Source organism: Anguilla rostrata, chromosome 4, assembly GCF_018555375.3.
Source record: "Anguilla rostrata isolate EN2019 chromosome 4, ASM1855537v3, whole genome shotgun sequence".
NCBI lineage: Eukaryota > Metazoa > Chordata > Actinopteri > Anguilliformes > Anguillidae > Anguilla > Anguilla rostrata.
The window spans coordinates 43,960,709-44,104,887 of NC_057936.1; the positions used below are offsets into that span (position 1 = coordinate 43,960,709).

A 144,179-nucleotide genomic window follows, 5' to 3' on the forward strand; every position below is an offset into this window, starting at 1 on the left:
AGGCAGCCAGTTAACTAACTGTTAGCTATATAACTTTTATAACTTTTTTGCACATTTCAGTCAACTTTTTGGCTCTTATTTGCATCAACTTGCATAACATGCAAGTTTCCCCTCCCTAGGTTGGGACAAAAGCAACATGACACATCCTACAAACCTTTTTACTTGAAATAGCCCCACAACAAATGGTAGAATAGAGCCTAGTCCCTTACGAAATCAATGGGGGACCACATCTTACCTCGGACATTTGATTAGATTGCAAATTAACATAAGTTAAATGCGAATGACCAAGCTAGCTAACTTAACTTAGTGTGTTGATTTGATTGCTTAGAAATTCAATCCCGTGGCTATGAAAATCTAATAAATTTACACGTTACTGGTAACGTTGTCATATTCTTCTCGTTTCCCATGTTTCTTGTATTCGCCTCATGTGTCTTGTTTTTTCTCCTCACAATCTTTGTTCTCTTTCCGCAGAGTAGGCATGCCCGCTGTGACAGCCCCTGCAATCTCCAGTTCCCAGCCGATTCCCCTCACCTGATCACTCAGCATTCCTCACACTTTTTCTCTAATTCCCCCCAGTATATATTCTCGGTTCACCCGCTGATCTTCGCCAGATCGTACTCCGTGTAGTCGCGCACTTTCTCGGCTCCTGTTCGCGTAAAACATTACTTTGCTTAAACTCTCTTTCAGAATTTACTCCCAGCCTGTAGCCAGCTTGGCCGTCTGCTTTTCTGCTCCTGTTCTGTGTTTGTGCTTCCCCTTGTTAATCGTTGTCCGTCTTTTGTTTCCCCAGCTCTGTCAGTCTTCATGCATGTCTCTTGTCCCGTCTCCTTGTCCGTCGCTATTTCCCCCCCTCTCCAGCCTGCCGGATCCAGCCCGCCTTTCGCTGGCCTCCCAGTCCAGTTCCTTCCTGCCATTCCCAGAAATATCTGTGTCTGAGTCCTGCATTTGGGTCCACCTGAACAGCACCTCACAACAAACGTGGTTCAACAGAAAGATATAAAATTTTGTCCACTCAGCAGCAAAGGGGAGTATGCTAGCTAACGTTAACCGAAAACATTTGCATGCATGCTTGCAACAGGCGATTAACACCAAGTAACGTCAAGAAGTAATTTTGACCTTGTTAGGCTTATGTCATTTCAGCAAAAAAAACAAAAAAAACAGTCAATACAATGTAAATTCAGCACAAAATGACATAACAGGGTAACGCTGACTTGCTGATAAGATTGCAATTCATTAAACCACAGGAGCAGAATGTATTACGATGTGTGGTGTGCAGTGTTTATAGGCGAGGAGGAAAGCAGCAGGTGGTAATATTAGAATGCTCCGTACACTTCGGTGCTGGCAGGGTCAGAGTCGAGGTGAAAATCGTCTTCTTCAATTCTTCCTCTTCTATTCCCATCATGATGGTAATTAAGTATAGGGCCTATCCATAATACTAATACAATTTGTGGGAAAAAAAAGTTTTTAAAATGTATATGTAGTGGAGCTAACTGAGGATATGGCTTTTCTGACTGCATACCCTGTAGAAATTAGTTCGTTTGTGTGTGAGTCAATGACTTGGAACAAACCGCCAGTTTATTAAAAATATAAAACCCGTATGAGCAAAGCCAATGTTGAGTGAGTCTACTTGCATGACCAAACTGGAGAGAATTAGAGCACGTTGATTGGCCTAGCCATAAACACACATACAGGTACGGTGGCTCATAATGAACAAACATAGCCAAATTATCTACATCCCCTTCCTTTAGCTCATACCTCCTATATAAAACAAAATAGCACTGGGTAAATATCAACATTACAGAACGTTTCTTTCTTACCATGTTGTTTTTTTACAATTTTCGGTAAACAACCCAATAATGATATTCTTGGTTAAACTAAAGATTATCCAACAGCAAATCAAGGTGGATGAACATATCACTTTAACAGGTACGCCTATTCATAAGGCAGACCCGGTATAGAATTAATCACGATCAATTTTCACAGACGCACTTTTGCCTTTCATCTACGATCATTTTTTTACTCTAGAGAGAAGTCTGCGGGAATCAGTGGATATGCTGCTACAGTTGCCTGTGTATAGGCGCTTTCATCGGACGCACGTGCGTTGCCAAGGTTATGCGCTTGGCCCTAAGTTAACTTCCGCTCTGTGTTTGTTTATTGTTGGGTTCGTGTTTACTGGCTAATATGGCACCGATTACAAACGGAGTGAAAGTTAAACTGATGAGCAGACTGACGTTGGGCTCAGGTTGTTGTGCTGTGGGGTGCAACCTGGAACAAATGCCATTTCGAAAATTTGTAAAAATACATAATTTAACTTTGTAACCCCACTAGGGAATTGTGAAACGAATTGCTTGAATCCCTGCGATTATTATAGCTGGTGCTTGCCCATTGTTACTTCGTATTTTTGAGAAATAACCATGGACATCGTTACCTATTAAAATGTAAGTCCTGTAAAAATACACATAATAAACTATATTTTAAAAAAAATAAACTTCATACATACACATTTAGTAATACTACAGCCTTATTTACTATATCAACTTTAAGACAAGCAACACGCTTGTAATTATCTCATCGCGACCAATTAAAGCCAATGGCACAGACGTTGCGTCCTGCGTCTTGGGTTACAACTGAATATGTACGGATTCCTGGACGTGCTGATAGCGACCACCCTTTCTTATATTAACCTCAAATACACACTTATACAGTATGCTAGCAAATTTATTTATGAAGTTCTATTCATTTATATGGGGTGGTCATAGCTCAGGAGGTAAGACCGATTGTCTGGCAGTCGGAGGGTTGCCGGTTCAAACCCCGCCCTGGGCATGTCGAAGTGTCCTTGAGCAAGACACCTAACCCTTAACCCCTAACTGCTCTGGCGAATGAGAGGCATCAATTGTAAAGCGCTTTGGATAAAAGCGCTATATAAATGCAGTCCATTTACCATTTACCATTGGTCGATACACGTCCCCTTAGCAACCAAAAGCTAGCACTGGACCACCTCTGACTTATTTGCTGGCACAGAAAAAAAATTGAGAAAGTACTGAAAAAATAACCACGGGAGGATAACAAGGACATTTTTCCTACATAACTAGGTACAGGTTGTTACTGATATTTCGCCTATTTCATAAATAGTTGCAAATCAGTTTACATTTTCCTGTTTGTCAAATGAAGGTGGTCGAATAGGTTCTCTCACTGTAGCACTGACTTTTGTTTCAGCGACGTACAACAAGTGCATTAGTTCAAGTGCATGAACAATTAGCTAACTAAATTGATTGTAGCTAGCTAGCTAGCTAGCTAAACATAGCTAACATAGCTGTAAACATTATACACAGTAACTTTAGATCAATGCTAGTAGATACGCTTTAGCTACGTTTTGAACGTCATGATACTTGTTTCCAGTGACTTGACAGCGTTACATTGCCTGATCATTTTTGTTGTGGTAACCTGGCAAGATGACCCAATGTTTTTCCATCAATGCATGCTATACAAATAAATAACCTACAGTAATTGCATTGGCTGCACATGCTGCCCACTAGCCCCAGTTTGTGTCTCATATAATCATAGTTTTTAAGCAACGTCATATAAAGAGTGCACTTTTTACACAGGAATGTGCATGTAACCAGAATACTTATGAATTATGCAAGGAATGTATGATGCTCAGCAAGGTGCAATACTGTTAACACTATCTGTTTCTGTCATGTTTTTCTGGTAGTGTAACGTAATCGCATTTGAGTTTGGCCAAGTAACGGTTCTTTTCTTCAACTGGTAAGCCCAAATAATACTGGATAGACATAGTTTTAACTAGCTAGCTAACGTAATTTACTTGTTATTTATTTTGCTTTTATCAGAAATAGTCTAGAGGGACTCTGTTGTTATTGATTGTTTGCGGAAGTGTGCCGGAAGTTAAGTTAGGGCCAGAACAATGCACATGTGCAGTAACGTTTGTTTATGTTGTTACCCTTGAAAGCGTCTATTGTGTGACAAAAAAAAAAATTTACATTAGACCTTTGTTTCAATAAGAACAAAATAATTCACCCATATGTAGCCTATATCCTTTTTCCTGGGCTTCCAAGAAGTCTAAGTCTATGGCTCCAGACTATGGCTTATATGTCCCGATTGGTGCTCTTTATTTTATCTTTTGTAGCATATATGTACGCATTTATTGAAACTATCACAAGGTCTCGTCTTGACTTTTAAAGAGATTAGCAGATCTTTAGTAGGCATAGCTTCCATTTCTGCAATATTAGGTTGATATAAAATGATTATGACAACACTTGTTATATTAAAACGTCATTCGTAAGCCTTTACAGGTGAGACAATCGATTCACTTGGCATCGATTTATAAACTTTTCAGCACGACAGTGAAGGCCAGCTCCAACTTACAACGTACCTTTGGAAGTGTCCCTTAAGGCAACTGTTAAGGTATAGTCTGGAAAACACTCTTAAAAAAGCAGTTTCCCTTTGAAAGGTATACCTTAGAAACCTTCGTAAAACGTTAGGGTACGTTAGGGATCAAAACTCAAATCGAAACGCATCCCAGATCAATTTTCGACAGATTGAAAGCGTTTCGAAAGATGGCTGCAACACCGCCTGTTTGGTCTTGGTGAATGTAAGAAGCTAAAGTCAATAGGGCAGGCTTCAATCAAGCTTTGTGAGTTGGCAGGGGAAAGCCATGTTTCTGTTAATAAAATTATATCAAGCTCATTTTATATTATTAGATCATGGACAAAGAAGCTCTTATTGAAAATAGATCGAATATTGAAAAGGGCGAGCTTGAGATGTGAATCTAGATCTTGGTTTGTGGGGACAGCATTTTTTGGGTGGCATAGATTTACATTTGTGAGAGTAGGTGGAATTTAATTTCTAATAGAAGGCAAATTTAGGAATCTATCTGTTATTCAAACAGGAATCTGCATAAAATTAGTGATTACAGGCACACCAAAGCAAAGGTCCTTTGCAGGCGGAACAGTATTGGAGAAAGCAACATCAGTGGGAGGGCCAGGATGAACATGTACATTTCCAGAAATCACAAGCAACATTACAATCAAAATATGGCAAAAAACAGAAGGTGGGCTATAGCATTTCTGCTTCTTAGCATCAGTTGAATGCAAATCGAAAGGTAATAAGATCATCTTGCATAACAATCTCATGATGTAACATGACAGCAATGGCAGTGATAGAGGGTTTGTAGTTAAAATTAGTCCAAGAGTCCTTGTGATAATAAGAGAAACAGAGTCTCTATTTTGGAAATGAACATTGTCAGTTTCGGGGCCAGCCAGACGAGCGAATTCATGAGAATTGGAGTCACACATAGCAGATGATGATAACATCAGGAACAACACAAAAATAACACATAGAGGTTTAGAAGTAGCCATACTATCCTGTACAAGTGTAACAATAAGTTACTACAGGTAGTGGTAGAAATAGCACCAGCAGCAATCCAGGCCTACAGGGCCCGAGGCCAGATGGTTGGCAGTTATGGGAGGCAGTGGTTGTAGCATTAGCAGCAGCAGGCCAGATGGTTAGCAGTTATAGGAGGCAATGGTAGTAGCAGTAACTGTAGTAGCATTAGCAGCAGCAGCAGCAGATCAGGCAAAACCAGGCCCGAGGCTAGGAGAATCCAAAAAACAACTAAACTTCTTCAGTAATCTGTACTTCAGACAGCACTGCTGCCAGATGCTATTAAGAACAATTCAGCAAGGCTGGACCCATGAATAAATGGAAGCAGAGAACAATCCAGTTCAACAGGTTTAGTTATACATTGGTTTAGAAACTAAAACATCAATTGAGAGCTTGAAGCCTCCAGGGCTGAAGGTCTGTTGTATCCGATCATGGGGAAAAAAAGAAAACAGTCCACAAATGACTTGGTCAGCCATGCACAGCATGGCTTCCTACCCCAGTTTTGAAAAGAGATGTCAAGATTTGAATGCAGATTGTTGAGATTTTCAGTGGATAATGTCCAACACTGCTCTCACACAAAACCAATGGCAGCCATCTTGAGTGTGAAAAAATGTCTACAGCATGAGGTACACGGTGGTGGGATGGTATAACCACAGAGTATATTTACAAACGAGTGAGATTTCATTATGTGATTAGAAATGTACATTTTTAAACTTCATTTTCCTCAATATGCAACAACTAAGAACTCATTCATCCACCATTCAGCTGTTCTGGGATGGATTTATATGCAATATGAGATATACAATATGGAGAGACAGATAACCATATTCAGTTTTGTACTGATTGGCCAAACCCCTTCTGACTTATAAACCTTTATGTCATAAGCCACAGCCACCATTCATATTTTGACTAATATATGTCTCCAGATTATACATACTTGGTTTAGTTTCATTGTCATTTGTTTTCCTCCTGTAGAGAATTGTAAACTAATAGAAAACTTACTGTGCCGTTATTGTATTTTAAAATATTATGTGTTGGGTACACCATATGGCCATGGCTAATATACACCAAATTACATATGGTGCAATTCTAAAGGCACCGGTCTAGTATATAGTTTTTAGTCATAAAAAACAGACATACAGACACACACACATGCATATTTTTATGTTCACTATTATAGGAATCTACGTTAACTACTGAAATGTATATTGTGGAGTTAACACTGATACTATACAATCCCACTGCAATGTAGTTGAATAAATCTTTTAAGCTAGAATTCAAATGAGTCATCACTGAATGGTACCATTGGGGATGAGGAACCTTGGTGTCAGTGATGTTTGAGTAGAAACAGCCACAAGAGATTCAGATCCATTTTCTGAACTTACTCACACTAATAATAATTTATTTCAGAAGACAATGCCTTGTGGATATACAGCAGGCATGTTCCATGATTTCCATGACATCTATTCACATATCTACACACATATGCATAAACAAGATGCATTCATTGTGTAAAAATAAGTATACTTAGAACAGTGGTTCTCAAACTCGGTCCTGGGGGACCACTGTGTGTGCTGGTTTTCGTTCCAACCATAATTGCAATCCCAGAACAAACTGTTAATTTTTCTTGATGAGGTACTTTCATGTTTCAACTAAGCAGTATCATACCTGATTCTACCAATCAAGGTGCTTATCAAAGACTCAAGTGGCTAATTAGTAGAATCAGGTTTAACAGCTTGTTAAAATTCTGGGATTGCAATTGTGGTTGGAACGAAAACCAGCATACACAGTGGTCCCCCAGGACCGAGTTTAAGAACCACTGGCCTAGATGAAAGACTAACGTACACTATTATCAGTGTGCATAACGGTTGACATCAAAGTAACTGTAATATCTGGTTGCACGGAATGATCATTTGACTGAATCGCCTATTGTGCCAAGTTTCCTGACCAGCCAACTGCCAGCTGGGTCATTCCTGATCTTTAACCCCTCATTCATTTACAATTTTTGACCTCTCACATTTCTCCCAAATAGGGGTCATTCTCTTTTAAAGTGAAATAAATGCTGCATGTGAGTCACTTCACAAAACAGCCCCTTCTCTCTGCTGCACTGGAGAAAACAGAGAATTCATGTCAAGAAGATAAGCTACCAAGGAAGTCCTCAAAGGGCCCTGCACAACTGAAACTGAACAGGCAGTATAACTCTGAAAGCAGAGTCGGGATGAGCAGTTCTCTATGACTGTAATATGTATACAGTGCCTTTGGAAAGTATTCAGACCCCTTCACTTTTTCCACATTTTCTTATGTTACAGCTTTATTATAAAATGGATTAAATTAATTTTTATTATTGTCAATCTACACACAATATCCCACAATAACAAAGCGAAAACAAGTTTTTAGAAATTTTTGCAAATTTAATAAAAATAAAAAACTGAGATCTCTTCCGGGATTGTGGCCGGAAGGGATTGCGAGGTTTTATTATCCCAGAGCTATGTCGCCAGGGGTTTTACATGTCTCCCGGTAGGGTCTCCCAAGGCGAACAGGTCTGGGGTGAGGACCCAGACGAACATGATCCAATCGACCCCTATCTATGGTAAACAAATACAAAAATAAGCTTACCCTGCTCGGAATAGGGTTACCAGGACCCATCCCTGGAGTCAGGCCTGGGGGTGGTGTCTAGGGATGTGTCCGAATCCGAATACTGTATTCAGGAAAGCATGAATAATGCAATGAAAACATGTCATGTCAAGTTCTCATAGCCTCTATCTAACGTTACACAGGCAGAGAAGGGGGGGGGGGGGGGGCGGTACCAGTTACGCATGGCTGCTAGCTGTCAGGTGCGGGAGTTAGCGAGACAAAAGCCTGGTGTGTCAGCTGGATTTCTTTCAAACCCCCGCAACCTATACATCAAAATGAAGCTTAGAACCTGTAGTTTTTAGTTGTATGTGTTAATTTCCTTCATGTAAAAAAAGCCCAGTCAAAATATTAAAAAGAAACGACGTTTTACCTTGTATTTCAGTCAATATTCATTTAAGATGTAACATTCTGTATGTATCAGTCATAGGTCTTGGCTATCAAATGAACACGAAATCCAGTCCAGATTTTCATGGTAACAGTTGCCACCAAGGGAAAATATGAGGACATCAGATGGTTTGCAGTCTATCCAAACTTAGTTCAGTAGGGGAAAAATTAAATTAAAACAGGCAAAAAAAGTTCATGTATTACTGCTATGTAATTACTGTTGTAAAGTAGTAATTCACGTTTCCCTAGCGAACTGCAGTAACGTTAACACATCAAGAAACGCGAACGCAGCATCATTGGAATTTAAGATTATTCCCTTCAACCGAAGGATATTTTTCTATATATCTTTACTGTAAATAGTTTCTATTTCCAATGCAAAACAGAATCTTTCAATTTCTAAAACATTTTTTTCAGTTTCTGATTGTTCAATGTCCCCCATTTAAAGGGGTGGTGGTGGTGGGGTTCAGACAGTTCATAAAACGTCTTAGTTAAAACGTTTTAGTTAAAAATAAAAATAAAAAAAGAGCGAGAGAGATGAAAAGTACAGTATGATAATGTGGAAATATATTTCATAATTAATTATATGCCAATATTAAATCAATTTGATGCTTTGAAGGCAGAACAATTGCATTGCCAATGAATATTAGGTTAGAAAATACAACATTTGCCCTATTTCATGTGACTTAAACCACGCCCACTTCCGGTCTTCTATCTGAATACAGATACAGAGACAGATAATTTTGTTGGTTGAACAGATACAGATACAGATAATGACATCTCTGCACACCCCTAGTGGTGTTTGCAGACAAGCGCCTTGTGGCTGGGCAGCCCACGTATCTCAGCCGGGCCCAGCCCGAAAAGACTATGTGGGAAAACCGTGTGGGCCCACCACCCACAAGGTCCAGGGTAGGGATCGGGTGCAATGCCCGTCGGGCAGGGGGCAAAACTGGGTAGATCTGTGCATCATCTGCCAAGATCTGATTCTTGACCCGTGGAACGTTACCTCTCTGGTGGGGAAGGAGAGGCCTCACGTACTGACTCCATTGTCCTGCTGGGAGACTTCAATGCTCATGGCAATGACTGGGAAACTTGGAGGGGCGTGATTGGGAGGAATGGCCTCTCTGATCTGAACCTGGGCGGTGTTATGTTATTGGACTTGTCATGGTTTGTCCATAACAAACACCATGTTCAAACACAAGGATGTTCATAAGTGTATATGGTACCAGAACACCTTGGGCCAAAGGTTGATGATTGACTTTGTAGTTGTTTCATCAGACCTGCGGCCATTTGTTTTGGACACTCGGGTGAAGAGAGGAGCACAGCTGTCAACTGATAACCATCTGGTGGTGAGTTGTATCGGATGGCGGGGAAGCTGCCAGACAGGCCAGGTAGGCCTAAATGTGTAGTTAGGGTCTGCTGGGAACACCTGGCAGAAGACTCTGTCCGGAATGATTTCAACTCTCACCTCTGAGAGAGCTTTTCCCATATCCCAGAGGTGGTTGGGGACATGGAGTCTGAATGGACCCTATTCAAAACCTCTATTGTGGAAGCTGTTGCTAAAAGATGGGGGCAAAAGCTGGACGGTGCATGTCCTAGCGGCAACGCAAGGACTCGTTAATGGACTGGGTACAGGTACCGGCAGGCGAAAAAGGCAGTGGCAGAAGCAAATGCCAGGGCATGGGAGGAGTTTGAAGAGTCCTCGGAGAAGTACTTTTGGTTGGCTCCAAAGTTGGCCTTGAGTTCGTAAAATTCAAAGTAAAGATACAGTCAGGTCCATAAATACTTGGACATTGACAAAGTCATTGTTATTTTAGCTGTCTACCACAGCATCTTGGAGTTGAAATGAAACTATGTATAACAATGGTTGTAATTCCTACATTGCTCATACAATATTTTTAACAAAACCCTTAAATTCAAGCTGAAAGTCTACACTTAAATCACATCTTGATTGTTTCATTTCAAATCCATTGTGGCGGCGTACAGAGCCAAAATGATGAAAATTGTGTCACTGTCCAAATACTTATGATACACATACAGTCAGGTCCATATCTCTACATTTTGGCAAGTGTGTGTGTGCAAAAGAGGCCTGCAGCAGAGAAGTGCTACAGGATGTGCCGACCACAAACATCTGTCTTCTCTTTTGCAAAGTAAGACAGAAAAACAATTCTAAAAAAAGGAAGGTCAAGAGACAGACGAGTCACCTCCACACATATATCAAAATGTATCCAGTTTATCAGTTTTTAATGACAGCCTGTCGCTGGTTATGCTATAAAAAAGCAAGTCTCTGGGCTGCGTCTCAGAGGACTAGGTAAGAGTGTTCTCAAGATAAGCTTATGTTTGCAAACATTAAAGCTTGAATTGAATCTTGTGCGTAAGTCTCTTGACTCTTCTCACCGCCAGTGGATGTAGATAGAATTTTCACCACAGTCTCATCATACTGTGACCTTTGCGCACTAGACCGGTTTGCAGCTGATTGTGATGCAATCGGGATGAGGATCAGCACCTCCAAGTCTGTGGATATGGTCCTCTCCCGGAAAAATATGGTTTACCCTCTTCAAGTAAGGAAGGAGCAACTGCCCCAGATGGAGGAGTTCAAGTATCTTGGGGTCTCATTCACGAGTGAGGGAAGAAGGGATTTGGAGATCGATGGCCGTCTAGGTGCAGCGGCCGCAATAATGCGGGTATTGTATCGGACGGTGGTGGTGAAGAAGGAACTGAGCCGAAAGGCAAAGCTCTCGATTTAGCAGTCAATCCCTACTTTCACCTACACTGGGGGGGGGGGGGGGGGGGGACTGCCCCCCCTGGTGCCCCATGGTTGATAAAGCGTTGCTAAAGTGCCCTCTAGAGTGGGGAAAAGGAGAGGAAGTGCCCTTTTGGCTGCCCTTCACATGGTAAAAAATGATTGAGTGCCCTCTAGGGTGCCCCTTCATGCAATAAATTATGATGATGTGCCCTCTAGAGCTAGAAAATTTGATAACGTGTCTTAATGAGTGCCCTTCTAGGGGAGAAAACGTGATGCAGTGCCCTATAAGGTGCCCTTACAATGGTCTAAACTTGACGGTCTCTATGGGTGCCTTTCCAATGGAAATGCATGCCATTATGAAGTGCCCTCTATGCGGCCCCTACATGACAGTGTAGAGAAAATGGGATGCAGTGCTGTATAGGATACTCCTACAGGTGAAAAAACATCTTGAAGTGCCCAATTAGGTGCTCCTCTAATGGAGAAGTGACCCTCCAGTGGATAAAATGTGATGCAGTGCTGTAAAGGGTGTCCCTATATGCGTGAGAATGTGGGGATGTTTCCTAATGGATGCCCCTCCAATGGAGAAAATGTGATGTGCTGCCATATAGGTGCCCTTACAATGGGATAAACTTGAGGTTCCCTACAGGTGCCTTTCTGATGAAAATAACTCATGAAGTGCCCTCTTAGATGCCCTTCCAAGTGAGAAAACATGATGCATCATAGCTTTTTGCACGCTGGTGGGGCCTCCATGTCGTGCAGTAGGTGCCCTTTTTATTTTCTTGCCTCTGCTCTTCAAACAGCCTGAGTCCCCCACTGCTCACCTATAGTAACAAGCTATGGGTAGTGACTGAAAGAGTGAGATTGTGAATACAAGCGGCCGAAATGGGGTTTCTTCGTAGGGTGGCAGGGCTTACTCTCCTTGATAGGGTGAGGAGCTCAGCTATCCTGGGGGACCTCAAAGTGGTGTCCAACCGATTCCAGCCCTTGCAGGAATTGGACCTGGCCCTTGACCCTGAGAGTGGGGGGACTGATGAGCATCAGGGCACCCAGATGGCCACATCCTCCAGGAAAAGGGAGTTATTAATAGTGGGGGACTCAACTATTAGAGGGGTAGACAGCATAGTCTGTTCGCATGACAAGGAGTCTTGCACGGTGTGTTGCCTGCCTGGTACCCAGGTAGGAGACTTCCTTGAGCGCGTGGACAAGCTCCTGGCCAGAGAGGAAAGAGATCCAGTTGTCATGGTCCATGTAGGGACCAATCACATAGGTAAGGGCAGGTTTGAGGTTCTGCAGGACAAATTTGTGGAATTACCTCCAGGGTAGTCTTCTCTGGAATTCTACCTGTACCACATGCAAGCAGAGGGAAGCAGAACTTTATCTGGAGGTTAACATGTGGCTACAATCCTTTTGTATGAAAGAGGGGTACAGGTTTATGGGGCACTGGGATTCCTTTTGGGACAGGACTGAGCTGTACAAACATGATGGGCTGCACCTGAACCGGAGGGGTACCTTTGCACTGTGCCAGCGTATGCTCAGGGTAGCACTGGATTATTTAAACTAGGGAATTAGGGAGCAGGGAGGATAGAGGATGTAAAGGGTAGGGAGGCATAGACAGCCCAGATGGAAGCTGTCAATGCTACCTATAATAGTGAAAACATTAAAGAAGTCTTTTTAAAGCAAAATTTTAGTAAGGGTGGCTTGGGACGGTGGGGAGTGAGAGAACAGGAGAGGATGTGTAGAATCTATAGTCTGAAATGTCTTTGTTTAAATGCTAGAAGTATAAAAAAACAAATTTTTGGAAATTGAGGCTGATATTAATGGTAAGGGCTATGACACAGTAGGGATTACAGAGACATGGCTGGGGGAAGAGGTTGGGGATGAATATAATATAGAGGGGTATTAACTTATTAGGAAGGATAGATCCATTAAGAGAGGTGGGGGTGTGGCTCTATATGTAAAAGCTAATCTGAATGTGCAACAAATTCCAGAAATTGACCAGCTCATGCCTAGTGAGGATATTTGGATTAAGCTCATAGGGGAAGATGAGAAGGGGCTTAACATAGGAGTGTTACCGACCGCACGCTTCAGACAGTAGTGTGAATACAATGCTCTTTGAAAATATAAAACAAGCATGCAGAGGAGGTGAGACTATTATCATGGGCGACTTCAAGTACCCCAGTATTAATTGGGAATTGGTGACAAGACAAGGAAAAAGGGAGGAGGAATTTTTAGATGTTAAAAATGACCTGTTTATAGCACAGTATGTCAGACAGCCTACAAGAGGGAAATCAATTCTAGATCTGGTGTTATGTAATAACTCTGACAGAATTTGTAGTATAGAGGTAATAGAACCACTTGGGACAAGTGATCATTCCACAATTAGGTTTGATGTATTTTGGCAAACTAAGAGGACCCCATCTAACTCCAGGATTTTAAATTTTAGGCAGGCCAACTTTAAAAAGATGTGATCTGAATTAAGTAAGGTAAACTGGGTGCAACTTCTTGATTGCACAACTGTGAATGAAAAGTGGGGCAGGTTCAAAAGGGTTATACTTGATGCTCAGTGTAAATTAATTCCAAAGGTGCAGAAAAGTAAGTTGAAAAAGCAGTCTCCACAGTGGATGAATGAAGCTATACGGAAGAGTTTGAAGGAAAAGAATAAACTGTTTAAGATATATAAAAATGACAGTACTGAGAGTAATAAGGCTGAATATTGTAACATGCGTTCTAAGGTTAAAAAAGAACCAAGGTTTCCAAAAGGCTCTATGAAATGCAAATTGCAGATGATGCTAAAAGTAATCCTAAACGTTTCTTTCAATACTGCAATAGGAAAAGTAAAGTTAAAGAGGAGGTTAAGGGCATTAAAAATAATGACGGAGCACTTCTTTATAAAAATAAGGATATTGCTGATGCCCTAAATGGCTACTTTGTTGAGAGTTTTACCAGAGAAGAGGTTACTAATAGGCCAGAAGGCGTATTCAAGACAATAGAATGTCTTGGCAGATATTGAGATAGGGGATATAGAAGTATTAGATAAATTACATAAACTAAAGACAAATAAAGCAGCAGACCCTGATGGCATATACCCAAGGGTACTAAAGGAGTGAAGTATTTTCAGACAGTCTTTCGAAACTGGAGAAATACCGAATGACTGGAAAAAGGGTATTGTAATACCAATATATAAGAAATGGGACCATACTGATCCAGGAAACTACAGGCCTGTCAGTTTAACCTGCATCACATGTAAAATACTTGAATCTATCATTAGAGACAAACTAGAATTATTTCTTGAAAATAATAACATCCTAAGGGATAGTCAACATGGTTTCTGCAAGGAAGGTCATGCCTAACAAACCTTCTGACATTCTTTGAGGAAGCTAGGAAGTGTCTGGATGGGAGCAAGGCTTATGATATTATATACTTAGATTTCCAAAAGGCATTTTATAAGGTGCCACATGACAAACTCATTATCAAAATGAGGACAGTAGGAATTTCAGAGTGGGTTCAGAACTGGTTACGGGATAGAACACGAAGGGTAGTAGTAGGAGGGATATTATCTGAGCAGGGTATTGTGGGAAGTGGAGTTCCACAGGATCGGTGCTGGGTCCACTGCTCTTCCTTATTTACATAAATGATCTTGACATGGACATTGTTTTGCGCCTCACCAGTTTAAGAAAGATGGATAAAGGAGGAAGAAAGTGACAACAAGAGGAGGATGACCGCTTATTTTTCGTGGGTAAAAAAAATTCTCAGCATTAATGACACTCAATAAACTTGAAATATATTATGTAAAAGCTTGCATCAATAGTATACATTCTTTTTAAAACATTGATTTCCTTAATTACAATTATGTGCACAATACATTAAAGATACAACTATTTTGAGCTGAGACATTCATTGGTTTGTACCTTTTTTCACCCACCTCCCACCGGATCTCAGGGTCCACCCACCTCCCAAATCCCAATTTAACCCCTGATGGTAAGGTTTTATATTTATTCTATATTTAGTCTCAGATATTGACAGTAGAATGAAATGGTATAATTTTAGAAATATTTATCTTATTTATTTTCGTTATTCAGTGAGCAGTGTTTTCACCTCTGTATCGGCATATCTTAGGGCTATTGTTGGATTTATCTTGTCGCTATGACAGAATACAAATTTTTAGTGGTCAAAGAATATTTTAATGAATGCCCAGATGGACACTATTGTCCGGTGTGTCACGCGTGGGGGGGTGTAGTTGCAGATGAGACTGCAGGGAGGGGGTGCTTGGTAAATGGACGACCGGCACGACAATGGTGGTGCTTAGAAACTCCGTCTTCAGCATAGTTGTCCTGAATAATCTACTAATAAAGCTAAACTGCTGAGTGTGTGTTTTCAACTCATAGTTTAGTTGCAGGAGCACTGAAAGTCAGAGTTGAACAATCTCAGCACACAGGCGTCATAGCCACTAAGGGTTTAAAGACCCCATGACACTCTTTACAAAGAGTAGGTCTCCTGGCCAAATTCTCAACTTGGCTCTCTCAACTCTCCACCTAATCATCCCCTAATTCAATTACCTAAAAATGATTCTGTACCTCAGCTGATGTGTGGTGAGTGTGAAAAATGGCTGCTTTGCATAATGGAGGTGGGTGTTTAAGGAGAGTTTCCCCCATCACTGAAAAGTGCTATATAAATGCCATTATTATTATATTATTATTATTATTATTATTATTAATATTATGTTTTATTATTATAGACTTTAAATGGTCAAATTTACAGTATTTAACAATATTAACTGTAATTTTCGGGTAAATGAATGGCTACTGAGTTGCATTACTTATATTGTTCATTTGTGACAGGTGATACCTGTAATTTTGAAACAGCTGATTACTGTAATTCCACAGTAGCATACTAGCATACAGCTACACTATACTAAGCTTTAGAACACTCCAATTTATTCCGTTTTATTGAAATTTAAGCAGTTCAAGTCCAGTGAATGACCTGAAATGGTACAAAGGTAAGTGGTAAACTGCCAGAGGTTTCTTTTTTTTTAAAAAAGTTTAGGTTACCAAAAATGGAAAAATAATGTAAATTTCAGAATTATAAAAAATACCCTTTTCAGGGAACAAGTAATGGGTTAACAACTTACAGCTTTTCTGCAACAATGGAAGTAAATTAAGTCTTTAAAGTTGATGCAAACAATTCCTACAGGTGTTCTAACTTTTGTTGATTACTTACAAACCCACTGGCTGTATAAAATCAGTGTTGGAACAAACTGTATTACTTCACCCTCCGAAGACAATACTGCACTGCAGGAAGTAGTATATTGCTATCATAATGACAAGAAAAAGGCAATTAACAAAGGAAGACAAACAGACCATTATAACTCTTAAAAGTGTAGGTCTTACCTTTTGAGATATTGCAAAGCAATCCAAGGTGTAGTAGAGGCAGAACTGTGAGTACAGTTTCCTACACCATGAAAAGGCACTTGGAAACTGGAAGGAACTCTGACAGGAAGAGGTCCGGCACACCCAAAGCCACAACAGAATCAGAAGACAAGTTTCTAAGAGTCAACAGCTTGCGTAATAGGCGGCTCACAGGACAATAGCTTCAAGCACAGCTTAACAGTGGTCAAAGAAAAGAAGTCTCAGTTTCAACTGTGAAGAGAAGACTTCCAGCTGCAGGTTTGACAGGTCGAGTAGCAGTACGAAAGCCATTGCTAAAATGGCAAAATAAGAAAAAGAGGCTTGCCTGGACCATGAAGCACTGGCAGTGGACTACTGAACACTGGAAGAAGGCCTTATGGACCGATTAATTAAAATTTTAATAAATCTTTGGTTCACCACGCAGGGTTTTTGTACACCGTCGAGTAGGTGAAAGGATGGATCCTCAGTGTGTGACATACACTGTCAAACATGGAGGAGGAAGCTCTTATGTCTGGGGCTCTTTTGCTGGATCCAGAGTTGGATCCAGAGTTGGCGACTTGCACAGAGTGACTGGTACCCTACACCAAAAGGGCTACGACAGCATTTTGCAGCGTCATGCAATACCCTCTAGTCAACGCCTAATTGGTCTGCGGTTCATCCTACAGCAAAATAACGACCCAGAACATAAATCCATGCGATGTCAGACCTACCTTAGAAAAAAAGAACAAGATGGTAGGCTTCAAATAATGGAATAGTTAGCACAGTCTCTGGACTTAAACCCCATCGATGTCACGGTGTGGTGGAGGGTTAGGACCCAAATGCGGAGGGGGAAAAACTCAAACTCCAAAAAAAGGTAAGAACAAAAGACTTTACTTTGGAAAAACGGAACAAAAGGGGAACAAAGGGAACAAAAGGCCTCGCAGGGCAACTCTTCAAAATAAAGGAAAAATTCAAATACATCGAACAAAGAAAATCCAAAAATCCATAACGTACATGGAAACAGGGCAGGGCAGGGCAGGAACACACAGGGCAGGAACAGGATCAGAAACACAACTGAACAAACTAACTAACAACGAGCAACAAACCAACAAGGATCCAGCACCTGAGTCCAGGAGACGGGAACTTAAATAGACAAGACACTGACGAGACACAGGAGGGCACCATGAACAATCAGGCCACGGAAGGGGAAGGGAAAACGAGACAGCCAGAAAACAATGATTGGACAATTGGAAACAATCATACAATTAAAAAGGGCGAGCAGGACACAGAACAGAAGTGCCGCCATCTGGCGGCCCAACAAGGAAAACACAGACAGGAACACAGAACTATGACAATCGAGCTGGTTTGGTTGAACTGGACAGAGGGGTGAAAGCAAAGCAACCTACAAGTGCAACACATTTGTGGGAACTTCTGCATCAGTGTTGGGAAGATCTTTCTGAACAATATTTGATTTCCATTGCAGAACAAATGCCACAAGTGTGTTCAGTTGTTATATCTGCAAAAGGTGGCTACTTTGATAAGTCAAAAATTTTGAATAAATTGTTTTAAACAGAATGATTCCATGATTTCTTTTTTTTATCTCCAATTGTTTATTATGGTCTCATTTACTGTGAAATCATAGTACATAGCTGCCATTTAATTGTAATATTTTATTTACATTGAATATGTTACAGTAAATTACTGTGAAGCTTACTGTAAAAGCACTGCAACTAGAAGCCAGTAGTATGAAGCTGGTGTGACTTTGATATGACTTTCGTACATACTGTAGACTGTGACAACTCTGATGTTCACTGATTAGTAGCTGTGCACCCCAGTTAAGAAGAACCCCACCTTTCCCTTTGCCAGACCTCCTCCATTCCTTTGATATGTGCCTGTGTTTGGAGCCGTGGGCTATATTTTTGCTGTTTGGTTTTTTCTTTTTGTGTTACACCTACAAGATCTCACATGTATACTATCATTTACATCCAAGCATCTGGATGCACTGCTGACAATACTCAGCAGTGCATCCAGTGCAACACTGTATATTTATTTTCATTAATAAATACATTTGTTATTATTTTAACAACATTCAATGTGTGGTATCCCTCCTTTGCCATGGTTCACGAGCCGGCCATGACAAGACGTTGTAATACAGACAGTGTAGTAATAGGGAAATTATTTGAAGTGAAGCATGGACTGTGACTAATTAGATGAGTTCCCTTATTAAAACCTCTCTCCTTTACATCACCTAGTACTGAAAAGGAGGTACTGCTTAGCTAGTGAGTGATTGAATGAGCAAGTGAGTGAATGAGTGAGTTATTGATTGGGTGAATGAAACCAGCCCTACTGGAGCTGTCCCCACATCTTGCACTGGCTGTGCACCACTGCAATAAGGTGAGTAAATTACTAGGTTCATTCCATCCCATGACCATGGTGCTGCTGGGCCATGCAGAACCACAAATTCACCAGAAACTGGATTCAACTGGGAAGGACCAAGTTTGGGTCTGCATGGAGATTCAGTCTTCAGAAATCCCTAAAATGAACCTATTGTTTCTTATTTTTAAAAAACAATGGTGAGAGTGCATATAGGCAAATCTTCAAAAATGAATTCTCTCTCACTCCCCAAACCCATCTCCCCTGTTCTCAGAATAGCTTTTTGTTTTGTATGGGTTTTTAAATCTCTCTTACTTTCCGTGGATCAGTGGAGTGGGGAGTTATCCCCCCCCACCTCTCTCTCTCTTGCTTTTTCTCTGTGTGTTGTGCATGTTCAGTTCCATTGGCCAGGCTTCCTCTGACACCCACTGCTGCTCTGGCAGCTTTCTCTCTCAGCTCCACTCACCTATTCCTCTCCCTCTTTCTTTTCTTATGCACTCAGTGGGGCAGGTGGCTGCTGGAACAGAAGCAGGATCCAGATCCAGGACTCTGAGAAAAAGCAGTGCAGTGTGTCCCATCCAGGGACCCACAGGGCATTCCCAGAATCTCACCCTGCCAGCACCCTGAAACCACAATCTTTCTTTTTCTCTCCCTTTCTTTCGCTCTTTCTGAGGGCTGAGCACTGAGCCGGCTGCTCTGAGAGAATTTTCCACCCTGAAGCCTCAGCTCTGCACCAGGAGAGGTTGCTTGAGGAGAGCAGTGCAGGGGACGGAGATAGTAAAAGGCAGAAGGAGGGTAGGGGGTGGAGCCATAGAGAGGTGGTTTATTTTTTTGAGCGAGGGTTGCCCCAGGCTGGACTTATCCCTGCGCATCTCCAGTTGGGCTGAAGTACGTGGAAGTGTCAGGAGCACAGAAGGCAGCATGGAGGCAGAGAACGGTGGGAAAGGTCTGGAAAGCAGTGTCGGAAGAGCTGCGACGGAGGCCCGGAGGGCGTCCCGGCTGCTGAAGGCCGGACTGGGGGTCTCCTTGTGCCTTAGTCTGGGGCTGCTCCTGGCCCTAATCCTTGGTGAGTACCCCTGGTTTGGGCTGCATGGCCACAGTGGGTCCCTGTCAGGGTACGCATTATCCCAGTGCACTGGCAACATCTGTGTCACAATTATTTTTGGGAGCATATTAAATTACATACATGTTTTTTAACCAGGAGGAGCAGAGCAGGACACTATAATTATATCAGAACAGCTGAGTGGAAGACTGCTCTCAAGGTGGTGCACACATGCTGTGGGAGAAAGAGAGAGAAAAAAACAACTGTTGGAGAATTCTTGTCCTTGGGGTTAAGGGGCAAAGAGGATTGCAAGCACAATGTGTTATTGTGTTTCACTCTGCATGCTTGTTTGTGTATGAGAGATTTTAGCATTGTTTATGCTGTCCTGGTTTGGAAAGTTCATGCTTTTATAATGTATGTTCATGTACTAAAGTATTATGGTAACACTGGAAGACTCCTGTCATAGTAAAAGCTGGCCTGTCGGTCTCAAAACTCAGAGAATGTGTGTGTGTATGTGTGTAAGTGAGAGAGAGAGGGAGAGAGAGAGAGAGAGGTTGAGTGCTCACTGTGAGAGGGAGACAAGTAGAGACAGATGCACTTTCTCCTATAATGAGGGAAAACTATTCAAAATTAGATAGGACTGAAATATCAGACCACAGTTCCATGAAAAATGAACAAAAATACTTTGTCTTACAAATGGTGGGAAATACACCTCAGAAGAACAGAAGAACACATCACGTCAAACTGTCACACCACCTGAGTGAATATAACTTAAAATAATGTTCAAATAAGGAATATCATGTGCAAGCCTTCGTTGATGTTATGACTGACATTGTAATAATTGTTAGTGTTTAGGTTGGTGTGCTTATTAAATCATCACTTCACTTTGATAATTCAGGGTACATTTCCCCAAGTCCCCTAATGGCCGTGATATGACAGGTTAGGAAAAGGTTTTTTTGATGAGTCCACAAAAAGAAATTGCTCATTTTCATAATCCAACCAAGTGGTCGGTGGGTGGGTGACTACTGTTTCTGTTTTAATTCTGAAGTAAGACAGCATTCCTGTGGGAATATATGGTTCAGAGATGTATGTATGCATTCATAAATAAATTCAGGGACACTCCAGCCCCATGCACTGAGTGCTCTTCCCAAACCCTGTTTTAATTAAAAACTAAAAAAAACATTAAAACATCATAAATAATTCCTTATTAAAATACATTATAATTATTGGTTTGCTTACTGAAGTTATCCAGAGTGCTTTAGGTAGCCTTCCTTTTATTGCATTTGTATTATTATTGCATACTTATATAGCTGGCTGTTTACTGAAAGTAACTTGAGTTCAATATTTTTATGTGCTAAACTCACTCCTGCTGTGCTGTCCTGTCCTGTTCACAACCACCGGAGTGTATGCACACCTGACTGTCTGAGGCATCCAGAAAGGTTTGGCCACTTGAGTTTCATTGGGGTCAGTGTAGAGAGTATGTTTTTGAATTGCCTGCATTGTTGCAGCAGGCTTAGCTTAGCAAGGCTCTTTTTGGGGGTGGGGTGGGGGACAGTCGGGGAGTAAAAGCTTCCATTCACTCTCACCCAGCTGGAATGGGTATAACCAGAGTGTGGGAAGACATTCAGGGTGATTTCTGCACACGTCTTCTGTGCTTCTTGTGTAACTGATAAATGAAATCTGGTGAAAGATCACTGGCAGTGTGTAGAGTATGTGTGTGTGTGTGTGTGCATGTCCACGTACTTGTACGTAACTGTGTTGACTCGTGGAGAGACTGGGTGAGCACAGTCAGTGACATTGAAACCCCTGGCAGCTGGGAGTTTGGTGCTGAGTGTGTGGCGGGGAGGGGAATTGGGGTCATAGTAGGACAGAGATCATAATGTACAGGGATATGAGCATGTGTGCACATTCACATTTGCGTGTTTTTATGTGTCTGTTTGCATGTATATGTGTGTGTGCACGTGAGTAATGTGAGTTTGTATCTGTTAGTAATATGAGTGTGTGTGAATATGTGTGTTATGTCAGTGTGTGTGTGAGCATGTATGTATGTGTGGGACAGTGTTTCTACCTTCATCAATCCTCTACCTCTTTTGCATCTAGTGTCCCAAAGGTCAAGGGAAGAGGAGTACTGCCTGACTGAAGAATGCATTGAAGCAGGTAAACTTTCTTCTCTTCTTTGTCACTGGCTCAAAACCGTATCTGCTACTTTCATTACCAGGTTCCAAAACAGAAATTGCATGTTAATGCTAATTAGCCAATCAGAAGTACTACATAGCATCATATAACGATGAGAACAGGCCATTCAGGCCAACAACACTTGCCATTTTCCTAACTAAATTAGTGCTCTGATTACCTACAGACTAGTAGGTGTGTTAGGCCTAGTCTTGAAAGTCCCCAGGGTTTCTGCCTCTACTACGTGACCTGGCATGCTACTGTAACAGTGTGTTAGAGCTCCTGCCTTTTCTGTCATCACATATTTCTCACTGCTCTGTATGTAGTACCCACACAATTCATGCAATAGTTTCTTTGGCTTCAGTATTTAGGGAGAAAATGTTGGGGTGAACTGGGGTAGATCAGAATACTTCCCATTCACAGAAACACATGCAGACCAGTATAATGATGTATCTGGGCATTTGTATACCTGTACACCTGCATGTCTGTGGTAGCCTAAGCTGGAATGCAGAGAATTCTACAGGTGCTCTTCTCATTTCTCTCTCCATTCACTGAGAGGCCAAAAAAGAGTGAGGAGCACAGTTTGCTTCCATCACAGGTTTCCATTCTAATCTTTGCTCATCTGAGAGAAAAAAGATTAAATATAAATCAACCCCATCCCTTCCCAACCTGCAAACACCCACACCCTCTCCCCCACCAAGCAAAACCCTGAACCCCTCCACTGTAAGAGAGAGAGACGTCCTTTTTCCTTGACTCATACAGTTTTTGGTTTTACAATCTCTTCAACACTACAGCAGCATTCAGAACATATCATTGGCACTACATCTGGTCCACATCCTCTCTTGAATCCTGACCTCTTCATCCCTGTTACAGAACCAGAATCATTCTCACACTCAGCCTCCCCTCTCAGTATATTAAGATTTTTTTCCACAAATAATTAAGCAGTACGTAGCAAGGTCACATTAAAACCAGGCTGATGTGACTACTGCCACTGCAGTAACTGTGTATGTGTCCTGTCGACCTGTCTACCTGTCTGAATGCCATACAGCCGGCTCGATCCTGAGTAAGATGGACCGCTCAGTAGATCCTTGTGAAGATTTTTACCACTACGCTTGTGGAGGGTGGCTCAGGGAAAACCCTATTCCAGAAGATTCCTCCAGCTATGGCATCTACCCCTGGTTGCGGCAGAACGTAGACCTCAAACTCAAAGGTGTGTGACCTGCCCCCATTCCAATTTTGAGATGCATGCTGACTGTTTTTCCTGGAGCGACTTGGTATCCTGTTATTTCTGCAAATGAAATGCTAGAGAATAGGCCTCTGTTTAAGCCACTACTTTACTTGAAAGAAAAACATATACAGTGAAGTCCTTGTTAACAGCACTTAAACATTCCAGCAGTTGAAAATTGGTACGAGCTCAGTGGTCTGTTCCCCTCAGTAGGGTGGTTAGTCTGGCACTGCACTGTATGCGGTGTGGGACGTAGGTACCACCCCCCCCCCCCCCCCCCACCTCCGGGACCTCAATTTTGGACTAGATCTTGAATAAGTACCACCTGAGAATTGGTCCTGAAAATGATCCCCCCAATACACACCGTACTTAGTGTGGGCTATACTTAAATACAGAGGGCCGGATTATTACAGAGACAAACAGTGAGTGGGAGGAATCATCTGCAGGGAAAAAACGCACAGGCTACACACTGTCCAGTTCCACTTTTCATTCTGCAACGTTTCTGTTACATTTCCATAACATCCACGTAAAGTAACCTCAATCTCATAGGAATGTTGCGCCATGGGTATTATGTAATTATCCCCATTCTCCACCCACAGAAAGTGATAATAACCATAATCATGTTTCAAGAGAAAGAAAAGAAAATGAAAATCTGAGGAAGATGAACAAAAGCGCACAGCCCTATACTGGATGCAGGCATACACATAGGCACATATACACAGGCATGCACCTGTACAGGGCTATATGTGGGTTCACTTCACACAGATTGTATGTTCACCACTGGTCAAGTCAGTCGGTTATATGAAGACTTGATTGTTAACATCATGCTCTGGCCAATTTCCTTGAAAGGTTTTTTATGTACCCTTATTTTAAGAGAAATTATATTGCTCGTACTGATGCACATACAGTCAGACAGGTGTTGAAAGCGTTCTATCAGAATGCAGCCGAAGAAAAGAGCTGTGCTGCTTTCTATTCGGACTTGATTGCTTTTGACTTTATTTTCAAACATTTATTTTAGCATTTTACAATTCTCTCCTTTTCTCCTGGAGCACAGTTATGCATGCACTAAACCAGGCCTATTCAACTAGCGACACGCGGGCCAGATACGGCCCTTTGGAATTTTTCTATGGCCTGCAAGAGGCTGCCTGCAAATCAGGCGGGCATGTGTGTGATATGATAAATAAAACTAAGATACACATCTCTGAGCTACTTTGAGACATCTGAACCATAGACTGTATGATCTGAACCAATTGGTTACGTCTTTTTAAAGCACCTATGTGCTGTGATTGGCTGCAACAGGATTAAACCCACTCCGCACCTGCCATTCGCTCAGTCAAGCCTCACGTTGCATTCTGGGCTGGCAGGCCACAGAGAAACTCACATTAGCTAAGCTATTAGGGCTGTCAAAAAATATTTGAAGTTCGAAAACTATTCGAAAATCTTTTCTTTTTTTTCGAACCTAAATTTGAGCATTCGAATATTAGTTTGGATCCCGCGTTTTGTAATTAACATAAATATACAGGCTTTAATTTCATGCGGCGAATCATGTTCATGCACACAAAGTTAATTTCCTGTGCTAATGTTATTGGTCAGCTAACAATTTAGGCTAAATAATGTTCCCATGGCAGGCTACGTTTCCTTTCTGTTCTGAAGATAAAGATATCTAATGATAAAACTGGATGATTCAAACTCAATTTCATGGCACTTTTGACAGCCTTACTAAGCTAACAACAAGCTTCAAAATGTCTCTCTCGAAGCCAAAGAGACGTAAAGTTGATTGTGAAAATCGCCACTTCCAGAGCAAATGGACCGATAAGTATTTATTTACTTCAGACTGGCGGCTGTCTGGAATTGATTACAATGATATCATTAAAGTGAAAGAAAAGGGATGCACGTGACTAGTTTATTCCATGTAGTAATATATCTATTAACATTATACTGTTAGAGTTATTTGTAGCCAATAATTGACAAAGTATTCTGTGTGGCCCACGAACCCCCCGTGATTTTCCTATTTGGCCCACTTGCTTTTGAAGTTGAATAGCCCTGCACTAAACAGTGAATATGGTGTCTCACACATCCACCAGCTCAGTAAACTGCATTTCTGTTTTATCTCCTTCAGCGTTCATGTCAGCTAAGTGAACACCATGTTATAGCATGTTTACATACCTTAATACAGTGGTCACTGGTTTCATTTGACGCTTCTGCCGCGAGAGATCTTCCGGGCAGCAGCAGATTTGCATAGGGTGGATTCAGCAAATGTGGGACATCAGCAGAAGTGGGAAACTTAAGCTTTACATAAAAAAAAAACAGCCAATCAAAAAAAAAAAACATTCTTGAATTGTTGCTACAATAGTTACTGTCATTCAACAATTGTTTTTATTGGACTGACATCTTTACGGTGGGTGTGGTCAATTGTCAAACTAAGACTGATCATTGCGGGTGAACGGTAAGTGGACTGGCATGTGAAATGACACTTACGAATGATAAGGTTACTAAATTAATAAAAACGAGTAAAAAACGTCTTCTTTTGATCTCCAATATAGTGGCTAAGACACTGGTCAAAATACAACTGTTTTTTTTTTTTGTTGTATTGTCTTTAGTTTTTATGATTAAGGGGGGCTTTGCACTGTCCCATTTCTGCTGAACCTGTTAGATAAAGTGGAACAGTGTTTTTCAGGTAATGTGGAACATCGTTTTAATCAGTCCTGGTGTAATAAACCTACAATTTACCACAGTTTTATACACTTACATGCTAGTTCAAACCATACTGATTATTATTTGGTGTTCGTCAGTACTTCACATATTACTGTTTGTCGACAGACTCTATATAATCAGAATGAATGAATATCATCATGATGCAGATAGCATAATGAGTAGAGGTGCCAAGTGTGTAATGACTAGCTCATGGGTTCAAGCCCTGCTCAGAGCATACTTTTATTCAAAATAAGATAAGATAAACCTTTATTGATCCCCGGAGGGAAATCATAGCAGCAATAGCAGTGAGAATGAAACGCAGGAGAGGTACAGTCAAGAACCAAACCAAGATAAAATAAAAATAAAAATAAAATAAAATACTGAGCTGCTGGCCCTAGATATCTGCACTGGATCTCTGAATGAGTGAACAAAACTCTAAAAACTTGTATTACCTAGAGACATACTGTATAAATGTGACAGCCACTAAATGTAAGGTCACATTAATGTGATATAGTGAATTTACTTTTATTTCCTTGAATATTGTTGTGTTTGATTTTAATCTGCTAATACTTTCAAATAAATGCTATTCTAGTTTCACCACAGGGGGAGCTGTAGGTCTGAATGACTGTCCCACCTTACCATATGTGCTGTCCCACATTAACTGAATACTCCGACTGAGTGAAAGAGGGTGCCATGCTATGTTTAATGGTGTTTATGTTTTATACAAAAACACATTTCAATTAAAGCCGCAAGCGGCGTTGGGAGGGGTCCAAGCATTGGCACAATTGCGCCCCCTATGGAGCGTTTTTTAAAAGGTTTTGTCCTCATGATCATATATCTACTGCATCGCCATGGATGTCTCCTAGCCGCTAGGCATAAAGGCCTTCTGCATAATACACGTAAAAATGGGTCTGTGTAGGGGTTGTGCGCAATGTGTGGCATGTGCAACGGTTGCAGACCATGGGTTGAAGACGCAGACATCCTCAAGAAATTAAAAGAGGGTAGTTAGTGACCAGTGCCCGCATACGCCGTAAAGAAGATGATTTGTTGACTGGTGACACGAGGTCACTGGCATAAGGCTTTGACTAACAGGTTATAACAGTTGATTCACAAAACCGATAGGCAACGTTGAATATGTGACTAAAAGCGCTTTTGTCAGGTTAATGTCTTCGTTGCAACAAGTTACATCTAGCTGAGCATTTTTGTGGTTATTGGTGCAGTATTTAATAGGTTTGGAAATATGAATGAAGCTGTTGTTTTTTGAACTATAACGTGGCCTGCGCCACAAGTTGTGCAATATGCCGCACCAATGATTTGGCCCTTCGCGAGTGCCGAACACAACAGAAACTATGCAGACTACGCAAAATTATGAAACAGCATTTGGATGGTCCGACGTGTATGTAGAGCTGCAGTGCTCCTGCGCTGCAACTAAAATAGGCGTCAGACACATATTTCAATCTGTTGCTCAGCTTAGCAGAGAATGCACATTTCAGAGCGCCTCAGAGACTATAGAATAACACATAAATACACATTTCAAATAATAAATACGACATTGAGAAAAAATGAAACAAAAGACAAAATAAAAATATCAACTCGCGACCTGCGTGCTGCGCGCAGAGTAGCCCACCGTATTATTTATTTAGACATTGGCAGATAAGAAAATATTCAGTGACGCTGACCTATAAAACGCTGTTCCAAAAGCAAAATCAGACATGTTATACATTGTTAGAAAGCTTATACTCTCACCTACTGAATAGATGAATTGCCAATCAAGCCAAATTGCACTAAAAAGGGCGACAACGCCGTAAGCAACAGGTGTGGTATTACGCACAGCTATCTTTGAAGTTAGCCTACTCAGGTATAACAAATGTGCGTCTATTTCACAAACGGATTGTCCAAGACAATATATGACCACTCAGTCTCAAAAGGGACATCTCTACGCGTAAAACCAGTGGTAAGATTGTATATTTATTCAATGTTTAGTCCCAGATATTGACTGTAGAATGACATAATATACGTATAATTTCTAAAAACTTTGTCTCGTTTATTTCGTTATTCAGTGAGCAGCGTTTTCACTGCTGTATTGGCATATTTTAGGGCTAATGTCGGGTTTATCTTGTTGCTATGGAATATTACATTACATTACACCACAGGCATTTGGCAGACGCTCTTATCCAGAGCGACGTACAGCAAAGTGTATAACCACAACCAGGAGCAAGTGTGTCGAAAACCCTAGAGAGTAGTACCGTTCCAAGTGCAGGGAACAACCGCATAGTTCAACTTGGACCCTGTAGGTTAAACTGATTAACACTAACACAAACAAGAACAGCAACAACGCAGTCTATGCAAAAATACAAGCAATAGTTAAGACGAGTGCATCAACTAAGTCACCTACGAAACAGCTACCTAGTTACAACCCTAAGCTTACAGTCAATTTAGAGATTAAATTGAGAATATGATTTCTCTCAGCATAATGACGGATTTAAAGACTAAACGAACTCACCCGATATTGTCTTCAGATGGATCCATGCCAAAGAAAAGTAATCATTCATCCTCTCAAAGCCTTTACTAACAAACTTTTAGTAGCAAAAAATGAAATATCAACTCGCCATCCATGCTACCTGCTTCCTACGCTCAGAGTACCGTATTATTTATTTAGACATTGGCAGAGTACAGCATAAATTGCGTCTTTTGTTTATATTCAATATCAGTAATTGCAGCGAGAAACTGCAGCTGTAGACACAAGATAGTTTGTTATGTTATGGTAGCAACGGAACGAAGCGGACTATATATGTATTGCCATCATTGTTTTATTATACCAGCGTGTTTTCGGGGGTTTGCACAGAAACTCAAAACCTACCAATAAAATGGTTTAGCTATTTCTCAGCATAATGACAGATTTAAAGACCAAATGAACTCACCCGATGCTGTCTTCAAATGGATCCATGCCAAAGAAAAGTAATTATTCATCCTCTCAAAAAGCTGCCAATTTCTCAATTTACGTAGTATTAACGTAAAAACGTAAGACCAGCGCCCCGTCACTGCGATGTCACAAAACAACGTTGTGGATACGTAACATTTACGTTCTTACAACTTTACGTTTGACAATGTAATAGAATAACCTTACACCGACGTTGTGATTACGTCGCCAGGCAGTCATCCGTCGTAACGTTATAGATTTACGTCGCTGACACGTTGTTTAAACTTCTTTATTACATTATTTACCTTTCCACAACGTTGCGGATTGGTCACTTACTTACTAAACCTTGACCATACATTTTGATTTTGTGTATTAAAAAAAGGTATATCATGGTGTTGTAATTTTGATCTCCATTCTATCCTACCAATGAAATACCATTGCTTCTGTAATTCATATCTTCAAAATGTATTTTCAAAGATACTTTAAGTGCAGCAATAAAAAATGTACACATATCAAGCCCAAATAGAATAGAAAGCCTTTATTGTCATTGTATAGAATACCACTGAGATCAGGTTCAAGTTACATTTCTAGGTAGGCAATATGTGCAAGCATAATTATGGTACAGAAAAGACAAACATACAAAACTAGATACAAAAACATAAAAAGGGTGAAGGGTAGTTTCAGGACATAATAACCATAGACCAATGATTTCAACATTAATAGTGTTGAGTATTTTTGTCTTTTTCAAGCGGTGAAATACATTTAAGTTAGGATCACCCACATATTAAAGTAGGATGTCTGCAGGCATTAGCAAGTTAAATGTAAGGCTTTTTAGACAATTTAAATGCTTCTTAGAATAACATTTAAGACAGTTTGCCACACAAGTAAGCACAGGTAAGTTGTACTCTTAGCTACTTGACATTTTTACAATTATCTAAAACAACAACATTGTTTTGGACATTTGTCCAAATGTTCATTTTGGTCCAAGAAAAGGACACTTTGCAGGCTTTTAACATTCAAATACAAACGCATTGTAACCACAGATAAATACACCATGATATATTCAACTGTCATGATGTATTAGACAATTTTATGAACAAAAATACATTTAAGACAATTTAAGACTTTTTAAGGGCTTGCAATCACCATTAAAGACATGTCACATTCATTTTTTCATGTTACTTAATTTTCACAAATGCTTTCTATGTTAGCTATTTAATAAGGTTATAAGAGCTCAATAGAGTCTTATTATGTACTATACAGTTCCAAATCACACTGCCCGAATTCACAGGCCTCCCGTGCATTGTTCAACTTGGAATACAGTCACTCTTGTCTCAGGCATGTCTTGAGTGGGGAAGGCTGGACCTCGGGTTCTTCACTGGGGCAACAGTCATGAGGCCATGTGTGGGAGCTGAAAGACTATGAAATTGGACCAAGTAAGAAAAATACATTGAGTAACACAGGCAGCAGGCTAAAATCATAATTGTGTTTTGACAATGACAAACAGTCAATGAGCAAAGAGCTGTTTCCATATAATATCCATAACTACCTTCATTCTGATCTTGTGCTCTAGTTTCCATTTGAGCTGTTGCACCAAATGTAGAGAACCCTGCAAAAGAAAATCAATTTAAGTCAGTATTTGGTGAAAATACAGAGAAATATTGATTACACAATGCACTGGCGCGAAGCCTAAGCCTATTTATTTATTTATTTATTTAATTTTTTAATTTAAGGCCACGATTACACCAGGTATAGAGTAATAATGCTAGAGGATTTTGGGGAGAAAAGGTTGAGTTTTTGTATGTCTAATGGAAATAATGTTTAGATAAATGCTTTCAAAAGAGGCGTCAACAATGCTAGCTTGAAAAGGCTTGCTAGCTCCAGTTTGTCAAACACCAAAAGCCAAATGAAGACCACACAACTATTTTATATCATATTTATGATGCATATTTTAACCAGCATGTTGATATCTCATTAGGACGTGGACAAGGTGAATTACAGCTTTCAAAAGAGCGCCACATATGTTAGCTTTCAAAAGAGGCGCTGACAACAATGCTGGCTAAAAGGACATGAACAAAGGTGCTTTACGGACCACCGTTTATACATGTCGAATTAGCTCAATTGTTAGCTAACTAAACAGGCCATCGCCGAGATCAGCTAGGTAATGTTAGCTGGTCTTACATTACATTTGCACTGGGCTATTAGCGTTAAATACTCAAACTAGCAAATACATTATCTAACAAAACACTAACTCAAATTAGTCCCAAATAGACGCCAGGTCTGAACAGACGCCATTTCACCGGCTAACTTAAAGCATTAACAACATACAGCTAGAACTGCAAACATGCATGTTGAAAGTAGGACTCCAACATTACATTTCAAATACTACTAACTGAAAAGGTCTCCAATGCATTCAGTTCTTCTTGTTAGCTTTTACGGTGGTTGGCATCCAGTATTGTTGCATTAATACATTCAGTTAAAAATATAAAGGCATAATGAAATGCTTACCTACTCTTGAACGCTGTCAAACCCAGATTTTCCCACAGAGAATTTGAAATCACAGCGACCTTCTTCCAAGAGCACGTCACAGCAATATGCGCATGTGATTGGATATACCATCTTCTTCTTCTTGTTTTACAGCAGGTGGTCTACAGCTTATTGGTGAATTACCGCCACCTTCTCCTCCGGAGTGTGTATCAGACAATAGATTTACACTCAAAAATCCCTTCACCCTAAACTATATTTTATCCTCCATGCTTCACACCTAGTCCTACTATAAAATCCCTATCCATGTCAGCCACCCTAGAATCCTATACCTGCTTATCCATCATATCCTATATTTAAAAATAAAATAATACTAATAATAATAATAATAATAATAATAATAATAATAGTAATAAATCCTGCATTGGATATAACGTGTTAATGGTCCAAGCATAAACGCGCAGACAGATAGACAGATATTTTACTGTAAGCGAATACGTCATTTACAAACGTTCTGACAACCTACCAGTAACGTTTCAAATGAAGTAAGGATGAGGACTGTGATATAACGTAATTGTTACGTTATTAAATTACATCGTATTTACGTAATTCTATAACATTACTGCAGCGTTGCAGAACAGTCTCCATGAGGACTGGTTATTTTGCGTCCATAGAGCAGTGTTGTCACAACGTCACCTGTTGGTAATGTTGCGACTTACCAAATTACGACCAAAGTGCAACGTTCTCATTACGTAGTGTGTTTGTCGGGAAAGTTTTTTAAAATAATACCATGTCATTCTACAGTCAGTATCTTGGACTAAACATTGAATAAATATACAATCTTACCATTGGTTTTACGCGTAGAGATGTGCCTTTTGCGACTGAGTGGTCAAATATTGTCTTGGACAATCCATTAGTGAAATATACGCGCTTTTGTGATGCCTAGGTAGGCTACCTTCAAAAATAGCTGTGCGTAATACCACACCTGTTGCTTACGGTGTTGTCGCCCTTTTTAGTGCAATTTGGCTTGATTGACAATTCATTTATTCAGTAGGTGAGAGTATAAGCTTTCTAACGATGTATAACATGTCTGATTTTGCTTTTGGAATAGCGTTTTATAGGTCAGCGTAACCGCAAATGTTCTTATCTGCCAATGTCTAAATAAAATATAGCTGCAAGCAGCAATGCGGGGCCCTACGAACATGTCCAATCCGGGTAAATACAAGGCGAAGTAGAAAAGAGTCCAAGCGGCATAGATTTCAGGATTTTGGACAATCTACATACCCGTGCGTGAGACGATCCAACTTCCGATTCATGAGAAACATTACTTCAAAATATGAATGTGCATTAGCATTAAGTGCTAACGTCACGCCACAAATCACGCCGTTTTTAAAGAACGACTTTTCCTTATCACCCTTGATGGAGAGAATACCCAAGAGTACACATGTGTGATGGTGACAGAATCAGGTAAATCGTTCATGAGTTTTAACACTAGAACCACCACAGGGTAAAATTTATCCGTTTCTGTTTTTCAAATGTATGTAACTCTGTTTCAATAAAAAAACTCATGTCTCCCAGTCCTTGACTTTTCCTAAAATTGAGTTATTAAGTACCTCCTAATGTAAGAAAGTTATAGATAAAAACAGAAATAAGAGGCATTTATACCTAAAAGCGCAAGCGGGTAAAATTTACCCACTATAGAAAGCATTTATTTCCAGCGTATAACCATAAGCATTTATTTTAGTAGTGTGAAGCTAGCGACAGTAAGGACTTTCGCGCGGGTCTGATTTCAAAATAAAAGTCCCACAATAAAACCACTGTTACGATCAGCAAAATGAAATTAATTGAGGAAAAATCTAACTGCAGTTGTCCTAAAATATGAACTATTTGTTTTCTATTTGTACAATATTAAAACAACTTTGATTTTAAACACAGACATTGTAAAACTATTCACAACACTAATACTAATTAAAGCCGCAAGCGGCGTTGGGAGGGGTCCAAGCATTGGCGCCGTCGCGCCCCCTATGGAACAATTTTAAAAAGGCTTTTTCCTCGTGATCATATGCCTTCACCCAACATATCTACTGAATATCATGATGATTGTATAAAAGATTGATGACGTATGGCCAATTGTGTGCTAAGAGACGCTGTCGGATGACTTAGTTGCGTCGCCATAGATGTGTCCTGGCCGCTTCCCGTAAAGGCCTTTACTATGTCGTAACGCTTAGATGGGATGTCGTAACACTTAGATGGGATGCCGTAACACATATATGGCCCGGCGTGTATGTACAGCTGCAGCGCTTCCATGCTGTAACTAAAAAAGGCGTCACACCAGTGTTGTCACGATTCCAAAATTTTGACTTTCATACCGATACCAGGTTTAGTATCACAATACTCGATACTGAAACAATATTGATTGAATATTCTGTACCTAACAATATTGAAAATACCTTCATAGATCAGAAACCTAATGTCCAAAAGGGTTAACCTCATTTTAGAATTCACAGTTATTTTAAAACCTGGTTCATTAACAATCTTTAAGTTGAAGCCTGTTCAACATATCAATAAGCATAGGCCTATAGTGTTACAACACTAAAAAATAGACAAATATATTAAATATATTTCAAAAATTAAACAATTGTAAACTAAATAATCTATAAACAGGTCTTTCACTTTTAAATAGATCTAAAAACAGCATATTTTAATAACAATACAGCGTCTTCCTATAATAAAATATTTACAAATTAGAACGCCTATTGCTACTGAAGTGAACTGAGTCGAAGCTTGCGCTGTATCAACGAGTGAGTGCACAAGCACAAGTCACCTCACTTGACAACCTTAGTTGCTACTGCCATCTAGCGAAGATTATGACAAATTACCCCCTTCATCCTCTCAATCAGTAATGCGGGAGACACATTTCCCTGGCTTTTACATTTGACACAAAACTACCGAATGTCGGAAAATTCTAATACCGAACAGTTTATTTTTTTAAGTACCGAAAAAGTGCTGAAGTTTCGGTATACGGTGCAACACTATGTCAGACACATATTCCAATCCATTGCTCAGCTTAGCAGAGAATGCACATTTCAGAGCGCCTCAGAGACAGATAGAATAATAATACATTTCAAATAATAGATAGGACATTGAGAAAAAACGAAACAAAAGACAAAATATCAACTCGCGACCTGCGTGCTGCTCGCAGAATAGCCTACCGTATTATTCATTTAGACACTAGCATATAAGAAAATTTTCGGTTACGCTGACCCATAAAACGCTATTCCAAAGCAAAATCAGACATGTTATACATCGTTAGAAAGCTTATACTCTCACCTACTGAATAAATGCATTGTCAATCAAGCCAAATTGTACTAAAAAGGGCAACAACACCGTAAGCACAGCTATTTTTGAAGATAGCCGACCCAGGCGTCACATATGCGCGTATATTTCACAAACGGATTGTCCAAGACAATATATGACCACTCAGTCGCAAAAGGGAGATCTACGCGTAAAACCAAAGGTAAAATTGTATATTTATTCAAATTTAGTCCCAGATATTGACTGTAGAATGACATGGTATAATTTAACAAGAAAATTTGTCTCGTTTTTTTCATTATTCAGTGAGCAGCGAATTCACTGCTGTATTGGCATATCTTAGGGCTAATGTCGAGTTTATCTTGTCACGGAATATTACATTACATTACATTACAGGCATTTGGCAGACGCTCTTATCCAGAGCAATGTGCAACAAAGTGTATAATCATAATCAGGAACAAGTGTGTCGAAAACCCTGGAGAGAAGTACCATTCCAAGTGCAGGGAACAACCGCAAGTTCAACTTGGACCCTGTAGGTTAAACTGATTAACACTAACACAAACAAGAACAGCAACAACGCAGTCTATGCAAAAATACAAGCAATTATAGTGATGAGTGCATTAAGTCACCTACGAAACAGCTACCTAGTTACAACCCTAAGCTTACAGTCAATTTAGAGATTAAATTGAGAATACGATTTCTCTCAGCATAATGACGGATTTAAAGACTAAACGAACTCACCCAATATTGTCTTCAAATGGATGGCCAAAGAAAAGTAATGATTCATCCTCTCAAAGCTTTTACTAACAAACTTTTAGTAGCAAAAAACGAAATATCAACTTGCCATCCATGCTACCTGCTTCCTACGCTCAGAGCACCGTATTAATTATTTAGACATTGGCAGAGTACAGCATAAATTGCGTCTTTTGTTTATATTCAATATTAGTAATTGCAGCGAGAAACTGCAGCTGTAGACACAAGATAGTTTGTTATGTTATGGCAGCAAGGAACGAAGCGGACTATACATGTATTGCCATCATTGTTTTATTATACCAGCGTGTTTTCGCGCGTGTGCACAGGAACTGAAAACCTACCAATAAAATGGTTTAGCTATTTCTCAGCATAATGACAGACTTAAAGACTAAACAAACTCACCCGATACTGTCTTCAAATGGATCCATGCCAAAGAAAAGTCTTCATCCTCTCAAAAAGCTTTTACTAACAAACTCTTAGTAGCCTAGCATGCATTCTGGCTGGCACTGTCTTCCATTGCTTCCCCGACGTTCAGACCCTCCCCTCACTGATTTACGCATAACCCTTTGTTATAGCGCCACCATCTGGCCGACATAGGTGATTTTTAGTGCCTGAGTAGTGGGGGTCACTTTGGTCTTATGGTTGCTGAGCCTCAGACACTTTTAGCAAAGAAAAATAAGAATAATAATAATAATCCTAACAGATACAATAGGGTTTCACCAGCTTCGCTGCTTGGACCCCTAATAATCCTAATAAATACAATAGGGGTTCCACCAGCTTCACTGCTTGGACCCCTAATAATCCTAACAAATACAATAGGGTTCCACCATCTTCGCTGCTTGGACCCCTAATAATAATCCTAACAGATACAATAGGGTTCCACCAGCTTCGCTGCTTGGACCCCTAATAATAATAATAATCCTAACAGATAGAATAGGGTTCCACCAGCTTCGCTGCTTGGACCCCTAATAATCCTAACAAATACAATAGGGTTCCACCAGCTTCGCTGCTTGGACCCCTAATAATCCTAACAAATACAATAGGGTTCCACCAGCTTCGCTGCTCAGACCCCTAATAATCCTAACAGATACAATAGGGTTTCACCAGCTTCGCTGCTTGGACCTCTAATATTAATAATAATCCTAACAAATACAATAGGGTTCCACCAGCTTCGCTGCTTGGATCCCTAATAATCCTAACAAATACAATAGGGTTCCACCAGCTTCGCTGCTTGGACCCCTAATAATCCTAACAGATACAATACGGTTCCACCAGCTTCGCTGCTTGGACCCCTAATTACCAGGTTGAAACCGAGCGGCCAAAACCAGACTTCGTTTCTGAAGCTCATTTCCTGGTCTTGTTGTTCCTGGTTGCTCACTAGTGCCACTACGGTTGGCTCCAGTATAGGTGTTTTCATATCCGGTTTCCATGTAAGTCTACGGTACAAATGCGGTCAAAATACAAAGTCGATAATTTTTTCTCATGAGAAAAAATTGTCACAATATGTGTATTTTATTCGTCTTATGACTGTCCATGGGTCGATTTCATGATTTATTGTGTCATTTGGGCACTGTTATAATATTTGTTGTGGACCAATGAGCTACAGTTTGCATCACTTCCTGATTACTGTGGAGGACTAAGCTACAGTAGGGGCCACAGTCTATAGTCACTGGGGTGGGAGGTGGCGCCTCTTGGCCTTGACATTGCGGCTCCGACCACGGTCCACCTGTGCGAAGCCAGAAAATGCAGGCATCCCATTTCGTAGTGATTTCATTATGGCGTGTGCGATTTACAGCTGCACTAGACGACCATAAAATAATCCTCCTCTGAAGTTTTTTGGTAGCCGAGTCATTTTTACTATTTCCTTTAGCCTACTTAACCAAATAACTAGTTGGCAGAAAGCGTAATCAGCTTGCTATATTTGGTAGTCCAGTAGCCTATGCTAAAACAGTTCACAACTTCGGCTACCAAGCCATTTCACTAGCTAGCTAACCCTAACTGGCAAATATTCAATCTGTCAAACGTGTTTGACGGCTTGTCAGTGGTGTACATTCCGTAAATATCTACCTGGGCCATGCTTCACGCATGAGACAAAGCTACTATAATCCCGATTTTGACACTGCAAAAATTTCAGATTCACGAAGCGAATTAAGAGTCTTAAGGTTTATTTGCTGGATAACAACACACGATGAAATCACACACACAGAATTTAACTAAATTAATCATCTTTGTAAGATGGTATTTAAAAAGGAACATGTTTTTAGCATTTAAAGAGACCGACAAGAGCATTTAAGACAGTGGTTCTCAGAATCGGTCCTGGGGGATCCTTGTGTATATTGGCTTTTCTCCATTGGTTTTGATGATCTACAAGAAGAAAAAAAAAAGCCTAATAATAATTAGAAATTCAATGTACATTATTTTTGTCTTCATGCACCAGGTGGAAAACTTGCTGTACAAAGTGCGTTGTCATATTTACACACCTGCAGATCAGTTATTAAAATACTTGGTATATTTGTTAATCACTGCTGACAGTGTTCATTTTTATTCGGTAGAAAGTGACTTGCGAACGATCGGTCAGCTAGCGTCACCCAGCAAGTGAACACCACAAACGGCAATGGAGCAGGCTAGTAGCAGTTACTGGCTCATTAACTGACTGTGGCGAAAACCTACTACGATAACTTACTCGGTTAACAGCAGGTCTACCAGACAGTTTTATGAAAATTAGCCTAGTCAAATCACCAGTAGCCTACACATCTCTGATTGATTGACCATCAGTGTAGTCGATGTTCTTCCCCTGTGGTTCATATTGCTAATGCGTGAGCTAACCACGGATAGCCTACCTAGCTCACTGGCAAGTGGATATGCTAGCTAAGCATATTTGTTTTGCTGAGAAACATAAATTGAAGCTAACTGAACATAATTGTATTATTAATGTCATACATATAACGTGATTACATGACACAGTACAGTCATGGGTGGAAATTAAACTCCGTAAACCTTTGATAATATATTTTAAAACATAACGGCGGACAGTCAGCTAGCCTCAAGTTCGTTCTGCAATCGTTTGTTCAGGCTGATGGGCTTTTCCGCACCGGACTGTCAATCACATTGTAAAATTACAGAACCGCTTAACTCCATGGTTTTGGCTCCAAATCGACAACATGGCCGCGCCCGCCATTGAGCTTCAAAATGTGTTTTAGAGACCCACGGAGAGTCAATGGGTGACGTCACAGTAGGTTTGTCCATATTTCTTACAGTCTCTGGTTGAAACTAGAGACCATGAGTAACTATGCCAGAAAGAATGACCATGATTCATCCATAGGTGGCACTATAGTAACCGATTCAAAAAGCAAATTTCAAAATGGTGGCATTTCCACCCCGTGTGATGAAAATTCATGAAACCAGGTGTACTTGTGCCATTCCTCATGAGGAACAAATATGCCTCAAGAACCCATTAAGTCCGCTATGATGGATTTTTCTGCAGATTGAAAATTTGGCAAAACCTATAAAAAGTTTCTTCTAAAAAACCGTAAGTCCAATTGGTCCGAAATTGCCCATGCACGTGTAGGGTGCACGTCTCCCTATAGAGTGTTAACAGCTAAGAGATCCATTCCAAGATGGCGGAGAAACTGGTATTAAAATTTGGCCACAAATTTCAAATGCTTATAACTTTTTTACAAAAATAATCTAGGGACTTGAAACGGACTGGGCATGAAGAGGGCACGACCATGTTGTACAATGTCGGTGCAGTTGCAGATATTTCAAAAAAACAAGGAAATTACAGGCATTTGAAATTTTGGCACGAAGCTAATGCTAATGCTAATATAATGCAATTTTCAAGTGCTTATAACTTTTTAAAACAATAATCTAGGGACTTGAAATGGACTGGGCATGAAGAGGACACTACCATGTTGTACAATGTCAACGCAGTTGCAGATATCTCACAAAACATGGAAATTACAGGCATTTGAAATTTTGGCAGGAAGCTAATGCTAACATAACGCTTTAAAACTCATCTTCTCATGAACGCTTTACCTGATTACGTCACCATCGCACATGTGTACTCTTGGGTGTTCTTTCCATCAAGGGTGATAAGTAAAAGTTGTTTTGTTAAAAATTGCTTGATTTGTGGCATTAGTTAGCACTTTATGCTAATGCACATTCATATTTCAAAGTAATGTTTCTTATGAACCGGAAGTTGGATCATCTCACGCACGGGTATGTAGATTGTCCAAAATTCTGAAATCGATGTCGCTTGGACTCTTTTCTCATTCGCCTAGTATTTACCCGGACATGTTCGTAGGGCCCCGCATTGCTGCTTGCAGCTATATTTATTATTATTCTTTTCCTGGAAATGGTCAAATAACTCAAAAAGTCCTTTAACAAAAATGATATAAATGACCAGGTCGAAACTAGAGACCATGAGTAACTATGCCAGAAAGAATGACCATGATTCGTCCGTAGGTGGCGCTATAATAACCGATTCAAAACGCAAATTTCAAAATGCTGGCATTTCCACCCCGTTAGAACAAATATGCCTCAAGAAGCCATAAAGTCCGCCATGATGGATTTTCCTGAAGATTGAAAATTTGACAAAATCTATAAAAAGTTTCTTCTAAAAAAACGTATTTTTACAGGCATTTGAAATTTTGGAGGGAAGCTACTCCCACACCGTAGGTCAGATCAACACAAAACTTCATCGACCAATGCATCTGAATGTGCTCTACACCTTTGCTATTGGGACCACCTATGTCCGCCATATTGTTTGCCTGCCATTTGGACTTATTTATTAGTTGGAGCGTGGAAGCTTTCTCTGCTAAAATGTCTGAGGCTCAGCAACCATAAGTTGTAAACCAACCAAATTTCCTATGGCCTCCGACTACTCAGGCACTACAAATCACCTATGTCGGCCAGATGGCGGCGCTATAACAAAGGGTCATGTTTAAAAGGTCATAACTCCCACACCGTAAGTCAGATCAACACAAAACTTCATCGACCGATGCATCTGAATGTGCTCTACACCTTTGCTATTGGAACCACCTATGTCCGCCATATTGTTTGCCTGCCATTTGGACTTATTTATTAGTTGGAGCGTGGAAGCTTTCTCTGCTAAAATGTCTGAGGCTCAGCAACCATAAGTTGTAAACCAACCAAATTTCCTATGGCTTCCGACTACTCAGGCACTACAAATCACCTATGTCGGCCAGATGGCGGCGCTATAAAAAGGGTCATGTTTAAAAGGTCATAACTCCCACACCGTAAGTCAGATCAACACAAAACTTCATCGACCGATGCATCTGAATGTGCTCTACACCTTTGCTATTGGAACCTATGTCCGTCATATTGTTTGCCCGCCCTCCAAATCTAAAGTGTTACGACATCTAGTAAACTTCTTTACGGAAAGCGGCTAGAAGACATCCATGGCGACGCAAGTAATCCGACACCGTAGGGTCTAGGTTTTATCAGTGAGGGGAGGGTCTGAACGTCGGGGAAGCAATGGAAGACAGTGCTAGCCAGAGTGCATGCTAGGCTACTAAAAGTTTGTTAGTGAAAGCTTTTTGAGAGGATGAATAATTACTTTTCTTTGGCATGGATCCATTTGAAGACAGTATCGGGTGAGTTTGTTTCATCTTTGAATCAGTCATTAGGCTGAGAAACAGCTAAACCATTTTATTGATAGGTTTTGAGTTTCTTTGCAAATGCGCTAAAACACGCTGGTATAATAAAACAATGACGGTAATACATATATAGTCCGCTTCGTTCCGTTGCTACCATAACATAACAAACTATCTTGTTTCTCGCTGCAATTACTAATATTGAATATAAACAAAAGACGCAGTTTATGCTGTAGTAAATAATACTACTTAAATAAATAATACGGTACTCTGAGCGCAGTACGCAGGTAGCAGGGATGGCGAGTTGATATTTCGTTTTTTGCTACTAAAAGTTTGTTAGTAAAAGATTTTTGAGAGGATGAATCATTAATTTTCTTTGGCATGGATCCATTTGTAGACAATATCGGGTGAGTTCGTTTAGTCTTTGAATCCGTCATTATGCTGAGAGAAATCGTATTCGTATTTAATCTCTAAATTGATTGTAAGCTTAGGGTTGTAACTAGGTAGCTGTTTCGTAGGTGATTTAGTTAATGCACTGGTCTTAACTATTGCTTGTATTTTTGCATAGACTGCGTTGTTGCTGTTCTTATTTGTGTTAGTGTTAATCAGTTTAACCTACAGGGTCCAAGTTGAACTACGTAGTTGTTCCCTGCACTTGGAACGGTAGCCTACTTCTCTCTAGGGTTTTCGACACACTTGTTCCTGGTTGTGGTTATACACTTTGTTGTACATCGCTCTGGATAAGAGTGTCTGCCTAATGCCTGTAATGTAATGTAATGTAATATTCCGTAGCAACAAGATAAACCCGACATTAGCCCTAAACTATGCCTATACAGCAGTGAAAACGCTGCTCACTGAATAACGAAATAAACGAGACAAATTATTTTAAAATTATACCATGTCATTCTACAGTCAATATCTGGGACTAAACATTGACTAAATATACAACCTTACCGTTGGTTTTACGCATAGAGGTGTCCCTTTTCAGACTGAGACTGAGTGGTCATATATTGTCTTGGACAATCCGTTTGTGAAATATACGCGCATCCGTGATGCCTGGGTACCTTCCAAAATAGCTGTGCGTAATACCACACCTGTTGTTCACGGCGTTGTCGTCCTTTTTAGTACAGCCTGGCTTAATTGACAATTCATTTATTCAGTAGGTGAGAGTATAAGCTTTTTAACGATGTATACCATGTCTGATTTTGCTTTTGGAATAGGGTTTTATCGGTCAGCGTAACAGAAAATTTTCTTATCATCACATTCACTTGCGCATTCACTGTGGGGTAGCATTAAACGCCGATGCACCTAACGAAACGTTGTCAACGATTTTCATAATTTCTTGGAGAGTACTATTATTATTGAGGACTTCGGGGCATAGCTCAGCCATATCATAGCTGATAGACCTATCTGATATCGTTTTCTGACGCAAAACAGAAGAAGATAGGGCTTTGTCATTGATTTACTGTCTATGTCTCTATACTACTGAACACATATAAAATGTCATATTGCTATGTAAGTATTACTGCTCAACATATTTCGGTTGTATACGTTATTTTTGAAATTGAGTGTCTTTAAATAGTGGTATTATATAATGTTGATATTTCACACTGTAATGTATGCAACAGTGATGACGAGAGTTTTGGAACGTTGCTGAAACGTGGTGAACGGTTGAAAATTATTTTCATATAGTCCCATCCCCATCCGTCATTATGCCGAGAAATAGCTAAACCATTTTTACTGGTAGTATTTCTCTGCAAACGCGCGAAAACACACTGGTATAATAAAACAATGACGGTAAATACATAGCCTATATGTATAGTCCACTTCGTTCCGTTGCTATCATAATATAACAAACTTTCTTGTGTCTACAGCAGTTTCTCGTTGCAATTACTAATATTGAATATAAACAAAAGACGCAATTTATGCTGTAGTCTGCCAATGTCAAAATAAATAATAAGGTAGGCTCCTCTGCGCGCAGCTCGCAGGTAGCAGGGATGGCGAGTTGATATCTCGTTTTTTGTTTCGTTTTTTTTTTCAATGTCGTATTTATATTTGAAATGTATTATTATTCTATCTGTCTCTGAGGCACACTGAAGTGTGCATTCTCTGCTACACTAAGCAATGGATTGGAATATGTGTCTGACGTAGTGTTGCATGGTATTCCGAAACTTCAGCACTTTTTCGGTACTTAAAAAAAAAAGAAACGGTTCGGGATTCAAATTTTCTGACGTTCGGTAGTTTTGTGTCAAATGTAAAAGCCAGGGAAATGTGTCTCCCACATTACTGATTGAGAGGATGAAAAGGGTAATTTGTCAGAATCTTCGCTAGATGGCAGTAGCAACTAAGATTTCCAAGTGAGGTGACGTTGCGCTTGTGAACTCATTCGTTGATACAGCGTAAGCTTCGACTCAGTTCACTTCAGTAGCAATAGGTGTTATAATTTGGAAATATTTTATTATAGGAAGATGCTGTATTGTTATTAAAATATGCTGTTTTTAGATCTATTTAAAAGTGAAAGACCTGTTTAAAGATTATTTAGTTTGCAACTGTTTAATTTTTGAAATATATTTAATATATTTTTCTATTGTTTAGTGTTGTAACACTGTAGGCCTATGCTTATTAATATGTTGAACAGGCTTCAACTTAAAGGTTGTTAATGAACCAGGTTTTTAATAAACCGTGAATTCAAAAATGAGGTCAACCTTTGTGGACATTAGGTCTCTGATCTATTAAGGTAATTTCAGTATCGTTAGTTACCGAGTATTGAATCAGTATTGTTTCAGTATCGAGTATCATGGTATAAGTCAAAATTTTGGTATCGCGACAACAGTAGTGTGACACCTTTTTTTGTTGCGGCATGGAAGCGCTGCAGCTCTACATACACGCCGGGCCATCTAAGTCACGACGTAGTAAAGGCCTTTACGGGAAGCGGCCAGAACACATCCATGGCGACGCAACTAAGTCATCCGACAGCGTCTCTTAGCACAAAATTGGCATCAATGTTTTATACAATCATCATGATATTCAGTAGATATGTTGGGTGAAGGTATATGATCATAAGGACAAAGCCATTTTAAAATCGCTCCATAGGGGGCCAATTCTTGGACCCCTCCCAACGCCGCTTGCGGCTTTAATTGTGTTTATTGTTGTTATTTCCTACTTTGTTGTGCTGTAGCCTACAGACAAAGTTAATACAGTTAAGTCCAGTTTTGAACAACATGGATCAAAAATTTGTGGCTGTGTTTTAGTTGTCAAAAAATACATTCATCCTCATAATTATTTTGTATCTATATTTTATTCTATATATATTTCTTCTCCTACTTGAAGCATCCCAGAAGCGGCTTTTGTCAAAAATAGACTAGGCGCGTATTTTTAGCGGAGCAGAGCGGAGAGCCACTTCTGGGACGCTTCTGAAACGCGCTGTGGCGCGTCTGGTGGAACCACAAGCAGTGGTCAGCGTGATCAGTGGCCGCAACGTGACGCAGCCGCACCCGATGAAAACTGGGGGTAAGAAGTAACGCGGAAACTGCCTCTACTACGCATACTTCAGGGCAAAAGTGCTTGCTGCCCACTGAAGTTAATGTAGAAATCCATTTAACAACTAAGGAAAACTTCATCGGTCCATTTTTGGCTGGACCGCAACAGTGGGGTCAGCCCTACAAACACAAATGTCTGTGACTGATTGACTGAGTGAGTGACTGAGTGATGAAGTTACACCATCGGTTGGCCGGATTACGTGTGTCATGACAACCAAATAAACAACAGCGCAAGTAGAGCATTTTCTCCTCAGGCAGAGTGAGAAACAGGGCAGAGGATAGGATTACGTTACTAGAGAACAAGAAAAAAGGTAGATTTAACTAGCTAGCGTTAAAGTAATAATCTCGAAGATTTTCATTAAAATAAATGTCTGTTAAGTCACTATCTATCGCCAAATTAGGTAACACAATGGTGATTGAGCCTATTATTATATTAATTTATATAATTATTATTATAATAATTTATGATTAAAGAACTGGGTGTCTGTGGCGACATTCCCAGGAAACAATCACAAGCGGCGCATAGTGTGACGCATAGTGACACGTTTTCCATCACCCATCAGTGGTTGGTCTGCCAGAGAAGGTAGGCGGAGCTAACGCAACAGGCTCGCTCTTCAACTCACTTGTGTGTGAGCGGCGTAATGGGGGGGGGGAGGGCTGGGGGCGGGGGGTTGGGGGTGGTGGTTATGGAACCCTAATAATTTTTTGTGTAACATGAGAGGCTATATTAGTTGTTGATGTAGATTTCGTATTACATTTGATGACAATGTAACATTACTAAATTACATAGCTATTTGCACAGCTAACGCCAGCTACCGGACCATGTCAAGTAAGACAACATTAGTTTAGACAACGTTGCGCAGTATCCATCTCTCATATCAGGTAACGTTGCGTTAGCTAGCTAGCTAATGTAATTAAACAATCTAATGTCAGCTAACAATTAGAAAAAACGCTAGCTGACGCTACCTGACTGACACCAACCTAGCAAACCGTCTCTCGAATGCAATGCTACCTTGCTGCAATGTTGCAGTGTAGCTAACTAAAGGCCAGTTCAGATCAATGATTCGCAACGAGACTGGATGCAACTCGCAAAATTCCAAGACGTCTGATTGTAAAGGTTCTAAAACTGCACTTGGCGATTTGACAAGGTGTTTTTTTGAGACCACAGGGCAGGCAACGGCTCTGCTACTAACCAGTTCACACCGCTGCAATTTTCTCTGTAGCATTCTAAAACCGTTTCGTCTCGTTGAGAAACATTGATCTGAACTGGCCTTAACGTTACCGTTATTTACCTTGCCGAGTTCATCAATATATTATAATGATCGGAATAAAGCCGGGGTATATGTGGAGCAGAGCCCGGTCTGATTTCTGTGTAAAGATGACAAGCCGGAGAAAACTAAAATAAAATAATATGGCAGTATGGATTAGCGTTGTTATTATTTCGCTTCCTCATATGTTTCTTCAGCCTTGATGCCCTTTTTTGATGAAATCTCCTTTGTTTTTGTTTTATTCTTCTTGTTCTGATTGCTAATTTAACACCCAGCTCAGCTTTATTCTCGAACAGTTTAGCTAGCAAAACAAGAAACACCAGGGGTAACATTTTGCAAGGCAGTTGTTTCAAAAATATCACACAACAATCATTCACGAAAAAGACTGTTTATTGTGCACGAGATACATAATTGCACGAGCCACAGCGAATCCCACAAATTCTTCTCTGCAGTGTAAAGATGTTCATACCGGGCAAAAGGATAAAGAACATTTATGGAAATTGATCAGCACTAATTCTACCCCAGGTCTGCTACAGCATTTTATCCCGGCTTGGCAGTGTAAAGACAGTTTAAGTTAGCTTAATGTTAGACAACGAATGACTATGTACATAACGTTACTTTTATAACAACCATGTTTTATTCAGTAAACAGTGTTATAGTTGGCATGGCCCAGGTGCCAACTGACTGACGTGACACAGGTGACACTGGTTGGATCCAGTTGGATCTATGGAAAGTGAGGTCCAAAAACACACCTGCAATTACCGCTTCTCACCATTGGTACCTCCAAAGAGAATGAAACGGAAGTCTTCGAGATTGTAACTTTAAGTAAGATAGATTTTACAGTTTAAATACACATTTGCAATGTATTCTCTATTGATGTTCATGGCCAGCTCATTCTTTCTAATATTACTAATATATCGTGAAATAATGTTCTAGCTAACATTAGCTAGGTAACGTAAACAGATTGGCAACTATATATGAAATAGGCGAAATATCGCTAACAACCTGTACCTAGTTATGTAGGAAAAAATGTCCTTGTTATCCTCCAGTGGTTATTTTTTCAGTACTTTCGCGATTTTTTTCAGTGCCGGCAAATAAGTCAGAGGTGTCCCAGCGCTAGCTTTTGGTTGCTAAGGGGACCTGTAGCGACCACCCTATATAAATGAATGGAACTTGACATCAATTTGCTAGCATACCGTTTAAGTGTCCTGTCTTGCGTATTTGAGGTTAATATGAGAAACGGTGGTCGCTATTGGCGCATCCAGGAATCCGTACATATTCACAGTTGTAACCTAAGTCGCAGCATGCAAAATAGCCGTTAGGAAAAGTAGCTTGAAATTATGAAGCAACTTCTGCGCCATTGGGTTTACTGGGTCGCAATGAGATAATTCTGAGCGTGTTGCTGGTCTTAAAGTTGATATAGTAAATAAGGCTGTATTAATATAACTAACTGTATATGTATGAAGTAGGTTTTTCACATTTAGACAGTTTATTATGTGCATTTTCACAGGACTTACATTTTAATAGGTAACGATGTCCAGTTCTCTCTAATAAATTACAAAGTATATACACTAGCGGTTCAGGTGGTCGATACACGTCCTGCCCCTTGGGTGGTCGATAATGTGCTCTCGCTCTAACGTTACTTTCGCTAGAGAGGGACTCAAGGTTCTTAGCTATGCCCCAAAATTTTGAAGGGAAATAAATGTCTTCTAGTTCTAAAATATGTAACGTTTGTGGTGGCTACAACAATATTTTAATGTTCTTACTGGTTGTGTGATCAACTATTTGTGATGTGAGAGAGTTATCTAACATTACTCATTCTCAAGTGTAACCTATTAGACAAGTACACAGGCAGGCGTAGTGAAGGCGAGTGGAGCAGGAGAGCAGAGTGAAGCAGGAGAGAGAGCAGAAAGAGATGAGTGGAGAGGAAAGTGGAGGAAGACAGGAGAGAGGAGAGAAACAAAGACTAAGCACAGGCTATCAGGCTGGGACCCTAAATGGGGAGACGAGACAAGGTTCCACCCATGGCTTTCAGCCAGGCTGCAAACTTTGGCACTGAGGCTAATATACAGGGCCCTCTGTAAGTAGTGGGTCAAAGAGGCATTATGTATGAATAAATAGATGCCAATACATATGTTCTAATGTTGTTTTGCAGTCAAGTGTCATTTTATTTCATATTTTTAAATTACCTATTGATATTCACTCCGACGCCAACTGCACGTGCGCACCAATCAGGTACAACAAAACCCTTTCCCCCGCTGCTGAAAAAATCCTAGAGGAAACACTTAGGTCCAGCCAAATACTAGGTTTTAACCTGGTCTTGTTTGTGATCATAAATGTGATTATGTGCAGCAGTTTCTGAAACAATGGTTGCTGTGGTCCAGAAGTCTTGGGGAAATGTATCGTCAATTTATCCTCGGTAGCACTGTATCCTACAGTAGCCTACAGTGTGAATATAGTTTATTCCGCTGATAATGTTTGATCGTTCAGTTGCTAAATAACCTACCAGAGGAAAGACACATTCACACTTTCCGTATCAACACCTGGCTAGTCAGGCAGTGGGGGAGTGAAGATGAGCCAAACTCCAGTAAACTGTCCTAAAATTAAAAGTAATTCTGTCAGACTTGGCCTATATTATTGAGTTTGTTTGTTTAACATCCATACGTTCACCCAACTCCTAAAAAAATGACAAACGTTTTAATTATTAGGCTAGCTGACAAGTATTAACTATGAAGTCTCAATTTTCACCGTAGCCTAACTTGTTTCTGATATAGCCTTGCTGCGCAATTGCGGTGGTCATAGCCTTTGAGCTAGATTTCTGTAATTAAGTGCAATGTGCCAATATGCGCCTGACCTAATATCCAAGCTCTGCCACTGGGCAGTGGTCAAAGAAAACATGTTTTCACGTGTGTAGTGATTTTAAAAGGGTAATACCTCCCTTATCGCCTATACAACAAAAACGCTATATATAAGAAATACAACTGTTGGAATTTATCCAGCTGTGTACTTTATTTCAAGAAAATTTGCAACATAGCCTATTGTTTCATAATATAACTTGTTGTGGGAAGTAACAGAAGTAATAAAAACACAGCCTTTTAAATGTTAAATGACCACATATTTGTGTAAAAACCTATATAAACATTTTTTATGTTTTTGCTGGAAGATTTGTAAGAAAGCAAGTGAAATCTCCGTTCACCCGGCAGGTTTCTTTTATTTCACAAATATAGGCTAATTAGAGGCGTGAATCGGACAGTCTGTCATCAAAGAAATTGATGAAGAGTGTTACATTAGGCCATCTATCGCTCATGGTCATTACCTAGGCTTCACCAAGATCATGTCTGCAGTGTGGTATAAAACATTTTAGTTTTACAAATGGGTGTTTTTTATTTTCATTTTTTAATTAGGGTGAAAAGGAGACACGTCTTTCCGATTCCCTGTTCCCAAAATGCTGCTGTCATTGGTTTGGGGTGCAGTTCTGTTTTTTGGCCTCCCGGCCTGATTATTACCTCATTGGCTGCACCTGTTTCCAATTATTCCTCCCTATGCCGTGATTCCTGCCACCTGCATCATCCTTGCTTCAGTGTCAACTTACGTTTTCATTGAGCTGGTAAGGTATTTCAGAGCTTGTTTATTAAACCTCCTGTTCTCACTTCTCAAGAAGCGTTCACCCCTTAGAACAGTGGTGTCAAACTCGTTGCCATGGAGGGCCGTGTGTATGCAGGTTTTCATTCCAACCAATTAATGATGCCATAATTGAGTCCAATTACTCATTCAGCCATATGCGTTTAACTGCATTGAAGCACAGAACAAGAATAAGAAAATTTTTATTTAGACAATGCGGGTCACCATAGATGTCGGGTCACCATTGTGCACAAACCTGCATCCCTAATTCAGCAAATAATTTAACTAATTATATAATCAAGATCTGAGGCTGGAATGAAAACCTGCATACACACGGCCCTCCATGGCAACGAGTTTGACACCACTGCCTTAGAAGGTTTGTATTTCGGTCTGTGTTTCTGGGCTTCGTGCCGGCAGACTGTTAGGGCTTTACCTTTTTGTTTTCCTAAGCTGCGTGTTAGGTTCTTGGGTATCTCGGTGTTCGACCCCAAGTTTTCCTTTTGTTTTGGGGCTGAGCTGCGACTCAGTTATTTCTATTATAAATGATTGCCATTTCATACTTTCATATGATGCTTCAGATGGGAAGATGAAAAAGTGCACGTGAAAAAATTTAGGAAACATTTGGTAGTATTGCTTTTGAATAGAGCGTGTACACTTAAAAATTGTACAAATGGCATTGAGTTCAACAGGAAAATGCTTGTAGTGTCTACTGCATATCTGGCAGCAGCACGGTGGTTTGAGGCTCATTTGATACCTTGGACCCTTGATGACTTAAAAGCCATTTAGCCAACAAATGTGTCCCATACTGTATCAGCATAATTTACAGCTGAATCTAGTCCCACCCCCCAATTCCCATAGAGATCTATTCAAATGCAAAGAGTTTTTGTATTGCTTGTAGGACAACCTGAAAATAAGAGACCCAGACTCTGATGATGTTGATAGGTCACAGACACAAGTCATGGCATGCGAATGATATGCAACCAAATACAAAACAAGACTATTTTATTTGACATTATGTTAATTTGTCTACTGTATAATTGCATTTCCCTGTTTCTAGCTTTTCCCCAAACAGTTCACTGCAGCAAAAGTAAACGAGCAAATGGTGGCACAGGAGGTCTCCGGAGTGCATTTGTTTAATTCTTGCTAATCTTCTGACCAATGATTTGTTGTTAAGACCATTAAAACCTTAATATTTTGCCATTTTGGGCTTGGTCCATTTTCTTTGCCCAGGAGTGTATATTAGAAAAAGTTCCTGCATCCAATGCTTTGAATGAATGAAAAGCATATCATGAATAAAATGCACTACCCAAGCAAGGCAGGGGTTTTTGACGCACACTAAAGCTTCATAATCAAAAAGTCATACATCCAGGATAAAATTGCAACAAAATTGTGGATTTATTTTCCTTTGAGTTTAAACATAAAATTCACTGTCCAACTTGAGAGAAATAAAGCAAATACAACAACAAAAAATCATATGTACACTTCTAGCTCACTCAATGTCCATCTGTGTGTGGTCAAAAGACTGTACTTCTATCCAGGCTTGCTAGGACTCTTCCTACTAGGCCTAACCTCCTGCTATTTATTTTGGGTTTGCCGCAGTTCAGAGAAATGGGCACTAAGGGGGAGCAGTCTTACAACATCATATATATTACATCATTCAAAAATATTCATTTGGCTATTATTACTATTATTATTATTATTATTATTATTATTATAACAATTATTATTATTATTGTTTTGTTTCTAAAATTGTGTTCACAAAAAAGATTTTTAAAATTATTTTACATTGTAAAATAAATTATACTATTGTACTTATTTAGCTAAACTCTATCTGACCCACAAACATAAAGTACATTAATGGGGCAAACATGTCTGGATAGGCTTGTAAGATTCAATATTTATTTAATAGGCCCAAATATTTGTAATGTTGATCTGTATTTATTTATTCATCCCCCTCTTTCTCTTGTGTAAATGATTTACTATTTCTTGGAATTAAAAATGTCCCCATGGCCATAATGTATTCCAGCTATCTATTTATTTATCTATCTACAGTATCTATTTTACAATTGGTATTTATTTTAAGTTACATATATACAAGAACTTGCACATTTTGTATAACTTGACAACCAGGTATAAACATATAATTTCTGGGGTGTAAGTTTTCATCAGCTGTTTAAAACATTAATTTAAATGTCTTCCATGAGGCAATTTTTGTTGTTTGGCACTTTGATGTTATACATACAGTTTGAATGACTACATTCTTTTCAGAAACGTTATCTCATTATTTTCTGTTCAATATTTTTGCCTGAATACTGAAATTATGACCCAATTAGCCAGTTAACAACATTATGCTTGGAAGTACAGCTGCTGCAGCTATTACTTGCTGACCTGTTGTACCCTGGCTCCAGTATTTCTTAGCCAAGAGACCTGATTCCTTGTGATTATGTCTGTCTTTCTTTACAATATCTTATAAAAAAAAACTCATTCAAACTGCCTAGATATAGCCAGTTTGAATGAATGAGTTATAGATAGTGCTTTGTATGTGTGAGTAACTTGCCATTTTTGTACGTTGAAAACATGTTTTTTGAGAGATCATTTCTTTTTGCAAAGTGTTTGTTATAAGAAAGTGACAACAGTAATGCATATAAATGTAGACGATGAGAAGTATGCGTACACATACATACATGCAAAACACGCATACAGCGTAGGCAGTGCCGGATGTAGATTGGTTTGATTGGGAAGCAGAGTAAGATTTTGAGTGGGCCAAGTTGAGGACATAATTCCTGATGAACAGCGGAGCGGACCTGGCTGTAAAAATGCAAAGTAAACCACGAAGAAATGGTTGTGGATTATGGCTATCCTTGTGTGACTTTGTACAGTCTGATGAACGTGTACTGTTTAGCACTTTCACTTTGCTATATATGTAAAAGAATGGCTGTGACAAAGGATGCGGTGGCGTACAGTTGGAGTCGGAAGTTTACATACATTTAGGTTGAAGTCATTAAAACTCATTTTTAACCACTCCACAGATTTCATGTTAGCAAACTATAGTGTTGGCAAGTCAGGACATCTAATTTGTGCATGACACAAGTAATTTTTCCAACAATTGTTTACAGACAGATTATTTCACTTTTAATTCACTATATCACAATTCCAATGGGTCAGAAATTTGCATACACTAAGTTGACTGTACCTTTAAACAACTTGGAAAATTCCAGAAAATGTCATGGCTTTAGCAACTTCAGATAGGCTAATTAACATTATTTGAGTCAATTGGAGGTGTACCTGTGGATGTATTATAAGGCCTACCTTCAAACTCAGTGCCTGTTTGCTTGACATCATGGGAAAATCAAAAGAGGCCTAGGCCTCAGAAAGAAAATTGTGGACCTCCACAAGTCTGGTTCATCCTTGGGAGCAATTTCCAAACGCCTGAAGGTACCACGTTCGTCTGTACAAACAACAGTACGCAAGTATAAACACCATGGGACCACGCAGCCGTCATACCACTCAGGAACGAGACGCGTTTTTGTCTCCTAGAGATGAACGTGCTTTGGTGCGAAAAGTGCAAATCAATCCCAGAACAACAGCAAAGGAACTTGTGAAGATGCTGGAGGGAACACATACAAAAGTATCTATATCCACAGTAAAACGAGTCCTATATCGACATAACCTGAAAGGCTGCTCAGCGAGGAAGAAGCCACTACTCCGAAACCGCCATAAAAAAGCCAGACTACAGTTTGCAACTGCACATGGGGACAAAGATCTTACTTTTTGGAGAAATGTCCTCTGGTCTGATGAAACAAAAATTGAACTGTTTGGCCATAATGACCATCGTTATGTTTGGAGGAAAAAGGGTGAGGCTTGCAAGCTGAAGAACACCATCCCAACCGTGAAGCACGGGGGCAGCATCATGTTTTGGGGGTGCTTTGCTGCAGGACGGACTGGTGCACTTCATAAAATAGATGGCATCATGAGGAAGGAAAATTGTGGATATATTGAAGCAACATCTCAAGATATCAGCCAGGAAGTTAAAGCTTGGTCGCAAATAGCTCTTCCAAATGGACAATGAACCAAAGCATACTTCTAAAGTTGTGGTAAAATGGCTTTAGGACAACAAAGTCATGGTATTGGAGTGGCCATCACAAAGTCCTGACCTCAATCCAATCGAAAATTTGTGGGCAGAACTGAAAAAGCGTGTGCGAGCAAGGAGGCCTAAAAACCTGACTCAGTTACACCAGTTCTGTCAGGAGGAATGGGCCAAAATTCAGGAAACTTATTGTGAGAAGCTTGTGGAAGGCTACCCGAAACGTTTACCCCAAGTTAAACAATTTAAAGGCAATGCTACCAAATACTAACAGAGTGTATGTAAACTTCAGGGAATGTGATGAAAGAAATAAAAGCTGAAATAAATCATTCTCTCTACTATTATTCTGATAATTCACATTCTTAAAATAAAGACGTGATCCTAACTGACCTAAGACAGAGAATGTTTACTAGGATTAAATGTCAGGAAACCTTAAATGGATTTGGCCAAGGTGTAAACTTTCAACTTCAACTGTAAGTATAAAAGACGGTTGCACCATTAGAAAATGAACAGAAATGTCCCCAGTATATGTACTCACTCATCTGACGGCCGTCTAATGAGCCTTCATTGACAACATTATCAGCAAGCTTGTAGAATTTTAGCTCCGTAGGTTGCAACTTTGAACCCTTCTGTCCTGCCTCGTTTTCTGTTATTTCAGTGTTCCTGAGGTTAAGGCATTTTGATACGCTTAGCTGTAGGTGGGAACTCCTCTTTGCTGTTTTGCTTCGGTAGACAGTGGAGAATAGCAAGACATTCATGTGTCTCAGCAATTTTGCATATTAGAAAATAACAGTAGTACAAGAGAAATGAGGACAAATGATGATATTGGGTAGTTGAAACTATGTTGTTAGCAGAATGGGCATGTAGGTGAAGTCTGATATGATCACAGACTATAGTGCAAAGAAAATAGTGACCATGAGTGAACAGTATTACGAGTTACTTGTGGAATTGGTTGTTGAAGCAATGTGTGAAATTGCGTCGCGAAACTTTCAGTTACTATCGTAACCCCGGTTCTCTGAAACATTGAGTGGAGAGATCCACCTGTGGGGAATGACGGTCATGACTCTTCAGATGCATCCAATTGCACCAAGTCTGGGTCTGACAGACAGTAGCCCATCCATTGCTACAGGAGGCACTGCCCTCCTGTAAGAGCATATAGGACGCTGCAGCGCTACTACTCATCAGTGAACATATTCGCTTCTTCTGCGCGGCAAGCAGGGTAGACTTGGTGGATCTCTCTACTCGATGTTTCAGAGAACCAGGGTTATGATACTTGTTTCGAGATCCACGTATGGGTAGATATGGACAACTCCCAGATTGCCCTATGCTCACTGCTGAGAAACTGTCAGGCCAGCAAGGGCAGCCTCCAAATTGAGGGGAGGGCATGTCTGGCACATCCCATGTCAGGAAGTACTAAACACAAAGCAGGTGAGGGGAGATGCGTGAGCTTCACACAGAGCTGACCTCCAGAACTGCTTGGGCTACCAGAGTTGTGGTGACGTTGAGGCGGTAGAACCTAGCAAAGGTATGTGGAGAAGCCCAGCCTGCAGCTGAACAAATCTCCTGCAAGGAGACCCCACGGAATAGGACGTACAATGCAGCCATGCCCCTTGTAGAATGAGCCCTCAGGCCTGAGGGTGGTGTTATCCTCTTTGAGTCATATGCCATAGCAATAGCTTCCACAAGCCAATGAGACAGCCGCTGCTTAGAGATGGCTTTCCCTTTGCAGCTCGGGCCCCAGGTTGCACTTTCTGAAAGTCTTAGTCCTTAGCCTTAGTGTGCAGAATACGCACAGGACATAGCATATGCAGCCTTTGATCCTCTTGAGAGGAGTAGGGCGGTGGGTGAAAAGCAGCAAGCTCCAACACCGCACACGTGAAAGCTGGGAAGATTTTAGGCATGAAGGCTGGATTGGGCTTAAGAGAAACCATATCCATATTAGGGGAGAACATTGCGCACGAGAGATGCACTGAGAGCGCATGGAGGTCACTGACTCGCTTAGCTGAAGCTAGAGCGAGCAGCAATGCTGTCTTGAGAGACAGCAATTTTAACTCTCTCATTTATAGGCTGGAATGGCCATAGAGACAGAGCCTCCAGCACCAGTGATAAATCCCAAGAAGATATGTGCTTTTTAGCAACATGCAGAGAACGGCGAGACCCCGTCATAAACCTGGGAATGAGGTGGTGTTGCCCCACTGCATAGTCTTTCAAACCATCATGACAAGCAGTCATAGCTGCCAGGTAGACTTTAATGGTTGAAAAGGATTTCCCTTTATCCATAAGGTTCTGTAAAAAGCACAGCACGTCAGTAACAGAGTATTGGTAAGGCACTGACTGACGAGAGGCACACCATCTTTCAAATACCTGCCACTTATTTTCATAAAGTGACCTGGTAGAGGGCGCTCTTGTGCATTGGATGGTAGCAGCCACACGAGATGGGACCCCTAATGCAATAAGGTTATACCTCTCACGGGCCAAACCCAAAGAGCTATTCGCTACGAGCAACCGCAGTCGTGCTGTCGCAGTGGATTAGCATATGATGTCCCCTTAGACGGAGGAGAAAATATCTGTGAGCTGAGCACGGCCACGTCCCATTCACAATACGTCCCTCCTGAGTGGCACCCCACCTCTTGCCGCAGTATGGGGGAAGGGCTCGCCTTCTCGAGCTGTTTCCCCATCTCCTCAATCAGCTTTGGCTTGGTAAACCAATTGTAGAGAGGAGACATTGAGGGCTCGAATAGCGAGGGCTGAGGACCTGTAGGAAGCCTGGTGAATGGAGGCTGTGAAACGGTCCATCTTATTTGGTAGGGTGGGCTTTGGTGACGCCAAAAACCCTCCCTGCGTGGGGTACAAGTGTCGAGCTATGGAGGGTTCAACAGCCATGGTGTTGGCGGTGATGAGAGCACCGCAAGCGGCCGGCAGGCTCACAAGCATAGCTCTTCGGAGAATTCGAGAGAGACAGGCTTAGAAAGAGCCATGTAGCGGGGAGCTAGCAGACTGGTTAAGCGAATAAATGCAGCATGGTTAGCTAGCCATCCTGTTCGGCGTTAGCGCGAGCAGGGAGGTGTAATGAAGGCGTGGGCTGCCCGATACTGAAGGGAGCTAGCGAGTGAGGGTGGCAAGCTAACAAGTTTTATAGCACTGACCGAACTCTCGAACCTTTCACGTATGGCGGAGCCCGATCTGAGGATATGTCCTCCTGTGGATAGTTAAGTGGTAAGGTTCTTGTGAGATGCAAGGTCGAGGCTGTGAGCTCAGTTTGGATGATCGCGAGAAGCGAATGTCAACTGATGAGTAGTAGCGCTGCAGCGTCGTATATGCTCTTACAGGAGGGCGGTGCCTCCTGTAGCATTGAACGCGCTACTGTCTGTCAGAGCCAGACTTGGTGCAATTGGATGCTTCTGAGGAGTCATGACCGGATGTCATTCCCCATAGGTGGATCTCGAAACAAGATGATGAAAGAGAACTGTAGTATAATTTTTTTTCTTTTCTGATGTTCAGTACTAGTATAATTATGAATGAGTCATGTTTTTAAAGGTAATGTTTTAATGGGGTGTGGCAGACAGTTCATATGTAGTAATTGTTTTTATGTGGGTAGATAGAGAACAGGGCGAGGTAACATGAATGTAGAAACGTGGCATTTGCTGATAAGAACATTTTCTACAGTAGCCAAGTGAAGTAATGTAGTTAGTAGAAATGCCACTGGTGAGCTGGTGTAACTTTTTAAGAAAATCAATACATTTACCATCATGAAACGCAAATGGTTGGCTATGAGTAACTTTTGGTAAACATCTGCATTGAAGATTGTGATATTTTGATAAGTGCAAAAGCGATAGACAATTATTAGTTAGCAATATAAGTGTTAGAAAATGATCTGCCTGAGGGCGAGGCAGGATTCTATCTTCCGACCATGCGCTTCGCAGTCAATTACATTGGCAGCACGCCACCGTCAAGTAGCTGTCTAAAAGCGTGTATTTTCTTCGTCAAATGAATCCGTGGTTTTAAAGAAGAAGACGGGTCAGTAAGCACAGCAGAGCTCAGGTTGTATCCATATGGCCTGGTGATATTGTAGGAGGTTAACTGAACGAGTAGATGGTATGTCATAATGCAGTCCATACATTCGGTGAACGGCAGGTAGATGTGGTGCGAAGGCAATAGTTGAGAAATAAATGACAATTATTAGTGGGCAAATAAGCATGTATAAGAAATTTGCTTCAGGTGGGGTTTGAACCTGTGACTCAACGATCTGTAGACCATGATGTTACCACTGAGCCACAAACTAACAAGCTGTAGAAACTAGTAATATATATTTTCTTGGGTAAAAAGATATATGTCCAGTTTGCCTGTGTATGTGACATTTTGATTGGCTGGTGTAGGTGAAGGATTGGTTGGTGTACGTAAAATGGCCAATGGAGAGACTTATTCTTTGTGGACTAGGAGGGAGGAAAAAGAAGGATAAACCGCTTTATTGTGTGGACATATGAAGTTGTTATGAATTCTGTCTGTTGAAATGGGGTCAAAATGTCCCGAAATTCATGTTCTTAAGGTTTGAGAGTCTGTGGCTGTTGCGGTTATTTCTGTGGGGAACCCTGAAAAGTGCCAAATTCTCAGTGCTGTATAGGTATAATCAGGGGTTAAATTGGGATTTGGGAGGTGGGTGGAACCTGAGATCCGGTGGCAGGTGGGTGAAAAAAAGTACAAACCAATGAATGTCTCAGCTCAAAATAGATGTATCTTTAATGTATTGTGCACATAATTGTAATTAAGGAAAACAATGTTTTAAAAAGAATGTATACTATTGATGCAAGCTTTCACATAAAATATTTCATGTTTATTGAGTGTCATTAATGCTGAGAATTTTTTACCCACAAAAATAATCGGTCATCCTCCTCTTTCCTCCCTTTCTTCCTCCTTTATCCATCTTTCTTAAACTGTCAAATTGAAACAAAATAAAAACAGCGGCGACTGATGAGCTGAAAATTGGTGATGCACAAAACTTTCCATTAAATGAATCATTGATCTCAAACTGTTTTAATTAATTTTCAGTGATTAACAAGCATGCAAACGATCGGACTACGCAATTGGAAAGGGACACACAGCTTCCTCGCATTGTGTTAGGGAGATTAAATGATAAATACGATTTAGAAAAATCCGTTTTAATCACTAAGCAGTGGTGGAACCTTCCCCTGATTTTCCTTGAGTATCAATGCAATTAATCCACAAAATAGACTACTCAATAGCAATATTATCATATATAGCCTGCTCTTCCCAAATAGGCAGTTTTAACGAGTAGCCTTATAGCCTACATTTATTTTCATTTGCAGTACAAAATTGTGCACATTTTTAATCAACATTATTTGTGGATACATGCACTTCTTTCTCCGCACTCAGTTCATGGCAAATCTTCACTTGACGTATGCACGCAAGTTCATTCTATAAATAAGCCCCCTGCAGTTTCTATAGCCTAATGCGCAAATGAATAAAGCACTTTCACGTGGATGTAATTTGCCACACGGGCATTTATTAATCATCGGGAAATGATTGTTTATAGGAAATCCCTGTTTATTTCTTAACACAAAAACTATTCAAATGGCTAATACCCGTAGCCTAAAACAACATAAATTACTTACTCGGTTTAGTTTGTTTAACTTCTTTCATCATCCAATTTTATCAAAATCTTCAGAAAAGAAAGGAAACATAGCCTGCCATGGGAACATTATTTAGCCTAAATTGTTAGCTGACCAGACCTGTTGAACGAAGTGAAAAAATAGTCTATCTCGCGAGGCTAGCTGACCAGTAACGTTAGGTCTCAACAGAGCTGAAAGTATCACCGGAGGTTATTGGCAAGGAAAACCAGACGATCCACTTGTCATGGGTCCAGGGCAGAACGTTTTTTGTTGACAGAGGAAGTAACGTTAGCACAGGAAATGAACTTTGCGTGCATGAACATGATTCGCCACATGAAATTAAAGCCTGCATGTTAATTACAATACGCGGGATCCAAAACTAATATTTGAATGCTCAAATTTAGGTTCGAACTTGAAAAAAAGAAAGATTTTCAAATAGTTGTCAAACTTCGAATATTTTGACAGCCCTACTACCTACCGCGTCCGCTTCGAAACAATCAAAACAATCAACGACATTTTTCTTTCTTTGCCTGTCTATATAAACGACTGTTCCTCCTGAGTCTTTTTTTCTTCAGATTTTTGATTGGTTGAGCAAGTAACTGGCTAGAGGGAACACATGGACTGGAGCATACGAAAAATGGACTGGATTGTTATCCTATTTGTAAAACTACCGGTCAAAATGATTTATTTATTTACCAAAGGTGGGTGGACGCCCTCCACCCCCAATTTAACCCCTGGGTATAATATATAGATATGGGGCATACCCCGCCAAGGCATAACTTGGCTGGATGGCACACCTGCCATCCCAATGATGCAGATGATAACATGGTAGCTTGCCAGATATTAGTGGGTATGTGGATTATGTTTCTGAAACTTAACAGTAACTAACAGTAGCATGTCAAGCATGTTGCTAGGATGTCGTAGATGTGATCTGGGAATGGCAAGGAAGGAAGGAAAATCACAATTAACTAGCCCAACATTTTGCGGTGGCAGGTGCTGTAGATTTTATAAGCGATCCCATACACAATTAAATGCAAAAGTATTGGGGCAATGACAATTTGTGTGGTTTTGGATATTAAGTAAAATAGTGACTATGTGGTTGAAATGCAGTTTCTCAGCTTTCATTTAGGGTATTGTTATCAGACTCCAAATGCAAATTCCACAACTGAAATCAACTGTAAAGTTGCAAAGACACACAGCTGCCCAAAAAACACATGAGCAACCAACTGTCCAATTGTCTTTGCTTCCCTAACATGGGGGGACTACATATAAAAAGGGCTGTAATACCTACACAGATCACACAATATAAATACATATATAAAATATAAATACCTTAAATTAAAGCTGACAGTCTGCACTTTAACCTGATATTCAATTTTCAATTTCAAATTTAATGTGCTGAAATATAGAGCTAAAACAATCAAAACTATGTCACTGCCCCAATACTTTTGCATTTAAGTGTAAGATATAATCGTAATTCCATCATCATGTAACAAAAAATATAACCATACATGATAAATAAATTCTGGATATCAGTAAATGTTATGATCTAGGTATGCTGTAGCTGCAGCTGCTATAGACTATAGCTGGTGTTCCCCATGTCTAATCCGATGAAAAAGACGTTTTCAATGTACAAAAATACCAAGTTACTTGCACATAGCCTACAAAGCAAAGTCATTAATTAAAATCTAGGCCTGCCATTAAAAGAAATATTCGCCATCTTAGCTCACACAAATTAAACAAGCAGTATTCCAAAGCAATGCTACCCAATGTTTCCTAAATTGTTTCAAGTAACTTTGTACTGTGAGTACAAGCATACAGTACATTAATGGGGCAAACACATGTGTGGATAGGTTTGTAAAATTCAATGTTTATTTAATAGGTCTCAATATATTAAATTTATCTGTTTATATGTATGTACCCCCCCCCCCTTCTGAAGTGTGAATGATTATATGTTTCTTCTTATAAATGTTTGTTTGTAAATGTGATTACTACATGTCACTAGGGAAATGTTCCCATAGGGATAATGAAGTATTGCATGTATGTGTGTATTGTGTATGTATGTATGTACAGTACAGTATAGTACGTTGCAAATATACACAGACATTTTGTAAAATGAACTTGACAACCAAGTATAAACACATCTTTTCTGGAGGAATATCCTTTCTTTAGTTATTGAGCAGCAGTTTCATACATTCATTTAAATGTCTTGCATGAGCCTATTTTTCATATTTGACACTTTGATGTGACACAACGCTTGAATGATGACATTCTTATCAGAAGGTATGATTAAAAAACACAGGGCCACATTAATTTAAAAAATGTGGTGTTGCAGGGTAGCTACATGAGCCTAGTTAAAAAGTAGTTATTAGTTAACAGGCGCTGCGGTGAATGTGAACCATTTTGACAATCGATATAGGTGACCTGGCGTGAAGAATCCTAACAAAATCCTAACAACAGAGAGCATGTCACACTTAATGACTGTCTTTCCTGAAAATCACAGGTATTTTTATTCTAGAAATGGTCACTCTACACGGCTTACAAAAGACTGGTAAATACAGGGGGTCACACACTACAGGATTCATGATCGTAATGAAATCAAGTTTGACATTCTTGCCAGAGTCACAGATGACCTTACGAACTGAGTTTCTAACAATGTCAGATTAAAAGACATTTGGTCACGGGTGCGCACACCGATCAAGAAAGACTGGGGATTTTTGTTGAGATTCTCTTAAGACCTTGAAAATGAGTCTGCGACTACAAAATCCTAGCTAAAATTGTGTAATCTGCACTAGGCATAAGTTTGGGGTTTATTGTGTGGAGGTGTGAAACTGTTTGTGAATTCTGTCTGTTGAATGGGGTCAGAAGATACAGAAATGAATGTTTTTAAGGACTGAGAGTCTGTGATGAATGTGGTTATTTATGTAGGGAACCTTGAAAAGTGCCAAGCTCTTGGTGCTGTATAGGTATGGGGCATACCACCCTACTAAGCCGTAACTTGGCGGGATGGCATACCTGCCATCCCAATACAGTATATCCTACAACTACTACACCCTGCTCCTGCTATATACTATTGCTGCTGTTTCCCATTTCCAATATATCCTACAGCTACGATGTCCTGCTTGTGCTATATACTACTGCTGTTGCTTTCACTGCAGCTATGCCCTATGTTGATATACCCTATTGGTGTTCCATGCAGCAGTTATACTTACAGCAGTTATGTCCCACTGCTGAATTCACTACTGTAAGCTATAGACGCTTCCAACGGTAACAACATAAACAAACGCTACTGCGCATGTGCGTTGTTCTGGCCCTAACTTAACTTCCAGCAGACTTCCGCAAACAATCAATAACAACAGAGTCCCTTTAGACTATTTCTGATAACAAGCAAAATAAATTACAAGTAAATTATGTTAGCTAGCTAGTTAAAACTATGGCAAGCCAGTATTATTTGGGGTTACCAGTCGAAGAAAAGAACCGTTACTTGGCCAAACTCAAATGCGATAACGTTACACTACCAGAAAAACAAGCGACAGAAACAGATAACTGTTGACAGTATTGCACCTTGCGGAGCATCATACATTCCTTGCATAATCCATAACTATTCTGGTTACATGCACATTCTTGTGTAAAAAGTGCACTCTTTCTATTACATTGCTTAAAAACGATGATTACATGAGACACAAAATGGGGCTAGTGCTGGGCAGCATGTGTAGCCAATGCAATTACTATAGGTATTTATTTGTATAGCATGCATTGATGGAAAAACATCGTGGCTCTAATAGTTTGGGTCATCATGCTAGGTTACCACAACAAAAAATGATCCGGCCATGTAACATTGTCAAGTCATTTTGAAAAAGGTATCATAACGTTCGTTCATACTCTATAGCGTATCAACTACTAGCATTGATCTAACGTTTCTGTGTATAATTTATACAATGTTACTAGCTACGTTTAGCTAGATAGCTAGCTAGCTACAATCAATTTAGTTAGCTAATTGTTCATAACTATTGAAGGCTTGTTACTTGGTCAGCTAGCTATTATTAGCCATCGCTTATCATGAGTTTGTTACCTGAAACAAAGTCAGTGCTACAGTGAAAGCACCTATTCGACCACCTTCGTTCAACAGACAGGAAAACGTAAACTGATTTGCAACTATATATGAAATAGGTGAAATATCGGTAACAACCTGTACCTAGTTAAGTAGGAAAAAATGTCCTTGTTATCCTCCCGTGGTTATTTTTTCAACACTTTCACAATTTTTTTTTTGTGCCGGCAAATAAGTCAGAGGTGGTCCAGCGCTAGCTTTTGGTTGCTAAGGGGACGTGTATCCACAACCCTATATAAATGAATGGAACTTAACATAAATTTGCTAGCATACTGTACACGTGTCCTGTCTTGCGTATTTGAGGTTAATATGAGAAAGGGTGGTCCCTATCAGCACGTCTAGGAATCCGTACATATTCACTGTTGTAACTCAAGTCACAGGACGCAAAATAGCCGTTGGGAAAGCAGTTTGAAAGTATGAAGCAACGTCTGCGCCATTGGCTTTAATGGGTCACGATGAGATAATTACGAGCGTGTTGCTTGTCTTAAAGTTGATATAGTAAATAAGCCTGTATTAGTGTTACTAAATGTGTATGTATGATGTTGGTTTATTTATTTATACAGTTTATTATGTGTATTTTTACAGGACTTACATTTTAATAGGTAACGATGTGCAATTATTTCTCAAAAATACGAAGTAACAATGGGCAAGCACCAGCTATAATAATGGCAGGGATTCAAGCAATTCGTTTCACAATTCCCTAGTGGGGTTACAAAGTTAAATAGTGTATTTTTACAAATTTTGGAAATGGCATTTGTTCCAAGTTGCACCCCACAGCACAACAACCTGAGCCCAACGTCAGTCTGCTCATCAGTTTAACTTTCACTCCGTTTGTAATCGGTGCCATATTAGCCAGTAAACACAAACCCAATAATAAACAAACACAGACCGGAAGTTAACTTAGGGCCAAGCGTATAACCTTGGCAACACGCGTGCGTCCGATGAAAGCGTCTATACCCTGCTGCTGATGTACCCAAATTCTGCTGAATTCTACAGTTGTTATGATTTTGTGCTGTTTTCAGAGTTGCTGGAGGGTCCTATACTACCAGAGGATATTGAAGCAGTGACAAAGGCAAAGGTGCTGTACCGATCCTGCATGAATGAAAGTAAGCGATCCGTTAGTGTGGTAATATCAGGACCTGAATGCAAATGAACAATTTCTCGGGTCTGTTGTAACTATAAGTAAGCAGGAAGTCACAAACAATGCCAAAAGGTTGATGGTGGAGTCATACAAAAATATCATAGGGAGTGACTATGTGAGTATTGGTCCTCACAGATTCTGGGCTGCTGAGTGCTCCAGATCTGTGAAGCACTGTTTGTTTACTGGACATGTTGTTGTTCTGGCTTCTCAGAGCGATTTAAGAGAAGAATTAAAATCAACTTTTCCCTGACTGTACTCATCTTTCAGTGCCCTCTCTCTATATGCTACCTCTCTCAGGGTATAATGTAAATAGACAGGGCTACAAGATGTTTAAATCTTAATCAGTTTGGAGAGGTTGTGGGAAGCCTCTGTGACATGCATTACACTCAACAGACACCCGAGTAAAACTCTGCAGTTTATACCAACGCAGGCAGTTCTCATTAGAGACACATCCACTGCAATTTCAATGCATACAAATCTTTTACTGAAATAAAGATTTAAGTAAATGATTTGTTGAACAGATTTTTAAAGTCAGTCCAAAACTATGTAAGCTCTTTTATACATCTGCCTGATTTTAGCTTATGGACCACTGCCCATATGTCTCCAAAGATTAAAGGCATTTATTGCACTGAGGCAGTTGGCTTTACACTGGCATAGCAAAAAGAATATAGAGTTCCTCAGACAGTGAAGCAGCTCTTATTTTCAGGCTTAATTAAATCATTGTCCAACTCAACAAATGAACTTGTAATAAAAAACAACAATAAGCTAATAGAAGAGTTCCACTAAGGCTCCATAAAGTTTTCATATTGGACATTTTTATGTATCAGATGAGACTAAGAATGATATATTTAGGCCTATACCTCATACTGAGAATATAGGTTAAGATTATGATTTTTTCCAGTTACTGAATATGATGCGTAGGTAAGTATTTCATTGTGGATGCTACTATATCATAATGCTGAGTGTGTATGAGGATAAGTCTGAGGGTGTTGATTTTGCTTGGTTGTGGAGTGTGGGTGAGTTCAAGGATGATGATTTATCCTGGCTATGGTGCTGTGTTTGGGTGAGTGCGAGGATGATGATTTTGCCTGGCTTTGGTTTCTCTGCATGTGGGTGAGTGCGAGGATGATGATTTTTCCTTACTGTGGTTGCTGTGTGTGTGGGTGAATGCGAGGATAATGTTTTTTCCTGGCCGTGGTTGCTGTGTGTGTGAGTGCGAGGATGATGTTGTGCCTGGCTGTGGTTTCTATGTGTGTGGGTGAGTGCGAAGATGATGATTTTGCCTGTCTGTGGTTGCTGTGTGAGTGGGTGAGTGCGAGGATGATGTTTTTGGCTGGCTGTGGTTGCGGTGTGTGTGAGTGAGTGCAAGGATGATGTTTTTGCATGGCCGTGTTTGCGGTGTGAGTGGGTGAGTGCAAGGATGATGTTTTTGCCTGGCTGTGGTTTCTGTGTGAGTGGGTGAGTGTGAGGATGATGTTTTTGCCTGGCTGTGGTTTCTGTGTGTGTGGGTGAGTGCAAGGATGATGTTTTTGCCCTGTTGTGGTTGCTGTGTGTGGGCGAGTGCAAGGATGATGTTTTAGCCTGGCTGTGTTTTCTGCGTGAGTGGGTGAATGCGAGGAGGATGTTTTTGCCTGGCTGGGGTTGCTGTGTGTGTGTGGGTGAGTGACAGGATGATGATTTTGCCTGGCTTTGGTTTCTCTGCATGTGAGTGAGTGTGAAGTTGCTGTTTTTTCCTGGCCATGGTTGCTGTGTGTGTGGGTGAGTGCGAGGATGATGTTTTTTCCTGACTGTGGTTGCTGTGTGTTTGGGTGAGTGCGAGGACTCTTCCTGATTCCCTGGCTCCTCCTCTGACTCTGTCCTGCAGCGGCACTGGAGGTGGAGGACGCAAAGCCTCTGCTGAAGGTCCTGAAGCAAAAGGAACTGCACTGGCCAGTTCTGGAGGACTCCCTGGGCTCAGCCTGGCAGTGGGAGGAGAGCCAGTTCAATCTGCTGCAGACCATGGCCCAGGTCCGCACCCAGTTTAGCAAATCTGTCCTAGTGAGACTCTACGTCTCCCCCGATGACAAGAACTCCAGCCAGTACATCACTAAGGTGAGCCGCACACCATAACCAGTACGTAAATCATTACGGTGAGCCTAGAATCATAATGAGTGCATTATCATTACACACTTCCAAATTGTCACCAGTACATTCTCAACATGAGCCTATGATAATCAGTAAGCACAGATACTGTAGTCTAACCAGATGGTCAGGTTCTGCATTCCTTCTGTCACCTCTACTTTTTAATGAAAAGAGGTTCCAGTTCATAATAGTTTCTGGCGCTATATTACAGTTTATGAATGTCTCTAAATGGTGTGCCCAAGGACAGACCAAGGACAGTTTTGTCCTTGGCTATGTGATTTAATGAGTATTTATTAGATAAGTCACTATAATGTGTCTGCTTTAATGGTAGGAATACTAAACTTTTAGAATACAGCACTGTATTCACGTTAAGAATATACAGCTGATTACTTGGTAGATCTGTTGTAGGGGTGTGCATGTAGGGCTGTATGTGGATTTCATGCAACCCCTTAATTGTTGTAATTGAGGTATAATTTTATTTTTTAATTTTATTTGTTTAACCTTTATTTACCCAGGGTAGGTTCGCTGAGCATGGATGCTCTTTTGCAGCAACGCCCTGCTTCACACTCATACACATTCACACCTGGGAGCTGCCCAGTACACCCACAATCCTCTATTGTTCGCCACTGAGCAGCTCCACTGGAGGGAGAGAACATTTTTTAGCCAGTTAAATCAGGGGATGATCAGGGCAAGTTTTTTTGTGAGAGCCAGATCTGGGATTTTAGCCAGGACACCGGGGAACCCCCTAATCTTTGCAAATAGTGTCATGGGATCTTTAATGACCACAGTGAGTCAGGACTTCGGTTTTTAACATCTCATCCGAAAGACGACATCTCCTACAGCACAGTGTCCCGTCACTGCACTGGGGCATTGGGATTTATTTGACCAGAGGGAAGATTGCCCCCTCCTGGCCCACCAACACCACTTCCAGCAGTAACTCAGTATTCCCTGGTGGTCTCCCATCCAAGTACTAACCAAGCCCACACTCGCTTAGCTTCAGCCAGTCGGCAGTAGCAGAGTGCATGGTGCATGGTGGTATGGCTGCAGAAGCTCTGGTGAGAAGCTAGTTAACGTTTTCTAAGTAGCTTGCTGTTGCAAGTAGCCTCCCATATTGTAATATGCAAATACACCTATGAGAACCTTTGAAGCTTTTGCATAAGTACAGTGCCATGAAAAAGTATTTACCCTCCTGATTTCCTCTATTATTGCATATTTGCATCACATAGAATGATTTCAAATCTTTATATAAAATGTAATATTTAGACCAGAGGAACCTGAGTAAACAAAACATTTTTTAAAGCATTATTTAATTTACTTCATGAAAAAACATCAGTTTCACCCATGTAAAATAGTAATTGCCTCCTTAAACTTAATGACTGGTTGCACCACCTTTAGCAGCATTAACTGCTACTAAATGCATCCTATAATTTCATATCAGTATTTCACATCACTGCGAACAAATTTTAGCCTATTCTTTGCAGAACTGCTTTTTATATCAGACAAATTAGTAGGCTGTCAAGCAAGAATTGCCTATTCCAGGTCCTGCCACAGCATCTCTATTGGGTTCAAGTCAGGACTTTGACTAGGCTACTCCAAAACGTTACACATCAAATTCTACAGCAATTATTGAAGGGGTAGTGCAGACCCTTGAATAGGACATTGAAAGTATGGAGAGTAGCTTGACAGAGGAAGGTAATCCTGGTAGGAGAGGCCTGCTACAACAGAGATGACAGGAGCTGAGTACTCTCAGTGGCAGACACAGGCTGTTTGAAGGGCAGGGGCGAGAAAATAAAAAGGGCACCTACTGCACGACATGGGGCCCCACCAGCGCGAAAAAAGTTATGATGCATTGTATTTTCTCACTTGGAAGGGCATCTAAGAGGGCACTTTGTGAGTTTTTTTCATCAGAAAGGCACCTGTAGGGCACCTGAAAGGCATTGTAAGGGAACCTATATGGCACCACATCACATTTTCTCCACTGGAGGGGCATCCATTAGGAAACTTCCCCACATTCTCACGCATGTAGGGACACCCTTTACAGCACTGCATCACATTTTATCCACTGTAGGGGCACTTCCCCATTAAAGGAGAACCTAATTGGGCACTTCATGATGTTTTCTCATGTGTAGGAATACCCTCTACAGCACTGCATCCCATTTTCCCTACTGGAAAGGGCACCCTTTGGGACACTATCATGTAGGGGTGGCATTCAGTAGTAGTAGTGCTAAGTAGTGTTAAGCAGAAGCGGTCATGGTGATGACTGTCTCAAGCCTGCCCTCATGGCTGCACTGGCCCCTGCCTCTGTTTCCCTTAGCTATGCTGCTATACCCTTATTCTGCCTGGGTTTTCCTTATTGCACGCAGGCACCTCTGTCTCTTCTGCTCTGCTTGCTAATATACCTTTTGAACCCCCTAACAATGTTTTTTTTTTCTCATTTTCCTCGGCTCTGGGCACCTGCCCGGAGCTCTAGCCCAAGCTTGCTGAGCACCCCCCCCCCCCCGGCCTGGAGCTCCAGCCCTAGACCAGCTAGACCAGCTGGGCACCCCTGCCTCCTGCCACTATTGACTTTCTATAACAAACCAGTGCCTGCCCGCGGCAGATGGGTTCCCCCTCTGAGTCCGGTTCTGCTCAAGGTTTCTTCTTCCTAAAGCTGCTTTGTGACAAAGCTCCTTTGTTAAAAGCGCTATACAAATAAAATTGATTGATTGATTGACTTCATAACGGCATCCTTTTCCATTGGAAGGGCACCCATAGGGAACGTAAAGTTTAGACCATTGTAAGGGCACCTTATAGGGCACTGCATCACGTTTTCTCCACTAAAAGGGCACTCATTAAGACACGTTATCAATTTTTTTGCTCTAGAGGGCACATCATCATGATTTATTGCATGAAGGGGCACCCTAGTCATTTTTTTCCCATGTGAAGGGCAGCCAATAGGGCACTTCCTCTCGTTTTAGCCACTCTAGAGGGCACTTTAGCGATGCTTTTTCAACAATGGGGGCGCCGGGCGGTCGCCCCCCCCCTCCCCCCCAGTCCGCCAGTGAGTACTCTGCTTCAAAAAGGAGTGAAGGGAGCATTTGTGAGAGCCTGGTCATAAACAAAAAAAGAACATGGCTGCACCTTGCTCTTTTTTTAATTCTGAGAAATGAGGCATACAAGAAGAGGATGGTCTGTCATTGTCTTCCAGATGGGAGGGTGACCACAGACCAAAGCAAAATGCAGCAGCATGTTGTAGATTTTTATGCTGCCCTCTATGGGGTGGAGGACTGTATTGGACAAAGTGCTGCTGAGCATCTCCAGGGTCCACTTCATGTGGGACTTGAGAACCAGGCTGCATTGGCCTCTAAGGTCAGATTAAGGGAGTTTACTGGCTTCTGGTCAGTCCCCGGGCATTGATGGGCTATCCATTGACCTCTATAAGCTTTTCTAGGTGCTGATTTACAGGAAGTGATGCTAGAGTGTCTTCATGGTGGTCATTACCAGTCTATTCTCTGCAGGCAGCTCTTTCTCTCTATTGCCAAAAAAGGGGACTTGGCTTTAATTAAGCGCTGGAGGCCTGTTACACTATCAAGTGATTATCTGGTGCTCTCCGAGGTTTTGCTGAATGGACCGAAAGACTCTTTAGCAGAACTGATCCAACAGAATCAGTCCTACTGCATCCCATGGAGGTCTATTTTAAGGCTGTCAAAAGTGCCTTGAAATTGAGTTTGAATATTAGCTTTTGTAATTAGTTAGCATTTGAATATATTTGAATATCATTTGCCTATAATTCACAAAAATAAGCTGCTTATTGTTGGGCGCAATATGCACATGACACTCCCTCTAAACTGGCCTGCGCGTTATATTCCACAAGCGGGCAGTAGAATAGAGGACATCGGTGAACTTTCATACTAGGTTACTACATCTGGGGCCTCATTTATAAAACGTATTTTAGATCAACTGTGTGGCGCGTACATAGAAAGTCACGTCAAAGTAGTGATTTATAAACTTTCAACATGACTCGATTTGACCGTGGAAATGGTTGCGGCTCAATGTCAGGTCTTCACTTGACATATGCAGGCAAGTTCATTTCATAAATGAGCCCCCTGCAGTTTCTATAGCCTAATGCGCAAATGAATAAAGCACTTTCTCGTGGATGTAAGTTGCCACAACTCGGCATTTATTAATCACAAAATCCCTGTTTATTTCTTAACACAAAACTATTCAAACGGCTAATACCTGTAGCCTAAAACAACATAAATTACTTACTCTTTTCAGCTTGTTTAACTTCTTTCATCCAATTTTATCAAAATCTTCAGAACAGAAAGGAAACTTAGCCTGCCATGGGAACATTATTTAGCCTAAATTATTAGCTGACCAGTAACGTCAGCACAGGAAATGCGTGCATGAACATGATTCGCCGCATGAAATTAAAGCCTGTATATTTATGTTAATTACAAAACGTGAGATCCAAAACTAATATTCGAATGCTCAAATTTAGGTTCAAACTTTAAAAAATTTAAAAAAAAGATTTTCGAATAGTGTGCGAACTTTGAATATTTTTTGACAGCCCTAGTCTATTTTGGACAATTTGTTTGAGATGCATGATGATATGTATGTCTGCAGAATGTACGACCTTGATATTGTTGTTGGCATTGTTTCTCTGGATCAGGGAAAAGATTTTTATCGCATTGATCACCCATATTTGTTGTCTACCCTCAAGGCTTTTGGTTTTGGGGAGGATTTCCTGGGTAAAATTGCTGTACAAACCCAAATCAGAAAAAGTTGGGACGGTATTTTAAATTTAAATTAAAACTGAAATCAGTGATTTGTAAATTATCTTTGACCTGTATTACATTGAAAACAATACAACAGCACATTATTTGATGTTTTACCTTGCGGACACTGAAGCAGTGTGACTGGCCAGAATTGGAAGAGGAGCTGGGTTCCATCCTTGGCTGCAGCTGCAGCTAGTGACTTCCATACTGTGTCTCAGCACACCTGAGCAGGGGAACTTTCAATCGACCAGCAAGAGAGTTATTTTGTAGCAGTTTCATCACCTGGTTGCTCTGAGGATGGCGAAGCCATCAAGGTGGCCATGGGTTTCAGGACCACGTTCTTTCCTTGAGAGGGTGTTGGCACTCCCTGTATAAGCCTCCCATAGAAAATGTATCTACCGTGGAACCTTGTTCATGTGGCTATCACTACGAACAGACACCTTGTTTTTTCTGTGGGGAGGTAGAAAGTGTGGAGCACCTCTTCTAAAAATGTGTTAGCCTGGAGGGCATGCTAGGAATAGTGAGGTGCTGCGGTACATGGCTAGGTATGTTTTTTTCCAGGGAGTTGTACATGAGACAGATGTAAACAATATTGGAAAATAGTAAAGTTTGCCTACTAAATCTTTTTGGGGTAGGCTGAATTAGCTATTTGGAAGAGTAGGATGAATAAAAGACTAGGGCTGAGGTGTCACTAGTGGGGTGTGGGGGGTGCGGACCGCACTGGGTGACACCATCACAGTGGGCTAACTCCGAAATGACTGGAAATACATTTTTTGTGCAGTGTTTTGTGTAGCGACGGGTTGAAACGGGCTAATTTCGCTGATGCAGTTTACTGCCGGTTGATTTAATTAAATGGTAAATGGACTGCATTTATATAGAGCTTTTATCCAAAGCGCTTTACAATTGATGCCTCTCATTCACCCATTCACACACACACTCACACACCAACCGTGAAAGGCTGCCATGCAAGGTACCAATCGGGTCTTTGGGAGCAATTAGGGGTTAGGTGTCTTCCTCCAACTGCCAGACAACCGCTCTTACCTCCTGAGTTATGTCGCCCCTAATTAGCGGTATTAATGTGACGAGAAGCGGTTCGTTGTTTGAATGCATAACCCCGGTCGACAACATCCAACAGTCACATTAAGCTAGGTCACTGAGCCTGTACTTGGTAAGGATTTTTTTTTTTTTCCGCCAAAATTACCCGGAACTTTTAGTCCCAGGAACTACTTTTCAAGGAACTAAAAGGTTCCTTCAGCCCATGGCTGTCTGCGTTTCCACCGCGGTCTAAAGCCCCGCGAAGATTAGGCAAATTAGCCCACTGACGTATGAAAAAACAACATTGTCATCGGTCCATCTGTCCTATGATTTCTTCTGTAACCCCATACTACCACCAAAGTAGCCTACATTATTTTCTAATAACCGGGACAGCCCAGAGGGGTTTAGTCCACTTATATACAACGGGTTACCAACAATGATTATATGTGGTTACTTTTGTATTTATTTATTTTTTTTATCGATTTAATCACCTGGAATTGAAATATTCTTCTGCAGCCGTTTGGGCTTATTTTACCGTTGTCAAGCAAAACTGTCGTTGGTAGTTGAACTTGGACTGTTGTTATGCAACAAATAGGATATAACAGGCCAATAGTCAGATTGTAACTGTTTTATATATCCTCTCAAACACATTCATTATGTTTTTATGCGAACATTCGCTTTCATGTCTTGACATCCGAAGCGACCGAATGCATTCACATTTATATGTATAACTGGCAACAACAGCAGAAAACATGCACACGTTGTAAACAATTTGCTGTTTGATTACTTTCTCATCGTCAATTCCATATCGCAAATCGCAAAATGACAATAGAACAAAAACTCGGACTTGCGTGAAAATTTAAATTAGTAGTGGTACAGCCACCGTTTGCTTTCCTTCGAAGTTACTGCTAGCCGAGCAGCGAAGTGTGCCCTCCAGATGCGAACCATGCACCATAAATAGTCTTCCTGGTCTTTTTGTGGAATTGAAGAATGGCAGAGTAAAATTACGGCAGTCTGAAAAAGCTAAAGGGACGATTACTAGAATTAACCTGTTATTTTACCCTGACAAAAAGTGCGGAAGGTGATTTCCAGTTTGCTTTTACTGTATCACCAATGTGAATTACGCAGAACTACCGCATACCTCACATAACTGTATCAAACGTTTTGAGTCAATTACAACGGGCTAACAAAGAAAATCCGGAAGAAAATATTCAGCAACCGAATTAATCCGTTTGAATGTTTTGGTACGTAATATGCTGTCCCAGAACGAATGCTTTTTATAAAAAAAATTTATAAAACGAATACTAAAGCAAGAAAAGAACAGAAGAGCACACGTTATAATTCCAAGACGTTGGCAGGCTATAACCAAAACTAGGCTACTGGGATTGGAATTGTACTGTGGATTTTACATTAGATAGGACAGGTGAGGAGCCTCACCTACAGTCATCAACGTGTCTGTCTAGGTTCCCAGATAGATTTAGTAGATGCATGGAGGGTATCCAGCTGCTAGGCAGTACACCTAGGTCAGGATGGCAGACAATAGGATTAGGGGAGCAAGGTTAGATTTAGGGTTAGGATTTATATGTCAAAAGTTTTTAGCTCAAAACTACTGCATAGTTTCATTTATCCTGTTGGTTTTACAGACCATCACCTTGTCACTATGGATTTGTGTCCTTTGCCAGCAGTGAGCACGAAATTATATTGGCATTTTAATGTCAAGCTGCTGCAAGATGATTTTTTTGTAAGGCTTTTGGTTGTCTTTGGGAGCAATGGAGAGCCAGAAAAAGGGAGTTTGACTCTTTAAGCCAATGGTGGGAGGTGGGGAAAGCTCAGATAAGGGTGTTCTGTCAGCCGTACACCTCTCACTCTACAGCCAGCATCAGAGGGGCAGTGCAGGCTCTGGAACAGGAGATTAGAAACATTGAGTGTGGGTTACTTCCGCATGAAAGCTCTAGTCTGTTGCAGGATAAGAGTGAAAGGGGCTATGGTTAGAGCTCATTTCATTAGTATAAAAGATATGGATGCTCCAAGTACATTTGTGACAGGTGCTGGTGTTTTGGTCCTCAAGTAGGGCAAGGTCATTTTTCAGTTTTTTACAGATTATGAAAGTGCATATTATAAGCTTTCAAATGATGTGTCATACATTGAAATCTGAAAATAGTTGAAGAAGATATGCTTATTTGAATGCTGGTACTCCTAAAATCAAGTAGCAGAGAAAATCCCCTTGAAAGATCTTGAACTTTTCACACTTCTCACAGGAAGATAATGGGTGGGAACAATAGCTAGGTAACACCTCCCCACCCACTCCCCCACTAGAGTACCTGTCAATCCTTACCCTATTTAAAGCTTTATAACTCCAGATGTGAACACCACAGAAACTAGAAAAATGTCTTAAATGAAGCAATATATTTGTACCATTTACAATACTAGCTTAGATTACTTTATATTCATCATTTTGTAAGAAATAAAGTGCCACAAATGCAATGGTCAAGGCAAAAAATCTAAAATGAATTTGCTCCTTTTTTAGTTCGCAATGAAACACTGGGAGATTGCGGGTTAAAGTATACATGTCCTGGATCAAAAACGTCTTGACCACAAGTTCATAAAATCTAAGGGTGGATATGTGAACTACTAAAGATCTATGAAGCAAAAACTAAGCAGTGTACCCAGCATCTCCAAATCTACCCAAAATGTCTAAATTATTAACACTGGTCTAAAATAGCTAAGGGTCCAGAAACAAATCCAAAATCTCTCCAAAAAGGAATATAATGCTTTTTGTCCATTGTAAAGCATATGAACCCCTTATGAAGGTTTAAGATGAAACATAGATATAATTTAAACATAATGCAAAAATATAGTCACACAATGCTGCACAGTACCTAAATGTGTAATAATTAACTCTTGTATGTATTTCTATACTCTGTACACTCCTATGTTTTCTTGTATGGGAATGGGACGATATGAAAACAATTCTCAGCCGTCCACCACGTTTTGGCAATGTTTCAACACTCTCCTCATCACTGTTGTATGCGTCACAAAAACCATTACACTACTAACTAACGCTTACATTACAGTGTGAAATATCCACATTACATAATACGACTAACCTATTTAAAGACACTCAATTTCAAAAATAACGTATATAACAGAAATATTTTGAGCATTAATACTTACATAGCAATGATGAAATCTTATCTATGTTCAGTAGATGGAGACAGAGACAGTAAATCAATGACAGTTCTATCCGCTTCTGTTTTGCTCCAGAAAACAATGTCAGATAGGTCTATCAGCAAACATATGGCTTAGCTATGCCCAGAAGTCCTCAATAATAATGTTATTTTCCAAGGAATTACGAAAAATCGTTGACAACGTTTCGTTAGGTGCAACGTCTTTTAATGCTACCATATATAGAGCGAATGCCATGGTAAGAAAATGTTCGGTTACGCTAACCTATAAAACGCTATTCCAAAAGAAAAATTAGACATGTTATACATAGTTAGAAAGCTTATACACTCACCTACTGATTGAGCGTCCGCCATTGTAGCAACCTCACACAGTAAACAAACATAGGCTACTACCACACGGCTTTATTTATGGGCAGTGGCTTGACCGAAACAAAGTGACAATAGCCAACGAAATCAAACATGCTAATTAAACTGCACCCCCATCACGCCTCCAAAACCCGGCTGTAAGAATCACTAAAACAAGCCGACTTTGCTGACAAATTATAAGTATTTAGTGACCCTAAAAATGTTGTTTATTCTATTGAGTGACTTCTTCAACACTTTAACTTTCGTAATATGAAAAAAAGGAAAACTTTTTTTTTTTTAATTTAAAAACCTTTTTTGCCTCCTAGCGCGATTTCAAGATTTGCGACATGCGGACCTTTTCTCCAGCACCCGTCACATTTTTCTTTAACTTGTAAAAATCGGTGGCCCAAAAGAAACAGATCTTTGCCTTCCTGAGGGGAGGGTGACCATGGACCCGGCTGAGATGAGGAAGCATGCAGTGGACTTTTATACTTCCCTCTATGGGGCGGAGGACTGTGACAGGGAGTCTACTGCAAAGCTTCTTCAGGGGCTGCCTCAGCTGGGGCCTGGGGAACAGGCTGTTTTGGATGCTGGGCTCACCTTGGAGGAGCAGCGGTCAGGCAGCTGGCTTCAGGTCGTGCTCCCAGGATAGATGGGCTGCCTGCTGACTTTTATAAGTGTTTCTGGGACTATCTGGGGGTTGATTTCCTGGAGGTACCAGTGGAGTGTTTGCAGAGGGGCTCACTACCAGCTTTCTCCCTGCTGCCTAAGAAGGGGGATTTGGCTCTTTTAAAGAACTGGAGACCTGTTGCTCTTTTGTGCACCGATTACAAAGTCCTGTCTAAGGTGCTGGCAAATAGACTCAAGGACTATTTAGAAATTTTGGTGCACGAAGATCAGTCCTATTGTATCCCTGAGCGATCTATCATGGATAATATTTTTCTCATGTGGGATGTAATGGATGTGTGCAACCTCTATGAGCTTGACATTGGGATCCTGTCCTTAGATCAGGAAAAGGCCTTTGACTATGTAGACCATGGGTTTTTGTTTTCTGTTTTGAGGGCTTTTGGTTTTGGGGAGGGGTTTATGTCCTGGGTGGGCCTGTTGTACAGGGGGGCATCATGTATGGTTAAGGTGGGGGGGGGGGGGTTGAGCAGTCCCATTCCTGTTAGAAGAGGGATTAGACAGAGCTGCCCCATCTCAGGTCAGCTATAATATTTGGCAGTAGAACCCTTGTTATGTACGCTAAGAGAGAAGCTGACAGGGCTCTCCCTACCGGGCCTACCACAGAGCCCTTCTATAACAGTGTCAGCATATGCAGATGATGTAGATGTTTTTATTAAGAGTCAAAGGGATGTACAGGTTGTTTTAGACAGTCTAGGGTTGTATGAGAAGGCCTCATCCTCAAAGGTAAACTGGGAAAAGAGTGAGGCCTTGTTGTTGGGACAGTGGCAGTTGGAGGGAACTCCCAGTCTGCCTAGGGGCCTCAGGTGGGGAAGGAGGGGGATGAAGGTGCTAGGAGTGTACCTGGGGACAGATGACTTTCAGATGCAGAACTGGGAGGGTGTAGTGAAGAAGGTGTGTGCTAAGTTGTCTCATTGGAAATGGTTGTTACCCCAGCTGTCCTATAGGGGAAGGGTTCTGGTTCCCAATAACTTGGTTGCCTTGATATTATGGCACAGTCTAATTGCCCTTCCTCCGCCAAGGGGCCTCATTGAGGAGTTGCAGAGGACAATTGTGGACTTTTTCTGGTCTGGACAGCACCGGATACAGGCACCGGCCTTGCATCTGCCAGTGGAGGAAGGGGGTCAAGGACTTATAGACATTCCATCTCGGGTGACGACCTTTAGGATCCAGGCAGCACAGAGGCTGCTATAGCACTGTGGACTGAGTTGGCTGGATACAGCAAGGCTGCTGCTGAGGAAGGCTGGCCGTCTAGGCTACGATAAACAGCTGTTTCTGCTGCAGGAGGGAGAGACTGACCTAACAGGACTATCACCATACTATAGACCACTCCTACAGGCATGGCAGGTCTTTGAGGCCACCCGTATACCGACTGTAACACCAGGAATGTGGCTGTTTCAGGAGCCATTGTTTTTCAGCAGTTTCATCCAGTCTAGGACTTTGTCTTCTGCCAGTCTGCGGACCAGGCAACATGAGGTTGGTTGTGTTAAGCTGAGCCATCTAATGCAGCTGACTCAGTCATCATCCAAGAGGCCTGAGGACATCAACATCAGGTCCTCCAGAGTGCTCCATCGGGTTGTGGAGGAGGTCTGTGCGTCCCTGCCAGGGCCCTTTAGAGCGTATGCCAAGAACAGTAATCTGTCTGACCTATGGAATGAGGAGTGCAAGTACAGTTTCCCAGCCCTGAATGTCACTCCTGCTGTGGGGGAGTGGGAGGAGGTGGAGGGGAGTTTCCTATCTCTTACAACTCCAGAGCTGGGAGAGTTTGAGACTGTGGGGAAGAAGGCGGCATATTATACCTGTGTAAAGGTGTTGCACGTACGCTCTCTGGCAGGGAAGAAGGCGTCGAGGTGGACTGAGTTGTTTGGTCCAGAGGCCTCCCTGAAAGGCTGCTGGCGGACCCTATACAAGCCTCCTGTTGATAAACGTGTGGCTGACCTCCAGTGAAGGATTGTACATGGGGCAATAGCAACCAACAGACACCTGGTACACCTGGATCCTAGCACAGAGGAGGGCTGCCCTTTCTGTTCTGCATCTGAATCCCTGTCCCATTTATTTATCTGCTGTCCCAGGTTAGATGGGCTATTCAGGCCGCTGAAGGAGTGGTTTGAAGGGCTGGGGAGGTTTTTTCTTTTGGTTTGTTTGTTTTTGGGCCTAGATACACCATGAGCAAAAAGCCTTTTTTAATTCTGATTAATTTTTTGTCAGGCATGTCTAAGCTGGCAATCTGGAAGACACGGAAAAACCAGATCCAGGGGCGGGGCTCAACAGACGTGGTCTTGACAGTGAGGGGGCTGCTGGCTGCTCGACTAAGAGTAGAACATGCTTATTATAAGTTGACATGCAACCTGGAGGGATTTGTAAGGAGTTGGGGCGTTAATGGAGTGCTATGCACACTTGAGGAGGAAGGAATTTTGTCACTTGGTTTCTAATATTTTGTTGTCTAGTTAGAAATTATTTGTTTTGTTTTGGTTTGTTTTGTGTTTTGTTTTTTTTTTGTTTTTTGTCTTGCTCTGTTTCTGGTTGCACATAGCATTTCATATGGCCCAGATGTATTAACTTAAAGGAGTTGTCAATAAAGGTGTTTTAAAATTCAAAATTCTCTCTCTCTCTCTCTCTATAGCTGGACCAGGCAACACTGTCTTTATCTTCTAGAGATGACTTTCTCACCAACACTTCAGAAGCGCAGGCAGTAAGTCCTGACTAATCTACCACAGACAATAAACATCTTGCTTCTAATTGCTATAATTATTGCCTTCTTAAATACCTTTCATAATGTTTTTTATATATATATACACAGCATAGCATCTATCTTTTGTTATGCAGTTATACCATTAAAAGAGATTATATCCCCATGTATTTCTGGGCATGTAGTGATGTAATATTGTGTCTTTCTCTCTTAGTACCGTGATGCCCTGCTAAGTCTGATGGTGGACATCGCAGTTATGCTGGGAGCAAATCAGCAGTCGGCACAGACCCAGATGAAGGATACTCTGGCCTTTGAGATAAAGTTGGCTGAGGTGGGGCGGAGTCGCGGAGAGTTTCATTTGCATGGCCGAGGGGAGTTAGGGTTAGGGTCAATGTCAGTGTAAATATAAATGTGAACCTGAGCCAGAGGATATCACTCCCCAGCCAAGGGCAATGAACTTGAATTTTAAAATGCTTTTTCCCTGCTTTTCCCCAGTAATTGAATGCCTAATAGTATCTACAATGTGCAATGTTTTAACCTCTATTATTGATTTGTGAGAATGCAAACAAGCATGTGCTTTCCTCTGATGCATGTGTTATCCACTACTACTTCTTATCACACCACAGTCCTCACATCAGCATAAGTCAGAAGATACTTTGTGCTCCTCTTAACGGGCAGACTTGCGGTCGACTGATTAACCAGTGGGGGTCGCTGTTGTGTGATGAGATGCTGTCATCCTAGCAGACTGAAACCTACCCCTCCTTGGAACATCCATACACCAGAACTGTAATTCAACAGGATGAACCACCCAGTAGCCCCGTAATGGAAACTTTGTTGGATGGTGGAGAGATCTCTGTGTGCTATGGGGTGACAGGGAAGTGTCTGTGTGTAACAGTATATCCATAAAATGTGTTGCTGCTGTACCCCCAGATCTTGATTCCATTTGAAAATCGGACCAGTGAGAACCTGTACAACAAGTATAGCCTGTATCGCCTACAAAAGACTATCCCAGAGGCAAGACACATATAGTATACCTGTGTTTTTGACTGTATATAACTTTAAATCTGATCTCTTTTCCTCTTCCTCATTGACCCTGTCTCTCTCTCTGTAGTTTAACTGGCTGGAGTTTGTGAAGGCAGTTATAGACACATCTTTGTATCCTGAGCTGAAGTCTTTGTCCACATCAGAGCAGGTGATTGTACGCACTCCCAAGTACTTCAAGGATCTCTTCAAACTACTTAGCAACACAAAGAAAAGGTAACATTTACTGTTACACTGCCTTACATTGCTTTAAAAAACTTTACACTACCATTTTCTGTGTACAAATCACAGACCAATCAGGACCGTTGATCCTATATTTGTAGTAATTACAGTATGTGCTCATTTTGGTGTAATGATGTCCTCTCTGTGTCCTTATATGATTGGCTATGTGAAGCACAGGACTGCTGTCACTGTGTGAAATTGGGTATCTGCAAACCAAATAAATCACCACCCCTTCCCCTGCCCCCCTCTTCCTCTCATCTGTGCTGTGGTTTCAGGACAGTGGCCAACTATGTTGTCTGGCGAGCGGTCTTTACCAGAATCACCACACTCAGTCGCCGTTTCCTCTACAGATATCTGGATTTTGCTCGGGTCAGTAGGAGCTGCACACTACCACCAGTAACAAGATCCATGAGTAGCACTAACCAGCATCACCAATACCCACTAACATGTATCACCAATCAGCGCTAACCAGCATCACCAATCCCTACTAACCAGCATCACCAATCCCCACTAACCAGCATCAACAATACCCATTAACATGTATCACCAATCAGCGCTAACCAGCATCACCAATCCCCACTACCATGTATCACCAATCAATACTAACCAGCATCACTAATCACAACTAACCAGCATCACCAATCAGCACTAACCAGCTTAGCTGCACTAGCCTGTACCCCCAACTGGCATTAACCCAAATCAATAACCAGTATTTTCTTGTGTTATAATTTTAAAAGCACTACTAACCACTACCATGGCCACATATTCAGCAGGTTAACCAGCACTCTTCACAGCTCCAACTGGAATCACCATGCCTCTGTTTATTCAGTTAAATGCAATGAATATAAATGCAGTGAGCCAAATGCTGCCCACTCTTTGGATCTGAGCAGGAAATTACAACAGTATAAACATAACCCATGCAAGCTACAAATATAAGCTACAAGTTACAAATTATTTTGGGTCTGCATTCTAATACAATGAGGAATGTTCTGTCCAATATACAGTGCTGCATATTGGACTAATGGAGCGAAGGGATACTGTGCACATCTACCAAATTAGTTACACTGATATGCCTTTGATTGCTATGAAAAATAAGAGCAGGTGTTACAAATTCTAGTTAGTTGTGTTTTGCTGTGCAGTTTTGGTTATCTGTACTTTTGTCTTGAATAATCCTCATCCAGCACAAACATAATGGCCTGCTCTTATGCAGCAACAGAGTTACTCAGACAGAGACTACTTATAAAGTGTAGTTGTGCATAATTGATAATAATTTTGAATCAGTAGGTCAGTACTTTTGGCAAAATACAGCTTTAAAAAGAAATGATCCATTATACTTCATGATAACTGATCTGATGTCAGTGTTATATCATGTGTTTGGTGCTTTGAATACACAACAGTTGCAATGTGAATGTACATTAACATCAAAAAATGGCATTTTCTCTTATTTACACAATTTTTGATATAAGCGACATCCACTTCTGGTTTTCTATCCAAGTACAGATACTGATAATGTGTCCCCTACCATTTAGAGTGGGCTGTATATGCAGTGTACACTATATTCAGTATGTTCTTTTTGCTAAGATGCAGGTGGGTCTGAATCTTTCCTCTCTGTGAGCAGGTTACCACGGGAACAACTTCACTGACCCCACGCTGGGACAAGTGTGTCAACTACGTGGAAAACACCCTTATGTATGCTGGTGGCCGAATGTTCGTTGAAAAGCACTTCCAAGAAGACAAGAAACTAATGGTAACATGGCCCTGTCCAGATGTATACTTCTCAGTTGTGGAATGACACATGAGAATGCTGAAACAATTAAAACATTCCCCATAAACACCCTTACAGTAACTCCACAGCAAACGTGGAGGAAATTGTAATCAGGTAGTGGCCCCTGTTGGTCTTTTGAAATATTACAGGAGAGAAAATCCAAGAGCCACATAAATCCAAGATATATCAATACGGAATTATTATTTTAGAGTGGGTAGTGATAAACTGTAGCTGGATAAATTATGTTCCATAATTGAATAACATGACAGATGTGAATAGAAAACTTAATTCATGGCTATATTATAATCATACAAAGAATATTAATATTCATAGAAATGACTGATGATAAAAATGCGAGGCACATTTTTGTTAAATACCCATGAAATGTTACGCTATGTAAATGATAAAAAAATGGGTAGCTATGTAATTGCAATAATTACAATAATCTTTGAGCAGATGGAGGAGCTGATCGAAGGAATTCGATGGGCATTCATAGACATTCTGGAGAAAGAGAATGACTGGATGGATGAGGTGACCAAATCCAAAGCCGAAGAGAAGGTAACAGTGTTTACTTCAACTGTGCTTTGAACAGGAAATGGGTGTACACGAGATTGAATAACTTCACTTTTTAGAGTACCTGTACCCTGTACAAAAACATGGTTTTTTGTTCTTTGTTTATCCCGGGGAGAGCCATATTGAGATTGCCATCTTTTTTCAAGGGGGGCTGGTCAAGCAAGAAACATGTATATATACAAATACACAGGGCCGGCCCGTCCATTGGGCAACTCTGGGCGACCGCCCAGGGCACAAAAAACCCAAGAACCGGGCCTGCAAATACACAAGTATACAGAAGACAACATTAAAATGACAATATAGTAAAATGGAGATGTTAAAACAAATTCATAAGTCTTAGTTTGTCATGCACGATAGGTACACTGTTTCAGTTCACTATTATGAAAATGAAATGTTTGAACTTCACAGATGGTATTAGCAGGTCTTACCAAGTTCAGAGAACTTAGCATGGGGTACTTTTAAATGTAGCAGTTTGTTAGAGTGAGCATTTTGCTCCACAAATTAAAAGAACATGAAGCATAGTATGTCTTCATAGTCACAGGACACAGAAAAACTGTGGCATTTAGAGTTTATATTATATGGGCTCTCGTGATGTGTAGGAACAGTATGCATCCCTAGTCTACATGTGTCACAATTCTATTTTCTCTCTCTCTGTCTCTCTCTCTCTGTCTATCTATCTATCTATCTAATCTATCAATCTTTTTCTGTCAGGCTCATTTTGTCTTAGCAAAGGTTGGATATCCTGAGTTCATCCTGAATGACACCTATATCAATGAGGACATAAAGAGGGTGAGTGTGTATGTTTGTTTGAGTGTGTGTGTATACGTGTGTGTGTGTGTGATGGTACAGTATATTCTCTTCTTTCTGCAGTTGTCATTTTCAGAGAAGGATTACTTTGGGAACGTGATGCAGACTCTGCGCTTCTTTGCACAGTCTGACATTGCCTGGCTGCGCAAGACTGTTCCGCGCACAGAGTGAGTTCATGATGGAAACAAACGCCTGACCTTAAACTCAGCTCAGCAGTTTTCTACTTTCACTGGACAAATTAGTTCTGCTTGCGCACTCCTGCATCTTTACTTGTGCTCCATTTGGTTCTGGAGAATTCCTGTATAACAGCACAATCCTACTTTTAAACTTACCATTGCTCTCACCCTTTTGCTTCTCTTGATTAATGACCTTGGCACTTGTATTACTGAACACTGTCTTTCTGTGGACTGCGTCTCACATAGCTCTCTTTAGTCTCATGCTATGTTAGCTCAATTTAATAAAATGAATGGGCCTCATTCGCAAACATACGTACAATCTGATTTGATCATTCATTACTTAGAAACATTTCCATTAACATTTCAGAATTAATTTTTTTCTTATCTGATTTTATTCTTTGGTATGAGCAAATTCTGGTTGGAAGCATGCATAAAGGCATATACACTATCAGGGAATATCAAAATGTACAACTCACAACCAGATTAGAATTAAATTAAACAAATATTCACGTACAATCTAAAGACAATGTTCAAGTACCAAAAAAAAAACAATGGTCCTCATTCATCAAACGTGAGCCGACCAAATTTGATCATAAATCATTCTAAATGCATTTATGGAAACAACGTGGGATTTATCAAAGTTTTTGTATGTCAGTTTTTTTGTAGAATCTGAACAAATTTCTCAAGTGCTCTAAACTGTTTGTATTGTGTGCGTAAATGAAAAAAGATGACACAATTTTAAAGCTTGTTTTCTGTATCATCCTTTTATTATTCGATTAATTTGTCTTTTATTGTGATTAAAAATAGTAGTAAAATTATTTGAATGGATTCAATGGAATATTTGCATAATCCTTATTATTCTAATGCTTAATTGCAATTGAATATAAATTCCACAAAACATGTAAACGAAGTTTGCTATAAATAGGGCACAGAAGTCATAGATTAGGCCTTCATTGGTATGGCTGACCTCCCTTTATCAGAAGCTTTATTAGAAATAAAGATTTTTTTTTTGCTTCTAGTTTCATGTCAAACCATTTTGGTTTTTATCTGTTATGTGGAACTTGTGACACAGGGTTTACAATAATAGCTAGGGAAAAGTCACCATAAATATAACAGTTTTTGGATTTGACTCATTTACTCAGAAAATGTTTAGCCTAGCACAATGAAATTTTACTTCAAACAGCTTTGACATGTCAGTAGTCATTAACCATTTAAGTTACATTCATAACTCCATCAAGTTTGATACAATTAAAAAAAAGTACTTGCAATCTGATGTTACTTTCATACCACCAGGTCAGTGTGATTGTAACAGAGGAGCGGAATAATTTTAATAGTAAATGATAACACTTTATAAGGTGCATACGCAGGATTTTTTCTGCATATACTAATGTTAATCAAGGAAATTGATTAACATTTTCAATGGTAACGTGAGACCAGACACATCCTCAGATTATGAATCATAGGGCTTTATTCATCAAAAAGACATAAACATCGTTGCACAAGATACTTCATAACGTACAATGAAGTGAGTTGTGGTAACATCCAAATTAATGAGGAAAGCTGCTTTTATTTGTTTCTGAACACCTATGTAAGCTTTTACAAATCAAATAGCCTACCATACAGACCAATTTGGCATGTGTTTATTATAAATGCCAATGACCAAGTGGCTGTTTCTTTCCTATTAAACACTTGGAGCATCCAGAAGATGAGGCTGTCAATTCAGCAAGTAAATTGTATTCTTCTCATTTATAATTGATTGGTATTCATCAACATACGAACATGGATGCAAAAAAAGCTGTGGCTACGAGCGTTTGATAAATCCCATGGAATTTGTTTGTTTCTAATCACACATGAATTTACAAAAATACTGATAAATGAGGCCCAATGAAGGTTATAGACATAGCCAAGTTACAGTCACAAAATAAATTAATTAAGGATAATAAATCACAGTTTGACTCAAGAAAATCCCAAGTGCCAAGATATGCCAAGACTGAAATTAAAAAACCAAAAGACAGCAGAATATTCCAAAAGACCAGGAATGAAATTTATAACACCAGATATAGATGCAGGACTCTGTTGCCCAGTTCCAACTAACTGATAAAACCTAATAAAAAGAAAATGAAAGGCATAGAGTTGAGGCCAAAAGTTTACATACACCTAGGCTAAAGACAATCAAACTCAGTTTTTCACAACTCCGCACTCTGTGAGGGTGTGTTGTTGGAAAAGGGACTGGTGCACTTCAGAAAATAGATGGCATCATGAGGAAGGAGAATTATCTAGAAATACTGAAGCAACACCTCAAGACATCAGCTAGAAAGTTAAAACTTGGTTGCAACTTCCGGCAGGACAATGATCCTAACAAACAAACAAAGTTGTAACAAAATGGCTTAAAGACAATGAAGTGAAAGTATTGGAGTGGCCATCACAAAGCCCTGACCTGAATCCCATAGAAAATTTGGGGACTGAACTGAAAAAGCATGTCCGATTAAAGAGGCCCACAAACCTGACTGAGTTAAACCAGTTCTGTTAGGAGGAATGGGCAAATATTCCGGCAAAGTATTGTGGGAAGCATGTGAAAGGCTACCCCAAGTTTTTGATTCAAGTTAAGCAATTAAAAGGCTGCTGTGGTCTGCTGGAGAGGCGGATTGGTCTCGGCTGCGCCGGCTCATGGAGAGAGCACATGCACCTGGGCTGCGTTAGTATTGTGAGAAGCTTGTGGAAGGCTACCCCAAGTGTTTGATTCAAGTTAAGCAATTAAAAGGCAATGCCACCAAATACTTACAAAGTGTATGCAAACTTTTGACCCAGTGAAAATCTGATATAGTACCTAAAAGCTGAAATCAGTGTCTCTTAGCTATTATTTTTAAATGACCTCTCATGGAAATAAAGTAGATGCCCTAATTAACTTAACACAGGAAATGTACGGTAACATGAAATGTGTGGAGTTGTGAAACATAGCCTAGGTGTATGAAAATGTTTGGCCTCATCTGTACATGTTAGCATACATTATGCTGGTTTTGGCCTCAACTGTACATGTTATCACACATTGCTCTGCTGGTTGGAGTTGCTGTACTGCACTCTACTGATTACGAACCGGATACGCACTTCCTGTTGTGGGACCGAGACGAACGAGTGGTGCAAGCTAAGTGTTTGTTGGGTGTTGTGTGTTTGATTCATTTGTTTTTGGGTGTTTGCTAGTTTGGATTGGAGTTGGAGTTCTGTGGAGTTTGGAGTGGAGTTTTTCTTTGGAGTTTGGAGTTCTGATATTAGTTCGCTTTAGTTCATTTTTAAAACTCATTATTATAAGCGAGATTTTCTCCTAAGGTGAAAACCTTTGTTGCCGTTAAAGGAACAGAGAGGGACTTTTACCCCGCTTTTTTCCCCTTGTTAGCACTTGGCCAGAAAGCCGGTTAGTACATTTGGCACACTCGAGCTAACAAGGTTTTTTTTTTTTTTGGGGGGGGGGGGGTTGTTCGGCCTCTTGGAAGCAAATCCTAGCTGCCTCCAGTGTTAGCTAACTAAGTGCTAACGTTAACTATAGTATAAGCGCTTTACGTTAGAAAGTTAAGAGGCTTTTCTCCTCTCCGGTTTCTACCGTTAGCTGTCCAGAGCCATCTCGTGTGTTTAAGTCATGGATTGGTGTTTTTGTCTCTGTAGAATATTGTTAACTAAATAGTTTTGTTAAGTACTAACATTAAATATAGTAGTTAGTCTAGTATTATAAACAGATTCCAGATACATTTTGGGTGTATTTTAGCCTATGACAAAATATTACCTATCTAGCTAAGTACAAGGGTTTCTTTTCTTTGAGTTACTGGCATTTAGCAAAAGCTAAGTTAGCTGATTATAAATCAGATTGATTCCACACCTGGTCGTTCTTTTGTGTATAAACTAAACGCTTAGCTAACAGGACAAAGAAAAAGGGAGAAGGAATTTTTAGATGTTAAAAATGACCTGTTTTTAACACAGTATGTCAGACAGCCTACAAGAGGGGAAATCAGTTCTAGATCTGGTGTTATGTAATGACAGAATTTGTAGTTATAGAGGTAATGGAACCACTTGGGACAAGTGATCATTCCACATTTAGGTTTGATGTATTTTGGAAAATTAAAAGAACTTTAGAAAGATGCAATCAGAATTAAGTAAGGTAGACTGGGTGCAACATCTTGATTGCAGGACTGTGAATGAAAAGTGGGGCAGGTTCAAAAGGATTATACTTGATACACAGCGTAAATTCATTCCAAAAGTGCAGAAAAGCAAGTTGAAAAAGCAGTCTCCACAGTAGAATAAAGCTATACGGAAGAGTTTGAGGAAAAAGAATGAACTGTTTAAGAAAAAAATGACAGTACTGAGAGTAATAAGGCTGAATATTGTAGTATGCGTGCTAATGTTAAAAAAGAACTAAGGGTAGCCAAAAGGCTATATGAAAGGCAAATTGCAGAAGATACTAAAAGTAATACTAAGCATTTCTTTCAATACTGTAGTAAGAAAAATAAAGTTAAAGAGGAGGTTAAGGACATTAAAAATAATGAGTACTGATTTATAACAATAAGGATATTGCTATCGCAACAGAATGTATCGAGGCTGGCAATGTCCGCATAGCAACAGACGCTGTAATAAAACCTTAAGTATGTCACAATGGGTATAACAGCTGTTTAAAATGTCAGTACATCACCCGGATCATTTTTGCAGTCTAGATCAAATTTGTTGTGACAGCTGCCGTCTAAAACAAACACCTGAGAGAGGCAGCGTGCATGCCTCCCCCAAGGCGTTACGTCATTGTTTTGCAATGCGCAGCTGTCGTAAAAACATGCTGGCATCGATGAGCAGAATCGATAAGCTCGGAGGCATACAATTCCAATGAAAAGGATAACTTGGAACCGGTTCTCAACGGGAACCGGTTCTCAATTCCCATCCCTAAATATCCTCATTATAAAATACCACTAAGCTATTGAAATACACTCACTTTCAAAAATAACATATATAACCAAAATATTTTGAACAGTAATACTTACATAGCGATGATGAAATATTATCTGTGTTCAATAGATAGAAACAGAGACAGAGAATCAATGCTGTCGTTCTCCTTTTCTGATGTACTCCAGAAAACTATGTCAGCTAGGCCTATCAGCAAACATATGGCTTAGGTATGCTCAAAAGTCTTCAGTAATAATAATATTTTCTAAGAAATTATGAAAATCATGAATAACATTGTGGCAAACAAGCCTGCCACAGTCCACCGAAGTGGCTTTCCTAGGGGTCCTCCAGCACAGAGACACAGGGAGATGATGTTCCAACAGTCCAGATTTATTTACAAGGGTGGCAAGATGGTACATCCACATGAGCAGATGTAAAACAGTCATGACCAAGGCTCCTTTGTGTGGGTGGGGATGGCAGATTTAACCTGTGCGCACTGATTGCCTCACTACGCACAGGTGCAGCCACCCCTGTTCCTGGGTCCAATCAGCCCGGCCAGTTATCCAATTCCTAACCAATTAGACAACTAGCCAGGTCTAATTAGCCTGACCCAGGACAGGTGTGGCTGCTTAAACCAGCCATCCCCACACCACAAACATTTTTTTGCCTGGTGTGCCGTGTCTTTTACTGCTACCACAGAGTGAAGAGTAAGGCACTGATGATGAGATAAATCTTTCGGTTACACAGGTTTATAAAGGGCCATACTAAAAATACAGTTAGACTTGTTGTAAATTCTTAGAAAGCTTATACTGTCACCTGTTGGATAGATTAATTATCAATCAAGCCAGATTGTACTACAAAGGGCGACAACTCCGTAAACAGAATTTGTGGTATTACTCGCAGATATTTTGGAAGTTACCCAGGCATCACAAATGCACGTATATTTCACAAACAGATTGTCCAAGAAAATATATGACCATCAGTCCCAAAAGGGACATCTCTACACGTAAAACCAATGGTAAGGTTATATATTTATTCCATATTTAGTTCCAGATATTGACAGTAGAATGACATGGTACAATTTTAGAAAAAAATGTCTTATTTATTTAGTTATTCAATGAGCAGTGTTTTCCCTTCTGTATTAGCGGGGTCATTCCTATGTTTCCAGGGTCCTATGTTCCCCAGATTTATATGACATATAATGGGAACATGACAAAGGGTCCTATGTTCCTCAGCTCTACATGAAATCTTATCTGTGTTCAGTAGATAGAGACAGAGACAGTAAATCAATGATTTTCTGTCTTACTCCAGAAAATGATGTCAACTAGGTCTATCAGCAAACAAATGGCTTAGCTATTCTCAGAAGTCCTCAATAATAATATTTTCCAAGAAATTATGAAAAATTGTTCACAACGTTTCGTCAGGTGCAGTAGAACTTAGGTAGTAGGACCCTGGGAACATAAATACGCTCCCGTATTAGCATATCTTAAGGCTATTTTTGGGTTTATCCTTGACGGAATACGAATATTTAGTGGTGAAAGAATATTTTTATGAATGCCCAGATAGACACTATTGTCCAGTGTGTTGTGGGTGGTGGGTGTAGTTGCAGATGAGACTGCAGGGAGGGGGTGCTTGTTAAATGAATGACCGGTGCGACAATGGTGGTGTTGCGAAACTCCATTTTGTAATTTAAATACTCAGTATTTGTAAATGCTGAATTTCAAATAATTTCTAAATAAGTATTTAAAAGTAATTAAAATACTTTAAAGGTGCAGTGTGTAGAATTTAGTAGCATCTAGCGGGACGGACTTGGCAGAAATGGAATATAATATCCATAAGTATGTTTTAATTAGTGTATAATCCCATGAAAATAAGAATCGTTGTGTTTTCGTTACCTTAGAATGAGCCCTTTATATCTACATAGGGAGCGGGTCCTCTTCCACGGAGGCTGCCATGTTGCACTGCCATGTTTCTACAGTAGCCCAGAACGGACAAATGGCTCTAGAGAGGGCCTTATGCGTATTTTTTTTTTTGCGTTTTTAATTTTTGTGGGTCACGCGAATGCACCAGTTGGATGACGAAGAAGAAGAAAGAAGATGAAGTGGTTGCTGGCATGCTGGCTAACTATTTTGTGTTTTGCAATGTTTTGACAAATGGAGGATCATAGTTATTATTTAGCACAAGAAAAATCAAGGGAGCGTGAATCCTCGTCATCAAAGAAGCAAAAGCATGAAGAATCAAAACAAAATCGGGACAGGCAACGGCATAAAACAAGGATAAACATTGGTCTGGCCTTTCCCAAATGGAAATTGCTGATGAGGGACAAATGTTTTCAGAGTGATGCCGAAGTTGCCTGTTTTCTGCTGGACAGGTAATTTAGCCTACAAATCTAAATGCAATTTGTTGTTTGATAGCTTTAGCTAGAACATGGCCATGGGCATAGTTACCAACACAAGTAACCTTTTCCCCGTGTCAGTGTCTATATTATTTATTTTGGTATATTTTTCCAGGCGAGCCAACCCTCCCAGCACCTTAGGACATAACAGAATGTATTACAGGGGTATGCGACTGTCATGTAGCACTTATTTTCTTGATGTTGCTGTTGTTTCTCCAGCTATGAGAGAGGTCCCGCAACATTGACTCCCATGAAGGCAAAACATTTTCAAGTCACAACTCCAGCAGTGTCTAGCATTGGTCCTTCTAGTGGGACGGACAGGCAAGTCATCGCATTGAAATAATTGTGCTGTCCTAATATGTTTGATTACAAACAAAAAGTTGCTGATTAATGGGTTTTTCTTTCTAAGTGTATGTTTACTGTTGTATCTCCATATGTGTGATGTATAGAACGTGCTCTGGTGATTCTTTACAGACATGAGCATCTGAATGTCATTGCAGAAGCCACAGAAATTCAGGGCCTTGAACAAAGGTAACAGTTTTTGCACTACATGTCTTGCATTTGTATATATTCATAATTTATATATTTTTAATGTTTTTATTTCTGCAGCTTATATAGCATGAACATTGTTGAGGAGGACATGGAGGAAAATGTTTTTAATGACCCCTTGGATAGTGTGTAAGTAGTATTTCCTAATTACATTTATTACTATTTAATGTTCTCTTTATTGTTTTTGTTATAAGTTATTGTTTTCTGAATATGTCCTTCTTTACAGAACTGAAGGTTCCCCTTCCTTTCATAAAAAAGATGATGGAGAGAATGATGACAGCTCTGATGAAGAGTATCTTCTACCAATTAGTATACGGTGTGTTATTGATTAGTCTTTACTCTGCTATTTTTGTGTGGTGTCTCTTTTTTTTTTGTTTTACAAATTTTTACACATATGCCTTCATGTTGTGCCTCAACAGACTGGGTGGAGCATTATAGAAAGCACCATCTATTGATCGACTTGAAGTTATTGGAATCGACGAGACCAGCCTGCACATGAAGACCTTCCTGATGAGCCTTCTCCCTGTGATCAGGCACCTGTTTTCCCAGGCCCACAGGATGTCCTTTGTGAAGATGACATCATAGGTACCAGAGCTTCAATAGTATATGAGCACTGCTTGAGACAACTGGCTACACTTGTGATCCTGCCCGTGGATAAATGTACAATCCTTTGGAAGACTGGTGTGGTGTGCGAATGCGTTGCCCCCTTTGAGATCAACATCACTTCCAAGGGCACAGCAACGAGTGTCGTATGGGTAAGTCTTGACAGTCGCTGCATATCATAACTGTATGGTCGCATAAAAAGGGAAAATTTATAGTAAGTGCTGTACATGACTAATGCAATTATCACTTTTATTTGACTTTTAGATCTGTCCGAATGGACACAGCGTGTGAAGGTGGAATTCCCAGCCTGTAATGAATTTTGAGATGCAAGCTGGAGATTTTCTCTTGTCCACCAAAATTTTGTTGTCTGGCAATAACTATGCAAAGGTTGCCCTCTAGTTAAAATTTATGAACATGGGGATGGTGAACAAGAACACCTTCTCCATTCAGGACACGTACTGTGTCGACACAGTAAAGGACTTCTGGGAAGAGAGGAGGACTGATGCCCTCAGTCGCCTTCAAGGGAAAGATGCTGTGGTCCTAGGTGCGTAGCATAAACTTTACCATGTTATATAAGTATTGAAGACATTAGGCAATGGCAGTGTGATTGTATGTAAGCAGCCAACTCATATTTTTTATTTTTGGATTTTATTTTTATTACCATTTTTCAGCAGATGGCAGAAATGACTCGCTAGGCCATTGTGCACAGTACTGCAGCTACACCACCATGGAGAACGACACCAAAGAGATAATTCATGTTGCCACCATAGACAAGTGGCAGACATCCTGGAACTCTGTCGTCATGGAGATGGAGGGTTTTATCGAGACTGTGGACAAGTTTACATCAGAGATAAAGCTAGTGGAGATCTGCACAGATGCTCATGGCCAGATCGGAGCCCTTATGAGTAAGTACTCATCTGATATAATATATGAATACATGTGTTGAAAAGATTATTGAAATATCAATTAAATGATTCCCCACTTCACAGACCCAGACAAAGGCAGACACAAGGACCTTGGAATTCATCACAGTCTGGACATGTGGCATGGTGCCAAGAACCTGGCCAAAAAAAATTGCTGCTGTAAGTTTAATAAGTGGCTCATGTTATTGCCTATATCTTCATCCTGAAGTGACTGTATCTTATATCAGGGGTATTTCACCATGTGCCATTGATGGCCGAGAGTACATAAGTTTTCATTCCAATCAAAGACAACAAAAGTTGATTTCAGTGATTAGCTCCTCCTCTCTGGCTGAAGGTGTGTTAATCAATGAAATCATCTGGTGTAGTCTTTGGTTGGGATGAAAATCTGCATACTCTCAGCCCTCCATGGAATATGGTTGAATACCCATGTCTTACATTGTTATGTATGTTATGTTTCTCTCCTCAAGGCAGCAAAGATAAAAGGACAGTCCATTCTCTTCAACTGGCTGAAAGACATCGTAAACCATTTTTGGTGGTGTTGTAAGACAGCTGACACAACTGAGCAGTTTCTTGTAAACACATAATGTATATTTTTTCTTTTGGTAAGTTCATTCATTTCCATATGACGGGAATTTTTATAGTGCTGTTTTATTTTTCGCAGGCACTATGGGTTGGCATCATTCACCATGTCTGTGACATTCACACCTGGACTATGGGAAGCTGCCAACATGGGCCCCTGGAAGAAACACCTGGAAAGGAGTGGATCCAGAGAGGCTCCAAGTGCCACAAAGGTTTAGTGGACATCGTTCTCAATAAGCGTTGGCAGTAGGATGTACAGAAATATCTGTGCTTCAGGTAAAGTGTGGCAACATGTTTCACACAGATGTACATTATATGACTATTTGTGCTTTTTTTAAAATGTATATATATGTATATATATCTATATATATATATTTTTTTTTCTTCTTCAATCAGATCAACTGCAGAACTGGAGTCATTCTAGAATCATATTCTGGTGTATGCCAGCAAGCGCTACGCTTTCAGTCCCCCAGTTCATGAGGCAACAGTTCTGCTTGCTGCTCTGGACTATAATTTCCACCGGAATAGACCAACAACAAAAACAGCTGAAGGAAAAGAGATGTACATTTTACACTTGAAATATTCCCATTTACAGTGCAGGCACACATTTTTTTTGCAATCAATGTTTTGTATGCAAGTAATTATTTATTTACATGTGCACTCAAAGTTGCCAATTGTTATAATGAGTCACTGATATTGAATGGTTTCAATTTTGTGTAATTACAGTTTCAGAAGGCTGTACAAGAAAAACGGCAGAAGATACAGCGTATATGCCTTAAAATCTGAAGTTGCTGAGTTGCAAGCAAGAATTGTGAGGAAGAGACTCACAATCGACCAGATGATCCCAGAGGGCTTGGATCGGTGCCCCCCATACCTGCCAGCCATATCAGATGTGTTGCAGACACAAGTCAGGAGAGGTCTAGGTAATTGACACATATTTGTTTGCCTTTGTAGCATATTAACTTACCCTGTAACTCATATTCTTCGTGAAATAGCATTATTTTCACAAAACTGTATAAAAACTATAAAATTTTTATTTGGCACTATTTAATGGCACTGTCTTCAACAGGACCAGTTTTCCATGCAGCTGCTGATTTGGAATGATCCAGATTGGAGTTCACCATGCTTCTTCCAACAATAAATAGCTGAATAAAGGTGCTACTCAGGCAGGACCATAGAAATAAGGGGCTGGAGCACAACGATAAACTCCAAGCTTTTAGTGTTACAACAGATGAATGTTTCGACAGCTTATTCTGTCTTTATCCAAGTCAACTCTGATATCGAAATGTTTGTCTGTTTGTACACTATTTTTTTGGTTCAAATTTGTAAAGTACAGCTGCCTCCTGTAATGAAAATATACATTACCATTACCTGAAGCGGTAATGAAAATGTACTGACACTGCAGGGAAGTATTGTCATACTTATTGTATAAGTAAATGTTTATATGTATATCATTGCAATAAATACAGCACGTACATCTGATGATCATCTTTTATTCATTAGTTATTCATTTGAATTCAAACTTCAATTGAACAAATGTACATAATAGACTATGAATATGAATATATAAACAAAAATGTAATAATTGTAGAGCAAATATATAAATATAGAAAATATTTTTGAAGAACAAGTATAATAAGAAATAAACTATCAAAAATAAACTATCAGAGGCCAGGTGTGAAACCAGTGTACTGTCCTTGGGGATCAGGGAACTTGTCCCTGATCCTCCAAACACAGCAGCTGGGGATGACAAGTCAGTTTCCCTGATGTAGGGGACATGCCGCTACTTCTCATAGTGGGGCACCAAACTGTAGAAGATCTACATCAATATCTTCACAGGTAGCGCCAGCATATTATAATCAGTCTCATAATAATTAAATATACAAGCTATACATTGGCAATTCAAATTAATAATTAAATTAATTATTATCAAAATGACACATTAATAGTCAATCTTAATCAAATCACAATATCATATTCAGCTAATACCAAACTAATATAAATGATTCAGCTAAGAGGTGAAGGTATTCTACTAAGTTCTTTTGATTAGCAGTGGCTGACTCAATTCAACACAAGAGTAATATAAATACAGATAACCGTGTAAATATAATAAAGTTTATTCAACAAAGTACCGAAAAGGGCAAAGCACAATTCACTACGATGATTTAATAAACTATGTGAGTGCATGCGTGTGTAGGTGTTGTGTGTGCGCATGTGAGTATGGGAGTGAGGAGTGTTGGATGTTCTCCTACGTGGGGGGTTGTGTACCGCGGACACGTGTTCATGGAGAACAAAGGAACAAGATGGACTATGAAAGGAGGGGTTTTTGAATCTAGACAAAGCTAGTGAACAAACAATGGCGCACGAAGCGTACCAAACAGATAAAGGATAGCGGATATATGGATATGTATGTATCGTTTATAGAGATCAACATGCCGTGTTTTGACCGGTTGGAATGGGAAAGAGAGCGAAACAACGGCAGCCCCCGTTTTATTGAAGGCTGCACGTTTCGAATTTACAGTAGACCAATACTGTTACAGGAAAGCTGTAGTAGGGGGCGTGGATAAGTGAGTCACTCTAAGGTGGAAATGTGGGCTTTGTAGTTCTGTGTCTTTTATAGGCTATGGTACCTACACTGGCCTAAAGAACCGTGTTGCCAATAGATAAAATGTCTATAGGCTGCTTAACGGTACTCCCGGTTGTCATCCCCAGGCTCCCTAAATTGGCCTAATACTGTAATGTCCTCCCGGTACTGCGTGTGAATGCGTGTAAGACCTTCTTCAAGGCAGTACTAGGAAAAGTGTGGTAGTAAGCTCACACAGTTGGCAGCCTCCTGGCCACAGCATTTCCTCTCCCGGTCCGTAGGCATGTCCCTACAGTTACCACAAGTACACCATGGTACCCCTGGCACAGCAAAAGGTGGGGCACCATGCCTGCGCTGATGCATCATCAGGGCATCAAAAAGTAGCCCTGGCTGCCTCTCAAGCAGTTGGGTGGTGAGCTCCCTGTGCTCCTCCAGGCTCATCTCTTGAAGAAGTCTCTGAAGAAATAAAACACAGATAAGGCTCTATAAGTTGCATGATATTATGTTGGCAATATGGTAATGGCACCGCGGATTAGGGTTTGTAGGCTGTCCAGCATTTCCCCAACATGTCTAAAACAATAACATGGGTTTAAAAAATGTCGCTGCATGATACTGTTACTATATAATATTTATATAATCATTCAGTAGCGTCACTGACGTTTCCCAGGCAATGACTCACATTACACTGCGAGAACACATCAAACTACAGACTACAGTAATATTGCTACATGTAAAGCACAGAGCTGTTATGAAAATACCACTTTGTGTTGTATTGGTATTGTTCATATCGTGCAGACCAGGTAGGAATATAATAAAATAATTTTATAAATACAAACCTCCGTTACTTCTCTTCGGTCCCGTTGGAGGGCTTTTACTCTCTACTCTTCTTCTCTAGAAACTCCCGCTCTGGTAGCTCTCCTCCCTCGCCTGGCCCTGACTGCTGCACCATCTCTGCCTCTCCGCCCTCTTCCTCTCCCGCCCCCTCTCCCTCTAACCTCCCTAACATTACCGAGTGGTCAATCCAGTCTTTGACTCTGCAAACGGAGAATAAAATATGTATCCTGCTAACGCTATCTCGCTATCAGACTAAACGCCTAGAATAAAATAGCTTTTTAGCATTACTTCGCTAATGTTTGTATTAAAATGCAAAGCAGCTAACGTTAGCAATAAAACGCTACCACAATGCGGAACAGATAACAATCATAATCGCTATCTTGCTTGTAAGCTATGACCTATAGTTTTACAGCCTAAATAACTAAATACAATTTATAAATCTATCAAGGAACCTCATCACTTGACTACTCGATGCTGTCGTAGACAATGACATCATTTTTGGAACTTACAGGCCACCGTAGCTTCTCCTACATCATTGGAAAGGGATGGGTGAAGGGAGGTGAGGGGGGGGTATTCAGTTGGTTGCAATCTGCAACCTCACCGCTAGATGCCGCTAAATCCTACACACTGTACCTTTAAATATGTATTTGACCCAGGTCTGTTGGTATGCTAAATGTTATCTTTAGCTAGCAGGAGTCTCCCTTGCAGGCTTAATCAATTGCACACACCTTAAACACACTCCAGCATATGTATGCACACCCACACACACGCAGCTTCAACAGTAATCATGATTCATTTAGTGCTTTATGAGACATTTAGTGGGAGATTTCAACAGGTTTTCACAGAATTGATTATTAAAGTGAAATTTCTGGTTGATAAGTGCTTTGTCTGAAAGCCTGTTGTGGAGCTTTACACAAACCCTTCAGTATTGAACATATCAGTTATTTCAGGAGGAATGCACCTGACATCACGAAAGGAGACAGAGCTAATCTCTGGCTCTGTTTTTGTCTGCCTGTTTTTCAGATGGTTCACCAATCCCACCACTGTTAATGCCTTCTACAGCTCTTCCACCAATCAAATAAGTAAGATATGTACCTGGTGACTCACATAGTTGAAACTGCTGCTCAATGCCATTTCATAGCTGCTGAAAAAACATACATTGCATTACAGGAATTTTGCAGATGCTCTCATCCAGAGCAACTTACACAGCTTTTTGTATAATATTTACATTGCATCCATTTATACAGCTGGATATATACTGAAGCAAAGCAGGTTAAGTACCTTCCTCAAGGGTGCAACGACAGTGTCCTACCTGGGAATTGATCCTGTGACCTTACCCATTATACTACACTACCACCCCACACTTTGGTGGGTTAATATTTTAACCAATAGTTGACTTTAAGGGGAGTGTCATGTGTAATACAGGGTAGAGTGGTGACATATGTGATGTAGTACAGAGCAGTATATATCACCAGAACTGTGCATGGCTTATTATGGGACAAAATGAGTTATATAACAAGGCAGTGATGGATGTAATACAGGGCTATGTGATATACAGTAGCACAAATAAGTAATGTGAGAAGTAGGGGTGTGCAATTACAACCCTATGTCTGTTAAATCTAGAAAATTACCAGAATGGAGGGGAACATAGAAATTGTTGGTCTAGCACTGTTATTTATTAAATGCAATTGTAATTTTGTAGATAAATGCATTTAAATGTGCAATAAATGGTCATTGTTGGGCAGCTTAAATTATTCATAATAAAGCATATCTTAAGACAATTAATTATCTATGCATTTCCAGTTTATTCAGATTCATATACACCCCTTGTATGTAGTACGTGGCAGTGATAGGTATGTCTGAATTCTCTGGGTTTACATTAGGTCAGAAGTTAATATGTAATATGTAGTGTCTGCTTTCATTGTAATTATTCCAATAGAGAAAGTGGCTAATACTCAGTACTATGCAGGTACAGTATACTGTATAGGTATGCTCTACCATCCCCCCAAAAAGCTGTATCCCCCCCAATAAGGGATAACATGAGGTGGTACACACATTACAAACAGTACTGCATAATCATGTGGTATATTTTTAAACCAGCAGAGGGAATAAAGAGGAATAGAGCACTTTAGAGGAACATTTATCCTTTATAACATTGGTTTGCATCAGCTCTTAATCAATTAATTAGTCCAATCATTTGTGACATGAAAATTAAAAGTTTTTGATAAAACTTTAACTCATGAATGACAGCTGAGCACTGTTCTTGTGTCCCAATATGATTCTTTTAACTCTGGTCTATTGTACAGGTTGGTTGATATTGGTGTGTACAGATAAGGGAGCCAGGATAATTAGAGGAAATACAACTTACCTGGGAATGCACCTCCAAGGATGGAATTGCCCACTAATATATTATAGAGATGAACAGTTTTATTAAACAATGCCATATTTAAATGTATATTTCAATTCCTGAGAGCAACAATGAAGAGGATGTAAATGAAAGAATGTAAAAGAAATGAAATGATAAAAATATGTTGTCTGATGACTATGAGTTATTGCACCTGTGAAAAAAGGAAAATAAATAGACTTTGTATTGCTGATTTTTCACAGGGTTTCCTGCTGGTGAACTTCAAAAGCCATTTTTCTGGGGACTAACCTACCCACGGTGAGTGTATGTCAGTTTATGTGTGTGTGTCTCAAGTTTATAATTGTATATGAGAGGTCATTTAGGCCATAAATCATAATTCCTCTCACACACACCGTCATACTTTCTCACACACACCATTACTTTGTAGAATACATGCAATGCACCTGGACACATTATCAGTGATGTTACCTGGAGTCATCGAATGTTTCGGGTCTTTCAACAATCAGACACCCTCACCCAGGCGACCCAGCCAGGGTTGATCAAGTCCCAACTTGTGTCCAGGTAGCATTACCTAACCCACGGATCACCTCTCCTGATCCACAGCCATCTTGAAGCAACTTCGGCCGCCTCAGTGTCTAACTTGATGACCCTTCGCTTGCTGGCCCCTGTGATGCCTAGAATATTATAGGCCCTGCAGAGGGACTGGCCAGCAAACCCTCTGCATCCCACCATGATGGGCTCGCACCTCGCACACCACCCATTGTTGCAGTAATGCTCCACCAACTCAGCATACTTCTCCCTCTTCCTCTCGTTGGCCTCCTCAATGTGGTCCTCCCATGGAACGGTGAGTTCCAAGAGAACAACCTGCTTGGAGGCCGCAGAGAGTAGCACCATGCCTGCCCTCAGCTTTGTCACAGCAACATTCTCTGGGAACTTGAGTTGCTTCCCCAGGTTAACCATCAGCTCCCAGTCTTGTGCTGTTGCAAGCAGGCCAGCAAAGGTGGTCCAGGCAGCTGGTGTTGGATTCTCCCCAGCCCTGACAAAAGCAACGGTCTTCTTCACTGGGTGGAGGTGCTTACACTGGCTGATCCTGCTGCAGATGGTGTCTGTGATGGTTTTCAGGATCTGGTCATGGCGTCACCAGTAGCACCCCTTGCCCAGGGCTTTCGAACAGCAGCTGAGGATGTGCTCCTGGGTTCTTCTTTTGAGGCACAGTGGACATGCTGGTGACTCCACCTTTCCCCAGCAGAACAGGTTAGACAGGCAAGGTAAAACATCATAGACAGCCTGGATGAAGAACTTGATACGCTAGGACACTGCTTTCCTAAGCTCGGCCATGAACCCTTGTGCTCCACTGCTTGCTCCTATCTTACTTCTTACTTCCCCCTGGACCAGTGCCTTTTCCTAGTGTGGTGTTGTGCTGCTACCAAGGCCAGCCCTTCCTCAAGTCATCGTGCCCACCAGCGTGTTGTGTCTTAGCCGAGACTCAGCAACCTCCACAGCCTCTGCAGCTATCCATTTCCATCCTGTCCTGACCTCAATGCTGGCCTGGGAGACCTTTGGGTCAGAAGACTCCCGGTACTGCAACACCTCCCTTGTTCGGCTCACCATGAACTCTTCATTCAGGCTGCTGATGGGGAGCTTCAGCTTGGTGTTCTGACCGTACAGGGCGATGTTGCTCAGGCTTCAAGGTAGTCCCAGCCACTTCTGTAGGAACCTGCTGATCCTCCTCTCAAAGCCCTCGACTGTGGAGATTGGGACCTTGTAGACTAAGAGTGGCCGGAGAATGCGTGGACACCCCAGTACCTTTGGGATCCCTCCTTTTTGTATTGAGGTATCAATCTAGGAGTTCCTCAGGAGGTAGCCAGTCAGGCACCTGGCAACAATGCTGAAGAATATCTTGCCTTCAACACTGAGTAGCGAGATGGTTCTGAAATGATCAATGTTCTTTGACTTCTCCTCCTTCGGAATCCACATCCCTTCTGCCCGCCTCCGCTGATGAGCATCCTTGCCCCTCCTCCAGATCACCTTCAGGATCCTCCAGGACCTGCGGAGTAGCTTTGGGCAGTTCTTATACACTTTGGAGGGTACCCCACTCTGTCCTGGGGCTGAGCTTGTTCTTGCCCTTCTGACCATCTCCCTCCAGCTGGCCTCCTTCCTGTCAAAGTCCAGGGTTGGTGCAGGTGAGTTTATCAAGGACTTACAGTGGCCCAGATCTTGTCCTCTATTTGTATCACTGAGGCTGTCTTCGAGGTGGCTGTCAATCTCAGCTTTGGAACAGGTGAGGTGGCCGCTGCGCTTCTGCACCAGCAGCTGTTTTGTAAACTTGAAAGGGTTAGAAAGGCAGCCCGCTTCCTGGCCCTCTCCTTCCTCTGCCTTTGATACCACTCAGCCTGCCTCAAGGTCATGAGCTTCTTTCAGAGGATGCTGCGCAGCTCTGCAAGAGCTCCCCTCTCCTCCTTGCTCGCCACCTCAGGTGCTTCAGCTCCTGTCTGAGCTGTTGGATCTTGGTGGCTCTGTTGTTCATGGAGTATGGGGGCTTTGCTGCTTTCTTCTCCTCCAACCCAAATCTCTCTGCTTATAGGCTGACGATGATGGTGGTCATGGTCCGGAGTCTTCGGTCAGCTTTCCCCTTGGCAGTTGCTTCCAAGATGGTGTCTGCGTCTTTGTCGAACTGGAGCCGCTCCTTCTCCTTGCAAGATTAGGGCCACTTGACCGGACAATGCTCTGATGGGCGGTGTGGGGCTGTAGGGGACATGCCGCTACTTCTCATAGTGGGGTACCAACATGTAGAAGATATACATCAATATCCTCACAGGTGGTGCCAGCATTTTATAATCAGTCTCACTGATTAAATATACAAACTATAAATTGGCGACTTAAATTAATAATTAAATTAATTATTATTAAAATGACACATTAATAGTCAATCTTAACCAAATCACAATATCATATTCAGCTAATACCAAACTAATATAAATGATTCAGCTAAGAGGTGAAGGTATTCTACTAAGTTCTTTTGATTAGCAGCGGCTGATTCAATTCAACACAAGAGTAATATCAATACAGACAACAGTGTAAATATAATAATGTTTATTAAACACAAAGTACCGAAAAGAGCGAAGCACAATTCTCTACAATGATGTAAAATTAACTATGTGAGTGCACGTGTGTGTGGGTGTTGTGTGTGTGTGTGTGCGTGCGAATGAGTATGTGTGTGAGGAGTGTTGGATGTTCTCCTATGTGGGGCTTGTGTACCACGGACACGTTCACAGAGAACAAAGGAACAAAATGGATTATGAATGGAGGGGTTTTTGAAACTAGACAAAGCTAGTGAAAAAAACAATGGTGCATGGAGTGTGCCAAACAGATAAGGATATTCGCTATATGGCTATTATATATATATACTGAGTGGTATATGAAAACTAATGCAGTGCGCTGGATGGCTTAGTGCCAACCGAACATACAGAACATTTACGTTAACCATTAAACACAATAACCGTTAGCATCGTCATGTATATTTAGTTGCAAATATTACTATATTCAGTCCGTTACTAATTACAACTATACCCAGAGTTACAGCCTTACTTGAGTCTATGGTTCTGTTTTTGGAAATGATTCCTGGTTTCCATTGCAAAGTTTGTGGGAGTTGTGGTGGAAAAGGGGAAACCATTCGCCCTTCACGGGCACTGTGGGGTGACTCCGGGCCTGGCTCCTCCTGTGTCTCACCAGGAGTAGTTCCTGAGCACCATTATACTCTCTCACATACAGCATCATTCTCTCTCACACACACAGTCATGCTCTCTCACACACACACACACACCATTATAATCTTTCACACAAACCATCATACTCTCTTACACACACCATTATACTCTCTCACATACAGTTGAGGCACAAAGCTCTGACCTAAATCCCATAGAAAATGTGTGGTCTGAACTGAAAAAGCATGTCTGAGCAAGGAGGCCCACAACCCTGACTGAGTTACTCCAGTTCTGTCAGGAGGAATGGGCAAAAATTCAGACAAAGGATTGTGAGAAGCTTGTGGAAGGCTACCCCTAGTGTTTGATTCAAGTTAAGCAATTAAAAGGCAATGCCACCAAATACTAACATACTGTATGTAAACTTTCGACTGGAATTCTGATACAGTGAATTAAAGTTGAAATAAATCAGTCTCTTAGCTATTATTTTGAAATGACCTCTTATGGAAATAAAGTAGATATCCTAATTGACTTAACAAATGAAATGTATGGTTACATGTTGTGAAAAATTGAGTTTGAATGTCTTTAGCTTAGGTGTATGTAAACTTTTGGCCTCAGCTGTATGTTTGGTTTGGCGGTGAATGGATCTGCTTCAGGTATTAGTGCTCGCACCAGCGTGCACTACCTTATCTAACAGGGAGAACTGCAGATCATTCAATTGCCAAAGATTAACACTGTGTACAGGAGAGCACTTGCTATTTCCTGAATGATCAGGAAGACCAAGCCGATATCCCTCCAGCAGAAACGAAAAAGAAACTGCGATCCTGGATCATACTCTGGGTATTGCACCTAGTGTAGCGTTCAAAAGGAGATGCAGGAGATGAGTTCCACCATGATTTTGAGTGTGGCCTTAGGAACTTAAAGGAGCTGCCATAGTAGCTGCATCGATCCTGAAGGAATGGGCAATTGTAGCAGCTATAAGGCAGCCCTCCATCTTGGCAGAGAAGACTTTTAGAGCACAGCCAGACCTGGACAACATTGCTGAGATCAGGCTCATGAGCACCTGCATAGTGGAGTGAAATCAAACCTGCAATAATGACTTTGATAGAAAGAACTGAGTGTAATGAGACTGAAAGCATTTAAATACCCTGATGAAATTAAAACCTAGTTAACTGTAAATCATTCTGTTGTATGGACCCCCAAATCCGCTAGAGGGAGCCACCTCAGTGTGAAATTCAAAGATTTGGAAGTTTTTGTCTAGGTCAAAGAAATGAAACCATAGACTATCGAAAAATATGGACAAAGTCACTGTGACATCACCTGTTGACTCTCCGTGGGCTTAGTGAGGGTTTGAAGCCTGGGAAGTGGTTTGTGGGCAGTGGCATGTTGTACAAATTGGAGCCAGAGGCTGCACAGTTGGGACTTGAGATACAGGGACTCGGTAGTGACGCTAACTTTCCCTGATTCGTCCACAAAATATTACCAAACTTTGAAAATATTATTGGTGTATGTGTCAGTATATGTCACAGGAAAGTATGAAATACAAATAATTTATAATGCTAATAGAACATTCTGCAACTGAGATGTATTATACCATTGTAAACAAGAACTACAATGTATGTTTGAACAGTTCTGTGCATCCAGTGCTTTGGGTGTTAAAATGTATGAATAAAATGTGTTGTTGTTGTTGTTGTTGTTTCGGGCAGGGGGCAGGAACAGGGTAGATCCGGGTGTCATCTGCCCAGATGACGGAAACTGATTCTTTGCATGTGGAATGTTTCCTCACTGGTGGGGAAGGAGCCAGAGCTGGTGTGTGCGAGGTTGAGAAGTTGATAGTTGGGCTCACCTCTACACACACAGTGTTAGCTCTGGAACCAAAGTCCAGGGGCCTCATTTATAAAACGGACTTGCGATCAATTTTGATCTTAAGTATGACTTACGCAGAAAACCACATATAAGTAGTTATTTATAAAACCTTACTTTGAGTTGGAAATTATTTTATCTCTACGCAAAGTCTAGACTTGATGTAAGTTATTTTCCTCCTGTTATGTTGGGGTATTCCAAGCCTGTGGTGAACTACATTAGTTTTATGAACAATTTGATAGGAATTATCAATTAAAGGTGTGAGGAATTATGTGTTTGTCAGTGCATTATTTAGTCCACCGAATAATATGTGTTGCCTGTCTTCAATCTCCTCTACCATCGCCATGATCTCTTCCAAAAAGTTTGCTTTTCTCTTTTGGTGTATGGTTATTCCTGACTAAACCCATATTTGTGCTAGCATTATATAAGGGGAAATCGCTGATTGTAAGGCACATTCAGGTGTGTTAATTAAGTTAATCTGAGATTTATAGATCACAGGTGTGTGAGTTACAAATGGGCTTCTTAGAACCTGCGTAAGCAAGGTTTTTTATGTTCAGTATCTTTTATGAATCGAACGTAAGCACGCCGTCGGAAATGATCTTAAGACTAAGTTCAAGTATAAATCTAAGAACATTTTTATAAATGAGGCCCCTGGATTAGGGGTGGTCTGTCTCCTACTTGGGAGTTGTTCAGGGTGAGAGACGCTGGGCAATACTGACAATATTGTTTCATGTAACTTGTCACAATTTTGATATCAATACTTTTAATGACAGGCCTAGATTTGAATTAATGAATTATAGACAGTGCTTTGTATGTGTAAGTAACTTGGAATATTTTTAAATGGAAGCGTTTTTAATGGGCTATTGTACACAACTGCTGAAAGCAGAACTGTGTAAAGTGTGGGTGTATTTTATTTGTATTCCAGAAATATAAATTAGTTTCCCGCAAAGATGCATATACAGATGAAAAAGCAATAGTTTAAATGTTTTATTTTAAAACATGTAAACTATTGCTTTTGCATCTGTATATGTATCTTTGCAGGAAGGCAGTGTAATGAATTAAAGGTTTTCATGAGTTCGAGGGGGGATTGAACCTAGCCTGTCAGTCATCCAAAAGCATCACAGGCAGATGCACTCCCCAGTGAGCTACTAGTGGAAGAAACATAGGGACAGCAAAATTTAGCTTTTTTTTAAACGAGTGCACTTCTATATATGTCATTTTTCCTGTGCATCTGATGTTTTTATTGGCTGATGCACCTTAAATGTCCAATGGGCAGACATATTATTTGTGGGCTTGGAGCATTTGTGATGATGATATCAGGCAGGAAAAAGAAGAAGGAGAAAATGCAAAATCCCCTTAGTTTGGGGCTTTATTGTGTGGACAGTTTTTTGTGAATTCTGCCTGTTAAAATGGGGTCAGAAGGTACAGAAATTAATGTTTTTAAGGGCTGAGAGTCTGTGGTCATTGTGGTTATTTCTTTAGTGAACCCTGAAAAGTGCCAAACTCTCGGTGCTGTATAGGAATGGGGCATGCCGCCCCACCAAGGCGTAACTTGGCAAACATGTCTGGATAGGTTTGTAATATTCAATATGTATTTAATAAGCCTAAATATTTCTATTTTGTTTGTAAATGTAATGAGTAAATGTGCTTTTAAATTGTCACCTGTCTGTAAATAAATGCACTATTCTAACTATACCATTTGGTTATAATGGATGTTGGAGCATAGCTGCAGGGATTTGCTTTCGGTCAGCCAGAAGAGCATTAGTGCGGTTGGACACTGATTGGGCGATTAGGCCTGGTTTGCAGTTGGCTTTCCAATTGATCCTAAAGGTGTTGGATGGGGTTGTGTTCAGAGCTCTGTGCAGGTCAATCAAGTTCTTCCACACCGATCTGGGCAAAACAATTTCTATATGAATCTCGCTGTGTGCCCAGGGGCACTGTCAAACTGAAACAGGAAAGGGCCTTCCCCAAACTGTTGCCACAAACAGTTTGTTTAGAAGCATTAAGATGTGTCTTCAGTGGAACTAAGGGGCCGAGCCCAAACCATGAAAATCATCTCCAGACCAATGGACATCCAGATACTATAATGTATGTAGGTCATATAGTGTATATAGCTATGTTGCAGTCTAAACAAAGACTACAGCAGTTTTTTTGTAATTCTCATGTGTGTGTGTTCAGGTCCCTAAGTTATGGAGCCATTGGGGTCATTGTTGGACATGAGCTTACCCACGGCTTTGACAGCAATGGTAAGTTATGGAAATTTTATATTACACCATAAAATTGAGTGAAGGAACAATATGTTTCAGTGCATCTCTTGGTGTGCATGGTTGTGTGCCTGTGTGTGCATGAAGGACGAAAGTATGACAAGAATGGGAACATGGACCAGTGGTGGAGCAACACCTCGATATCCCGCTTTAATGACAAGACCCAGTGCATGATCAACCAATACAATGACTACCACTGGAAAGAAGCAGGACTTAACGTATGTACCACACCCACCTAGCCCTTCCACATAGTACAACCTCTGAAGTGCTTTGCAGAGGTTACTTGGAAAATATGTGCTTTATCAAATTTATTTTGATTAGTGATGAAAGGATTAGCATATTAATCAGTGTTGAATCGACTAATGCTTTAGTCAGACAAAATTTGTTAAAGATGTTAATCAGGCTAAAAAAATTCAAATGAATATTAAATGCATGAGGTTTTCAGAGAATAATAAATGTAACAAAGACCCTTTTTAATAAAATTTTTTTAAAAGTATTAAATAAGGCAGAAACATCTGGTCGTCAGCAGCCCATTTGAACAACAGCAGTATGCAATGTAGACCTGTTGGTTTTGAGGCGCTCTCTCTGTCACTCTCCTTCTGTGTATGTGTTTGTAGGTGAGAGGAAAGAGGACTCTGGCAGAGAACATTGCCGATAATGGAGGGATGAGAGAGGCTTTCAGGGTACGCTGTCATATGAAGAGTCATATACTTCACTACGGTCTTAAATATCACACAACTAAAATCAGAGCTGCTTGTCAATTACATTTTCATTTCAGGCAACTCACAAAATGTATTGAAATGAAATTCATGAATTGTAGGCTACCTACACTGAGTACTCTCAGACGGGGCGATATAGCTCAGGAGGTAAGAGCGGTTGTCTGGCAGTCGGAGGGTTGCCGGTTCAATCCCCCGCCCTGAGCATGTTGAAGTGTCCCTAAGCAAGACACCTAACCCCTAATTGCTCTGGTGAATGCGAGGCATCAATTGTAAAGCACTTTGGATAAAAGCGCTATATAAATGCAGTCCATTTACCATTTTCAATTCATGAACTGAATTTTAATTTTGTGAATTGACCCTGATTCAGCGTGGGTGGAGCTGCCCAAAGGAAATGCTAGCTGACCGCCCTTGGGGTCTGTGCTTATTCTAATAGGATGTCTTACAGTCTACTATTTGTCTGTGTGATTTTGTGCATAGGACTGAGTGTGTGCCTGTATGTGTGTGTTTGTCCATTTTAGTGTATGCCTATGGGTATGTTCATACATATTAGTGGGTATATACGTTTATGTGCATGTGCAAATATACAGCGTCTTCAGAAAGTATTCAGACCCCTTCACTTTTTCCACATTTTGTTGTGTTACAGCCTTATTCTAAAATGGATTAAATTCATTTTTATTCTCATCAATCTACACACAATACCTCATAGTGACAAAGCGAAAACAGGTTTTTAGAAATTTTATAAAAAAAATTAAAAAAAATGTAAATATCATATTTACATAAGTATTCAGACCCTTTGCTATGACACTCAAAATTGAGCTCAGGTGCTTGTTTCTATTTCTATTGATCATACGAGAGATTTTTCTACAACTTGATTAGAGTCCACCAGTGGTAAATTCAATTGATTGATTGGGCATAATTTGGAAAGGCACACACCTGTCTATATAAGGTCCCGTCTATATAAGGTAGTCAACCTATATAAGGTTGACAGTGCATGTCAGAGCAATGACGTCAAAGGAATTGTCCATAGACCTCGAGACAGGATTGTGTCGAGGTACAGATCTGGGGAAGGGTACAAAAAAATTTCTGCAGCATTGAAGGTCCAGAAGAACACAGTGGCCTCCATCATTCTTAAATGGAAGAAGTTTGGAACCACCAGGACTCTTCTTAGAGCTGGCCGCCCGGCCAAACTGAGCAATCGGGGGAGAAGGGCCTTGGTCAGGAATGTGACTAAGTACCCAATAGCCACTCTGACAGAGCTCCAGAGTTCCTCTGGAGATGGGAGAACCTTCCAGAAGGATAACCATCTCTGCAGCAGTCCACCAATCACGCCTTTATGGTAGAGTGGCCAGACGGAAGCCACTCCTCAGGCACAAGACAATGCTGGAGTGGCTTCGGGACAAGTCTATGAATGTTCTAGAGTGGCCCAGCCAGAGCCCGGACTTGAACCTAATCAAACATATCTGGAGAGACCTGAAATAACTGTGCAGCAACGCTTCCCATCCCACCTGACAGAGCTTGAGAGGATCTGCAGAGAAGAATGGGAGAAATACCCCAAATACAGGTGTGCCAAACTTGTAGCGTCATACCCAAGAAGATTCAAGGCTGTAATCGCTGCCAAAGGTGCCTCAACAACGTACTGAGTAAAGGGTGTGAATACTTATGTAAAAAGGATATTTCAGTTTTTTATTTTTTCAAAATTTGCAAAAATTTCTAAAAAAGAAACTGTTTTCTCTTTGTCATTGTGGGGTATTGTGTGTAGATTGATGAGAATAAAAATTAATTTAATCAATTTTAGAATAACGTAACAAAATGGGAAGGGGTCTCAATACTTTCCAAAGGCACTGTATGTGCGCTATCTTCACATTGTTGTGTGTTGCTTCTTAGGCCTACAGGAAATGGGTGGAGACAGAGAGAACAGGGAGGGAAGAGCCTCTGTTGCCGGGCGTGGGCCTGTCCAACAACCAGCTCTTCTTCCTGAGCTACGCACATGTAAGGGAGTAGAGATGGACACAGTGCTCACATAAGATATAGGCTGGCCCACCCGTCTCAGATTACCAGCTTTTGTTTGTGTGTTTCAGGTGCGCTGTAACTCCTACAGGCCTGCAGCTGCCAGAGAGCAGATCCAGAGTGGGGCACATAGCCCCCCCAAATACAGGTGAGCCTCTCACCTTACAGCAAGTGCTACAATAATGCACTGTAATATCATAGTCCATAGTTACTATAAGAATAAATATATTACAGGAAAAGGTCAAGAATAACAGTATTGTTTATGTAGTGGGTGTTGCTTGGCTAGCTTGCTAGTATGTGCAATGATGTGCAATTAAGCCAGGGCCTTGTAGCAGGTTATGGTGATAATGCTCTCTGGTGATGCAATGCTCAGCTTCAAAATAATGATGTTGCTAGGGGAGACTTTGCATTTAGCTGACTGGTAACACTTTCGTCTTTGGAGCCTTTGGGCAAGTGAAAAGCACACGTTCAAATCTCTCCTCAGGCAAGTGCTTCTCACTTGTTACATTGGTGCCTACTGACCCGGACCAGGGGTTTGTTTCACAAACGTTGCGACGTGGGAACTGAGATCTGCGAGATGCAATATATTTTGCCTGCTATTTTTGGAGCGTTTCACGTCAAAATGGCTATTGAAAGCCACAAACGCATGTTGCAAGCGCGTTCATGTATGCAATCAGTAAATCGGCTATCATTCTCATATGCCTGCCTCATTTTAGTTTTGTATTGTGATTTTACTTTTGTGCATAGCATTGCAGTGCTCCTCAGCTCTACTTGGGCTGGCCACAGGTGTAAGAGGCCAAGGTTTCACAGTGTATGTTAAGGATGGAAAAATTCAGCTTGCGGTCAGATCAAATTAGAATTATAAACCTGTTATAATATAAAGTTGTCATTTTCATGATTTATTGAAACTGTAACGTCTCCCTGGTACACCTAATATAGCCCATAGCTTATAGTAACATTAGCCATTTCGCTATTTTGTATATTCAGATTAAACATTCCCACAATCACCTAGAAGCCACAAGTCAGTAATGTCACCTGTGATGAAGTGGTGACACAAATCACAGTTGCTCTAAATGTAGCTATCGTATGTGCTCCCACATTATTTACAGTTGAGGCCAAAAGTTTACATACACCTAGGCTGAAGATTTTCAAACTCAGTTTTTCACAACTCCACACATTTCATGTTACCATACATTTCTTGTGGAAGGTCAATTAGGGAATCTACTTTGTTCACATCGGAGGTAATTTTAAAACAATCGATTAGAGACAGATTTATTTAATTCACTATATCAGAATTCCAGTGATTCAAAAGTTGACTGTCTCTTTAAACAGCCTGGAAGATTCCAGAAATTGATGTAATAACTTTTTAGAAGCTTCTGATTGGCCAATTGTCATAATTAGGAGTTAATTGGGACCTGTGGCTGTATTTAAGGACCTACCTTTAGAACCACTGCCTTTTTGCTTGTGATACCATGGGAAAATCCAAGCAACTCAGCCAAGACTTAAGAAAAAAAAACTTGTGGACCTCCACAAGTCCGGTTCCTCCTTAGGAGCAATTTCCAAACAACTGAAGGATCTGTACAAATAATTGTATGCAAATATAAAAATCTTGGGACCACACAGACACTGCATCATTCAGGAGGGAGGCACAAATTAACTCCCAGGTCTGTAAGAACTTTGGTCCGAAAGGTTCAACTGAATCCCAAGACAACAACAAAAGAACTGGTGATGGAGTTGGAGGCATCAGCTACCAAAGTATCTACATCCACCATTAAGAGAATCCTACATTGCCATGGCCTGAAAGGCAAGGAAGAAGCCCCTACTCCAAGACCTACTCCAAGACCGGCATAAAAAAGCCAGAAAGAAGTTTGCAGGTGATCACCTGGATGAAGACCAAGCCTTTTGAAGGTGTGTTCTCTGGTCAGATGAAACACAAATTGAACTGTTTGGCCATAATTATCAGCACTATGTATGGAGGAAAAAGGGTGAGGCTTTTAATCCGAAGAACACCATCCCAACTGTGAAGCATGGGGGTGGCAGCATCATGTTGTGCGGGTGTTTTGCTGGAAAAGGGACTTGCTGGTGCACTTCAGAATATAGATTGCATCATGAGGAAGGAGGATTATCTAGAAATACTGAAGCAACACCACAAGACATCAGCTACAAAGTTAAAACTTTTGCTGGAACTTCCAGCAGGACAATGATCCTAAGCATACCTCCAAAGTTGTAACAAAATGGCTTAAAGACAACAAAGTGAAAGTACTGGAGTGGCCATCCCAAAGCCCTGACCTGAATCCCATTTGTGGACTGAACTGAAAAAGCATGTCCGTGCAAGGAGGCCCACAAACCTGACTGAGTTACACTAGTTAGCGTTACACTGAGTTACAGAGTGTATGTAAACATTTGACCCACTGAAAATTTGGTATAATACATAGAAGCTGAAATAAATCTGTCTCTTAGCTATTATTTAGAAATGACCTCTCATGGAAATAAAGTAGATATCTTTATTGAATTAACGCAGGAAATGGTAACATGAAATGAGTAGAGTTGTGTAAAATTGAGTTGTCTTTAGCCTAGGTGTATGTAAACTTTTGGCCTCTTGGTATGTAAACGGTAACCACTAGGGATGGGAATTGATAATTATTGATACCGATTCCATTACCGATTCTGCTTATTGATCTGATTCTTTATCAATTCCTTTATCGATGCCTTACACATTTTCTGGGTGTAATAAGAGTAGGCCTACATACAAGTTTTCAGTGTCAACTTTATTTTCCAGCCTGAAATGCGATCACACTAGTAAATGGCTACACATGTCATGTAACGTGCAAGTAGTTGGCTATCTCCCTGGATATGAATTAAATGTTTTTAACAGAAAATAAAATAATGAATGCTATTTTATCCACAAAAATAGCTATACAAAAAGGCAAAATAAATGTTGTGGTCACGATTGCCATTGTAGAAACCTTCAGTTAAATGAATTTGCATAATAAAATTAACTAAACACGGGCTTACATTTTCTGAACCTCGGTGATATAGTGGTGTAAGTAGACTATTTAACAATTATCTAGCTTCTAGCGCTAGCCAGTGGTATGCTTCTATCAACACAACGCACACAGTACTCGTCACACGCTGATATGTACTTATAGCTAACCACCGCTACATCATTTTCAGTAATATGGGAGCATGCAGTTGAAATCCTCTATGGAAAGCATCCTCACAGCAATCTTATCTACAATCAGTAGGCAGTGTTGTGCATATCCCGCTCTTACAGCTCGTTTCCAGGCCAAACCACTGCAAAGAGAGCAAACTTTTTTGTCAGTGACATTTCCTTCTGACATCTACGATGGCAATGGCAACCACATTTATTTAGCCTTTTTGTATAGCTATTTCCATGGATAAAATCGCATTTATTATTATTGTTTTTACCAATAAATAATAATAATAAATGCGATTTTATCCATGGAAATAGCTATCCTTGCACGTTACATGACATGTGTAGCCATTTAGTAATACGATCGCATTTTAAGCTGGAACATAACCCGTTAATCCAGAGAAATTGCTGAGTTGTCTTAGAATCTTTATCGCAACAGAACGTATCAAGGCTGGCAGTGTCCGCATCAAATTTGTTGTGACAGCTGCCGTCCAAAACAAACACCTGAGAGAGGCAGCGTGCTGCCTGTGTACGTGCCTCCCCCAAGGCGTTACGTCATTGTTTTGCAATGCGCAGTTGTCGTAAAAACATGCTGGCATCGATAAGCGGAATCGATAAGCTCGGAGGCATACAATTCCAGTGAATAGGACAACTTGGAACCGGTTCTCAATGGGAACCGGTTCTCGATTCCCATCCCTAGTGACCACAGCATCTATTAGCCTACTCTGTGACAACTTTTGTGTTTACCGAGTGGCAGTGTTCGGGAAGCTACTTTAAAAGCATAGCTTTGCAAGCTACCAATTACTTCACACACTGGAAGATGTTGAACTACAGCAAAGCTACCCTAGGGAGAAATCTAGTTTGGTTAACTAAAGCTACTTAGAAAAAGTAGTTCAAACTACTTCATAAAAAATGATCAAATTGACAGTGTACATGTGATACGAAATTATAACAAAATATAATACAAAAAAGTCACAGGCCAGCAAAAAATGCCACTCAATTGAGTTTATTGCAAAAAGTGCCCACTTGTTCACAGGTCATACATAAACCAAAAAAATACAATACCCCACTATTCATGGGAAAGTGCAAGGAATGTCAGCTTTGGATTTGTATACAATGTCCATCAGTCAGACACCTGCCTTCCAGAAACTAGACTCCAGGTGGGGTTATTGCACCAAGCAGGATTACTCAGTTAGCCAGGTAACTTCTAATATAGAATATCATGATATTTATAATGGTCCATAGAATTACTCTCTGTATCACCAGATCAACTTTAAATAAAATTGTATGCTGTTACAATATTAACCTTAGGTGGCAAAAGAACAGCAAGCCAACCTCAGCCTAGCCAGACCTTCATTTGAATGATTCTGGCTAAGCTATTCATAGCATTGGATTGATTGCAGACACCTTGGTCGGCAAACACAGGTGATTGTAATGAAATAGTGGGTGATTATCATGAAAGACCGGTCCCATGCATTGCACCATATTGTGTGGGCGGAAAAACACATCATGAGAATAGTTTGACTAGGTCAGTTAATGTTAGCTAATGTTTGCTTTATGTCAGCAAACCTGACATTAGCGGGTTAGCGACATGTTCATTTTGATAGAACAATTGTTGTTGTAGACAAATTAACGCTACAGACTTTATTTAATTAGACTGACGTTAACATTCACTGAATTAAATCACTTGCCTGTATGTAACATTACAATGTGGCTAACTTATTTAAACTTTGCTAAATGTTAATACACTCACCTGTATATGTGTTCTTAGATTTGTGTCTGACGTCTTTTAGAGTGTATTGCATAGCTCACAAGTAAAAATGTAGGTTTTATCGGTGGAGCTAGTCAGTGTCATGTATTTGTTTAAGTATAGCCATGGTGATTCATGGAGATTTGGGAGGTTTATCCATGATGACGCTGTTGCTGTGTGAGCACTGAGCAATGCCCGCCGTTTGCACATGTACTACACAAAGGTCAAGTGTGTGGTGGTGGCTGCCTGAGGAATGCATTGGCTGGGCATGCCTTCACAGCGGTCAGGATGAAATAAAAAGGGGGCGGGGCTGGTCAAAGGGGGTTAAATTACAGTAGAGAGCCATGAGGGATCAGAATTGTAATGTGTGTGTCTGGGTTTTGCTGTATGTTGGTCTGTGTGGTATGTGTGTGCTAATACTTATTTTTTCTCATTTGTGTCCAAGGGTGATCGGGGCAATGAGCAACTATGAGGAGTTCCACCGGGCCTATGGCTGTCCTGTTGGGTCTGTCATGAACCGGGGGGATAAGTCCTGCCGTGTGTGGTAGATGCCAAACCGATGTGAGACTGGTGGCCAAAACCGAACATTCAGCACTCCACCCACACACAGACCAGGGGAACATCCTCAGGTCGGGGTTCTGTGTCCCCCGACAAGCTTGATTACAGGTCCTTTGTTTTGACTGAAGGAAAGTGGCTTCCAGTTTTTCTCTTGTTCTGCTATTATCTTTTTTTGGGAAGGTGTTTTTGTGGCTTGTAACCAGGTTTTGTTCAGAATTAGACATTGTTGGATTCATTAACAGTCAACAATAGATATAACATTATTTTTGTCATTTCAGGTAATTGATTTCAGTTTCAATTTCAATTTTGCTATTATTAAAGTTATATATCAATAGGATTTTATAGGACTTATATGCTGTGCCAGATGGCAGTTTCTGTCATCTGTCTTGTACAAGAAAGATTTTTTTTTTTCATTGAATAATATCTGTAAAAACCAGAGGCATCAATATTTATTTTCTTCTCCTTCAACTGAAATTGAAGTTGATTTTTTTGAAATATAGTTTTTTTCTTGACTCCCCAGTGAATTTTTTTCGGCAGTTTTGGATGCGAACTGTCAACCTTAATGTAGCCAACCTGATTTGTAGCCTATAGCATTTTCAACATATTGCCAAATTCTGGGAGAAACAAAGTGCAAAAATGCACGAATGTGCTGGGAACAAGATTCCAGTCCTTGTCAGTTGTAATGAAATGTTTGATGGACCCTGTCAACAAAGTTGTTGCTGAGCTTTCCTTCCCCCTTTATGATAACGTGTCAGTGATGATAACAATATGCTTCATGAAAGAAATAAAAACATACACCCGTTGGCCCAACCCTGTTTTATTATCTTAGTATGCAAAACGCAAGCACGATGTGTTTCATGTTCTGTTAAAAACAAAAAGAGATGCTTTCTTTCCGTGATGGACCAAAGTGATTAAATGTGACAGGTGCTGGTGTTTTGGTCCTCAAGTAGGGCAAGGTCATTTTTCAGTTTTTTACATATTATGAAAGGGCAGATTATGAGCTTTCAAATGATGTATTATACACTGAAAATAGTTAAAGAAGATATGCTTATTTGAATGTTGGTACTCCTAAAATCAAGTAGCAGAGAAAATCCCCTTGAAAGATCTTGAACTTTTCACACTTCTCACAAGGGAGATAATGGGTGGGAACAATAGCTAGTTAACTCCACCCCAACCACTAGAGTACCTGTCAATCCTTGCCCATTTAGGGGTTACCCTATTTAAAGCTTTATAACTCCAGATGTGAACACCACAGAGACTAGAAAAATGTCTTAAATGAAGCAATACATTTGTACCATTTATAATACTAGCTTAGATTACTTTATTTCTTACAAAATTATGAATATAAAGTGCCACAAATGCAATGGACAAGGCAAAAAATCTAAAATGAATTTGCTCCTTTTTTAGTTCTCAATTAAATACTGGGAGATTGCGGGTTAAAGTATACATGTCCTGGATCAAAAACGTCTTGACCACAAGTTCATAAAATCTAAGGGTGGATATGTAGAACTACTAAAGATGTATGAAGCAAAAACTAAGCAGTGTACCCAGCATCTCCAAATCTACCCAAAATGTCTAAATTATGTCTATTATATAAATTATATATAATGTCTAAAATAGCTAAGGGTCCAGAAACAAATCCAAAATCTCTCCAAAAAGGAATATAATGCTTTTTGTCCATTGTAAAGCCCTTATGAAGGTTTAAGATGAAACATAGATATAATTTAAACATAATGCAAAAATATAGTCACACAATGCTGCACAGTACCTAAATGTGTAATAATTAACTCTAACTATTTTCAGCCGTCCACCACGTTTTGGCAATGTTTCAACACTCTCCTCATCACTGTTGTATGCATCACAAAAACTATTACAATACTAACAAATGCTTACATTACAGTGTGAAATATCCACATTATATAATACCAATTCTAAAATAATGTATATAACCGAAATATTTTGAGCAGTAATACTTACATAGCAATGATGAAATCTTATCTATGTTCAGTAAATGGAAACAGAGACAGTAAATCAATGACAGTTCTATCCACTTCTGTTTTGCTCCAGAAAACGATGTCAGATAGATCTATCAGCAAACATATGGCTTAGCTATGCCCAGAAGTCCTCAATAATAATGTTATTTTCCAAGGAATTACGAAAAATCGTTGACAACGTTTCGTTAGGTGCAACGTCTTTTAATGCTACCATATATAGAGCGAATGCCATGGTAAGAAAATGTTCGGATACGCTAACCTATAAAACGCTATTCCAAAAGCAAAATTAGACATGTTATACATCGTTAGAAAGCTTATACTCTCACCTACTGAATAAATGAACTGTTAATCAAACCAAATTGTACTAAAAAGGGTGACAACACCGTAAGCAACAGGTGTGGTATTACGCACAGCTATTTTTGAAGGTAGCCTACCCAGGTATCACAAATGCGGGTATATTTCACAAATGGATTGTCCAAGACAATATATGACCACTCAGCCTCAAAAGGGACATCTCTACGCATAAAACCAGTGGTAAGATTGTATATTGATTCAATGTTTAGTCCCAGATATTGACTGTGGAATGACATGGTATAATTTTAAAAAACTTTGTCTCGCTTATTTCGTTATTCAATGAGCAGCGTTTTCACTGCTGTATTAGCATATTTTAGGGCAAATGTCGGGTTTATCTTGTTACGGAATATTACATTACATTACAGGCATTTGGCAGACGCTCTTATCCAGAGCGACGTACCATGAAGTGTATAACCATAACCAGGAACAAGTGTGTCGAAAACACTAGAGAGCAGTAGCCTACCGTTCCAAGTGCAGGGAACAACCGCATAGTTCAATTTGGACCCTGTAGGTTAAACTGATTAACACTAACACAAACAAGAACAGCAACAACGCAGTCTATGCAAAAATACAAGCAATAGTTAAGACGAGTTAAGTCACCTACGAAACAACTACCTAGTTATAACCCTAAGCTTACAGTCAATTTAGGGATTAAATTGAGAATACGATTTCTCTCAGCATAATGACGGATTCAAAGACTAAACGAACTCACCCGATATTGTCTTCAGTTGGATCCATGCCAAAGAAAAGTAATGATTCATCCTCTCAAAAAGCTTTTACTAACAAAAAACAAAATATCAACTCGCCACCCCTGCTACCTGCGCTCGGAGTACCGTATTATTTATTTAGACATCTATTTAGATCTAACTTATGGTGTGGGAGTTATGGCCCTTTACCCAAAACCCTTTGTTATAGCGCCACCATCTGGCCGACATAGGTGATTTTTAGTGCCTGAGTAGTGGGGGGCCATAGGAACCCACTTGCCAAATTTGGTTGCTCTAGGACTTTTGGTTGCTGAGCCTCAGACACTTTTAGTGGAGAAAAATAATAAGAATAATAATAATCCGAACAAATACAGTAGGGTTCCACCAGCTTTGCTGCTTGGACCCCTAATAATAATAATAATAATAATAATAATAATAATAATAATAATCCTAACAGATACAATAGGGTTCCACCAGCTTCGCTGCTTGGACCCCTAATAATAATAATAATAATAATAATAATCCTAACAGATACAATAGGGTTCCACCAGCTTCGCTGCTTGGACCCCTAAATATAGCAATATTGAGCAACTGAAAATGTCCGTAAATCAACATACAATCATCATACTCTAATTAAAATATTAAGTAAACCTTAAATAAATATACTTTACGTGGAGTTTTAACGTGATATATAATTTTGACTTGACCCTTGAAACTCCCATTTTTAATTTTTAAAGCAACTGAACACAAGATTAGCTTAGAATCATCAACAGCATTCAAAGAACAAGCATCGGATTTTAATCAGGTTTGTATCCTTCATGAGGCCAACAAAGTCACAACTGCTGCTGATTTAGCTACAGACTGCAGAGCAAGAATTCCTAAGACTAACATCAAGGCATATCTCTTATGTAATAAGAAATTCCAAAACTAAACGTGTTAATTCACATTTACTTTCAAGTAATTTTTTCCCCAGAGTACTGCTTGAGCAGTCCAAGTAGTCTTGCCCAACCCTAGTTTTCATGCATATGTAGATTGTAACAGCCTGTGGTTAGCAGGGCTGTTTTAGTCGCAAATCCTTTCCTATACAGCCTTCCTTTACTTTTCCCTCATGCAAGAGAGAGAGAGAGAGAGAGAGAGAGAGAGATTTTGTGATTTTGAAACCCCTTTTATTGGAACATTGTTCAACCACAGAAATTACTGTACTTCAAGATAAAAAATAATAGACAAGCAGCATACAGAGAACAGTTTAAAAAAACTAACCAGATGCAGGAGAGAGAGAGAGAGAGAGAGAGAGAGAGAGAGAGAGAGAGAGAGAGAGAGAGATCGTAAATATCTGCATGTTTTCTCTTCCACAGATTTTACTTTCTGTTGTGAAACTGTCACAGAAATGTATTCCTCATATTCATACTGTGAAAGAGTCCAGTGTGTTTCTTTTTCCATTTGAAATGATTATTCCATGTGACGTATCTGTTGAGTAGATGATCATTGATGTGTCAAACAGGGAAACAGGCGGTGTAAAGCACGACAGTGTTTAGCGTAAGTAGCAGTGGTGTATTACGATATAGCTTAGTGACTGAAATATGAGATGCTGTAATGTGAAGATGATGTTTTATAAAGGAAAAATTCATGGTTCATCAGTTTCAGTACACTCCATTCTGTATGCTGTAATTAAAATAAAACTTGAACTTCCTTGCATTGTATGTGTGCTGATAAATAAATCCTTGTCATTTTAAAGATCCACATTTAAATGAATACCTTTTGTATTTCTCCTCTGAAACAAACCCACACCTGAGTCAAATACAAAAATACAGATTTGTATTTGTATTTGAAAAGTTAAATACATATTTGAAGTATTTTCAAATACATTTACACATTAAATACTTTGTATTTGATTTATTTAAATTATTTTAATGGAAAAACAAATACTTTCCCAAATAGCATTTAAAAAATACATTCCTTTAAATAAATACTTTCCTGGGAAACCAAATATTTTAGTATTTAGAGCCTTTTGAAAATACATTAAAATACAAATACAATTTTAAAATTGTGGCAAACACGCCTGCCACAGGCCACCGAAGTGGCTTTCCTTGGGGCCCTCCAGCACAGAGACACAGGGAGAAGATGTTCCAACAGTCCAGATTTATTTTACAAGGGTTTGGCAAGATGGTAACGCCAAATGAGCAGATGTAAAAACCCTGTCATGACAGAGAGCTCCCCGTGTGAGTGGGGATGGCAGATTTAACCTGTGCGCAGTGATTACCTCACTACGCACAGGTGCAGCCACTCCTGTTCCTGGGTCCAATTAGCCTGGCCAATTATCTAATTCTTAACCAATTATCCAATTGGCCAGGTCTAATTAGCTTGACCCAGGGCAGGTGTGGCTGCTTAAACCAGCCATCCCCACACCACAAAAATATTTTGAAATGTTTCTGTGACAGACAACAGAAATGACTGAGCCAGCAACAATACAGGCTTCATATTGAAGGGGGTATCCCAGAGTTCTTTATACAATCTTTGTTAGTGGCCCTTGATGTGATGTCAGTGGGTTATAAATCCGAGGGCACTCCAGGAATTTGGATTATGGGCAAGGATGGCCTACATTGGCAATGAAAAAAAAACCCATACACTGCCTCTAACAGCCTAAATGCCTGTACACTGGTGGACTTGGGGGGGGGGGTGCCCCCATGGTTGAAAAAGCATTGCTAAAGTTCTCTCTAGAGTGGCGAAAACGAGAAGGAGTGCCCTATTGGCTGCCCTTCACATAGGAAAAAAATGATTGAGTGCCCTCTAGAGTGCCCCTTCATGCAATAAATTATGATGATGTGCCCTCTAGAGCTAGAAAATTCAATAACGTGTCTTAATGAGTACCCTTCTAGTGAAAAAAAACGTGACGCAGTGTCCTATAAGGTGCCCTTACAATGGTCTAAACTTGACGTTCCCTATGGGTGCCCTTCCAATGGAAAAGGGTGCCATTATGAAGTGCCCTCTATGCCACCACTGTTTTCTCTTTCTGCCCCCCCCCCCCCCTTTGCAAACACCGAAGGAATGCCTTAGGGGCAATGAGGTCTCCTAAATGTATACAGTGCCCTAGAATTGTTTCTCCCTTTATTTTTAAGTTTTATTGCTTTATTGCCAGTGGGGGCCATAGATCATAGGATGCTGCACAAGAATGTTCCTTGTGATCTGAAATTTGGATGCAATTTCTGATATTTATCACTGAGTGAAAATCTTAATGTCTGTATAGAGGCTTGTTGAGGGCAGACCATTGGAATATACATTTTCAGGGCATTCCAGTTAAAAGCAGAAAATAACATGACACAATTGTTTTTATTGGATGGGAAAGAGTTTACCTGTAGTTGGAGAGTACAACTGGCTGTCTTTGGCAATTATTTTAATTAATGCATTAGACATTACTCTAATGTAATATCTAATGTAAAATAAAATAAATGGAGTAAACTTCAATTTGGTTTTTAAAGAGATATTCAGAAGCTGAGCTGGTTTACTGCCAAACATATTCATGTTTAGTCTCTTTGGAAAAATTGTAAGACAATGCATCCTTTTATGATAATATCATCAGGCTTAGTCTTGCTTCCAATAACACAAGGCAGCTTTGTTATGCAGTCTTTTCTTTAGCAAGTTAGTCAGAATAAAGAGGAAGAAATTAGTTCTTGGGGGGCTTAACATCAGTCCGTACCATCTGTTGCAGTGGACATTATGGGGTGAATATCTAGTGTTTGCCATCTGAGGAATCTGAACCTTGAACGCTCTGCTGCAGAAGGGCGACTCGCACGCCATGCCATCCTGGTGAATGGTTCTTGCTCGTCTCTACCACAGAGCTTCTCCCCCCTAGCTCCCCAGTGATGGAACGAACTCCCTGTTCCTTTATGAACCACTCAGTCATTGCCCATCTTTCACCATAGTCTGAAGACGCATCTCTTCTGACTGTACCTGGAATAACTATCACAACTCTGCAGGGCACTCCCAATCTAGAATCGCTCTGATCATTTTTATCTTTCTAATTTGTTCTTGTAGCAATTTAATGTTACACTTGTACCTCCATCCAGCACTTATATTGCACTTGTATTGTTATCTTGATGTTGTAGCTCATTGTCATACCTCCTTGTTTGACTTACCATAACTTTCTGACACAGCTTATTCTTACGGTGTGAACTGTACTTAATGTGTTCAGGGCTATGAATAACTGTTACATTATGAGTATTGTACCTTATCAGACCGGTTTTGTAGTTGTTCCAATGACCTTCAGTATGCACTTATTGTATGTCACTTTGGATAAAAGCATTTGCCAAATAAATGTAATGTAAATGTAATGCAATGCAACATGCTTCAAACCTTGTAGATCTTCATGCGAACACTGGCCCACCCTCTGGGGCTGAAAATAACTATATTAGAAGATGATGGAGCAGCGAAAGTAAGCATGTCCAAAGATAGCCTTTCCCATAAATGTTTGTAAGTCTGTCCTTTTATCCTACCTCAAAACAAGGAAATGCAGACACCATCCATTACAGACTGGCAGTCAATTAACTATTGATTAATCAATTAAACATGCAAACAACATCCATCCATTATCTATACCCACTTATCCTGAGCAGGGTCGCAGGGGGTGCTGGAGCCTATCCCAGCGTGCCTTGGGTGAGAAGGAGGAATACACCCTGAACAGGTCTATCGCCAGTCTATCACAGGGTGCACACACACCATTCACTCACACACTGTAGATAGTATCATCCATCCAGGCAGGCATTATATGATTTAATTCATTGATACCCACTTTGGCATTGAAAGCAGTGGAACTGGATGCCTACAAATCCATTTCTCAAACCACTTCTCCACACAGCATTCCTATAGTATATAATTTTGTAAATATGATGGATCTCAAGTCTGTTTAATAAGTCTGGAGTTCTGGAAAAGGCTAGGTAATGTCCTATATTCTCATTAGCACTAATTGCAAGAATTTGGGCTGCATACTAATAGTGTTAGCACTATCAATGGCTGCAGATGGACATCACTAGCTAATTTGCTTTTATCTTAAATCTACTCAAATCCACCTCTAGCGAGGAAATTAGTCTGGCATCCTATGTCAATTTTACTTGTTTTCCATTAGTGTTATCACAATAACTTTCTTATTCGCATCAGGTTCTGGTTATATAGGCTAATTCTTTAATGGAAAAAGGACTAGCAATAGCTAATTTGACAGTATCTCACTACCTCACTTAATTATTACACAAAATATTGATTTAGATGATCATTTCAATGATAGTTGAAAAAGAGAGGCAGGACAAATAGAGGCAGCAATTTCTTACATTTATTTTAACAAATTTATGTCTATTAATGTTGATAACCATAAAATAGAGCAACTTCCATTTGGCTGGTGTATTTCATTTTTGTAATAATATCTGGTGCTTACCCTTTAAGTAACTTCAGATGTGAGCATTACAAAGACTTGGACAGCAAGACACTTGTGCCACTTAGAGTACTTAGATTCATAATTTAGGTAGAAATAAAGTGCCACAAATGAAATGCAAATATTCTCCTTTAGTTTGATATGAAATATCACATGTATAAAAGGAGACATGTCCTGGATTGTAAACTCCCTGACCACAACTGTGCAAAATCTGAGGGTGATATGCGGACCTACTAAAGATTTATAAGGCAAAAAGTAAGTTGTGTACCCTGGTATTCCATAATGTCTCTAAATCTATTTGCTGTAAATCATAACATAATAATCTTTTCACCAGTATAGACTATCTATAATATATAGGGGCCCAAAAACCTATTCCGAAACCTTTCCAAAAATGAAAAAAATACTTTTTGTCCATTATAAAGCATAATTTGCCCTTCATGATGGTAAAATAATATTGTGACACACTGTGGTACGCAGACCTATATATGTAATCATTCACTGTTTTTCTGGACTCTGTAATATGTTTTTTTTAGGTACATTACATTTCAGTTATTTAGCAGACGCTTTTATCCAAAGCAACGTACAAAAGTGCATATCGTGGTCATTGGAACAACTACAAAACACAGGTTAGATTAGGTGCAATACTCATTTTGTACTGTCATTTATAGCCAAGAACACAAATCAGTTCACGCAGTGACCATTATTCTGACCTAACTTATGGCTAGTCAAACTAGGGGGAAGAACAAGCTACAATATTAGGATGAAAATACAAGTTATAATAAGTGCTGGAATGGGGGTACATGTCAAATCAAATCAAAATCAAATCAAATTTTATTTATATAGCGTATTTTACAACAGTTGTCACAATACGCTTTACAGACAGCCCTAGCCTAAACCCCCACAGGAGCAAGCCTAAGGCAACAGTGGCAAGGAAAAACTCCCTGTGGCAGATGGGGAGAAACCTTGGAAGGAACCAGGCTCAAGGGGGAAACCCATCCTCCTCTGGTCGGCTCAGGGTGCCGACTGGTGACCAGCATGTCAGCCAGTTTATGCAGAAGATATGATAAGTGATGTGGCTCAGATGATGGGTGGGGCCAGGTGGCGGTGATGGGGAACAGCAGGTGGCGGCAGATGTGGGCAGGGTGGAGGCAATGACGAAGGAGGGGCTGGACCGCAGAGGTGGGGGAGACCAGACGACTCTCGAAGCACTCTCGAGGGTTGGGGCAAGAGCCCCGCCGGCAGCGTGGGGAAGAGGGTGGAAACAGCAGTTAAGGGATTTGCAATATACCAGACAGTGAGTAAGTGCCAGTGCTATGTATTGTGGGACGCCGCCAGGAGTAGAATATGGCTGCATATCTACTAGGACAGGGATGGAGAGCCCATGCAGTCATGAGGGGTAGACAACCATACCCGCCTATCAAGAGCCAGCCCATGTAAAGTCGGGTCACAGCTGATTGACAGGTGACAGTAAGGAAAGGATTGCCACCTAGAAAGCTCTATGACTACAGGCTTCTCGCACCCTGTCTCCAGACTATAACTGATTGTAAGCTTGAGCATAGAGGTGCGTTTTTAATCTAGCTTTAAATATTGAGACTGTGTCTGACTCCTTTATAAATAATGGAAGCTGGTTCCACAGTAGTGGGGCCCTGTAGGAGAAAGCACTACCACCTTTTAGGTTCTTGGAAATTCTTGGGACTACCAAGTAGCCTGCGTCTTGAGATCGGAGTGACCTTGTGGGCTTATAAGGTAGGAGCAGGTTCGATATGTACACAGGTGCACGTCCATGCAGAGCTTTAAAAGTCAGGAGCAAAACCTTGAAGTCTATCCTATACTTAATGGGTAGCCAGTGAAGCGACGCTAGTACTGGTGTAATGTGCTCATACTTCTTAGTTCTGCTCAGGATACGAGCAGCTGCATTCTGCACAAGCTGGAGACTCTTTAACGAGTTATTAGGGCAGCCAGAAAGCAGGGCGTTACAGTAGTCTAACCTAGACGTAACAAATGCATGGATCAATTTTTCAGCATCCTCGACTGACAGGAAATGTCTAATTTTAGCTATGTTGCGCAGCTGAAAGAAGGCAATTCTGGATGTGTTTTTTATATGGGTGTCAAAAGATAGATCAGGATCAATGGTGACACCAAGGTCTTTAACGACCATATTAGGTTCAGCCAAACAACCATCACAGTTTAAGGTGAGAGTAGACAATTTCTCCCTTAATATTTTGGGACCTAAAACCAACATTTCAGTCTTGTCTGAATTTAGGAGCAGAAAATTTGAAAGCATCCAAACCTTGATATCTACAATACAGGCCTCTAACCGTGAAAGCGGCAGTGCTTCGCCAGGTTTCATTGAAATATAAATCTGGGTATCGTCCGCATAACAGTGGAACTCTATGCCATGTCCCCGGATAATATTGCCAAGTGGTAGCATATATAGCGAGAAGAGTACTGGTCCTAGTACTGATCCTTGTGGAATACCGTATTTCATTATTGAGGAGCTGGACTCATCTTCTTTTAATTTGACAAACTGTTTCCTGTCACAGAGGTATGAACCAAACCATGCAAGTGCCTGTCCATGAAGTCCAACACAGGCCTGGAGTCTGTCCAGGAGTATTCCATGGTCAATTGTATCAAAAGCTGCACTCAGGTCGAGGAGCACAAGAACCGACACAGAGTTACGGTCGGCTGACAGTAGTAAATCATTTGTAACCTTGATAAGTGCGGTTTCTGTGCTGTGGTGGGGTCTAAACCCAGATTGGAATACCTCATGGATACCGTTAGAGCTAAGGTATGCACTTAGTTGCTTAGCAACAATTTTCTCCAATAATTTTGAAAGAAATGGAAGGTTTGAAATAGGTCTATAATTTTCCAATTTATCGGGTTCTAAGTTTGGTTTCTTCAATAATGGCTTAATGACTGCCACTTTTAGTGACTCAGGTACGTATCCTGTGACTAGGGATGTATTAACGATTTTTAGGATATGCTGGCCTAGTACTGGAAATAGTTCTTTAATCCAGTTTGAAGGAATAGGATCGAGTACACAAGTCGTCGGTTTTGAAGACATAACTAATTCGGATAACTCAATCATGCTAATGGGCATAAAACAGCTCAGTACTGCTGTCTGTAAATCTTCCTGTTGTAACCAGGTGCGGGGCTGTTTATTAGCAAGAACAGGAATAGTGCATGATGGAGACAGTTTGGAAATCTGGTCTCTAATAGCCTCAATTTTCTGATCGAAGAAGTTCATGAAGGCATTGCTGCTAAGGTTGGAAGGATAAGATGAAAACTCTGATGATTGTTTTTTAGTTAATTTATCCACAGTGCTAAATAGGAATTTTGGGTTATGTCTATTTTGTTCAATAAGTTTTGAGAAAAAGGCAGATCTAGCAGAAGCAAGAGCTTGCTTATACTGAAGAAAGCTGTTTTTCCATGCAAGATGAAATACTTCTAGCTTTGTTGATCGCCATTTTCGCTCTAATTTTCTAGTAGACTGCTTCAGGGCCCGGGTGGTATCGTTATACCACGGAGTGTGCTTTTTCTGACTAGGGTTTCTTCTTTTAAGGGGGGCAACGGCATCAAGAGTGTTCCTGAGGGTAAAGGTCAGCTGGTTGGTCAATTGGTCCAGATCGGCTTCATCAGCATTTTCATCAGTCTTTTCTTCTATGGAGAGGAATGACTCCGGAAGCATATTTAAAAACTTTGGAATAACCTCAGGGTTTATTGAGCGGCTGTAGTAATATCTAGGCTGTGATACAGGAGGATTTTATGCCTTAATATTGAACGTAATAAGGAAATGATCTGACAGTATAGGGTTATGAGGTGCGATGGTAAGATTTACCACACTAATACCATGTGACAGAACTAAGTCTAAGGTATGGCCACGGTAGTGAGTAGGCTCACAAACATTCTGGACAAAACCAATGGAATCAATAATAGAGGCAAAAGCTGTTCCTAGGGGGTCACCATTTTTATCCACATGTATGTTGAAGTCACCAACAATTATGACCTTATCTGCTGAAATTGCAAGGTGTGATAAAAACTCAGCGAATTCCCTTAAGAAATCAGAATAAGGCCCAGGTGGCCTGTAAACAGACACAAGAAAAAGGACTGCCGGCTAGCACTTTCATTAGCTAGATCGGGCTGTACACAATTTGTAATAAGAGCTTCAAAAGAGGAGAACATATAGCCATGCTTAGGCGCTAGACTCAATAAGGACTGGTAAATGACTGCAACGCCTCCCCCTCTCCCTGATGGACGTGACACCTGAGTACCTATGAAACCCACAGGAGACGCTTCATTAATCGCAACATATTCATCAGGTCTTAGCCAAGTTTCAGTCAGACATAGTACACTCAGATTATGGTCTATTATCAATTCGTTGACAAGATCTGCTTTTGGAGTGAGTGATCTAACATTTAATAGTCCAATTTTTAAGGATGGTTCACTATGAATAATAGCAGCGTGCCGTGTTTTAATGACAATTAAGTTATCCACATCAATTCCACGGTTAGCTTTATGTTTGGCATAGATGCGTGGAACAGACACAGTCTCAATATAACAGATATCAGATTCTAGTTTAAGAGTATTAATTAAAGGGGCTTTTGAAATACTATTTCTATGAACTAACTCTGAAACGCACCTTGCAGACATAGGCGTAGGGCCATAAGTCTGGGACACAGGTATAAAGAAACGAGCAGGCAAAAACATAAAGTTAGAAGCCTGCGGCCTGGCCGGTGCCCTGATGGAGTGTCAGGATCTGGCCTTATTAAGACTAGCAGCTATGTTGTTGGATAGGACACGAGAACCTCTCCAGCTCGGGTGGAGTCCGTCTCTCTTCAATAGGCCAGGCCTTCCCCAGAAATCAGGCCAATTGTTAATAAAGCCTATGTCACTAGATGAGCACCACTCCGACAGCCAGAGATTTAGCGAAGATAGCCTACTGTAGACCTCATCGCTCCTACAAGCTGGAAGCGGGCCAGAGCAAATTACTTCCCGACACATCTTTTTTGCCACTGCACACACCGATATAAAATTACTTTTGGTTACCTCCGATTGCCTCAATCGGATGTCGTTTGTGCCGACGTGGATAACAATCCTAGAGTATTTACGTTTACTTTTAGCCAGCACTTTTAAATTTGCCTCAATGTCGGTGGCTCTGGCCCCAGGAATACACTGTACTATGGTCCCTGGTGTCTCTAATCTCACGTTTCTCAAAATACTATCCCCTATGATCAGGGCTTTCTCAGTAGGTGTGTTACTGAGTGGGGAATATCTGTTGGAAACGCGAGTTGGGTGGTGCTCGGCGGCCCTGGGCCGGCAACTATGTTTCTTTGGTACCGTGATAAAATCGTCCTGCAGCGAGGACACTGGCGGCGGAGAAACACTCGCATCTAAACTAGCATCCGGCTCGGGTAAAAGGGAGTCTAAGAAAGTCTCACTCTCCTGGATCTGATACAAAGTCCGGATGCGCGTCTCTAACTCAGTTATTTTCTGTGCCAATTCTAAATTAAGCAGACATTTAGAACAGGTACCATTACTAGTAAAATTAGCAGCAGAGCTAAGACTAACCATGCAGCAAACAATGCAGGGAATGGAAGTCATGATGCGCTCTTACCGTATTTTCTTCAGTTGTTCGCGTCGTTTGGTTTACAATTTACTTTGGCGAGTAATCCGGAGAAAGTAGTAAGGTGCTTATGATGCTTACTTAGGTTTTGTTTAAATACAAGATCCCAAAATAGTGTCGATACACACTTGAAAGCACAATATAAGCCTGTAACAAAGTTTATCGAACTCCTCGCTCTTTCAACCACAGACAGGAAACCGCAAACAGCAAACAGGAGAAAAGAGAAAAAACTCTGCAGCCTGGGACTGGGGGTGATAGGGCTGTCTGGAACAAGCAGGTTGTAACCTGAGTGGCATGAAAGAGGGGATTTTAAGTGAAATATTTCACAGAGTTGTAGCAGTTAGTCCAGGTATAGTCTGAAGAGAAAAGTCTTCAGACCTCGGTGGGAGATGGGTAGTAAGTGAGAGGTTAGCTCCATCACTGGGGAGCTGGGGTGGAGAAGCTCTGTGACTTTGAACCTGATCCTGGCAGGGACCGGTAGCCAGTGGAGTGACCACAGCAGAGGAGGGACGTGGGAGAACTTCGGAAAGTTGAAGATGAGTCGGGTAGCAGCATTTTAAATCATCTATAGTGGCTGTATGGTACAAGCTGGCAGGTTTTCAAGGAGAGAGTTGCAGTAATCAAGATGGAGGTCGCCATAGCCTGGACAAGCAGCTGGGTGGAGTGCGTAGTCAGGTATAGTCGAATCCTCCTGATGTTGTACAGGAGGAATCTGCAGGACCGTGATGTTGCCTTGATGTGCTACTTGAGGTCCAGCTGGTTGTCCAGGACCACCCCCAGGCTCGTTGCAGAGTGAGAGGCAGTCACTGTGGTGCCATCAACCGTGATTGACAGCTCATGTAGTAGGGAGGTCTTGTATGGGAAGAACAGCAGCTCAATTTTGTTGAGGTTGAGCTTCAGGTTGAGATGTCAGTCAGGCAGGAAGATATTGTATCATTAACCTGAAGGCGGGGGGGGGAGGAGAAGAAGAGTTGTGTGTCGTTTGCATAACAGTGATAGGAGAAGCCGTATGAATTAATAACTGAACCAAAAGATTTGGTGTATATGGAGAACAGCAGAGGACCCAATACAGATCCCTGTGGTACTCCTGTAACAAGGGGATGAGGAGCAGAGGCAGACCCCATCCAGGTGACCTGGTAGGACCTATCTACAAGATAGGAAGCAAACCAAGACAGCGCGGGCCCAGAAAGGCCCATCTCAGCCAAGGTGGAGAGGAGTAGTTTGTGGTTGACCGCTGCAGACATTGAACATAGTTGGGGGGTTGGGACAACATTTTTAAAATGTTACAATTTATTATCATAGGGAATTTTTTTATGTTCATCAAGCACATATCAGCACACCGTAAATCTGAATGAGTATTTTCCATACATTACATTACATTAGAGGCATTTAGCAGACGCTCTTATCCAGAGCGACTTACACAACTTTTTACATAGTATTTTACATTGTATCCATTTATACAGCTGGATATATACTGAAGCAATGCAGGTAAAGTACCTTGCTCAAGGGTACAACGGCAGTGTCCTTACCCGGGAATCGAACCTGCGACCTTTCGGTTACAAGCCCAGTTCCTTACCCACTGTGCTACACTCCGTCCTCCATACCCTAAGTATAGTCCATGGAGATGGACATGGAGATAGTAATACACCACATTAAGTAAAATAAAATTACTATAAAATTATACTACACCGTCAGATGTTGGCTATGTTCTAGTTTCACAGTTAATCAAACACCAAGCATAATACATGGTTGATCCACCTACAGTATGAGTGCCTACACAATGTATGTGAAATGCCCATATCAGAGAATGGCACAAACCTCTTAAAAAGACACTTAATTTCATTGTGAGTGGTATGAATTCTAACAAAGCAGGCCACCATGAGTCAGTACATTAACACTGCCCATGCTACTCTAACAATTGAGCCTATACTAACAGCGATGTAGCCCCCAATAAAAATATGCTGAACATCATTAGCAAAGGCTAACGGTTGTTTCTTATGACCAATGTGAATATAACAATCTCAAATATATGACACAACAGAACTTTGAATGTTACAAGCTGTAATATGTACATCTTCACCATGTTAATATGCTATAGACTCCATGCTTCCTCCTCCTCTTCTGACTCACTTCCAAAGATTTTTCAAAAACCAAAGATAAAAAACAATTACGCCTCAACTACTGCGTGTACATCACTGAATAATGTTACAGTTGACTGCACTGTACTGAAGCCACAAAGTGATATGATGTTGGAAAGCCTATACTGTCCTCTATGGGATAAAAGATTTATTAATCAAACCAGAATGAACCGAAAAGAGTTATAATGGCATAAACAGCAAGTGGGGCTTTGCTCATGCCCTATTTAAATGCCTACCCCCATTTTCTACTTGAGTGGTTATTTCTTAATTGGGTGGTTCCAGACAATAAATGACCACTGAATCTTGAAAGGGACTTCCGTATGTGTAATGGTAAGATTATATATTTGTTCCATATTTAGTTGCAGATATTGACAGTATAATGTTGTGGTATAATTATACAAGAATTCCTTTTGTTTATTTCACTATGCAGTGAGCAGTTTTTCACCACAGTATTGGTATAGATTTGTGCTATTGTTGGCTTTACCTTGTTGCGATGATGGAATATGAATTTTTGGTGATGAGAGTATATTTTTATGAACTCTCAGGTAGACGCTATTGTCCAATGTGTTATGCTTGAGGGGTATAGTTGCAGATGAGACAGTAGGGAGGGGGTGCTTCTTAAATGGACGACCTACGAAACAATGGTGGCACTTAGAAACTCCTAAGTATTCCCCTATGTATACTCCTATGTATTTTGCATAGTTGTTCTGGATTGTCTACTGATAAAGGCTGAACACAGGGCCTGTTGTTTCCACTTAGTATGGTTGCAGGAGTGATGAATGTACACTGCCTGGCCAAAAAAAAAGTTGCACACTCTAATATTTCATTGGACTGCCTTTAGCTTTGTTTACAGTGCGCATTCATCGTGGCATTGTTTCGACAACCTTATGCAATGTCACAACATTTATTTCCGTCCAAAATTGCATTCATTTTTGGCCGAGATCTTGTATTGATGACGGGAGAGTCAAACCACTCCATAAAGTCTTCTCCAGCACGTCCCAAAGACTTTCAATGGGTTAAGGTCAGGACTCTGTGGTGGCTAATTCATGTGTGAAAATGATTCCTCATGCTCCCAGAACAACTCTTTCACAATTTGAGCCCGATGAATCTTGGCATTGTCATTCTGGAATATGCCCATGCCTTCAGGGAAGAAAAAATCCATAGATGGGGTAGCCTGGTCATTCAGTCCATTCAGGTACTCAGCTAACGTTCTATTGCCATATAACGTTGCTGAGCCTAGACCTGACCAATTGAAGCAACCCCAGATCATAACACTGCCTCCAGAGGCTTGTACAGTGGGCACTATGCAAACGGCAACTTTTTTTTTGACCAGGCAGTGTATGATTTCAGAAATTTCAGGATGCCAGGATCCTGGCCAATAGGGTGGCTTGTGCGAAGGGGTTAATTTGGGTCTGTATCCCACAATTTTAGATTTGTAAGCAAATATTCACACATGGTTAAAGTGCACAGTTCTCAGCTTTTCTTTAAGGGTATTTTTTATGCATTTTTGTTTCACCACGTAGGAATTGCAGTGCTTTTATACATAGCCCTTCCATTTCAGAATACCATGCTGTTTGGGACATATATTAATGTAGTGCACATGCCGCTACTTCTCATAGTGGGGCAGCAAAATGTAGAAGATATACATCTATGTCCTCACAGGTGGCGCCAGCATGTAATAATGTAAATAACACTTGTTTTCACTATTGTCACTTGCACAACTAAACACTTGTCACTATATACGGCGTGGTGTTGTTATTTCTTCCCCCATCCACTCATCCCACACTTTCCATCTCCCAGTAATCTTTTGCTAAAACACCCCTGGACTACCAGGTCATAACATAGGATAACTAAAGTAGGCAAAACGCTAACATGTTAGGGTTAGCTAAAGTAACGTTACAAATCCCAAATAAGAAAACTTAAGAACTTAAGAACGGTTGGTGAATGAGGCCCATTGTCCTGCTGGAGGTCATTGGGCCTCATTCACCAACCGTTCTTAAGAAGAATATTCTTCTTAAAACCCACTTATGCAGTTTTCACGAAGATTCTGACATTCACCAATGTTTTCTTATTTGGGATTTGTTCTTAGGTAAGAACAGAATCTAAGCACACTCAAGAGCACACTTACGCACATATGCGTGCTGACATGTTTGTGCAAAATAATTGGTTATTGCGTTTTCTTCAATTCTACAGTTGTATAATATTATAGGATTTAAATTTATTTTTTATTTTATTTTTATTGTTTATTTTTACAGAGACAGAGCACAATTAAAAGGTTATTGCACAATAGTTAGCTAACAGCTAATTTACATCAATCAATCATTTACATTTGTTTTCACAATAATATTTTTATCATTTATAATATTTTTGTAATAATTATTTTCATTATTTTACAAAGTATCTTATAAATGTATAAAATAAATAAACACTACACTAACACTTCATGGTGTACAACTGGCAAACACAGAAACAATGTACCAGGTTAATGGTAAATATATATGTATAATTTTCATTTCTCGATCATAATGCGTGTAAATGATTGTTAACAGTTAGCCTACATGTACCAAGTACCTTCTGATAATGGAATGCCGCTAATAACAACAAACAACAGAGTTTATGCCTCGCTTCCATTGGCAGGTCCTCGTCAACTCGTAATGTTGGAAATTTATCATGTGACCAACAGCGGGTGATCTCATTGGTCCACCTCCTTTACATCCCCAGCGGACGTACGTATTGTTCATGTGATAAATTTACCAGTTGCCATGACCGCCCAAACGCAAACACCTCGTAAATACAACTAGGTCAATAGATTAAATTTCCGACTTTAAGAGTAGACGATGACCGTCCAAATGCACAATCTGTATGTGCACACGGCCCTGCAGTCTCATGCCCTTTTATGGGAATTGGTGAGGCGTTTACCTATGCTAATTATGAACAACTGGCACGCGCTTTTCATTTATGAGAACAATGGGATTCATCATTATAAGAATACAGATATGAACAATTCTGCGGTTTAAGAACACGTCATGAATCTGACGTAGACTTTTCTTAGGACCTTTCTCAAGAACAAATTTAAGAATAAACTTGGTGAATGAGGCCCATTGTCCTGCTGGAAGACCCAGTTACGACCCAGTTTTAACTTTGTAGCTGATGTCTTGAGGTGTTGCTTCAGTATTTCTAAATAATCCTCCTTCCTCATGATGCCATGTATTTTCTGAAGTGCACCAGTCCCTTTTCCAGCAAAACACCGCCACATGATGCTGCCTCCCCCATGCTTCACAGTTGGGATGGTGTTCTTCGGGTTAAAAGCTTCACCCTTTTTCCTCCATACATAGTGCTGATCATTATGGCCAAACTTTTGAGCCAATGGAATTCTGATTTAGTGAATTAAAGCTGACATAAATCTGTCTCTAATCAATTGTTTTAAAATGACCTCTGATGTGAACAAAGTAGATGTCCTAATTGACTTGCCAAAAGAAATCATGGTAACATGAAATGTGCAGAGTTTTGAAAAACTGAGGTGTATGTGAACTTTTGGCCTCAACTGTACTCAACTGACCTTGGAGTATTGCATGCAGCTTTGGGGACTGTGGAGGAAAACCCCTTCTTAGGTTCGGTGGGTGAGTAGGTGATGCCAGAACAAAGACTAGAACTTATGATTTCTTCTAATAACCTTTTTATTCTCTTTAATCAATAATCCTTTTCATGTACGTAGGCCTACGGGAGGTCTCTAGTACCATAAAGATACATAGAGAGCGTCTTCGCATTATGTTTTTCATCCTTCTTATACAATCAGATCTCCTCCTACCCTGATGTATCTTCCCTTTAAAATAACCAATCCCAGCCTAGGTCAAACATATGTTTCATAAGTTAGTTTAACAATAACTATTATATAATCTTCCATTTTAATCAATGACAGATATTTCACTACACACACTTACAGAGAACTGTATATGCATGACTTGAATAACAAATATTTGTCCTTATGGTTAACAATTGTTCCATCTTCCAGTTTCAAAGTACATGCACTTTACATGCATTCACTACATGCTGTAATCCAACTGAAATATTGACTCATATACACACCACCATGTTCTAACAAACTATGTTTATATCATTACTGTTGCCGTGATTACTTTGATTTTCATTCATTCATTTTAATAGAATATAATCTATACATTTACTAGATATTGCAAATCAGTTCTTTCTAGATCAGTATCCTTTCTCTTCTCTTACAACTCAAAGGTCTTCTGCACAAGATTGTTTCCCAACAGAAGTTACTTACAAAATTCCACTAAGTAAATGTTTACAATTTTCCCTCCTGCAACTGGGGTTCAAAGATTCTCTAGGTAGTATGCATCAGTGTACAAGGAGACCACTGTCTTTCCTTAGTTACAAATAGACATAACACAGAATACCTATTGTTCTTCAGAGATCATCCCATAATCACATACATTTAAATATATTCTTGATCAGTACAATCTTTAATAAGAAGAAATGTAAAAACATTAAAAGAATGAAGAAAACCCAAACTTCCACATTCCCCCCTTTGAGACCATTTGGTCTCACATAAACATTAAGCATGGATATAAATGTATTCATTATAAGTAAGTTATTCTTCTTCTTGTCGGAGATAGAATTGCTTTATTTATTAACCATGGTAGAATAAGCGTCGGGGAGAGCATGGCCAAAACAATAGACAAAACATAATATTAGTAACTATCTTACCTATCTTTTTCAAAAGGAAATAAATGAAATACAGATATCTTACCTACCTCCCTAACATAACCAAGAGAAAAATGTAAAAAGAAAACAGGCTTCTCACCTCTACAACTACCAGGATTGCTATTTCTAGAAGATGTTTACATTGTATACTACAGCGATCAGTATATTAACAATAAGTTTGTTATCTGTAGACAACAGCACAGCCCACTCCGATTGGGAATCAGGAAAAGACAGCATGCTTCTGATCTCAGCAGGTGCTTTTTTAGAGTAGATACCACCAGTCTCTTGTCCAATCACCAATCACCACCTGCAACTTGATATACTAGGGAACACACAGAACAAGGTGACCAGCCCCCCCTTTAGGTAGGGACGGAAACAACACACAATCATGCAAAAGCACTAAAAACGATAATAGTCTGTTGAGTGTGGATGTTTATCTTTATGTATCAGTTAATGCATGTATTGTAGATTTTTCAGATATAATTGTTGTAAGTAGTATAAATCAGAAGTATCACTGTTTGTCCCTGGTACTATAATTTATTGTTTTTCCCCGTTTTTTTCAGTTTGTCTTCCCTTCATTATTCACATCCTCTAGACCTCCTAACGACTTTCTTAATCCTACTGTCACTTCTGCCTTTCCTCTATCTATGTCATTCACAGCTAAGTTCATTTTAAGTGGTACTACTTCTCCAGGTGTCAGGGTTATTGATGTAATAGTACTCTTATCTATGGTGAAGTCATGATATGTCTCAGTAGACTTTTCAATCTTACTAGGGTCTGTTTTGCTGCTGCTATTGTTTCTTATGACTATTAGGAAAGTGTTTCCCACGAGAAGAACAGAAAGTATCCAGAGAAAGTGGCATTATTTTATTCTTTTTCTATGGTTCTTTCTGCTTCTGACTCTTTTGCTCTGTAACAGTGGTTTAGGTGTACCCATGGTCCAATCTCCTTTACCTTAACCGCTGTTGAAGTGGCAAGGATCACCTGGTAAGGTCCTACTTGTCTTGGCTGTTTCCACTTCCTTTTGAACTTCTTCACGTAAATCCAATCACCTGGATTAACTGGAAGATCAGGGGTTTCTGCTGGTGGCCCCTGTGCTTCTTTAGCCTGTGAATAGACAGATCTCACAACTTGGGTTAGTCCTTTCAAATACCTTCCTAATTCACTTTCCAGTACTTCCAAATTTACTTCTCCTTCTCTTGGTTTCATTACAGGTACAGACATTACTCTACCAGTAATCATTTCATGCGGTGTTAAATGTGTAAACCTATTTCTACTATTTCTCATGGCCATGAGTGCTAATGGTAAACATTTAACCCAATTTAATCCTGTTTGCCTGCAGGCGTTTTGCTAATTTCATTTTTAGACTTCCATTGCAACGTTCTACTATGCCGGCTGATTGAGGATGCCATGCGCATGAGAATTTATGTTGAATCCCTGTCATTTTACATAGATCTGAAATTACTTCAGCAGTGAAGTGAGTTCCATTATCACTACTAAGTGTTTGGCAAACACCAAATCTAGGGTAAATTTCAGTTGCTAAAGCTTTTGCAACAGTTCTAGAATCTGCTTGGGCAGATGGGAAAGCTTCTACCCATCTAGAAAATCTGTCTATGACAACTAAACAGTAACGCTTTCCTTCTGCTGGGTCGACCATGTCTACATAGTCCATTACCAGGAGGCATAGTGCCTGGAATTGTTGGGATTCCCTTTTTAATGTTTATTTCTTGACAGATTTGACAATTTGAAATCCAATTAGTCACATGTTCAGTTAATTTAGGAATAAACCAATGGTTTTGAATTGTCCTCATCATTTCCCCCCTTGCAGAGTGGCAAATTCCATGAGCCGCTCTACAGATAAGGTGTATTAGTGCGGCAGGAGCCACAATTTTACCAGTTATTGTTTGGCGCCACAGGCCTGAAGCTTGGTCTAAGACACAGCGTCTAAATTCCCAATCCGATTTTTCAGAGGCCATGGCTTGATTTTGTGCCTCGATTAATTGTTGTAGAGGTACCTCTTGAGCTTGGATTACATATGCTTGGACTGCTATAGGCCAGTACTCCATGCTAGCAGCTATTTGGCTGCTTTATCTGCATAATTGTTACCTTGAGATACAGGGTCATTACAACGAGTATGTGCTGCACATTTAATAATGGCTAATTTAGATGGCAGTTTCATGGCCTCCAGCAGTGCAGTTATTTCATTTTTATTGCGAATAGGTGTACCTCCTTCAGTGATGAAACCTCTTCATGCCCAAACTCCAACTATGTACAACCCCACATACATATGCAAAATCACTATAGATGTTGACTGATTTTTCTGAGGCTAAAATACATGCTTTGGTTAAGGATGTGAGTTCAGCTTGCTGAGCACTAGTTCCTGGATTGAGTGGGGCACAAAACATTGTATTTCTTTGGTTGTCCGAGGTTTTGGCACATTAGTAACAGCTTCAATTCGGTCTTGAGCGAGGCTCTTCTGTCCCTTGTTTGACATGTGGCCTAAGTATTTCACTTGTTCTTGACAAAATTGGAGTTTTGCTTTTAATACACGATGACCTTTTTCCGCTAGGGCTTTGAGTAGAGCTTTACTATCTTGCAGACAACTGTCTTTGTTTGGACTACACAGAAGGAGATCATCTACATATTGAATGAGAGTACTTCCTCCAGGAGGATGAAAATCAGATAAATCTGTTCTGACCATTCTGTTGAAGATACTAGGTGATTCAACATACCCTTGAGGTAAGCGACAATAGGTGTACTGCTGACCACGATAGGTAAAAGCAAACAAATACTGTGAGTTTGGATGTAGGGGTATGGAAAAATAAGCTGAGCAGAGGTCGATGACAGTGTAATAAGTTGTAGAGCTTGGAATGTTTGTCAATATAGTAGATGGATCAGGAACCATTGGATATTCCGCAATTACTTGTTCATTTAAAGGTCTTATATCTTGCACCATTCTCCATTTGCCTCCAGGCTTCTTGACAGGAAGTATGGGTGTGTTACATGGGCTATTGGTAGGATAGATCACTCCAGCCGTGAGGAGATCTTGGATTGTCGTGCTAATGCCTTCTTCTGCATCTTGACTGAGCGGATACTGTCTAACTCTGGGTCCAGACATTTCTGGTTTCAGTTTGATTTGAACTTCACCACAAGATTTCATAAGTCCAATATCTGAGCCTCCTTTTGCCCACAGATAATCTGAAACATCACTAAGGAACTGTTCCTCTTCATCAGTTAGCATCATTAAGGCTTCAATTGGTTTGGCATGCTTCTCCAAACGAACAGGCGTGATCAAATTAGTAGAAATGAACCATTCGTCAGGATTGTTACCATTCAGAAGTCCAAGGATGTTGGTTGGAAGGTAAGGTTGTTGGGACATTCTTTTGATCATCGGCCCAATGTCTTTGGGTTCAAATCCTGGATTAATACTGTTGGGAAACAGACAGTTTTGTGTATTCTGCGTTTGGGAAGTTTCCGCTGGGCCCCAGGGGGGAAGGGGGTGAGCCCCCCTGTTGTATTCAATTTCAATGTGAATGGTATCTGTTTGAATAGGTAAGATGGATTTGAATTTGAATGGTCCAATCGGAAGGAAGCACAGCCTCTATCACCAATCAGAGGCAGTGCTCCCTTTCAACAATATAATTCCACAATATGCAAATACCAGTCTACTGTAAACTGTATAAATCTGATCACCCACCAATACTATTTTGAACTTCCTTGCTGAGTTGTTCCCGTAGCCGGCTGCGTAATAAATCTTCCTGTTTTTACTACAAACTTTTGATCTGCTTCTTCCTGGGCTAATGGTCATTTTACCTGTTTTTGGGAACATCTTGATTCCCCTACAAATTGGCGCTGCGAGCAGGGTGGATTCGATTCCTGACCTCCGTGGGATCCCCGACCAATGCAACAGGAGTGAGTACTTTGTTCTACCACCATATAGATAGGCGATTGGAAGGCAAACTTGCGCAGGTCTGGAACGCTCCACCCAGTGGTATGTAACCTATACTGTAACTTGACCGGTGTAGAAGCAATTAATTGTTTGTAGTTAAAAGCTGCGTCTTTTTGTGTCTATTGTGATGTTATGTTTTAACTGATTTTGTATCAGGTAATGTTTGCATGTACCAGCGCTGTTTATGTTTTGGAATATAGCTATATTGTGATAGGGTGAGGTTCATCCTAACCTGAGGAGAGTGAGTTTTCACGCCAAAAAGGTGAATACGTGGTTGCGTAGCTGCGGCAGGCTGAGTTTTTGGCCAGCGGCCCAGAGTGACTAATTATTTTCACGTCTGGTTATTCGGTCGTGTGGACCGATGAAGCGTATATCGTGTCTGTGTTTTCATGTCCCGGGGAGAGTTGAGTATTTGCGCCCCGGCTCAGAGTTAAAGACAAGGGAGTGTCTCTAACTTGAGTATCTGTGAGTACGTTACCGCGGCACGTTGACATTTCAACCCGCAGTCCAAGGTGACAAACTATTTTCATATCTTGGGTAGTAGGTTTAGAAATACCTACGAAGCGTACTCTTGTCTGTGTTTTTATGTCCCGAGGAGAGTTGAGTATTTGCGCCTCGGCCTAGAGTGGGAGACAAGGGAGTAGTCTCTCACTTAGGTTTTTGTGAGTTTGTGCTGAGGCAGGCTGAGTTTTTGGCCCTCAGTCCAGGGGACGAAGGTTGTTCCGTACCTGGAGTATTAGGGGAGCAGGCTATTATAGCTGCTTTTCCTAAGAAGCTTACTCGTGTCCGACGTAAATCACGTCATTGTTCCGTTGTCCATACCGTCTTGGGTCAGTATTGTTGTTTGATCTTGTTCCGTTGTCCATACCGTATTGGGTCATTATTGTTGTTTGACATTGTTCTGAGTCTTTATTGTTTCGTGTTCGTATTGTTCTTGATAGTTTGTTAAGTGTTGCCCAGTAACGCGCATTTATAATTATATACTATTATATCTAGATACAGACTGATATGAAGTGTACACAATATAGTTGACAGAATATATTACCTAAGTAATATAATAGAATCATAGATAGTATTATAAACTGATTGAGGTTCCGGTCTATTAGCCTAAGGACTGCGGACCCTATATGAACCTGAAATAATGGAGTAAGGTTAATAATGACTAATCTACAGATCTCTGAAGAGTTTTTCAATTGTGGGGACTAAAAATGGTGAAAGACAGGTTAAGTGAAGAAGGTTAGGAAGGCTGCTATGTGTTCTCTGCTAGGGAAAAAGGTGAGAACGGGCCTTTAGAGATACGCTGCTATCTTATGGTAATTCAGGGAATGAATTGAGTAGAGACAGTGGTGATTTCCTGACCATGGTAATTGATGGTAGTCTTCCCATTTTTAGAAACAAAGCATTGTGGAGAAATGATTACGCTTTAAGAGACTGTAGTGATCTATTGGGCATGGGCTGCATATATATATATATTTTTTTAAATATCATAAGGATGTGGACACCATAAGCCCCTAAATATTCTTCATTTATGAGCCCAAGATAAGGAAGTAATAATAAATAAATAAATAAATAAATAAGATATCATCCTATAGGGCTATCAGCCCTACATATATTTATAAATATTATACAACATTAAAATGTAACTGTGGGTGATCTGTGGGGTTACCAAGGGCAACCGAGGCCGTGTAAATACACCAGAGATGGAGGAACTAGAATGTATCATTGGAAGGTTTGAGTACGTGTAAAAGATGGAAATAAAATATGGAAGTATTGAACAGAAGAGAAGGGTTTTGGTGCAAGGTAGTATACTGCCTTTACTGCTGTACTGTGGGAGATGCTGAGGACCTTGCTCAAACATGGCAGGAAGTTAGGCACTGGAAAGCCAGTGAGATTTACAGGGAAATTGCAAGTAGGGATGTGGCGGAAACTTGTTCGAAAGTACTCGTATGGGGAGAATTGAGGAAGGATTTTAAATGACTGGTGATATTTGAGCTTGTGGGTGAATAGGAGATTCCTGACTACTGCAGGAACCCCCAATACAAAATGGGGGATTGGTACAAGAAACCAACTAATCAATTCAAATGGACTAATCATTTGTTTTGAGTGAATATTGCAGGCTTGTGTCCCAAGTGTCTTTCACAGGATCACAGAACTGGACCTTACCCAGCTGAGGACAAAGCAACATTCCTGGTTGAACCAGGATCCTGGTGAAAAACATAATTGGACGACATTTTATCCAAATTTGGTCTGGACCACACAGGCTCATGATTCCATCAGCTGCTTCCAGTGACTGGAACTCTGGTGTGGTCCTACATCACATAGTTAGGAAAATACAAGGGTGAGACCCAACATGGGGCACAATAATCCCCGTCTACCCTTATAGCCCCTGGGGGCTATCTATCTCTCCATTCAGACACATATTTCCAGGACAAGATGTGCACCAACACGGCAGGCGGAAGTTGAACCTGGATGATGGCCCCACAAAAGACATTTTTAATGTTGTACATTTTTGGTGTCCTGTTTTAATGTTGTACATTTTTGGTGTTTTGTTGTAATGGTATGGTATATAGTGAAAGGTAGCCACTGGGTCCATAGCGAATGGCACAATATTGGTGACAAACGGAGGACTACTTTCTAACCAAACTACTCAATACCTAACATTTCCTACTGCACTAATCCAACTGACACCTCTACCAGTATCTCTATTCTAATCACTCCAGATGTCACCAGTAAACACCTCTGCTCCAGCACTTCATAGCTGGGTGTTAACCCTAATAACAAATGCAGCTAAAAGGCAGCATTTGGCCCAGTGGCTAGTAGGTAGTATTTGTGTGTATTGTCACATTGTAAGCAGAGGTGCCTGTACCTGGTAATAGGCCTTGTACACGACGCTTGTAAAATTCTTTCCTTTGTTTTCTTTAACATTATTCAGCCGGCCTTACCCATATCAATGGGTTCTCATATATCATGCTTACTACACTTTTAGAATATTGGTCAACCTCTCTTAATGTCTGCCCAGTGCCAGCCAGCAGCAGATGGGCTTCCCCTTTGTGAGCCGGGTTCTGCTCAAGGTTTCTTCATATTAAAATCTGGAAGTTTTTCCTTGCCACGGTTGCCATAGGCGTGCCACAAGGGGATTTTAGGCCTGGGTTCTATATGTGGGAGGTGTAACTGACCAATTGACAATACTGTTCTGATTTCCTGCAAGTAAAGTTGACCTCGCCATATGCTTTATGTTGGGTCAAAAAGGAGGGACTGTTGGGAAACAGACAGTTTTGTGTATTCTGCGTTTGGGAAGTTTCCGCTGGGCCCCAGGGGGGAAGGGGGTGAGCCCCCCTGTTGTATTCAATTTCAATGTGAATGGTACCTGTTTGAATAGGTAAGATGGATTTGAATTTGAATGGTCCAATCGGAAGGAAGCACAGCCTCTATCACCAATCAGAGGCAGTGCTCCCTTTCAACAATATAATTCTACAATATGCAAATACCAGTCTACTGTAAACTGTATAAATCTGATCACCCACCAATACTATTTTGAACTTCCTTGCTGAGTTGTTCCCGTAGCCGGCTGCGTAATAAATCTTC

The 144,179-nt window shown here is 40.5% G+C and overlaps 1 protein-coding gene and 1 long non-coding RNA gene across 3 annotated transcripts in view; one reads left to right on the plus strand and one right to left on the minus strand.

Annotated features, from left to right (window-relative positions):
* The first annotated feature begins 19,328 nt into the window (after positions 1–19,328).
* On the plus strand, positions 19,329–120,492 carry phex (phosphate regulating endopeptidase homolog, X-linked). 2 transcript variants are annotated; one of them, XM_064334073.1, is made up of 22 exons: positions 19,329–19,984; positions 22,061–22,117; positions 23,181–23,342; positions 64,405–64,488; positions 66,388–66,614; positions 79,274–79,342; positions 79,554–79,670; positions 80,270–80,353; positions 80,451–80,596; positions 80,878–80,971; positions 82,221–82,349; positions 82,824–82,925; positions 83,652–83,729; positions 83,811–83,914; positions 98,331–98,389; positions 99,915–99,969; positions 107,415–107,482; positions 107,588–107,718; positions 108,118–108,183; positions 110,104–110,208; positions 110,298–110,374; positions 115,576–120,492. In XM_064334073.1, exons 1-22 carry the CDS (start codon positions 19,840–19,842, stop codon positions 115,676–115,678), a joined length of 2,262 nt encoding a protein of 753 aa, XP_064190143.1. In that variant the 5' UTR covers positions 19,329–19,839; the 3' UTR covers positions 115,679–120,492. The 2 variants fall into 2 exon arrangements, with proteins under 2 accessions (XP_064190143.1, XP_064190144.1); XM_064334074.1 differs by lacking the exon at positions 19,329–19,984 and adding an exon at positions 21,274–21,399.
* An 8,045-nt stretch (positions 120,493–128,537) lies between these two features.
* The window catches only part of LOC135253450 (uncharacterized), a 345,328-nt gene continuing 329,686 nt past the window's right edge, over positions 128,538–144,179 (minus strand). Inside the window, exon 2 of the long non-coding RNA XR_010329618.1 lies at positions 128,538–129,952. This is a non-coding gene — a long non-coding RNA (uncharacterized LOC135253450). The remainder of the gene's footprint in view (positions 129,953–144,179) is intronic.

Bases quoted from the DNA above. Each gene is read 5' to 3' on its own strand.
- phex (XM_064334073.1), top strand. From the start codon at position 19,840: ATGGAGGCAGAGAACGGTGGGAAAGGTCTGGAAAGCAGTGTCGGAAGA. The intron at 80,597-80,877 runs GTAACATTTACT...CTGTGGTTTCAG, and splicing joins CTTAGCAACACAAAGAAAAG to GACAGTGGCCAACTATGTTG. The intron at 107,483-107,587 runs GTAAGTTATGGA...GTGTGCATGAAG, and splicing joins CCACGGCTTTGACAGCAATG to GACGAAAGTATGACAAGAAT.